Source organism: Tinamus guttatus, unplaced genomic scaffold (assembly GCF_059628265.1).
Source record: "Tinamus guttatus ecotype Peru unplaced genomic scaffold, ASM5962826v1 Tinamus_guttatus_pri_ptg000212l, whole genome shotgun sequence".
NCBI classification, from domain to species: Eukaryota; Metazoa; Chordata; class Aves; order Tinamiformes; family Tinamidae; genus Tinamus; species Tinamus guttatus.
In genome coordinates this window covers 712,432-830,665 of record NW_028288746.1, presented here as the reverse complement: position 1 = coordinate 830,665, position 118,234 = coordinate 712,432, and the positions used below count along the sequence as shown (strand labels likewise).

The window sequence follows — 118,234 nt, the reverse complement described above, 5'->3', positions numbered from 1 at the left end:
CCGTCACAGCCTTGCTGTTCCTAATTAAGCTTCTGTTGAATGTTGGCTGAAGGTCCTGCCCTCCCTCATGAGTACAGCATCTGTCACTGGGAGCTTCAAGTTATTTTGACTGTGATAAAACCCATCAAGATGAAGCTGGAGTGGGATAGATCTGTAACACTTCCCAAGGAATAAGGCCTTTTCATCTCGGGAGTTTTCCCCGCAGGTAACCAATCATTTCTAACATTTGCGGTCCAAGTATAGAAAACCTCGCTGATCTTTTCAGAGTAAGGGTACGTAGGCAGGACTGACTGAAAAATTTCTCTTGTTTCTACTGTGCATCTCTGAGATGCTGTCATGTGCCTCAGGGGCAAATGTCAGGCAACTTCTAAAATAAATGACTCTTAAAAAAAAAAATACTAGTAAAAGAGGAAACTCCATGCTCTGGTAAACTTCAGTTAAAGAGCACCTAGCCATACAGTTGAAAGAGAGAGTATGTCATGTAATAAAACAATAACTTTCTCACAAAAGTAGAAGAGGACCTAAAATCACTTCTGTATCTGTAAGCTTTTTTCCAGCAAGTCTGCCTGTGTCCTTAGCACTATAACTGAGAGCACCTGGAGTATGTGTATTAAATTCTAGAGCTGTTTTTCTTTGTTTCCCGCAGAAGGAATGAAAACTGCTGAGCAAGAAAGACCAAAAGGGAGCATTCCCAGGTGAATCAAGTGGATTAAGAACAGAATATCTTGACATTACATCACAGAAGGCTAGTGTTCTCTTAATAAAATAAAAGAACAACATACTTGTAAGTGAGCAATGCTTCCATTGAACACCAATGATATTTTGTTAACTTGCTTTTAAATTATTACATCTTTGCTGGCAAAGTCCATCATGTTCCATAGCACAGTTGTTCCAGTGCTGGGGAAAGGGATGAATCGCCAGGATGTTGGATTTCGTCACATAAATATGTTCCTCTCAGTGCAGAGATACATTAGAAAATATTTGATACCTTGCTGTGTTGAAAGTGGCTTCTTTGTTTCCATATATCAGCCTCATTCTCCACAGACAAAGTGTTGTGGTAGCTGTGTTTTTATGGCTTGATAATGAATCTGGACTGTAAAAGCTAGACGGGCAAATTTGTTATTATTAAACCAACCAAATGTGAGGTCTATGTTTTCTAAGCCTCAGTTTTTACAGGAAACATAACTAAAGATACAATTGAAATTCCATTGAATATTTTATAGCAAACAGGCTAATAAAACCAGAAAACAAGGTCATTTTTGCAGGAGTGCCTTCAGAAGATGAATACTTCCGGGATTTTGCAAAGCAGTTGTCTGAGCAGTTCTTTTGCTTAGACTGCCTTGTCCATCAGTTTTTCAGAGATACTTGCATGAAGTTTTGTGAGATTCTGGATGACCAGAAACATCTGAGGTCCTGATCTTTCTTTGTAGCTTAACTGTGCTGAAAGTTCGCAATGTTTGAGGTCCTAAGCTCAGTTAACAGACTATGTTCTGGGGAAGCAGGTAATGAGCAGCAGGTTGTACTCTTGCCATATCTGCCCTGCAGGGCTCATACCCCACTGCTGAGGCTCGTCTTAGCGGCTGGGGAGGCCTGTGGCAGGTGGTACTAGAAGCAGGGTGTGTTGAAAGACTTGACTTCAACCCCTCAGTGGAGGTACTGAGGTGAGAAAGCAGGGAAAAGGTGCCATCAGTTCTAAAATAAGCTAATAAGCTCGGGGGTGGGGGGGGACGACCAAGCTTTGCAGTCTAAATGGCAAGGCTTTTATATTTAAGACATCTTCCATAATATTATATGTTTACTTCCCTACCAGAAATCCATTTTCACAGTAGACAAACAAAAGTTTTTAAATTAAGAGCTGTAACCTTTGACAGAATCACTGAGGAAGTCTTGTGGATATACACCTGTCGAACAGCACAATATTAATAAGTGATGTCTCTGTTCTAAGATATACCCAGGGTAAATAACTATAGTCCAGCTGCAAGAAAAGCTAACAAATTTAGGGGAAATGCTGATAAAGCCTTAATTAGACATTCATTGTATGCAGCATCCTCCAAGAAATTGCTGCCAAGTCCCTATTGATTTCCATAGCTGTAGTATCATAACTGAAGTGTGTTCCTTTGAAAATTGGCTTTATCTAAGCTGTTGGCTCTGTCTTCAAGGTCATCTTTTTTCCAATCAGCTAGCATTTTTTGACTGCTTTGATACCAGAGTTTTCCTTTGGGATTTCTTTTATTCAGGTTGAATTGCCTTGAGAAGTTCAACCTGCAATATGTCAAAGTCTGAAAAGTTTAATAAGTTTCCCTTCTTTCCAATTTGAATGACTCAAGCCTGTATAATCAGCGTTAATATAAGCATCAGCATTTCACTTCTTTACTTCCCATAGGAATGTGTGCTTTGGGCTGCACACCTTTCCTTCCTGTTTTTAGGATTCCCTTTACTCACATACTCACTAAGAGTATGTGACAGTTAAAGTTATATGGTAGCTTTGTCTCTTTTTAATGATCTCATAGTAGTCTTCTCTCAAAGTCCAAAGGAAAAGAAATCTAGTGCTCTGCTCTGGATACAGGAAAAGCTAAACAAAAGCAACATGAGAAGCAACAAATATCAAAAATGTGCAGTCTGACTTCTGTTTTTCACACACATTGTGCTATGATACATTTTAAAGAAGAAAGTTAAAAAGGGAACTTGTGCTTTTGATTTCTCTGCATTGAGGGGAAGTATCACTTCTAAGCAAAGACAATGCCGTCCTATGTCTACAGCTAGCTTTGGAATCCAAAGGAGCTTGGTTAAATCCCAGCAATTCATTATATCCTTTTTCTTAAGGGCTGTGAAGCAGGTGAAACTGTGCTAATCTAGACTGGATACTCAGATCCCAGATAATTAAGATCGTTATTTCATGAGCCTGAGTACATTGTACCTGGTGGTAAGATGGAAAGTAAGTGTTATTTTGATTTTACAAATACATAAAGGCAAATGTAGAAGGCAGATTTATCTCTTTTCTCAATACTGTGCATCAGGACTGCAGCACTGCCATAGCAGGGGCTTCTTTGTTTGCCCACAAAGACAAATCTGCCCTTCCCACATTATTGATCCCCCTCATTCAAACACACTTATGCCCTGGAGCAGTGAGCAAGGATTTCTGTACCCAGTTTCTGCAGAACCAAGATGCAGCAGGTCAGTGAATACAGAGACTGATTGAGGGTTACAGTTCACATCGAGTTTGTTCTTTTAATAGGCAGCTGTTCATGTGGCTTGAACTCTCTTCAGCTTCCATCAAGAAGGAAACTCCTTATTCAGGAGAACTGCTACCTACAGGAGGCCTAAATGTGACTATTGATTCTGAGAAAGGTTTCTGAGAATTGCCCATGACCAAATAATGAAGACATCACTTTTTTTTTTTTTATTGCACTATATAAGAACACATTCATTGCAAGAGAAGCTGATATTGGGACTGCCTCTTCCTCCAGCTGTGGAGATCCCATTCAGATCTTATGTGGTAGCAAACAGTTCCCAGTTCTCTGCAGGACAACCCCTAGCTGCCTGTGGGTGAGATCTGCTCCACAAGTTGGTAATGTGCAAGTGGAGACCCCTTATTCAGTGTAGTTTTGTGTTGATAAAAAAAAGTTGGGGAAATGGTTTTTCCTATGTAATGTGACAGAAGTGTTACTATGAGGTGGAGCTAATTCCTACTTGTGCTTAAAAAAATAAAAAGCTCTTCTGTTTTGAATCAGTGTAGCCAGTAACCTTAAAGGAAACTACATTAGAAGGACAAATTCTGAGAGAGGAAAAAAAAGAGAAAATAAATGAAAGGGCTAAGGGATTTACTTTTCCCAAGGACAAGTAGAACAACCTGCTTTTATCAATTGTCAGCTATATAGTTATGTTAAAATTTGTTACCTACCCACACAGTGGATCAAAATTGTCATGTTAGATAATCAGCTGTAGACTGCTTATTTTGTCCTCTACTTTTCCTCTATTTTCCAGTTGTGAACACAAAAATGAATGTTGTGAAAAAGCAGCAAATCTTTGTTCCTCTACAAAGGTATTTTGGATCTTGACCAAAATTTGCAACTGGATGTGCAAAACATTTATGAAGATTTACCAAAGTTTTCCCAACAGGTTGTTTCTAATGAATTGCAGTTATTGTTCCCTTTACAAATGTTTGCTATGCGAAATAAAAGTCATGGCAATATGCTAGGTAGTAAAACCCAGCAATAAATGCACAGAAAAATGTTTAGATGAGACTTGGAACCTTACTGTATGCTCAGCTATAGGCTTGTTTAGGCAGCCATTTTAAAAAGCTATTTTAAAATATTTCATTTCTATGCCCCTTTATAAGGAATTTTGCCCCAGTATTTTAGATCAGATATTTTAAAAGGAAGTAGAAAAAAATAATAGGGTCAACTCAATTCTAAGTAGTTGGTAATTGTTTCTTTACTGCCACTATCACTGTGTGTATCACTTACAAGTGTGTTGCTTGTATGCTGTTGTTACTGAAAATTTACCAATAATCTGGGCTGAAGGCCCCCATTCCTTAGTCCATTATCTATTAGAAAATCTTCTTAAGACACAGGTAAGACGTTATTGTCTTTAGAAGTCTTTGAAATGTCATGGTCAGACATTGCATGCAAAACAAGCTCTGCAAAATAAGAGCGAGAAAAGAGTAGGTAATATTAAGAAAAGATTTCTATTTCTAAGCCAAATTAAGAGCTCAGGTTGTAGGAGATTTTGAGGTATATAGGCAGGGGTCATTGGTATGGAAGATTAGCTACTCTTTTGAACTGGAGCCTTGAAAACTTCTTAAGTAATTTAACTTATATTCCAAGGGACAGATATTTTAAGTATATTGACTTTGAATAAGAGTAGCCACAAGTCACACACGACTTTTCTTCTTAGTAACTTCAGATATGGCAGAAGGTCTAGCCAGATTGGGGATCAAGTTTCACCCCAGATTTTTCATCCTTATCTAATCCATTTGAATTACTGAAAGCAGAATTTGCTCACAGTCTAATTCCTAACCCTGTGCAGGAGTCCACAAGTTTTAAACATGTCCCTCTCAGAGAAGATGGACAATACTGTTTTGTGCTGAAGATTTTGGTATGGTTCTGGTTGGGCCCACTCATGGGTCTCCACTTCTGGGAGATCAAAATCTAGCTGTGGCACTCTTCTAAATGGGACAAATATATTTGAAATTGTTTTTTTAAGGTGACTGCTGCTGATTGTCTTTTACGAATGGTAGGAAGGGTTGTTCTGTTGTGCCGTTTCATGAAGAAGTTGTTTGTTGTTGGAAACATTGAAGTCTTAAATGAGGAAACACCTCTGCTATTGCAAGACAAAGTCTCTTAACTCTTTTTTTTCACTTCATCTTTTTGATGCTGACTGAGTGGATTTTTTTTATTTATTGAAGCAGTTCGGATTTTGCTCAGACCTCCTGCAAACATCTTCAACTTCAGGTATGAATCTTTTCAAGGAGATCCTGCCTAGAGTAAGGAATATTCTCTCAAGTTCTGCAGCTTCTGATGATCATGCGTTCCTTAACCTCATGCTGAAAGAAGATGTGATATCCAAGGAGTATCATCAAGCCTTGCTCCTTGAGAAAGACAGAGAGGACCTGGCCAGGAAGATATCTCTGACATTTGTGGAAAAATGGGGCCTGTATATGAACACTTTGATTCCCCTCTGTTATTTAAAACTGTGTGGCAATAAGCCTCAAAACATCACAGATATTGAGCCATCAAGAAGCAAGTACATTCCTGGTAAATCTTTTTCTCTCTCTCTCTCTTTTTTTTTTTTTTAATTTGTTAATCATTTACTTTTATTCATGTCATTCTGAGATGCTATCAAAGCTTAGTGTAAAGTGGATCAGTGGGAAAAGTGAGGAAGAGACAAGAGCAGAATGTAGTGCCACAGCAAGTAAAACCAGACCCACCTGTGCAGAATAGCTACCAGATAGGCATTTTCATAGCCAAGCCACAATAAAATGTATTGTTTGAACCTTCTGAAGAACCAGAGATGCAAAGTAGATTAAGGAGACCATGATACAGTGAGTTGTTGTTCACTGACAGACCAATCATTGATGGTCTGAGCAGCGCTTATTCCTGCTACATCCTGGTAACTCATGCCAGGAAATCTGTCTTTTGAAGCATAGATTGGAGGAACGTTATCCTCTGTAAGTTCCAAGTATCTGTAAGAGCAAATCCTGCAGGATTTATGGGAAACTGTTGCAGATTTAAGGATGTAAAGTATTTAATGGCTTACAAGGCCCTTGTGAGATTCTTAGTGGGCAGCACAGGAGAAAATGCAAATACCTGATGATCTGAGGTGTTGTCACCACTTGACCCACCAAAGAACTGGTGTTTTACATGACTGACAGCAGGATAGCTCTGGGACCTCCTGACCCTGTCCCTCCCATGGAAAGCTACAGAATCCCATCTTAAATTATAGCATTCAGAACGATTTCTGCAAAGTTTATGTAAGAAACTGTAAAACAAGAACAAAAGAATACTTAAGAGAATATTGTATTAGTCTTGTAAAATATATGGAAAGATCTTGGGCCACTATGTATGGGGGATATACTTTCTTGTTTATTTCTTGTTTAAAATATATATTTTTATATATTTATATGGTTGTATACATACACATATATACATATACACACATATGTATTTATATGTTCAGCATCACAAGGCATGGCTGGAAGTACAAGAGAAAATGTTGAGAAAAAATCCCAAAGATAGATTTTTTTTTTTAAAAAAAAAAAAAAAAAGGAAATGCTCAACTGAAAGGTTTTAATGTTGTTATTGTACAAGTTTAGGGATTTAAATAAAAATAGAAACCAAAGTATATATGTCCCCAGCATAAATAACACCAGAATATCTGCTACATTATTCTATATTCAAAATATGAATTCTTTTAATTTAAAATAAATTTAATTTGTACAATAAGTGTACAATAAAGCACAATAAGTGCTTTAAAATATTTTCCCTCCTTATCATTTTTGTAGTGGTAGCACCTAAAATCTCCGTTCAAAGTTCTTGGTCCTGCCATGCCACGTCTGCCACAGAGTGTTCGTCTATTTGAGATATAACAGAAGCACATCCAAGGAACTGTTAGTTTTCATCCATCACACATTCAACTATTTTGCTAATCTCTTGGTTTTATAGTAACGACATGTGCTTAAAAATGGTTTGGGAGGTGTTAGTTCATCAGGAAATGACTAAAATCCATATTAGACTTCAACTTCTTTTGAAGCAAGTTATTTTGTAACTACATTTTGAAATTCAGTTAATTTCAGCCCTGCATCTCATGGTTGCTATGATCCGAGGAAGCCTTACAGAGAGAATTTGGGAGAGTTACAGGTTGATATCAGCAGGTTTCACCCTACCTACTTAACAGTTTTGCTGCTATTTTTTGTCCCAATGCAGATCCCTGGATAAAGATGCTCTAGCTTTCCCTGCTTGGCAGGTGCCTTGTGCAGGATGCACTCCTGGCATCAGTTTCACGGTGCTTCCAGAGTGATGGAGAATTCTTTCCTTTCTCTGCAGGAGGGTAGCATATCTTTGTTTTGAAGTAGCGGCAACAGAAGCGCAGAAGTTGATGGTCAGCTGAGGAGCCGAGTTCTCCGCTGTCTCCCGGCCTCCTGCTTGCCAGGCTGTTTTTCACTGTCTCTAAGAGCATCTCTAATGACTGTCTCTTCCTTTCTGCTGTCTCTGAATAGCCATGAGTGTTGTCCCGAAAGCGGGCAGGCCTTCTCTACCCTTGTTTTGTTCTGCAGTAAGCAGCTGAACCCATTTCTTCCTAGACTTTCATTCTTGAAATGTGGAGATCATCTCATGGGATTATAGGTTCAGAAGCTAATAAAAGTCAGGCTGCTAAGCTGGTAAACTAGTGGGCTTGTGCTCGCCATTGGAAGGGGGCTAACAACAACCCCCTTAACTTTTGTAAGACTTTTGCTTACAATGATTTTATTACTGTTTCTTGTCCCAATGGGTAGAGCACTAGCCTACAGAATTTCTATTTGTGCCTGGAAGTCTTTCAGTAGTTCTTGTGCTGACTGCAGTTATGCAGAGATGTTGCTTTGCTTGTAATGTGCGTAGAGGAGACGTGTAAAATAGCAGTGCTGTGAGACCCTGGAAGAATTAGGCCTCGCTAAGAGAGGCCATTCCTCTAGATACCAAGCAGAGGTCCTGACTTACTGCAGGGTCTCTGCAGCTCATGTGACGCCTCAAAAGGGAAAAACTCAGCATGGGTCAGAGTTGGAGCTGATGGGAAGCACCCTGAAACTAGAAGCAGCCAAAAGTTCCTGCTGTATCAAGTGCCTCATGATGGTCACCCAGGAGGAAGGATCCCAAGCACACGACTGCCTGCCTGGCTGGGGAGCCCCAAGAGATGGCTCGTGCTCTACCCCCAGGCTAGACCCTCTGTCTCTCTAAATACTGGGATCAGCTCCCAGGAAGCAAATAGCATTGCTTTGCTTAGAGGGTCTTAGTGGGAGCCTTGTGCAGAAGCTGGTTATAGCCAACAAGCTCATCTAAAACTTGCCTTCTGAAGCAGCAGGTGCTGGGTGTCACTAAGTTGGGCATATCCTGCTTCCCTTCTTGCCCCTCTGGGTAGGGGTGGAACTCTTGCTATAAGCTGTAGTACAGGGTACAAGACAATAGAATAATACCACATATTGCTCATTTGACTATACTTTCTCCTCTATAATTAGTTTCTAATTTGTGTAGGTCTATCCCATGTCACCAAATGGGAAAAAAATAAGAGGATGAAATTGCAAAGCCACTGAAGCAGTTAGGCAGCGTCTAGGAACACTCAGTAATATAACTGATACAGAAAGAGATCTCTGTTGTACACCAGATAGGCACTGGCATGACAAAGGAAACGCTGCCATTCAGTTTGAAACTCATTAAATGAGCAAATACAAGACGTTAGGTTTTTGGTACATGCAAACCCTACCTACCAGGTGTAAGCCAGACAAGCTTTACAAGCTTTCTGTTTTATCAAACCCTGTGCCTGTCGTCTAGGGGCAATGACAAATATACTTGCATAGTTACCGAACTAATTTTGGATTGGTAAGGTTCCTGAACATGTGAAAAAAATACTTTCACTTCTGTTAGAGCAAGCAGAGCTGCAAGGTAAGAGCGGCTGCGTGCTGCTTGCTTTGCTTGTTCTGATGCACCGCCTAAACAGTTGAATTTGGGACATATTTGAACAGAAATTCACAGGAGTTTTTTAAGGGAGAGGAGGAATTTGGGGGTGTACCGAGGACAGTTCTCCCATCCAATTTCAGTTTCCAACTAGGCAAACTGATTGGATCTACCCTGAACAGAATAAGTGAAGACCACTGTAAGCCGGTGAGAAGTTGCAGGCTCTTCCTAGTGGTGGCAATGGCTCAAGGTAAGAATGCTTCTGTAAGGGCAGCTGCAAGGGAGCTTCCTCTTGATTTTCCTCCCTGGAATTCCCCTGAACCAGTAGCTTTGCTGCTGCTGCAACTGCCCAGGATTGTTTCCTTCTTTCTGTTTTCAGTTTCCGTAACCACTGAGCAATGGTCACAGCTCTGCTGACCTCCTCCTGCAGAATCCAGAGGGAAAGAGCAGGAACTGTCCAGTTTCTCCAGGTCTGTTCTTCCTTACCTTTCAACATACTGTTTTTGTCATGATAAATTCATCCCGTTATGCCTTTTCTGGATGTTACGAAGCATGGTGTGTCAGTATCCGTGCCAGTGTTGCTTGACTCTGTATTAAGACGAAGGCTGCACTTAAGGTGGTAAAGTTTGGGATGATTCGTAGCGTTTGTTTTGTAGGTCGCTGTGTTCCTTGGTAGAAAGTTTGCAGTCATTCATTTTGGGTTTTAGGAGGAATATAACTTATTTTGCACGTGTTGATTGAAAGCGAAACTGAGGAGCAGTGGAAGAAACTGGCCAATTTCCAGTTTTTTTTTCTTAGCTCTGACAGGAAATACTCAAATTTTATTTTCTCTTTCAGAAGGGCTGTTGTTCTGTCTCAGTCTCTGAATGCAGAGGTAGTTTTCTGCTAAACAGCTCATAGGCAGGTGCCGCGGTGTTTAGTCGTGCTTCTCGGATGTGCCGTGAGAGGTGATGCTGCCTATGAGAAGGTGGGTTCTACTCTCAGGGCTTTTACAACCCTGACATCTACAGGATAACACGAACCGGCCAGAGCTCAACTCTGCAGTGAGTGCAGCTACACTTCTTTAATCAGTTGTATGCTTATCCTTTTCACTGAAAAGCAGAAGGAAGATCTTTCTGGCTGATATTTACATGTCGCTTCTCTAATTTGTTTAAGCACAGCTAAATGGGAATGTGACAGCTCTTTTGCTACATCTTTTCTTCTCTTTTAGACTATAAAGCTCAAGGAAAACAGTTGCACAGGCAAGAGATTTGTAGGGAAAAGTGTCTTGAATGAAATCGAGTAGTTTAACTGGAATTCGGCATTCAGATGCACTAGCCTTTTTAGAGCTGAAAGAGAAACTGCAGCTTTCAAAGCTAAATATAAATTGGTTACCGTTATTTAGAATTTAAGAATAAGAAGGCCTTCTCAGAAATGAAAAGCTAGTAGGAACCTGTGGAGCAGAAAGAGTGTTAGTGTTTTGGGGAGAAGAAAGAGGGTGGTAACTATGGCATGGTGTGGGCTTCCTCGTCATTAGCGGAAGAGAGAAGGGAAATAGAAAGTTGGGGTGGGGGGGAAAAAGGCAGCTAGAAAGTCATAACTGTTGGCATTGAAGTGCTTAGTGCCAAGTACCCCTGTGGAAGGGGTTGTTAGGCCAACGGTTCCACTGCACTCCGTACTTCAAGAAGGGCATTTCCTCAGCAGTCTCTGTGTCTGCAACTTTTTAAGCCTCTGTCCTGATGGCAGTCGCATCACCTTGTCCTTCTGCAGCCTGGAGACACGGAGCTGTACAAAGCAATAATGTTATGTCATTCTGCAGCTAAGAAATGTCATCTGCAAGGCACTACTAGTTGTTGCTATGAATTATGCACAGCTTCCTGAAGTGATGTGAGAATGAAATTGCAGGGGCTTTCCTCTGTTCCTGAAACAACTTTGCTCGTTCATTCTCTGCCCTTCCATACTCCTGGGAGAGCCCGTTTTATCACCTGCCCGCTCAGATGTCAACAGAGCTTGGCGAAGTACCCTAACAAGTTGTCACAGAAACATCTACCTTATTTCTGGAGAAAACTTTACATTATTGTGTTTGTATTAACCTTCCTCATCTTACCTGCCATTTGATTTTAGTTTAGTAGCAAACTCCATTAGTCAGTGCCTTTGATATGTTGATCTCTTAAAATATAAGATATGGTTAAATCAAATTACTGGGGTGACATGATAACTGTAACGATCCCTCTTACTTTAGAAAAAGTCCAACTGTTAATTTGTTTGTGATTTATGTGAACATCTACTGTTTCTGTAACTGGATTCTCTGTCTCGATAAGCCAAAGTCCGGTATGTTTTTAACTGTGTTTCTGATGGTTTTCATTCGTACTGTTTTGCTGAGCTCTGGAAGGGCACTGACTAAAAAGCTGGGAGCACCACGAGCAGATCGCGTCCTGAGCACAGGTCTTGCCATAGCAGGTGGGCTCTGATGGGGGGAATAAGGCTCTGTCAACAGTAAGCTCAGTAACAATGTGGTAAAAGGCAACAAGGAAGAGTACTGAGTGGTACGGAGCGTGTCCCTCCATGGAGCCAGGCAGCACGATGCTGGGAGAAGAAGAGGGGAACCCTTCTGGGAAAGGAATTGCTGCTGTAAATGTGTTTCGTAGCAACAGGCCTTATGGTGTGTTAAAACACAGCAAAACACGGTACCCCGAAGCCTGGGCAAAGCACTTGCCCCGTGGCACAGTCATTTGCTGCAGGAAAGCCCAGCTGCTATTAAGAAAGGTTTAAAATAACAAAAGCTCTCATGACTGTGACTTAAGTAAAACTTAGTATTTCCATAAGGACTTAAGTCTTTCCATTAGACTTGTCTGCTTGTTGGGCTCTCGTCAAGTTTATTGCCCCCTGAGCTTGAGGAGAGTGGTGCATTTCTCTGCCTTGTGTTTCCAGTAGGGCTCCTGCGCACTCACCTCCCGCCTCCAAGGCCAGGTACCGAGTCACAGAAACGCGTCGACCACGTTCCTGACAAAGGCTGCAAAGCTGCAATTCTAAAAGGCCCGACTGTGTCTGGATTGTTATGTTAATGCAGCAAAGGAAGTTGCAAACCAAAACATTGCAGCAAATTGAAAGTTTAATCCAGTATCTTGATATTTCTCATTCTTGGTTCTCATGAAAGTCTCTCAACTTCTGCTTTCCATTTATAGCAGAGCAGGCGATAATCTCCAATCTTTGTAATGTGACGAGGCCGTGCAACACGAAGCAGGAGACTCACCTGCGTGTGGGCTATCTGTTCCCGCTCGGCTTCGCCGCGCGCACTGGCTCCACAAGGTCTGCCCCAGGCTCTGCTGTCCTTGGCTGCAGAAGGCCGGGGAGGGCCTGTGCCAGGCTGGCAGAAACCCCATATACGTAGGAGGAATGAAGACTGCTCCCCTGGGGCAGCAGTGGCATCCTACTACAGACAGAGTTATTTGGGAGTCCAGTTATAGCTTTCCTTCATGGCAAAACATAGTTTTGCCAAACTGGAACTTTTCATGGTTGTGAAGCACCCCAGTGCTATGCCCATATCGAAGGTCGGTGGACGCTGAGAAGCCAGTAATTGTTTTATTCCTGATGTGGGATAATGGGCAGGATGTGAGGGCTTATTCCGGCACTTGCTGGCATGACTGGGAGGAGGCAGCAGGGTTTGACGTGGTGTGGAGGAAGAGAGGAGCCTTCGGAGGAAGCAGCGCCGCAGCCGCCCGCCCGCTCCTCGGCGCGCAGGAAGCCGCCCTGCTCCGGGAGAGGGGCCGGCACCGGCACCGGCACCTGCCTGGCGTCGGGAGGGCCGCGTGCCGTGAGGGGGGCTCTGGAAGGAAGCGGCGTGGAAAGGCGACGCGTTTCTGCCCTGTCACTGAGCGGCCTGCTGCCAGAAGCCAGGTCCCAAGGTGACGGTGCCCTTCTGTACACGTTCAGACTGGCGTTTTGGGGAAGAACTGTCTAGAATAAGTGTTCTACCTTTCGCGGTTTTCCTTGTGCCAAGGGGAAGTCTCCTAATGCTCCCCAAGACTCAGTAGTTTGGGATATGCCATTCCAACCCAAAGATGCTTCTCCAGAGAAGAAATTGTCATGGCAGAACAGTGTGGGCTACTTCTTGCATCCACTTCACTGCAGTCTTCTCATTCCCCAGTGTCTTTTTGCATCTGTGCTTGTGCTTTTTGCAACCTGATGAGTTTACAGGAATTGCAGTTTCTTCCACGTTTGCCAGATACTTTGGCCCGTGTCATCAGTGTAGTATCCCCTTTCCCTTGTGACTCAAGCAAGAATCTAGTTTTCACTCACTTTAGACAAGTCTCATCACAAGCTGCATCTGACTCCATAAATTTAAGTAACTCAGTAATATAAATCAACTCAAGGCTTGTTAAGCAATACCACTTTCATAGACTCAGGATTTCAGTGCCTTGTAGTCAACAGAAAGCCACACAAGCCTGACTTGTGGAAATACAGGTTTACAAAAGCTTGTGATTTTTGCCATTCCTCAGAAACAACCTGCTCTTTTGCCCTGTTCATTGTTTTGTGATGTGATTTCAGACAGCAAGAGACAAATCATGGACTCGACGTTTGTGAATGACAATGGCTACCTTGATCTGCTGCACAGCGACGTCGATCCACAGCATCTGTATATGCTCTTTGAGCCTACGCCATCTGGAAATGAAGAAAGTGACTTCTCAGCAGGTTAGTAGTACTCTAAAAAACTGTAGGTCACTACCTCCTCTTGGTGAAGTTGTCATCTAGTGTCCATGTATTGTGGTCCCTAGACTCAGTGGTTACTTGCAGTAATGATGCAGTAGCTTTGTTTGCGTCTATCTAGATATAAAACAGTGCTTGGTTCCCGCTGACGTCAACTACTTAAAACTGAGTGCATATTTACAGTGTTCTACCAAGCAGGTGTAGTGAAACATGTTGTACATATTGCCCATTAATTTGTGAGGTGATGTGCAGTGTCTTTGTTTCACATGTCATTCCTGTAACTCATCTTTGCAAATGTTCCTATCCTAGGCTGACCAAGCATGACGTTCAGCCCTTTCATAGTTTCAAGACAAAAGTTTTGCAAAACAGGAGTTTGTGAGGAAGCCAAGCAACTGTAAGCAAACAAACTGGCACTTGCTTCCTTCTGAGCTCCCAAGGCTCCAGCACAGTGGACCTGATGCTGTTTTACAGCTTTTGTGGGCATGGGCCAGCAATTTCATAATTTTGTGATGGAAGAGAAAGCAGAAGGGCAGGGTAGAAAAGTGGTATTTTACGTATCAGTCCTGACAACAGAGTGAGGAGCTTGGCCCTGGCTCTTAAGCTTGCTGCTCCTGAGTCTGTGTGAAAGCGTGGGGGTTAATTTGCAGAACAGACCCTCTGTCGTAGGTAAGAGTTAGTGAGCTGGAGCCATTCCCTGGCTTTGCTTTCCTGGGGAGAGGCCAAACCATGGCAGCAGGCATCAGAGTTGGGAACAGGCGCTGGAATTGCCTGGTTTACTGCAAGTCATGAAAGCCTCAGACCGTGGCAAAAGGTGACTTGGATATCTGGATTACTGTAATTTACCTTCAGTTCAGTTCCTAGCTAGCCAATGTCTGATGCAGAGCAAAAGCCATATGCTGAAGTGATAATTCTGCCTTTTCAGGATGTCCTGCTTTCTTTTTTTCCATTTTTTTCTCCCTTAGCTATGGTATTCATTGAGCCAATTTTCACTCCTTAATTCTAGATCCTGAAAATGATACTAGCAACTATGATCAGTTCAATAACATGGATTTCCTTTGTACAATGGAAAATGATGAAAATGGGGATGAGTTGTATATCTGTTCCAACCCAAGAGAAGCTTATGCTAGAATAGGTATGAAAGCTCTTTTGGTTTTGGGGTTTTGTTTTTTTAAGGTATTGGCATCTCAACATGATCATTACTTTTCTGCTCACTTCTTCAAACTCTGTTTTCACTCTAAAGTGATGGTGTCTGCTCAAAGTGTCCTGTCCCTCATCAGTCTTAACTCTCACCATGCTACCCAACCTGTGCATCTCGCTGTGGGGAAACGGGTAAACAACGTTTTGTGGTTGTCAGGGGGAAAATCTCTCTATTAATGTCACTTTCTGCTTAACACTTCCTGTCTCAACTTCTCCTTTCTAGTTCTTTGTTTCCTGAACAACAATTATAGGTTTTACAAGAAAAAAGCATTCTTTAACTCCTCAATTTCCCTGAGATTACAGAATTCTGTTAATGAGAATAAACTTGGAATAGTTTCTACTGTGCAATTTATCATGCAATTACTATATGTTCCTATTTCTATTCTTTATAGCTGGATTAATAGAATATGTGTTCAAAGATCATCAGGAGAACCAGCAGGAAGACACTTTTGGTAAGACTTATATGGCAAAAATTAGTTGTGTCCTTGACAGCGATCTGGCTAACATCTGCTCTGTGCTTCATTTGAATGCTAGTAAGGTTTCTGTAAATCTGGTAGCTCCTTTTTCCACCTGGGAGCTTGGTTCAGGCAAATTTGGAGGATTTTGCTGGCTCAGAGGTGGTAGTTGTGTTTCTGACCAAGGTGCTGTTCACCTCACCCCATCAGGTATGCACAGCCCAACTGTCCAGGGCAGGATATGCAGTATATGTCAGACTTTCTGAGCGTGTGATGCAGTTGATGTGCATATGTCCATTAAGCCTGGCCCATCCAGAGGATTTAGCATGCTTTAGACATAGTTCATCCAGGATTATTTCATCCTGGATACCCAGGGCTGCCTGAGGAAGCAAGTCGGATTTTATTTCACTTTATTTCACTCCCTGACCAATGCTGCAATGGTGTAATAGCCACATAGTTAATTATTTCTTCATTGCAGTGCTTTCCCAGAGATAATTGCTTTATACTTTGTGCTATGTATGATTATATATTGATTTTATATTAAAGTATTGTTTTTTTCTATTGATACATAAGCAAGTGTTATTATTTCAACATATATACATATGAATAAGTGGCTGCTGTGAAATCCTTAGATAGAGAAAGATTCACAGAGTTTCTGTGTTCTGTTTCATGCATGAAAAATGTATCTTGGACTTGACCAAGGTTCGGTCCTTAAATGAGATAATTAATTCTGGTTACAAGTTTACATGCCTTTCTATGCTTTTCAGCGCTCCCGGGTATATTGGGAGTTCGGGAGTTTTGCACCTAATGCATAATTATAGATTTCAATATATGTTTTACAGTATGTTTTCTGTTTTTCATCTTTCTTTTGAAGTATGTTTCATCACTGCTGCCTGCAAGTGTCTCTTGCTTTTGCTTCTCCCTGTAATTTTTCTAGGTGAATAATGGTTGCCATTTGGCAATATTTAATGCTTTTTAGCAGGGAACCTTACCTGGGATGAACCTCAACTGGCTGTTGAAAACACTGAGAAATTTACTGATGTGAAGATGCAGAAAAGTCACAAACGAAGTAAGTAAGGCTTGGCTTCTAAATGTGCATTAAGTTCTTTGTTTTTTTTTAAGCAGCCCCAATAGGTCTTTCATGTAGTTCTTCATGATATAAACAGATGTGCCCCCTCTGACTCTAGAAGAGTCCTGCACGTCTAAATCAGTGGTGACTTTGCTCATCCTTTGTGGGCTGGAAGGGACTACAACTTTCCCCAGGCATATCCTTTACTGTTTTCAGTCTGTCATTGTGTTATATGATGCTATAAGCATATTATATTTCTTCACTTTTTTGTCATCCTTATGACAACGTTAACTTTGTTCTCAGTGTATCTCTAACTTAGCAAGTGCTGGCTAGATGATTAACAGCAGGGACTCCAAAAGCTTTTGATTACTGTCACAAAAATCTGCAGCCTTGCTGAAAGTTCACAGTCATAGTAAAATAATATGAGGCTATTCACGTTCATTTTTAATAAATATGAATTGTCCAGATCTGAAATAGCTGGCTTGAAACTCTCCCTTCTACTTCAAAAAGTGAAAACTTTCCACAGTGGAAAGTTAAATCTACCAAACTGGGCTCAATTTGCATCACTTATGATCATCTTTCTTTCCATCAGCTGCCTTAGGCTCTGCAGAGAGTTGCTCTGATGTTTCAGAACCCAAATACAAGAAAATTGGTGAGTTATTGGATGGATAGGAAATAATCACTAATGTTGATTGTCTTGTGTTTCAACATCTCTTTCTCTACTATCTATTGTAGCCTTGCCTTCTAGGGAAAGTTTGCTCTCTGATTTGATAAAATAGTGTAATGCTGAATTTTCATGTATAAATGCTTGAGGAGAGTAAAAATAACTGCAGAATCACATTCTCCCTATCATGCACCTCAGTCTAAGTGATAATGCAACATCTCTGGCCTCTTATCAGTACCTGCATGTTGGAACTGACCACATAGCAGAAGAAATTGTCAGTGCTGCAGGAATTCCGGGCTACGGCTGATTGAGTTGCAAGCACTGCATCATCAAAAAACTTTCTGGTGTGAGTCTGTTTGCAGGTGCTTCCTAGCTGCTGTATGAGCCCTGTGATGTGCAGTTGTGTGTGAAAGATGTCAAAGAATGGTAAAGTTCACTCCGACTGCAGTATTTATACGCTTTTTATCTTCTGGATCTGTGCTCTGGGCATTTCCTTTGTTTCATGTTGATAGACATTATTTAATCTGTCAACAACTAGTGGTCATGAAGAGCTGGATAATCATTTGTACTTTTATTCATTGAACCTTTTAGGATGTTTTTTTAATGGCTTTTGTGGCTATTACATAACTCCACGAATTGTGGTTCACAAACTCCCCAGATTTGCCCAGAAGCTGCAGGAGAGCCTTAGTAGCCTCCTTTTAGAAGCCAGGAGGTTTTAGAAACAGGTGAATAATTGTTCTGCACTCCATTCTGTTTGATTCCAGAGTATCTGCCCATCAGCATGAAAGGGAGCCAAGAGAATATAGAGTATGCAGCTCCTGCTCAGCAGATAATTAATTTCGTTATTGAAAACGGCACATCAAATGTTATAATATATCCAGGTGGGAACCATGATCTTTTACTTACATAAATAGGCAGAAAGTACTGGAAAATCAGTGCTGCCAAAAAAGTAACTGCCCATGAACTGTCATTTACTTGTTTCATTTCCAGTGTCAACTTCTTCCACTGAAGCATTGATCCCCTCGAGTTTTCCAGTCAGTTTATGTGGTAAGTGTAAGATGTCTTGTACATGGAATTCTTGGGGTGGGAGAAGGATATTGCTGGTTCTTGAAGGCTTTACTCATGTTGACGTTCTTCAGGAGAATAAAAAATAGTGGCCTTTCCTTCTCTGTATAGATCACTGGCTGCTGAGGCTAGTCCAAAATATGAGGCAGATGAGATTGCAGAGTTGCTGGTTCTAGGAGGTGCCTGGCAATCAATCCACTGCATTTCTTTTAAAAGCCATTTTCTCAAGTTTTATCTGGTTAAAACAATTACAAAAAAATAACCCAGTGTGTTCAAGCATCATCTGAATGAGAAGCTGGTGCAGAGGCTTAAGGAGTCTGTGCTAGGAGCTAGACTGCAGTCAGCTCATAGAGAGGCCCCAAACCCCAAATGACCTCTTTCCTATGTAACTTGAAAAATACAGTAACTTTAAAAAATACAGATATATACCTTGTATACAGAAAGTTTATAAAGAAATCGGAGTTTTGGTCAGACTGTAACATCCCAGCCCTGGTGGCACATGTTCCTTGGGCCCTCTTCGTCCGGAGAGCTGTTACACCCGGCAGATTGAGCGCAGTGGGTGGTTAGTTGCTATCACTGTTTTGCCATTTAGTACAAGTGTATTATTGCCCTCTAGTGGCTAATGCCACCCAAAGTAGCGTTTTCCTAAAGTGAAGACTAATAGGCAAATACGACTCCTAGGTTTGGAAAAATATTTTTAAATGGTATATTGTGTAGAGCTAGGGACATGGATCTGTGATTTTTTTCCCCATCTCTGCTGAGTGAGATAATCACCAGACTAATGGTGCTGTTGGGTTTATAACATCTCTATCAATTTAAATTCTGTCCTGGACACACAAAACCTTTCCTACCAAAACTGATACCTTCTCAGTAATAATCTGTTTGTAGAAACTACATGTTCCCTGGAAAAAATCTTATTTCTCTGTATATGACAGACCTTGCTCATCCGACTGAGTGTAAAGGACTGCAATAGTTGGGAAAAAAAATCAAGGGCGGGGGGCAAAAAGAAAAAAATTAGACAATAACAGTATTTTGTAATGAAGGGTAATGGACAAATTCTATTACCAGTACAGTACACCAGTTTAGGTGTCACTTATTTGTGACTCTCTGACTTAACACCTCATTACAAAGTGCAGAATAAGAAAAAGAAGCCATCACTTTTGGTGACATAAAAAGGTCTGGCATGTGAACAAGAATTTAGGCAACAGACTGACATTTGAAAAGCACAGTGGATGTCACTCTTTTATGATAGGTTTTCTGTTTCACACGGCCATTGGAACAGCCATCAGCCATACTGATGACAGCAGTTGGTGTCACCTGATGCGTACTTTTATTTGTGAACTTTTTTCATCTGTCTTGTAAAATAGGCAAAATTTTCTTCCTGTAGCCTGCACGTGATTTGTATTGCAGTGAACTTGAACATTTGTATTAGACACACTGTTAAAATCAGGATAGCTGAGTCAATGACATCTTCCTCAAGTATATTCTTGTGTTTCTTCAGACTTAGAAGTTTTCAAAGACGTGCAAGATCCTATAGGTTCTTCTGAAGAACCATTCAAGAGACCAAGTGAGTTTAGATCTCTTAACTTTGGCTATTTATGGATAATTTTGCTGTGTTTATTCTATATACAGAAAGCTGCCTGTTGTAGAAAACGTAATGTGGCAGTTTGTGAAGTGCCCTGAGCACTGTTCCTGGTTTTAAGGTGTCCAACTTGCCCACCTGCAGGCATTGTTCTGTTACCCACCTGAGGAGTGCAACCTGCTCCTCAGGTAGGTATTTATGAGATACATATTTATATTTATACTATTTATATCAAATACATAGCTACCTCTAAAAGTGATTCAGGTCTTGTGCGTAAAGGTGTCTGTTGTGCCTGCACTATTAATTAGGCATCTTGAGCTGGAGGGGATGAATTCAGACCTACATGCTTACTGGGAAGTGATGTATTTTGGCTGTAGTACAATTATGAACACCCAGAAGCAATGCTGAAAAGTGGACTGTTTTCTTCATTACAGTTGTGCTTTTTGTTTCTCTAGGGCCAGTGCAAGATTTTTGTCTGTCTCTTATGGATTATTTCCGAGACGTGTGCAAGTTTGTGGCCATGGAGCGTGAAGTAACTCTTGACCATCTGTTCATCAACGGGACTCTTGTTCAAGGCCAAAATGAAACCAAGAGTGGGAAAAACAGTGTAAAACTAATGGAAAAGGAGCTAGGGACTTGTAATCTGCAAGGGAAGGAAAAGGCAGCTCTTGAAAGAAGCCAAATATTTCAAGTCCCAGGAAGCAAAGAACTGGAGACTAAAGTGATTGTGGTGCTAGGAAAAGCAGGAATGGGAAAAAGCATCCTTATTCAGAAGATCTGCCAGGACTGGTCCAATGGAGAGCTGCCTCTGTTTGAATTTGTCTTTTGCTTTGAGTGCAAACAAATAAGCATGCCTGAGAAGCGATACAGCTTGAAGGATCTGCTTCTTGAGTCTTTTGTAAAACCTCAGGAAGGAGGCAATGAGATCTTTGAGTATATACTACATAATCCTGCTAAAGTCCTTCTGGTTTTTGATGGCTTTGAAGGGCTGCATTGTAATGAGAATTCTCCTCGTGGCTCAGACAGCAAGTCTGACAAAGAGGTGTACAGTATCAGGGAGCTACTTTCAGGCCTCATCCAAAAAAAGATACTGAATGGTTGTACTTTACTGCTTACAGCAAGACCCAAAGACAAGGTGAGCCAGTATGTGTCCAAAGTGGATAAGACTGTTGAAATAGTAGGATTCTCCCCTCAGCAGAGAGAATTATACATAACCAAATATTTTGAGGGATTACCCTACTGTGGTAAGGCACTCAAATTAATCAGAGATTGTCAGTACCTTTTCAGCCATTGTTACAACCCTCTTATGTGTAAGTTTGTTTGTTTTCTCTGCGAGACAGCACTTGAAATGGGAGAGAAAGACCTTCCTTCAACTCTTACTGCACTCCTCCTGAAATTTGTTCAGCAAAAGCTGTCACCTATGCAAAGAGATGTTACACCCATGCAAAATCAAGAGAATCTTGCTACGCTAGCCCGTATAGCCTGGTATCTTGGAGAGAAGCACCAAAGTGCCGTGAAAAGCCATCTTTTTCCTTCTAAAGAAGCTAAAGAATTTGCCCTGAAGTATGGATTCGTCCTGCCATTTGCATTCCCCAAACATTCAGATCCAGGAGAGGAAGAATTCGGTAGCATGTTCTCCGATTTTGCCGTTCAGAATTTCTTGGGTGCACTTCACCTTATGTTAGCAGAAGAGGTCCAGGATAAAAGCCTAATCAAGTACCTGTCTTTTCCATCCAAGAAGAAAAAACCTTATAACTGGTTAGAGTTAGTGCCTCGATTTCTAGCTGGATTGCTGTTCCTCCAGGATGACCCTGACTTCTGCTCCCTTTTGAACAAGGATGTAAAACAACCAGCCAAAAAGCAGAAAACACTCCTGAAATACGTTAGAAGGCTGCAGATAAATAACCTCTGTCCAGAAAGGTTACTGGAGCTTTTCCATTGTATTTATGAAACACAAAACAACTATCTCTTGCAGCACGTGGCCCTAAGACTCAACCCAGAGCTGTCTTTTCTGGGGGTTGTTCTTACACCACCTGATGTCCATGTGTTGTACTCTATTTTAGAAAGGTCAAGAAAAGAGTTTTCCTTGGATTTGCAAAACAGCAGAATTGACATGCAAGGGCTAAAAGACTTGGTTGGCCTAAAGAATGTGGCATCATTCAGGTTGGTCCTTCTTTGCAGATAGTGGCATCAGTCACAGTGTGTAGAAGATGTTTTTCATGCAACAGCAGTCATATCTGTTGATTTCACATGTTTTGTCACTTTGCAGGGCTTCTCTCAGAGATACAATCAGGCTCTGGAAGTCTTTAGAACAGGCAAAAGAGTATGAACTGCTGAGAATGTCAACAGAGAAATTTATTCTTGATCCCTTTAAGGCAAAGACGATGAATGATATCAGTGACCTTTCGGACCTTGTGGAGATGCAGAAGATCATCAGTTGGTAGGCTCACTTATGATCAAAAGTCCTTATGATGTATGAGTGATTTAGTGATTAATGACCACAAGCTTTTGTGTCATCTCGCATGTTCTGCTACTCTGAGGTATAGTGGTTATCCTGGCAGGGAGGAGGGGTGCAGAATATTTCTTAAAACTGCCAATAAACAAGTCATTTTTTTCCCCTCATGTTTCTTTTTCATCTCAGGGTATGTTATCTTGTAATTGCTTCCAGTTACATACCTTGTGCTAACTGACTTTTTTTTTTCTCTATGGTACCTAGGCCATAAATACAAGCTTTGTTTTTTCATAACCATGAATGACCCAAATCCGTCCTTGGACTCAGATGTAAAGGCTTGTCTTATATAGTCCACAAGCCACACATTTCCTTCTTGCTGATGATGTAGCTAAGAGATTGATTACAATTCAAAACATGCATGAATAAAGTATGGTATATTTTCTTGAAATTGGAATGGTGACATTCATTTATACACAGATTATTTTGATTCAAATAAGTTTCCTGATTGACAGAAAATTCCTATCAAACAGGTATTCATACCAATAATCAATCCAGTGAAGGAAAGCTGGAGCAGAAGTTGTTCTGAAGTTTCCTAGTTTCACAGAAATTTCCTAGTTAATGTAGCAGCAGTTTATTTGTTGTGAAAGTTTGATAAAGTACTGTTTTGGTTTTGAAAATAATTCTCAAAATTTCATTCTATTGTGATTTATTTAGTGTGCAAGATGTATCTGATTGGAACAGCTATGAAATTCCTGCCATCAAAAACCTCAAGAAACTAGAATTTGCGTAAGTGCTATGCCTCTCTGTTGATATATGTTACATTTATGACTGATAAGAGTCAAGTATATTGGCTACAACCATTAAACTCATTTAAAGATAGTCTATTGAAGTCTAGGTAAAGGAGAGACAATAACTAAAACCCATTTATTTGTGTTTTGGCAATCTGAACTGGATTATTAATTTATGGTCTGAACTTGAAAATATCATTTCAAGTTCCCATGATGATACGCAGAGCCATGTTGCTATCAGAGTTGTTCGATTTTACTGAAATTTAGCTCATTATCAGTAGAGGCAGATCTTGTCCCTCAGGTTGTAAAATATTATGATCATGATCCAGCAACTTCTGAAATAATCTTTCCCCAGCCATGCCTCACTTATCTGCCCGAGATCATGAAAAGAACAGAAATACAGGGATGTTAAAACAAAGGAGAGTAGTCTTGCAAGAAGAAACAAAGATGTGGTAAATGCCTGGACCACCTCTCAGTGCAGACAGTTCTGTCCTCCTGACCGCAGTCCCGCGGGACCCTCCCTGGAGGCTTCAACGCAGAAGGCGGCAGCCGCCGCTCTGCTGGGAGAGGAGGTTTACTCGGGTGGGTAACCTGGGGGCTGCAGGGCAGGAGAACAGCACATTTGTAACTTCTGATGTTTCGGAACAGGAAACAACTGCTTTGTGTCTCCCTGTCTTTTTTTCTAGGCTGGGTCAGGTGTGTGGCCTTCAGGGAGTCCTAAAACTTGTGGGAATTCTAGCGGCGTTTCCGTCACTGCAGCATTTAGAGTGAGTAGATGTAAAGGTCAACCATGCTAACGTTGATCCTCAGCAGCCCTCGATGACAGGGGAGTTCATGCACCTGAGAAATGTTCCATTTGCAACAGGATTTTTTGTTTAGGTGAACACACTGGAAAAAAAAATTAATTACTAGAACAACAGGTGGTCTGTGAGATTAGAAGAGACTAATTAACTAATTAATTAGTTAATAGTTAATTGAGACTGCCTAAAACTCCCTTGGAGTACCTGAATGAAAAAAACCTTCACTTCTGCTACTGTTTTGTGAAGGAACAATTTAAATGGGGATTTGAAGCATGCCCTGGATTTTACCTGCATTGTTTCTCTGTGCAAATGAAATCTTATTTCAGTAGAGCTGAAACACAGATATCTTACAATCATTTTAGTAACTGTCAGTGTATAGTGAGGTGAGGCAGTAAGTGCTACCTACCCCTTGCATATCAAAGGAAATGGGTCAAGCCTTCAACTAGCAAAAAAATCCTAGGCTGAAAGTTGACATTTCAGAGTGCTGGTTCTTGGAGAAGCTGGAGATTTGTGACCTGTTTCTTGCTGATTGAGGCCACTTTGGGGAGGAAGCTTCTCAAGGCATAAAGAGCAGTCTCTGAAGTAAATGAAACAAAAAATAATATTGAAAGGAAACTAATTTCTTCTCTGTGGTCATGTAGCCTTGAAGCTCTGAGTGAGAATGGCATAGGAGATGAAGGAGCAAAGAGTCTATCTGAAGTATTTCCCAAGCTGACATCTCTGGAAACATTAAAGTAAGTTGTATGGGTAACAGTTTTAGAAAATTATGAAAAGAAATAGCTTAATCCTAGAGCCTAAGGAATTGTGCCTTAGCATTTAGGGACACAACAAACCCATGGGCATGGTACACTAGTTAGTCTATGGGCATATTCAGCCTCTACACTCATCAGAGAAATGGGCTAATCCTACAGCGTTAGGGACTGTGTAATAGCAATTCCTCATTTCCCTTCAAGGGCAGTAATTCGTCCTTCTTCTTGCATTTGACCTGAACAGACTGTGTGAGTTTCTTAAAATATTTGATATACACTTTGTTCTTTTTAAGTACTTCAGGACCTCTTTCAGGGAGAGCTGCCTCAAAACTTCAAGCAATGAAGGCAAAAAGGTCAAGGGCCAGGCCAAGCCAGCAAACCCTTGGAAAGGGAAGAACAAAGTGCAGAAAATGGAAGGAAGGGTATGAGGTAGCAATGGAGGGTGCAGGAGAGCTCAGGTGGCTCCTCCTAGTAGTGCTGAGGGAGCAGAAGAGGGACAGCCAGCCTGCCCCAGTCACAGCCTAGACCTCCCTGCACAGTAGCAGCAGGGAGCTGAATTTTCCAGAACTTTTAAGCAGCAATAAATAATCTTCTGTTGTCCCTCTGTCCCCTCCTTCTGTCCCTAGCAGCTTGCTGCCCTACATGAACATCTAGTTTTGCAGTCCTGTGCAGTCAGTACTTCAGAATGTGACTGCTTGTGTCTCCTTTGTCTGGCTTAGCACACAGAACCACAGAGCACTTTAGGCTTGTGCCAGTTTAGATGTTGGGGTCTATTAAAAAAAAAAAAAAAAAACACACACAGAGGAAATCTCTTTTTTTTTATCCTTCCACTGACAGGTACAAATTTTTATAGCTCTAAATTTTTCAGAAAAGGTCAAAATTTGGCAAGAGGATAATATTCTTTTCAAGTTTCTTGAAATTCAGCCCACTCTTGAATTCTAGACTGGGGAAAAGTCTTAAGTTAATGGTAGCTCCAAGATGGCTTTAGCATACAGTACTTAAGCATCATATGTGCTGTTCAGAATAACACCTAAAATGAATTTCCCCCACATTATAATGGTATAGAATAAATGTGCTCAACTGACAAAACTATCTTATTTGCTACAGCTTGTCACAGAATAAGATAACAGATGTGGGTGCAGAGAAACTAGCTAAAGCTCTTCCTCACTTGTCTTCACTGAAGACCCTTAGGTAAGTAGTTGCATCCTGTTCAGTTGTTTTGTACAACAGACCGAGCTGCTCCTGTTAAAAATTACTGAATGTGGAGTAAAGGTGCACACACTTTGCAACAGGCAAGCCCTGAACTTCATTTCTGCCCAAAGTCCAGGGCCAAGGCATGTCCCTTAAGGAAGCCTGGTGCTCGACTTCTTTTTTGCACTCCGGGCATTTCCACACATCTGTCATTAGGGAGGAGATAAATGTATAACCCCATGTAGACATACAGAAGCACATCTCAGGAATATTACAAGTACTATGTTGACTTTTATTCAAAATACCTAGTGATCAATAGTGCCCTGAACAGTGTTTACACAAGGCTGTGATCTGCAGATCTGCCGCTTGCTGAGCCCAGGGCCATGTGGTGGTGTGTGCTTGCTCCTTCAGGACTCCCACTCCATTAAAGTCCTAGAGAGAAATCTAAGACAGTGTAGAATGCAACTATGGAATAATTTGCTCACATGGAAATCCTATTTTGAATGCCCTTCCCTAAGTGTTTGTGCTTTATCTTCTTGCATGTTTTTAATTTGATATAATGTAGACAAGGATGTTCTTGTTCATTAAAAATCTAGATATATTTTTGCTGTAGCTGCATAAACTGAAGAAGGAAAGTGATTCTCTGCTTTATTTGATATAGAGAATATGAAACGTGTGTTTTAAAGATTAACTCGAAATAGTTAAGCATAAATTGGAAGTTAAGATGTACCAACTGAATATGTATGTTCTGATATATAACTAGCTTACATTTTCCATTACTCAATTGTGACTACTGGTTTTATTTCTTGCAGCTTGTACAATAATAGTATTTGTGATTTTGGAGCAGAAAATCTTGCAAAAATTCTTCCTGCAATGGCATCCTTAAGAGTGTTAGAGTAAGTATGAAACCTTGTGAGATGAGAAAGGAGAGCAAAGTTACTTACACACTTGAAACATCAAATCTGTGCTGAGGAAAAGTGGAGAAGGCAGAATTTGAGGAAAAAAAGTTCCAATTTGTGATTATGTTGGGTTTAGAAGAGGCTAATGTTTAGGATGTAAAGGCTGTGGAAAGATTGGGATGATGCCTGATGTGTGTTTGCCTGGAAACACTGTTTTGTGTCCCTGCGCTGGCTGCAGCCAGTGCTGCTCTTGTGGACCACAGCAGCGGAGAGCCTTGGAGAAGGCCGCTGTGATCCCAGGGAGTGCTGCAGCCTGGTCTCCTTGCTGCCTCCCCGTATTGGGAAGCTTTGCGTCATTCCCAGCTTCATGTGCAGAGAAAATCTGCTTATGCTGGAGTCCAGACAGAGTCAGTGGTTAGAGAGGTTTAAGAAGCAGTTCACTACAGATCCTGTGGAGCTGCTGAGCTTTGGGGTTTTGGAAGCAAGAATCTGCTGATTTATATTTTCTTTCTTCCACTCTCCCTAATTAAGCCTCTGCGGCATTCCTGACACTGAATGAAATGTTTGATGGTACTGCTAGGTGATGTGATCTGAAATAATAAATATGTTTCTGTTTTGCTTTTTCCTCAGTGTTCAATATAACAAAATAACTGATGTTGGAGCCCAACATCTGACTGACAGCCTACGAAAATGTCCTTGTATTAAGAATTTGCTGTGAGTCTTCTGATATTTTGCTTGTTTTATCTTAGGTCTGTAAATTAGGTTAGAATTCGTTCTACAGTTGTGTTCTGCATCTGTCAGGCTTATAAGAGGCACAAAAAGGAAATCACCAAAATACAACAGTAGTCACAGAAATATCACAAATGTCATCTCTGGCCTCAGCTGCATTAACCCCAGTGCCCCAGGGAAGCACACGCTTACCCAGCTCTGGGCAGTTTGCACTGAGCTCCCCGTTGCTCCTCCCAGGGTACCCTCCTGGTGTACCTGACCCTCTGTATGTTTTAATTTATTTCATAGTTTAAATCCTTTTATAGAACTATATTCAAAAGGTTTGAGCAGCTTTTACAAAAAAAACTATAAAACAAGCTAAGCTTAAAATCTTTTTCCTTTTTGGATCTGCTCTTACAGGATGTGGAATCCTACTATTCCCTATGGAGTTCTTGAGCATCTTCATCAGCTGGATTCTAGAATTAGTGTGTAGATGCAGCTGATCCAAAAAGGTAATTTAAACTCTGCCTCCCTGAGACATTAAAATCTGTTTTGATGGTATCTGTTGATGTATTAACAGTTCTGTAGATCCATGACGGGGGGGAAAAATGGATGGAGGATAAATTGCGCTCTATTTTTCAGGATCCATCTTAATCTTGCTGTCTTTAGTCCTGTTTTTGCTTTTTTACTCCTTTGTGCTTACCTTCATGCTTTCCTATGCTTAGAGGTCACTGTCTTCAGAGGCCTCCCTGCAGGGCCCGAGGCAGTGCTGGGCTAAGGCTTTGCAATATCCTACCGAAAAGCTCGAGAACGCTGACGGCAGCTGTGCGGGATGTTCTGCTCTCTCTCTGCTGAATTTGATTGCGTTCATCCATTCAGATGCAGACATAGTGCTTAGAGCTCCTTTTTGGTTAGAGGGCAACAGGCTTCTTCCAAAGAAGATTTCAGGGAGGATCTCCACACTGCAGGGGTATGTGAGGCCCAGAGAAGGGCACAGGATCACAGGAGTCTGGATGCCCTTAAAATCCAGGAGCTCCTCTGAGAATCCTGACCTGTGGAATAGGCAGGCTGCTGTTTCAGGTTAGAAAGAATGGTGCATGATAGTGAACTCTTCTGCAGTGAGTTCTGAATTGTTCTTTTTCTCCCCCTTGTGGTTTCTTGGAAGAGCTTTTGCCACAAGTGTCGTCATCTGCCTCATGTCAGAGATCTTCCTTGGTCTTGTCCCACGTGTTTTGTCCTGGAGCTCCAATTCCAGAAATGCTTTCCCTCCTCTCCTCTGCCAAACCTGGCTTCTGTCACCAGAGTTGGAAGCAGCATTTGCTTCACCTGGAGAAACAGATTTGAGTGGGAATGTCATGCCCGTATGTGGGAATATGGGCCCATTCCAATGCAACATCATACCTGAAGCAAAGTCCCTTCCTTCCCTTTCTCTGTGCATTATTGATCACTCATCAAACCCCACTTAGAGAGTTCAGGATGGGCAACTTCATCCCCCTCAAAGCGGGAGTGAGCATTCCCTGCTCCCCATGAGGATCCTGCCTTTCTGCTGGTTCTCCAGCAGCTGCTGATTCCAGCTGGTTTCCTGGGCCCAGGACAAGACCAGGGCATAGGTGGCCAAGCAAGGAGCTGCTTTGGCACCTGGCGCTCAGCGCAGGCCCCTTCCCCGCTTGCCCCTTCTCCGGATCGCGGATGGCAGCGGCGCCGCGGGACAGGAGCCGGCTCTGCCGGGGCTCCGCGTGCCGCAGCCGGTGCTGCCAGGTGGCCTCTAACTGGTGTTGTGCCAAGCTGAACCCCTCTGCGTTCTTGCCGTGTTTTATAGATGAGCTCTGCGCGTCTCAGGAATTAAGTTTGGTGCTGATTTTTACTAAGTCCTTTTCCTTTGATAATACAAATCCTCAACAGCTGCTAGTCCCCCCATGTCACGGAGCCTATCCAGGCCCCAGAGCAAACCATGGTGTCCTGCGGTCCGTGTTCCTGCTCCGTTTTGTGCAGTTGGCCTACTTGCAGCTGCATCTATTTCCTTGATTTTCCTTGCTGTCTCAAGGATCCTAGAAATAATTGTGCCACGATCAAAGAACGATTTGCTGACTCGCCGTCTTTAGCACAGAGGATCGGCTGCAGCAGCGGGTCTGTACCATGTCTCCCAAAACTGCAGTGTTCAGCATCTACCCGTCACTGTCGTCTCTTCCCAAATCACATCATATATGTGTGTGTGTATATATTTATATGTGCATACACACATATATGATTTTAGTGATGTCAATGAGCATGCAGCTATTGGGCATACTTCTAATACTCTTAATTTTCATCACTTCACAGGTAACATAAAAGAGAGCAGAAGGTTCCCTCTGTATCTCCTTATCTTCTTTGGTGATTTATGAATCAGGAAAGAAAGTGCTGGTTTTTATGGCAGTGGCAAAATGAAAAGTCGTCTTTGAGCTCCTGGGAGATTCTTGAGGTGGGTGAATGGTAGACTTCAAACGTGAACAGTCTTTTAACGGCTGTTCAGAGACTCTGCTGTGCTCCCATTGAAGCGATGATTTGGCATCAGGCTTCGACAATGAAAAGAACATCTGGATATTGTGATCACCGTTAAATGTGCACAGGGGTCACCCTGTGTTGGTAGCATAAAACTGCTGCTTTGATTCACCCAAGTGTAAGCTAGCTGCTGAAGCTGCCACATCTGAGTAGTAATAGATAAAAGCTGCGTGTTTGTGGTGCCAGTGGTAAATGCAATTGCACTTGTTGTGATGGTTTGGGACTACAAAAGCTCAATTTTCACTGAGAAATCTGGATTGATTTGAAGCATTAGGGACAGGGGCAGGATAAGAGTGATCAGTCTAGAACACAGCCTGATACAGCAAGATTATCCCTGAGAATCTAGAAATGGCTCTTCACATTTATTCCCAGTGCTGTCTTAAGGGACAGAAGGACATTTTCTTTCAAGTAAGTCTCTTGTTATTGGTTCCTTCAAAAAGGATGGGGAAAAAAGCACTAAAGAGGAGAAATGAATTGAAAAACTATTAAGGATTTTTCTGAAGATATCACAGAAATCTAAATGCTATAAATACATTGCACAATAACCCTTCAAGGGACAGTCATCAAAACTTTTCAGTTTGTCTAAAGTGAAATCTTTGAAAGTGTTTTTTATTTTAAGGAGTGGAAAAAATGCACTTACATATGTGTGTAAGTTATTAGGAAATAAATAAGATTCTAGGTTGCAAGGTACACAACTAAAATATCTGTGCATTTGAAGAGCTCAAAACTCTGACTTCTGAAACACATTTGTGTTCTCATTTATGTACCTGGGCTGGGATTTAGTGGGATTTATGTTGCCACTTGCAGGTGATAACATAAATGTACAAGGATCTGTTTTGTACTTGAAAGTGAGATCACTACTGTGTGTGGTTTATGAGGCCGCCCTTTACAGAGCTCGGAAGCATTAAGTGAGGAGGGACGAGGACGGGGTTCGATGTGCCCAGATCTAGCGCCGCTCACCCCAGATCTGGTGGGCAGGGGTGAGGAGCACAGGGAGCACGTCGGGAAACACTCGCCTGGCTGTGATTTTCACTAGAAAAGGACTGTTTTATGCACTGTCTGCCTGGCTAAGCCTAGCCAGAGCAATGCCACTTTACAGACCTAATCTGCAATTGCTTCTCACTGTGGCCGTGTTTGTGCGAAATATGAGGCAGGGTTCGTCTGGTCTTCATAAAATGGTGTTGGGCAAACTACTGCAGTAGGAGAGGAGTGTTCATAGAGATCATGTACAGACAGCAAATTGCAATGCAGATTGGGGAATTTTTATATGTTTTTCAAAATGTATTAAAATACTTTTACAGTAACATGCGGTACTTGTTGAATTTCTTTTTTTTCTCTTTGAAACACTGTGAAAGCACCGCTGGCTTCAAGGGTCATGGCATGTGAAGGGCTTCCATGTCCTAGGTTAGAAGGAAGCCCTGTGTGAGCGGGGGCACCTGCTAATCAGTTCCGTGGTTGGGAAATGGAGAAAATGCCTCCTTTCTGGGCAGCAAGGGCTTGCAATGCCAGCTGCAGAGCTGGAGGGTATAGAAGTGCTGCCAGCTTCAGGGGAAATGTTACTGTTCATTATTTCAACCCCAAGTTTTCAGACTAATCCAGATTCAATGTCTGGCTATTTTTGAACGCCTTGCGTGTACAAGACTGAGTTAACTCCCTCCCCTCTCCCCTTCCCCAAAAACCCAGCTATAACCAAATACGTGTTCTAAAAATGCCTCTCAGCATTAAAAACTACTGAATGCCTTCTTAGAAGATGGGTAAAATGTTATGGTCTGTGTTATGGTGATAATCAGGTATTTTTAAATTAAGTATTTTCCATATTTGCAGAATGTATGAAGCTGCAGAACTCCTGACCAAAGTTCAGAGTCACCTGAGTGATCTATTTGTTTGGGTTTTGTATTGCTTGATCTGTGCGCCATGTGGCATGGACAAAACGCTGAAGCCACTTCAGGAAATAACCACCAAACAGCAGATCCTGGAACTTGGTGATAGTTTGAGCCCTGTTCACACATATGACCCTGAAGAACTGGTGTAAGCTGGTGCTGTGAACAATAAGTTTAATTATGCAAGGGTAAAATTCAGTATTTCTTGTGTTAGTACCAAATGGGCATGTGAATATGAGCTAAACAACTCCCTAAAACTTTTTATATGTGCCAAAATGGGAATTTAGCTCCCTCGATCTGTTCTTCTGTGTTAGAACACTGTGTCCCAAGTGACTGCCGTTCCTCAGGCACAGCCCGTGACAGGCGGTGGCACGGTGTTTGGCAGGTTGTTACGGCCCCCGGTCTCGCTTGGCAGAACGCGTCACGGAGAACCGCTACAGCGCGGGGACAGCCGGAACTGCTGAAACCCGTGTTGGGGAGCAACGTGCGGAGGACGGAGCAGATTTCCACTGCACTGCGCATGCGAAAGCGCTACCAAAGCAACAATACAGAGTAGGGGAAAAATGCAAGAGGCTCCGCTGAGCACGTCCCCTTGTTACAAGGGGGTTGGAGTGTCACCCCCTTGTCCTGCCCGTCAAGAAGAGGCTGAAGGGACTCGTGGCACCATCTGTCTGCAGCGGAAAGCGTGAGCTGGGAGCAGGTGGGAGAGACAGATGGCAAAGAGCTGAGGTATGGACAGAATGCAGGAGGAATGTGTTGAATTCTGTTTTACCTGAAACGTTCTTGATACTGCCGGAACTGCACAATTAGGAAAAATGGCCTTTTCTAAAGAACATAATGAAATAAGACAAAATAAGTACAATACCTCCCCTCAGTGCCTTTTTTTTTTTTCATCTCCTCTTTCTCACAGTGTGATATTGCTAGTGTTTCAGTCCAGGTCTGATTTTTAAAGTAGTTATTCATGGAGAAGGATTTCCTCTAAGCTGTCTTTCCAACAGTCTGTGTGGAACTATTTCCAGGTACTTGTAAAAAGGACTTTCTGGAAAGCCTCTTTAAATCATTTTCTGTTCAGATGGAAAAGGAACAACCCTAACAAATGTCTGTTTAGTTTTTCATGAAAAAGGTAAGTCTTTATTGTACTGCTTTCATACCTGTACATAGGAACACAAGCTTAAAGCAATCTGTAAAGATACTTCTGTTAGGTAATGAATCCCCCTCACTTACAAAACTTACTCTCTGATCTATTTCAAAACTCGCAATATAAATAAAGTGTCTAGCTAGCACAGTTTTGGCCATAATTCTGCCCTGAACAGAACCTTCCCTGCAGTCACATCTTGATATATTCCCCTGAGAGCCCTGGTTTTGAACCGCTGGCTGGTAGTTTTCCGTGTGTGCCTGTAACACTCGGTGAAGCAGCGTGTCCGTGTGGGTGATAAGGGACTGAGTCAAGGTTTATCACATCTGAGCTGAGTCTGGAATTCCGGCAGCAGGAGAAGAGCCCAGAAGGACCCCTGGAAGCCCGGTGGTCCGTGTGAATCACTGCAGTCAGCGCACCCTGGACACAGCCATCACGGGGCACAAGTCACAGCTGACATGGGCTGAGGCCAGCTCTTCCCCTTGGCTTTCTTCTCGTCTCTGCGTTTCAGAGTATACCACCTTTCCCTGATTTGATCCAGTAGCCAGGCCATAATCCATTTCAGGTGTTTAATGAATCTGTTTAAAAGAAAACACACAAATGTAGCAAATACAGAGTGACCCTCTAGACCTGCATCCAACAGAGAACTATTTACATATGTTCAATATAGCACCATGCAATCTTCTTTTTCCAAAACAACACAAGCCAATTTTTTTTTTCTGTGAATAATTCTTTGAGAAGTAAAGGCCTGAACGACTTCTCACTGAAACCGATGTCACAGTTCCCCTCAGTTTGCAGCACAACCAGCCCTTAGTGCAACTCTCTCACAGTTTGCACGCTGGTGAGGGGTGTAGGGGAATATGCAGCACCATTATTAAGGGTTTCTCTTGGGAGAACATAACCAGCCCTGACACCCAAAGGGATAAGCTATTTTATGCTAGATATATTATCCTTAAACCTATTTTTTTTTTACTTAAAAATGACTTTTGAATTTGGTATTTTCTCTTACGCAGATGATATTCATTGGATCGTTAGTATTTTTAATGAGTTCATTATGTGTTCTCTCCATTTGACAGCCTTTGATTTCGGTCATTTGTCTTCAGAGACACTTTGTTCAAAACATTTTGGATCTAACAGTAAATAGCTGTGGAACTAAGTGACATTCTTGAGTTTGGTGACAAAATCAAATTGCCGTTAAAATGCTTTATCCCAATTTACCTCATTTGCCTTCGTTGGGCAAAGTATCTGACAGTGATTAGAGGGTGATCCTAACAATATATGAGGAGCCTGAAGGAGGAGTGAAGTGTGATTGTCCCATGTTCTATACGAGCACAAACAGGTTGGGGAATCCTGTGTCACTAACAGCTACGTTACAGGACGCCATAAAGCAACCAGATTGTCACAAAACAGGGGGCAGGTCCCTCTATGGATTGAAAAGCCGATTAAAAGACTGAATGCAAAGGACAGGGCTCAATAGGAGAAAAACTAGTAACAGGGTCTCCCAGGGCCCAGCTTTACTCAGAAACATCATCAGTGACTTGGAAACAAAGAAGCCTCCAAGCTTGCAAGAAACAAGCTCACGGACATGTCCAAACACTGCACTGATGGCCAGGGACTCCGGAGGGACCTCGTACATGGCGAGAGTGGCCGGGAGCTTCAACTTAGCTGATGACATGAAATGCAGTTACAGGTAAGTGACCTGCACCTGCCTACACGATGCTGAACTTGCAGCTGGCAGCTCAGGGACCATTCTGGCATCATCATTAGCAGGTGCCTGAAGGCAGGAGGCGGCACTGGCGTGTGCAGTGGCACACAAGGAAGACAACAGAACCCTGGTCACCATCACGAGCGGACAGAGCACAGCACAAAGTCTGGTGCTTGCCTCCAGCGTGGGCCCCAAGCCTGGTTCTGCTCTCTGCATTTCAAGGAGGAGGCCGAGGAGCAGACAAGACGCAGAGAACAACTCTGGGGTTTATCAAATCATTTTCCAAGCTGAACTAAGAACTCGGCTGTACAGTGGGTGAGTCAGCGAGTCTTCAGTAGCCTACATGATGATCAAGCCCTGGGCTGGTTTAGAACGAATAACAAAACGTATCGGGCCTCCAGGCAAAGCAAAAAGCTGCCGACTGAAGGTTTCAAGCACTGCCACAGGGCTGCTGCTCCAAGGCGATCACTTGCGGTGGCAGAGATTAATGGTGGGTGAGTGGTACCATTTACCAGAATATTCGATCTACCCTTTCTATTCAGCTGCCCTTCAAATTTCATTTGAATCTAATTTTCAATGGTGGGGAAAAAAATTACTGTTTTGTTGTTTCATCATTAGTAGTTCTCCCCTGAACTACAGTGTCACTATTTTTTCCAAGGGAAACAAATATAAATTAAAATTGATTCGTTTCTTAATTCCTCTGATGGATTAAAGCTGATAATTGTCTCTTGTCATCTGCTATCAAAGCAAGTTGACTTAAGAGTAAATTTCATTTTTGTGATGAAGAAAAACAAAAACAAGGAAATTCTTCATGATTTAGTCTTCACAATCACTTGTGGGCTGTGGCTTTTACCCAATGAAATACTCAGGCCTTAAACATTTGTTTTATATTAGATGTCTCTTCATTTTCTATGACTCATTTTAATCCATGTTATTAACAGCAGCTTTTGGAAATTCGTTTTTAAATCTGCCTCCTTGAAATATATAACTGAATGTATTTGGTAGAAAATCTCTTAGGATTGTGCATGGCTGCAGTTAATGAGTTTGGATGCTCAGTTCATCGGTTAGCTGAGACTTTTGACTTCCTTCCAGCAGGCAGAGCACAACAGTCTCTTTACAACAGATCTACCAGGGGAGTATGACCACATAACTGCTCTTAATTTTCATGATACTGAAGCACTCAAAACACAGTTCTAAAAAATCATAGCTATTGCTCTTAATCCTGCTATTACTATAACTGACATAAAATAGACAACTGTTCTGTATCATGGAGTCAATCCGTTTCCCATTTTGTTAAGAGAGATTTCTGCGAATGAAAAAAGAACGCATTTAGAAATGGGAAGGTAAAATGAGTAACTGATCACTTCCGTAGATTGTTTTTAAGGTTCCAAGTCTAAGAGGAAGAAATCAGGAGGTGGATCCTGCTGTGCTTGTGTATATATCTTGACAACGCCAGTAGCAACCCTGGTCTCATGTGCTCCTTTTTGTGGCATCCCTGTTGCAGAGGGAGCGATCGGAGGCCGGCTGAGCGAGGCTCCCGGCACACAGCAGTGGCAGCCAGGGGCCGCAGTCCAGCTCGTCACTGTCATTTGTGCCCCGTCTGTTCCTCGTGCAGCCCGAGCCCCCAGGCCGACCTGGCGCTCTCCGGCGAGCGGGGCTCCCGCTGCCTCAGCTGCTGGCGCAGAGCCCACGTGCTGAGTCACAGGCTCCTCACTGCTGGCTTTGCTCACCAAGGACGTTCATTACCATTCACCTTGATGCAGAAAAAAATAATGCCTGGGCTGGAGTTGCTATTCATTTTTCATTGCTGATTACTTCTGCTTTTTTTTTTTTCCTGATTAGATTACTTCATGATGAGTCACATCTAATTTTAAGACTATTCAAGGAGAACAATCACACAATCTTATTGCAAAGGACACTTGAGCTAAAAAACAGATGACATTAGCAAGCTCAGTTCTGCTCAGTTTACACAGACAAAACTCTGCATTTGAATAGGATGGGAAGCTTCTTCAAGCTGCTTAGCTCTCTAGCCTCAACCTCTGCTGCCAAATTAATCATGACTATTATGATCAGAAACCTGGCCATAATTTTGCTTCTACTGAGTTCCTTTATTCCAGTGAGGTTTCTGGTGCAAGAGAGAACTCTTCTGGTGCACAGGCTCTTTCTTTTACATCTAAATAAATCCACTCTAGGGCTTTCCTCCCATTGTTTCTCAGTTCAAGCTGCTCAGCTTCTAGGTAGAGGGCATCGCTTGCTAACGCAAAGACGTTGCAGGATTTGGGCTAGGGCTAATCATAGCATTTTGGTTGTTCTCCATGGTCCCTGGTGAGTCACACAAGGAACACTTCTCTTTATGCACACGAGGAATGCCTACATATTCTTCAGCTCTGCTGGCAAAGCTGGGATCTGCTCTTCCTGCAGGGTCTTGGGAAAGGTTGGTACTTCTGTCTGAGCAGGCAGAGCAGTTGGAGCCTTCCTCGATTAAGTCTTCCTCGTGGAACTCGGGTCGCTTTGGACACCCAGGGGTTTAATCTCCCCTTTCCATACCTCATTTCTGCTCCCAAAACAGAACCCGCTGAAGGGAGGACTTCCTTTTCCACAGGCATTCCTAGGGATCTGGTAGAGAAGAATGCCATGGAACGGTAGCCAGACGAGTCACAGAAATTCCTGTTCACGGACATGCTGCGCCTTTGCCTGGTAACTGAAGAACTGTGTAATTTGTTGCCTGGTTGTTGAATAAATAAATATACTGGAACATATAAATAGTTGGAATATATACATAGATAAACAGCACAGTAATTGTATCTTTTTTGCTGTCTAATAATGTGCCTAATTTCAAGGATTTATGATTTGATTCTCAGTGGAAACAACAGCCTAAAATAACTTTCAGATGAAAGGTTCAGGGCTGCAGGTGGTTCCTGGGCAGAGCTCCATTGCCTGCAGGAGCAGTATGGACTTCTGAGCTCTGTGAAGGCCTGAGCTTTTCCATTTCCACATTTGTGCATTTTTATTTCTAAACACAGAGATGAAAAGAGAGGTCTTACAGTGAAAATATCAAACAATTTGCAAAGCTTCCTATCCTATTGAAATGAAGTTTTAAGAAGCCCCGTTATGCACAGGATTGAGCTGTGTTCCTGTGCTCTGCTAAGCTACGTATTTATGTAACAGGAAAAATCCACTGGAGGAAGATAGTATGACTGCTTTTCTCCTTGGGTCTTCCTGAAAATTAGATGCAATCCATCATGACAAATGCTAGTCAGCAAAAAAGTGAGAAGAGAGATAAAGATTATAAAAATCCCTGTAATAGTGTTGGACTAATAATATTTGGAGTTTGAGGAGATGTATTTTGGGGCAGGAGGAGAGGGATAGGGCTTTTGCATACCATAGATTTTGTTTAAATTTTCATTAATTATTATGAATTTATTTCCTGGAAGACAGGCAATAGGGATTTGAAGCCTGGCAAAGGCTTTGGGGTCTCCTAGATCTGAGCACGTACGTTGTTTGCTGAAATTAAAAGGGATAGAAGCAGAAGACAGTCACAAAACAGGCCAACAGTGTTTCATGGGGAGTTCAGTCCCATTTCAGCACAAGGGGTAGCAGTGGAAATAGAGGTTTTGTGACACACCGCTGAACGCTGCTCTGGGCACTTACTCGCACTATCTGCAGTGGCAGATCTGGTCCCCCTGCCCCTCCATCACGTTCCCACATGCTCTGCTCGGCTGGGCGCGTGTGTGCGCACACGCGTGTGCAAACACAGGCACTAAGTATCAATATTACTCCAGCAACACCAGTTTCCATCTCTACCTTCTAAACTACTGAGCAAAATCTGCTCCCATTACTTCATATGGGGCCCGAAGAGCAATTTCTAGGGATGCCATTTTAACCTGTACGGAGGAGAACACAACAGGAAAGGTAGTTTTTTTCTTAAATTAGAAGACTTATTAAAATAGCTTGATATAAATGGTATTAATCTAATACGTCCATAGAAGCCATATTTGCAACTTTAGAAGATAAATTTGTGAAATTTCCTGCTTCTGTATTTTCAAATAGAAAACACAAAGGTGCCCAGAATTTGTTTCCAAACGTACAGCCAATATCTGCTTTTCCTGGCAGATTTGTTAACGTGCTTCACTTCAAACTGTGAACGTCTTGACTAACATACATTCGGCACAGAGACCTCTAGCTGGAAACGGAGACTTTCTTCCCAAGTGCATCTCAATACTCTAAAATACTAAATCCTTGCAGCATTTTAAGATTGCTACGGTGGCTGAGGACTGCAGCAAGCCTCGCACTGTGATTAATATGCACAGAATGGTGACGGGTGAGGTTTAGCCAACATGCAGGTTTTGAAGGGGGTTTAGGATCTCTTTAGGGCTCGCGTATGCTTTGGGTTTTGGGGGGTAAAGATTAATCCGATTTCTCATGTAGGGTCCGCGCCAGGACCCGCCGGCTCGTGACGAGCGAGGTCGCGGCCGCTCGGCCCGTGCGCAGCGCCCCGCGGTACCGGGACGGCCCCGCGGTACCGGGGAAGCCCCGCGGAGCCGGGGCGGCCCCGCGCGCCCCTCGGAACCGGGGAAGCCCCGCGGAACCGGGGCGGCCCCGCGCCAGCAGGGACTTACGTGCGGCGCCGGTGTCCCGCGGCGGGAGCGGCGGCCCCGGGCCCCGTGGAGCGGCGCTGCGCCCCGGCTCTCCGTTACTCCAGGTAGCCGTCGAGCGCCTCGAGCTCGCCGTCCGTGTCGTAGAGCACGGAGCCCGGCTCGGAGAGCGCGCCCAGCTCCAGCAGCGCCTGCTCCACGTCCTCGGGCAGGAAGACGATGCCCACGTTGAGGACGATGTACTCCATGAGGAAGGCGTAGTAGAGGATGAGCACGTTGACGAAGAAGAGGCCCACGTAGAACATATAGGGCAGCACGAGCAGCGCGGGCAGCTGCCACGACTCGAGCGCGTCGAGGCGCGCGCCCACGGCGCCGGGCATGCGGCCGGGAGCGCGGCCGCGGCGGGAGCGCAGTGCGGAGCCGCGGCGCCCTCAGCGCCCCCAGCGCCGCCGCAGCGCGGCCCCGGCCGCGGCGCGGAGCAGCGGCACCGCCGGCGCCGCCGAGCGCGCCCGCCGCAGCCGCCCGCCCCGCATGCCGCCCCGCCGCGGAGGGGCCCGGATTGGCAGCGCGGAGGCTCCCGCGGCCCGCCCGCAGCGCGGGGTCCCGCTGCGCCGCGGCCGCCCCTCGCTGCGGGGCCGCTGGCAGCGGGGGCGGGAACCCAAACTCGCCTGTTCGCACTGCGCAACGAGCGCGGCTCCCGCCCTTCCCTCAGGCCGGGCTTAGCTCAGGGCTGTATCCGCCAGGGCAGCCGCGGCTGCTCTTAGTGCGGCTCTAAAGCCGGTCCCGAACGGCGCGTGATGCCGCGCGTGAAGCTTCAGCCGGGCCGGGCAGCGGCCGCCCCTGCAGCCCCCCGCTCCTCCCTAGTGCGGCAGCGGAGCAAGAAATGTCGCAGCCGGCGTTTCAGCTCGCGTTACAACGCGTTTGAAAGCTACGCGCGCGTCAGAGGACTGCTTTTAGCTTATGCTAAACATAGTCCGTTAAAACTTAATCTGCCCGCGACTTGACGGGACTCAAGCCACCCAACTCAAAGCACAGGGGCAGCATAAGTTAAAACCAGACTTAAACAGACTGAAACGCCTCGGGCCTGCAAGGTCAGCAGCTGCCACTGCGCCCAACAGTGGCGCTTAGTGAAGTGACCCGGCTGCGGCCGTAGCCGTCGCGTGCCCGGGGCCCGGGCCGCAGCGCCCCCGCTCGGCGCGCGCTGCCGGGGCGCTCGGGCGCAGCGGGGAGCGGGCTGCGGCGCGCCGGGTCCTGTCCCGCCCCGGGAGCGCTGGAGGCGCCGGCCTCCCGCCCGCCCCGCCCCGCCCAGCACGGCGGCGCCCGCCCGCGCCGCGCCCGGTGCACGCTGGGACTCGCAGTCCCTGCCCGGCCGCCGCGCGCGGGGCGGTGGCGCGGCGGGACTCCGCTTCCCGGCGTGCGCTGCCCGCGCATGCGCCGTGGCCGTGCGTGCGCCGGCCGCTCCGCTGTGCTCCGCTTCGCTTCGCTGCTGCGGGCTCGGCGGCGCTTGCGGAGGCGCCGGCCGCTCCCTGCCCCGCGTCCCGCCGCGGCCATGGAGCCCTAGGGCCGTGCGGCCTGCGCTCTCCGCCGCCACCATGTTCGGCCGCTCGCGCAGCTGGGTGGGCGGCGGGCACGGCAAGGCCTCCCGCAGCATCCACTCCTTGGATCACCTCAAGTGAGCGCGGGCCCGGCGGCTGCGAGGGGAGCGGGGCGCTGAGGGGCGGCTGGGAGCTGCTGCGGAGCCCGGGGGGTTGCGCGTGACGCGGTTTCGCCTCTTCCCCGACCTGCTCCTCCGTGAGGCGCTCCCGGCTCTGACGGCGCTCGCGGCCCCGAATTGCCTTCAGGACAGTCGCAGCTTCGTGGCGCAGTGTCTCGCTCCGGGCCGGGATACGTGGCTTTTATTTCTCACTGCGTTACGGGCTCGCCCTGGGGAGTGGAGCTTCATAGGTGTCAAATGCGGGAACGCCGTGTTCCTGGTGAGAGCTCGTGCTGTGTCCTGGGAGCCCGAGCGGCCACCAGCGCGGGGCTTTCAGAAAGGAAAAATACCCTAATATCAGCCGAGGTTCCCAACGGTCAGTTCTGCAGGCCCGCGGAGGCAGGAAAAGAAAGCTATGGACCTCAGGGATCGCGGTGTTCATCTGCGTTATTGCGACCTGCAGGAGGGTCAGAACAGCTTCCAGCCCTGCCACTGGGATTAAGAGGGATTAAAAAGGATTCTGATTACTGCAAGAAAATCAGCGGGGTCTATGCTTAGAGCTTCTCTTGGTGCTCAGTTACTCTGCTACAGCACCTGGTTGTAATTTTCTACTGAGGAATGATAGCTTAAAAGGGGCATTTTTTTTTGTCCGTGTGTGTCTTTGTGAAGTGAAAGATGCCATCCTATTTTAGGGAAACTAAGGAAGTGAAAACTGTCATGGCATTATCTCTGGTGGACTGAGAAGTGCTGTATACATTGATACTGTTCACGTTCCCTGCTTGAAATGTTTTCTGCCATTTAGTGACCTCATTTATTTATTTTTCCCTCGCCTTCCATAGATGCAGTGGTATTCAAGCTACAAAGAGTGACTTTAATACAGGTTTGGACTTGAATGGGCAGCTCCTACATAGATTTGGAGCAGGACATTGAAAATAGAGGTTTTCCTTGAGTATGTATCCAGGTCTGGATTTGAATGGTGCGAGTGATAGAGCAGAGAGTTGTCAGAGACCTCCTTCTGGTTGAGCTTCTGTTTTTTTATTTTTATTTTTATTTCTCTTTTTTTTTTTCTGTTGGAAAATGAGATATGATCCCGGTCTGCTAACTGAATTTGCAGGTTTTGTTTTTAACTGACTTCTCTTAATGTTCCCTCACTGTTGTGGATGGCCATGATAATGTTCTTGGATTGCCAGACTCAACTTTTAAAGTGCCTCACTCTTGTCAGAAACTGGTCTGAAAGCAGCTCAGAGGAGCTACGACCAGTGTCCTAAAGCTAATTTTGTTTTAAACTTAAAAAGCTATACAGATCTGTTGGGTTTTGTTTAGATTAGGTGAATATTACTAATGAATAAATCCTAATGTAAGCATATTATTTGTTCATTCACTGTTTCCATGGGCACAACACACATTTTCAATTTTTTAAGTTCTGTTAAAATATGCTTCTTGTTTTAGCAGTTAATATGATTTTAAGGGTTATGCTTTGGGTAGCGTTTAAAGTAATAGCTGTGATTTTTCTCTTGGTATGAAGCTGAAGAAGCCAGAATATTTATCACGCTTGAGTATTCTTGCTGTATTATTGTTGTGTGTTGTTCTTCCTTCTTGCCTTCTCTATCTTCCTGCAAAATGTTGTATAGAGAATATCTTCAGGCTTATCTGTAGAGAAATCAGAATACTTTGCAAGAAAATGAAAAATTCTTTCTAATAGGGTGAAAATAAGATTTGTTTGACCAATGTGTAAAAATGATGATGATTTTAGGCAATGTGACCTGTTCGGATTAGGATTTTCTTCCTGATTCAGCCCTCATTGATCTTGGTGGATAACTTGGTAAATTAACAGCCTGCGATGCTTCCCTCTCCTCCCTCAAATTGTTATTTTTTTCAGCAGTATTAAGTGATGTGTGATCAGAAATGCAATGCTGGCAACACTTATTACAAGTAAGAGAGAGCATTAACAGGAGAAGTACTTTCTAAATAAAATCATGGTGAATACAAAACATACTGAGAAATATATGCATTGATTAATCTATTTACAAAGACGTTTTGAACAGGCTCTGACATAAATGAGTAGGATGCACTTGTATCTGGATCTCACAAGTACTTTTTCAGGACAATGTATGTATTCTACTCCTTATCTCTGAACTGGAGAAATATTCAAAACCAGCAAGAATAAATTTTGGTGTGAGAAAGAAAAAGAAATCTAGTGCATTAAATACAAAACAGAACGTAACTGATAAGGCAGGAGTACTTGATATTAAAATAGAAATGTTGTATTTAACATAAAAGATGCAGTCATTCTGAGCTACTTAGCACTGGGGGGCATTTAGATAGAATTTGTTTTTGATATTACAGTTAAAAATATTACACTTAAAGACAAATTCAAGTCCGTAGACTCTCCATAGAGAGAGAGAGCAATGATGCTGATGCACGATGAAAATTGAAGGAATGGAATTTGAGTTTTAAGAAATGAAGCTCAGATGGACGTTTTCGGCCCGTTGGAACCTTTTAGGCAAGAAAAAAATGTGACCGTACGTTCTCTCGTGGCCATGGAAGGTAGAACAAGCAATATCCTGTTTGTTCTGCAGCAGGAAAGCAGGAAGGTCTTGAAGTGTTATGGCTCATGCTTGAATTATTTTGGAGATGAAGTATATAATTATATCTGAGAATGCTAGCTTTGCTTTGTGTGTGTGTCATATCTTCTAATTGTGAAATTTATAATGGAATTGTCATAAACGGAATACCTAATACCTTTGATCTGTTCAAACAGTGTCTATTCCTAGTGTTTGTGTAGCTAGACTGTCTATTCCTCTATTGTGTTCTTTACCTGCTTTCAGTTCTAAAAATGAAAGCATAGTTGCTATTTGAGGCAACAACCTTTACTTGTAATGCAAACCTGAAGTTACTGCTTCCTTATTGCATTTTCTTGTTTGCGTGGATTTTTCAGGTATGATTTTCCCTACTTTTGCATGCAAACCAGGCGTTCTCGTCTAGATCGGGGTTTCTTGCTGTTCTGCCTGACTGCTGTGATAGTCACTGCACTCTGTTTCTGCAGTTCCTCACCTTAGGAGCTGAGCCCTGTGGATAAAATACACCCTTTGTGCCCCTCTTCCCCCCCTCAAAAACAAACCAACCAACCAACCTGTTGCCAGTTGAGGCGAAAAGATACTCTAACCTCAGTAGATATATAGGTAGATCAAGTTGAGAGGACACTTCCATTTTCTTCCTCTTTTGATCTGCAATCTGTAAATTAAGCTGGTTAACTTCACAGTGGAATGGATAAAGAGAATTTATGTACTTCATTCCAGTAATTTAGTATTAATATCTTAAGCTCGGCTGTTTCTGAAGATATCTGATTGTATTTTTTTCTGTTCATAGTTTTCCTGTTATGTGAAAGGTTGAGCAACTTTTTCTAGAATTCGAGCTTAGTAGCTTTGTCTCTAGGTTCAAATAATATTTTGTTTTCTGCTTTTCCAGCCTCTTTGCAAACTGTTTTGTCAGACCTGTTGTTACCTTTAAATATGTTTCTCATCGTTGTCCCAATAGTTGGTATTTTAATTAAAAGCTTTTATGCATTCAGGATGCATTCCATTACAGCTGCATGCTAACCATGCCTCCTGACCTGGTCACATGCACTGCCTGTAGTTAAGTATGGCTGGAGGTTCTTGTTTTGCATGTGATTAATTTCCTGAAGTGCTGTCCATGCTGTATGTTGAGTTGCCTCTGTGCGAATCTTAATTATATAGTTTTAGGCAGCATAAAGTAGCAAGCGTATTATGGTTAAGTTCAGTGTTTTCTCATTTGAGTGCTTGGTTTCCTAAGGTGTTGTCTGTTTTAATGTGTTTTTAAGGAGTAGAAAAAATATTTCCGTGATTTTTGTGTTCATAAATAGCTGTAATACATTGCGGTGATATGTATGGTTTCTTACCAGAAAATATTCAGAATTTTCCGTCTTGTTAAGCCGTTGGCAAAATCTCCTGCTGATAATGATATCAGGAGCTTTGGTACTTCCTATGTGGTGATCTTTTGTATGTTTGTTTATTTAAATTTCTTTTCAATAGAGAGAACAGTTTGTTCTTTATAAGGAGTTAATATTTTCGAGCACAAGCTTTTATAATTTGTAATCATCATGTAAAGATTCTATCTATTTTTAAGAAATTGTGTAAATATAAAAGCACCTGTTTTGTGCAGTACTTTATGTTATCATGATACAGAATGTCATATGACCTGTAAGAGAAACGAGTTCATGCATGCTTTCTCATCCATTTTCGAGTAAAGGGATAAAGGAGTAGCTTAAAAGTAAAGCCTGCATTTTTCTCTTAATGCATTATGTTTGCAAGTCAGTGAACTTGCAGGAACATTTATATCAAACAAATAATTTTGGACTTAATAATGTATTTATGGTTATTGTATGTTCCTTGCTTTGCTAGAGATGTCTGTAAAGCTCTGCATTCCTGTGACTCCTGAGGTGAGGTCTTTAATTCTTTCCATTGCTTATACTCACTGGTAGCTGGAGTAAATCTTGTCTTGTAGTTTGTCATGTAACTGATTAATCAGGAATATGTGTAGATTATCACACTTGTAAACATATAACTTCAAATATATAGGCTAAAATGTTAGGCAGTGTAATGTAAATTATCCTTTTAACTAATTTTCAAGAGGGTTAGTTTAGGTTTACCAAGCAGATAGTTGTAGCATGAACAGTTGAGCCGATTAACCGATGTGCACGCAGCGGTGGCTTGGTGCATGTTCCTGATAGCAGGTGTAGCGCCATAGTTTTTTCAGTGCTTGTTAGAAAGCCTCAGGAATCCTAATAGGTGCTGAAAACTACAAACTCTTTGGTCTTACCTGTGACCCTTCACACTGTCACACAGAGCGGATTTATTTAGATTTGTGAAACTCGGGTTAACTGAGGGGGATTTGCATGTGAGCTTTGTCTTGCAGTTGAGTGACTCTTGCTGTGGACCAGCATGTGACTTGGTAGTTAGGTTTGTGGGAGGTGGCTGTGAATCGTATTTTCCAATGACCATTTTCAAACTGAGCTTCTCTAAATCTGGATTTGGGAAACAGGTATTGATCTCTGAGGAAAAACAGTGTGCAGGGAGAGCAGGAGAAAAAGAGAACTTTCTACTGATCAGGAAGAGCATTAAAGGCATATCTTTTCTTCCTTCTACCATCTTTTAATTTTCTCTTCCTCCTCTCATTGCTCAAGTAACCTTAATTATGATTTATCATTTTTCACATTGCAGATTTGGGGGGAGGAAAAGGACCATGTGGTGTATCTTTTTTTTTTTTTTTCAGTGTGTTTGTGCAGTACCTAACACATTAAGTTCTTATTTAATGATTAAGCACTGTCCTAACTGGAAAATTCATAACATCTGGAATAGCTTCTGTTTCCCGCATAGCCTGTGATGATGGTCTGAGTCTTATAGTAAATTCTGTGAAATTCTGGCCAACTGAGAGGCAGCACTGTTAGAGGTTGAAGAGGATCACCAAACCAGTTGTAAATTTTAAGGAAACGGAAAGTATAGTCAAACATTTCTTCACTGAGTTAAAGGTTGAAAAAGGTTCTGAGGCTGGGTAATATCTTGGTTTGTTTATTCTAAAGTTTAATGAATAGTTGGAACAGCTTTATACGTCTGTGCAGTTAAGTGGTGCTCAGAGTCTTTGCTCTGTAAAGTGATTAAGTTTCTCAGGGTAGATTAGGTTGCGGGGAAATACAGTTTTCTAAAATGCTTTTTCAAGTCTGTTTTTGACCCATTTCTGAAACTTACCATGAGCCAGGGAATCCCAAAATTTTGTTTTAGAAATGCACAGTTCTTCCTGGAACCATATGGTAGCTTGGCAAAAATCTGTATTTTTATTTTTTTGTTTAGTAGCTGCTGGAGGTCACAGTGTCTGCGGCTCTGCTTAGAAATGGCACCCTTAGCCTTTAAACACCTGTTTAACAGTTGTATGCTAATAGTTTGCTAAAATGTGAATCATAGTTGTTGGACAAACTTCCACAGATTCAAAACATCAGTGATACGTTGCTACATGGTCAGAATTTAGTAAGCTAAACTTTCATAGTCTTAAAATTGTGTGAAATTTCTCTAAGTATCTAGTAACTATTATAATAATTGTACCACTTCCTTACATTCTTTCTTTTTTTAATTACTTCATAAAAGTAAAAAACAGATGAAAGAATGAGTCATCTTCTGAGTGTTTTCTCATGCTTTATTAGAATCTTCCTTTTGAGGGTTGAGGGAGGGAAATCATCATATATTATTTTGAAAATAGAAGAAAAACAGAAAATGTATTTTCTTGACTAAGTAAAATTCTGAGAGTTGTGATGCAAACCTTTCATGTTTTTTAGGTTCCTATCATCTGCTGTAATACAGATGTACGTTTCTCTAACTTCACTAGACATTCTTGCAGTCTTCCCCTCTTCAGACAGTAGAGTTGGACTTTGCCACCTTTCAGAATGGTGCTCCTATGTTTGAATGGTCAGAGACTTAAAGAAGAGTGAAACAATCTTGGATGGTCCTGGTTGTTAACCATCAAATTAATTAAGTTCTGACAAACGTTGTTGCAGACAAGCTGTTTTCTAGCTTATTCTGCACGTGCATTCTTCTGGACTGGCTCTTTTCCATATGGGCTCCTTGGCCTAAGTTCTCACGAATAAATTTTGCTAAGTCGCCATGAGAAGCACACGGGCCAAGTTTTATGTAATTTCTCCTCCTGTTATCATATGTATAAACATCAGTTTGGGTAGTTATGATTTTTTCATTTGCCATATATTCTGTTTAATAACGACTTTTCCCTCTACATCAGTACTAACCGAAGCCCTAGAATTTTAAAATTGTACAATGATTAGAATGTATGTGTATCTAAATGGAGTTACAGTGTCTGTAGATAAACATGGTGTGTGTAAAAGTTACAGGGAAGCTTATTAATTCCAATTATTTTTTTTCTTTCAGGTATATGTATCATGTTTTGACCAAAAATACAACAGTAACAGATCACAACCGCAATCTGCTGGTGGAGACTATTCGTTCTATTACAGAGATTCTTATATGGGGGGATCAGAATGACAGTTCTGTTTTCGAGTAAGTAATTTTAATTATTATTCAAAAACAAAATCCAGACTGAAAATTATTTGGAGTTACATAGTGAGATCTAGTGGCAAATATTAACTCTTCTAAGACTGCCTTTTGTGAATGTTGGTAGAAAGGTTATATCCTGTAGCAGAAACAGAAGCAGGACCATAAAATCAGAATCTTTTCTTGCAAAGAAACAGAGAATCAATTCTGAAATAAACAGTACATTTTATTAATAGCAAAGTGTTCAAAGTCCAGAGGCCTTTCCATATAATGTTTTTGTTTGAGCTTAACATTTTTGATATAAATACAGAATCCAGCCTATTTGAAGGTCCAGATTTACTCAGTATGTCTATTAATATCATATGACTTTCGTTTGTTCACTTTAGTTTATATAAGATACTCTAAAGCTTCAAAACTGACAGCTTGTGGATGCAAAGCAGGGAAGCTGCCTGATAAATTTGATGCATTAAAATAAGAGAAAGAAGATTAAATAGCCCTTATGTCTTTATATTCCTTTACTACGTAATTTGACAATAGCTAAAATTCCCTAGTTCCTTTCTAGGACTTTTGGAAAATCTTCTTCTGTTGTACAGATAAAACTTTGCAAAATACTTCCTAAATATGCAGTCTGTGAATCTTGCCTAGAACCATCCTTGATACTGGTAAAATAGTGTTCTTGATAAATACAGTAAGTAATTTACTGATAACTCTTTATTGTATTGTAGCTTTTTCTTGGAGAAGAACATGTTTGTGTTCTTCTTGAACATCCTGCGTCAGAAATCTGGTCGTTATGTGTGTGTACAGTTGCTGCAGACCTTGAACATCCTTTTTGAAAACATCAGCCATGAAACGTCACTGTGTAAGGGCGTATTTTAAATTAGTATTAAATGATCAAGAGGTGATTTAAATCATTTTCATTTTTTGAACTTTAAGGCGGATACCCTGCCACAGAACAACTCTTTTTTAAAATTTCTAAGTCTTTAATTGAACACTTCTGAAAATATAGAATAATTTACTTAAAAGTATCTTCTGAGTTTTCAGTAGTACAGAAGTAGTTATGTGATACCATTGAAACACTTCACATATTTCTAGGGGTTCCTTTATAACTCAGCAGCCAATTGTGGCCTGAAATGTTTGTTTTGCTAATGCACATTATGCAGTGGAAGTCTGTCATCTAACTCCTACTGGAACTGTTCTGGCATCACTGGTGCTGGCATTCAGTTGGAATGTGGTAACTTCAAGGTTTTCAGAAACATGGGAAGACAGAAAATTAATGTGTAGTTAAAGGTGTACTCCAAGCCTATCAATAAGAGAAAGTTGTACACAAGCCTTTGAGGGTATATGACTTTGAGGAAGAGAGAGAGGTAGGTTTTTATACATATGATTTGTTTATGCCGTTTGATTTATTGGCCACAAATTGAGAAAAAGCAGGTGAAGTGTATTCTATTCTCCATTGACTCTTGTTCTCATATTACTGCTAGAAGTTGTCAGTTGAGGAGTTTGGCTAAAAATTGGGGCCTTCAGACATCAAGTAGTTTGCTACTAGCTGGTACTTTAAATACAGTTTATGCATACATATACAATACATATTTCTTTTTTTTTTCTTTTTTTTTCAGACTATCTGCTCTCTAATAACTATGTGAATTCTATTATTGTCCACAAATTTGACTTTTCTGATGAGGAGATCATGGCGTATTACATATCATTTTTGAAAACTCTTTCTCTGAAACTCAACAATCATACTGTACACTTCTTTTATAATGAGGTAAGTGAAGAAAGAATTACAGTGCAAGGATGAGAGGAGTTTAAGTCAAAAATGATACCAAGTTGATGTATTCCATTCAGTCCCAACGTGATTTCTTTGTTCTAAATTGAATTTTATATGGTGATATCAGTGATTGAGAATTCATTTATGATGCTCTCTGGAGAAACATACAAAAAGGCAGCTCCTTGTATTTATACAGCTACAGTGTGACCTAAATCTAGAAGTTAGTATTATTTTGAATGTTTCAGCAATTCTCAAGTCTGCTTCCCTGAATATTCAACCTGTCATGTGTTTACCATGTTTTTGTAGACCTTTTTTTTTCCCCTCTATTCTGCCACTCAGTTCTTAAGCAGGCTTTGCAGATCGGGATTAAGCTCCTGTTCAAAGGCCAAAGCTGAAACCTTCTTTTCGTCTTTCTCCATACCACTTGTTGCCAAAAGAGGGCATCAAAGCTCTGAGTACGTGCGGACATAGACTAGAATACTTCGGTCAAAACATTTATTTTATTTCAAAGTTACCACTGCAACTGACCCTGCATTATTAAATCACTTTGGTTGCTCTGTAAAAATTAAATATATCTAAGCAAAATATGGAAAACATTTTCATGCTGAATCCTAACAAATACTCTGTATACAGTTAATACATAATGCTTTCTTTTTTTTCTGTTACAGCACACAAATGACTTTGCTTTGTATACAGAAGCTATAAAATTTTTTAACCACCCAGAAAGCATGGTCAGAATTGCTGTTAGGACTATAACCTTAAATGTCTACAAAGGTATGTTTTTGATATTAGAAAAGGCATGTATTCAGAGTGTTTGTTTTACTGTAGCTTAATATTCAGCTATGCATATTAAAGTTTAGTTTCTGTTATATGGGATGGAAAACCTTAGCATGCTGATGTTCCTGCTCTACATGTGCACATGTTGAATTTTATGGATCAGAAAACCAAAACTACAGTGTGTATTTGTAAGTAGCATGGTGTTACAGATTCCTCCATTGGACATTCCATTTAGACACGAGGAATAAACATTTCCCAGTGGCTAAGCGCTGGAACACGATTCCCAGAGAAGCTGAGGAATCTCATTATTGCTCGATATTTTTCAAGACTCTGCAAGGCCCAAAGCAACCTGACCCAGCTTTGAAGTTGGTCCTACTTCAAAAAGATTTGGCCTAGATGACCTCCAAAAGTCCCTCCCTAGCTAAATATTCTCTAAGGCTATATATGTTCAATGTAATAGACTGAAAATACCACAGTGATGTCTGTGAAAAATGGGTGCATATTCAGAATTTGTCTCCTAAATCAGCATACTGCAAAGCATTCTGAAATAATTTCATGGGGCTCCTTAGTCTTTTATCAATTTTGTTGTTACTTCTTACATTTGACTTTATTGCAAATTTAATGCTACTTGCTGTCGGTTAAGAGAAGTAGTGATTTGATGGCAGTTGTCTTTGTTTAAGAATATAAGATCTGTCTTGAAGCAATGAACAAGTCACTTTGCAAACATTTTGAGTAGACCTTTTAGAGTAGGTAGCTTTTTTTTTAGTTATCAGTTTACTAAACTGAACGATAACCTTTCATAATAAGAATATTCAATTAAATGTTGCAGTGTTATGAAGATTACAGTTGAAAACAGCGCAGGCATTGAATTTTCTGACTACTGTTTGCAAATGTTCTTATCTAATGCATACCCTGTATCTTCTAGTTTAGATGCTTCGTGCTTTAGCTTTTTTAACCCTTTTGGAGGATGTCACTATCCCAGTTCCTAATCCTGTTAACTGTTGTCTGTTTCTTTTGCCCTTCCTTCACTGATGATTCCTGTGTTCCTTAATGCAGTGTCATGTAAGTCTAACTAGCTCCACTTTCAGCATTACTGCTTTATTCTTACGCTTTTTCTCTTCCTTTTGATAAAGAATGTGCTAAAAAACTTTCTGAATTGTGAAGATTTGTTTGTCTTCAGACCCATGTAAATATATCAGTATTAGGGTCATTTAAGCCAATAGGAGATGTAATGAAACTTTCGTAGATGCCTGTTTTGTGCATCAGATAAATTCAGGTATATACTTGTATGAAAAGCGAGCATGTAATCAAAATTCAAAAAATAACTTTGTATGAAAAAAATACGGAAGCTGATCTTTCTCTTTAACAATTTCTCTTCAGTGGACAACCAGCCAATGCTGCATTACATTAGAGATAAAACTGCTGTCCCCTATTTCTCCAACCTTGTTTGGTTTATTGGAAGCCATGTGATAGAACTGGATAACTGTGTGCAGACCGATGAAGAGTAAGCTTTTACCAATGCTGGGTATTGAATAGAAATGCTTTTCACAGATACTTTGATAATCTCCTTACTTTGTCTGTAGTAGTACAGTTAATCTCAATATAGTCCCCTGCAGACCTGTCAAGCTTTTAATTCTCTCAAAGTTGTGGTAGTGATTCTTTTAATTAATACTTAGTGCTGTGTTCCCTATTTGTGCTAACATAATATTGTTTAGTAATGTGCTTTTTCATTTTTAATTCTAGATATTCACAAGATGTATATTCCCTTTTGTGATTCTCAGTCTTATTAACCTTGCTTTTTTAATGTTTCTTCTCTATGTATTGTATCAGAACTACATTCTGAAAAGTATTTCTAGGAAAGAAATTGTAATATGGAAAGCTGAACTTTAATACATGAACTGTCAGATCTGGAATTCCTGTGTAACATTCCACTACCAAGTTACCTTTGGTTTATATGCTTATCTTGGAATGTAGTTATAATCTCCTCACTTCAGGAAAGTGTGAAGAAGTTACATTAGAACATAAAATTTTTACTTTTGGAAACAAACCTTACATTTTATTGGAATTTGCTTCTGAAAAGACTCTGAGGGTAGAAACTGAACTTTTGTGAAAATATTGCTTCTGAAAACTCGGTGGGAGGGAGGAGGGTGGTGGGAAAAGATGTTTATCCTAAAGCAAATGCCAGCCTGAATTCTTTTCACTGGTTGTTTTAGGTGACTATACCGAAAGCATCGGTTTTGGTAGTCAATCTGCGCAAGGTCATCTGTGAGAAATGTATGCGAATTCATTAGGCTTTTGAAAACACTTCTGCCGTTGTTTATATCTAAGGTTTTCTTTTATCTCTTCTCTTTCAGGCACAGAAATAGAGGCAAACTGAGTGACCTAGTAGCAGAACACCTTGATCATTTGCATTACCTGAACGATATCCTGATTATTAACTGTGAATTTTTAAATGATGTGCTGACAGATCACCTGCTTAATAGGCTCTTTCTTCCCCTCTATGTGTATTCGTTGGTAAATCAAGATAAGGTGAGGGACACTTGCCAATATTTAAGTCTTAAAGGACCTTTTTACTTTTCATATGTATAGTGATTTGTCCAGCAGATGTATTCTGTAGTAGGATTAATATTAGCTATGTTGAAGTTCTTGTATTTGGAAGAATTTGAATAAGGGGACTGTAGAGAAATACTGTAGAACTTCACCTAAGAACAGTATAGATAAATTTTATTCACTAAACGTGGACCGTTTTGGATAATACGGTACATTAAAATTGGTTTCTAAGTGTTACGAATAGTGAGGACAAGGAGTTTTAAATTTGAATCTGGCAGCAGTGATACGGTATAGTGGAAGCTTTCTTAGTTTTCAAAGTATGGCCTTTAAATTTAGTTGAGGCTATGCTTCAATGAAGCTTGTGCATGTAAAATTCCAGATTCCTGTGCTCAGTTGTCACTTAAAAGGCCTGTTCTTTTTTTTTTTTTTTTTTTTTCCTTCTGTAGTGTGTTCCTAAGGTTTGCAGTGCCTGTGAATTTCAGAATATTTTCATTATACAGAGCTAAAATTCATTACAAATTAATGAATTGGATATGTTGCACATGCACTGAACACTGAATGGTGATCATGATCTCATCCTGCCATTGATGAGATGTATTTGAAACGGGGCAGAAAGCAGACTACCTGATTTCTGCTTTCATTTGTGACTGTTCTAACCCTTTCCTTTAATGAATACACGAAGAAAAGCTTGAAGGTTTTTGCACTTGAAAATCAAGTTTTCAAACTAATACATTTATTAGACTGAGATCAGAAATATCTACCATTTTAAAACTGGGCTATTTTTTTTACCTCTTGGAATGACTTTGATTTTTTTTTTAAAGCATCTGTAATGTATTTTAGAAATATTTAAGTAACAACTAGTCTGTTAATTTAAAGTTCTTGTGATCAAGTTACGCTTAAAGCGTGCTATGAAAGCAGCAACTGTGAAAGACTACAATTGTGTGTGTGGTTGCGTGTGTGTTTTAGCATGTGGAGTTAGGTGTATGCTTAATAGGATAGACGTTTTCATTCAAAATCATTTACAGAATTGAACAGTGGCATGATGCTTTCTGGAAGCTTTGGTGCTAGGATGTGGAACAACACAGTATTTTGTTTTTAAAATAGATAGTAATGTAAATACTTTAACTTTGTATGAGTAATTTAGCATTTTTCGTAACTTCTTTCCTTAGGGTGGGGAGCGTCCAAAAATAAGTCTCCAAGTTTCTCTCTATCTTCTTTCTCAAGTATGTATTTAACTTCTTCTGTCCCATTTAGAATGTTGTTTTGCAACAGTGGAATAATAGGAATTGTAGCTTTTTTTTGATGTGTTTAAGCAAAACGTCTAAAGACAACTTGGCAAACACACTTTAAATCTGTTTTAATAATTAAAAAAATGTAAGCTCACTTGTGTTATGGATAGACCGATGAACTCCTCATTTCAATCAGTATCTTTGCTCAGTGAGTGTTATCATGTTTGGAGCCCTCAGCACGCCGATTGCTCAAGCAGGTGTCAGGCAGCATATAATGGAGCCAGGCAGTGTGCTAGGGCAGGGTGTAGTGTAACTCCAGGTGAAGCTTAGATGGACACTGGTTTGCACTTGGTACTTATCTAAACTTTGAAGAACTCCCGGGTTGAATTTTTACCAACAACCAAAACATCCCCTCAATGACAATTGTATCATTGTAAAATCTGACTAAAACTAGAACTTAACTGCATGGCCCATAATTGTCATAAATAAAATAAAAAAATGGTCTGAATGCGTAAAGGCTGATGTATGGCTCTTGTGGCTGGACGCCAGTTGGTTCTGTGCAGATCAGATGAACCTACTGTGTGACATGAGCTGTAGGCATGGCTGCAAAAATAATTGTGCACTGGAGTACTGTGAGTCATTGACATGCAAGAAAGTTAATGGATACTGTGTGCTACATACAGTCGTGCAAGCCCCACATCCTATGGAGGGCTTTTAATGTGGATTCCCTGCTTGAATATTGCATAACTTTAGTCTCAAAGCTAATGAGGAAGATAACTTTATTTTAGAAGGAGGAAAGCTTGCAGAAACACTTAAACTAAGTAGTTTAAAATATAAAAAAGGGCAAATATCCCTATGATGAATTGTGATCTAATGTCTAGTGAAATAGACTTCATGAATGGTGCTAATAATTGTACTTTCCGTATATATAAACTTAATGTAAAAGTGTTTCATGAGGCCAAATAAATATGTTCAGTGGCTGAAATCATGGAATTGTCTTGTAATATTTAATGTTTCTTTCCCTTCTTATTTTAATAGGTTTTTCTAATTATACATTATGCACCTTTGGTGAACTCATTGGCTGAGGTTATTCTTAATGGTGACCTGTCAGTGTTTTCTTCAAAAGTTGAGCAAGATATCCAGAAAAATTCAGTAAGTGGCCAGCTAATATTTGCATGTTGGTTTATTTCCATTTCTTTTAACTTAAAAGAGACAAAAGAAAATACTTGAAAAATAAAATCGGGTATTTGGAAACTGTTAAGTGGTCATGTTTAGGAGGGAAAGGAAAAAGAGGCTTTAATATTTTTCTTTTTTTTCCCCTCAAATATGTCATCAGTAAAATGCTCTGTGCAGCTTAAGTGTTCTGACCTTCCAACGTGAGGGTATTTGTGTGTTTATGTTTGCATATACAGTGCAGGTGGTGGTACAAGAATGTGGCGAACACACAAGGTGAAATACTTTGTCCTTCTGCAGAGGCTTTCAGCTCTTTTGAGACACCTTACAAAGAAGTCTGCCTTCAGTTTTACTTAATAACTTCCTGGTAGTGAGTCTACAGATCAGTCATCACTTCTTTCCTCCAAAATTATTTCCTTATGCAACTTGTAACAGAATGAGAGAATTAGTAAAATATAACTGGCTCTATGGTTAATCCTTTTACTACAGGGAAATCACTTTTTAAAATCTAAATATTCTCAGGACTGCAGCGCTAAGGCTGATCGTGTCTCAAAGTGCACAAGCACCCATATACATTCATATTTAATCCTCTGCAAATGTTCCTGGATGCTGCTATTACTGTTACCCACCCTTGTCCCCAAGAGTTTCATGTATATGTTTTGTTCTTTCTTTTTTTTTTTTTCCTCTCTTTTGTTGCAAGTTTCACAGTTTATGAAATGTTCTTTCTTCAAAGGCTTATTTGGGCATAGTAAGAGTAAGGAGGCACGGCCTCACCGTTTGAAGAGGCTTCTCACTATTATATAGTTTTGTCCCTATATACTATAGGGACACTTCTCACTATGTGTGTATATATATATATATATATATATATAGTTATATATAGGCTTCTCACTATATGTGTGTATATAAATATATATATATATAGTTTTGTCCTGACACTCGATTTGTAGTGAGTACCAGATGAATCGCGCGTGCACAGCCCTTCCCTGCAGTGCCTGCAGCTGGGAGAGGTGCAGGTTTCTTCCCGTTGAATGGTGGAAGCTCCGTGGGCTGGTCTTTGCCAGAGCTTTTGGACCTAGCACTTTTATTTTTAGAATCTTATCTTGCTTAGAAGAACCTCTAAGAGGCAATACGGGAGCTGCCCCTGTGTCTGTGAGATAGAGCAATCTCTCGTGTTAGGAAATAGCTGACCTTGTCGTTGCATCCTGCATGTTTTTGGGTGCGTTTCTTGTGCAGAAGCAGCACAAGTTACTAAGAAATTTGTGGCAAGAGGGTGGAGCACTGTGTGTTGCAGAAGTGAGAGTTACCTTTTTTTTTTTTTTTTTTTTTCCACCATCATAGTTATTGTAGAGGGTTGCAAAATATTTGTAACATTAATATTTGTGTGGTTAATTAATGTTAGAAATAGTAGGTGTTTCCTATAAAGCTCAGTTGTTTTATGTTCGTGGTACTGTTTAGGTTGTTGCTTCTTATTGGTTATAAAGATCTGGCCTCCCATTAAATGAGCTTTCTGCTGTACCTGAAAAGTTACTACATGGAAATTGTATTTCTAGGATAGATTCTTAGTAAAACTGCACTAGAGGTGATCTTGATTGTACGAGAGAGAAAAGTTGGGACAGTTTTAGTGGAAGAAGGAAAAGTATTTTCATGGGGGAAAAAAAGAGGTTTTAGTAGATGCAGCCTTTTTTCCACTGAACACATAGATGGGGATGCTTTACTGCCATAAGGGCTGGCGCTGACTGTTGAGCTTGTGCGTGTGCAGAAGGAACGGGGCAGAGAGGGCACGCGCAGCTGGAGTGCGTTGGCATCGCACCTTTTTTGCCTGATTGCATTCTGTTGTAGAGGAATTACAAAATATTTACAGATTACTGCAATCCACTTTCGAGTTGCTTGTTCTAGAGTCAAAATAGAAAAGTAGGGAGCAAGCTTTATTTTTGGATTTAAATTTAGTTTTGGCCTTGTTCTTAAGTCAGACCCAGGTTAGTTTGTTTATTTTAACCTCTCCCTTTCCGTTATGCTTTGCTGCAGTGGCAGTTCTGTTCTTCTCCTAGCCTTCTGGTTGTTTTTAGGGTAATTTCCATGTGAGGTGGAAGCTGATTACCTCTAAATCTGCATTATTTATTTAAGAATGCTCTGCTGTCATTTGAGATGTCATGAAATATTTAAACAGCAGTGAAACTACCAGTGTATGTACCAGCCTACTGAAACACAAGTAGGCAAAGCAAAGCTGAGAAGTGTTGCAGCTGGGATGTGTAAGGGCAACTTATCCAGAGTTATTCAGAGCACATAACAATGATAATGCATGAATAAATGGGGCTCTTTATTGGAAATTAGACTTACAGAAAAAAATGATTGCTTAGGTCGTCTCCTCTCCTTTTTTTTTTTTTTTTCCTTCTCATGATGAGAGTTGAGCTTGTTGAGTTGAGCCATCATCACGTTAAGGTTTGCCTTACTTCCTGTGAGAACTGTTTTCCTGCATAATTAGGATGTGGGTCAGTTCTACCTGTTTCTTTTCTTTTTTTTGTGTTTTTGTGTGCTTTTTTTTTTAACCTACTTTCTCCTTCCGGTATGAAGTAATTACTGGTACTGCCTTATTTTACCAGTAAACATTGCTCAAGATAAACCAGAATTGAAAATATGACTGAAAGACATTTTGAAAATATAAACTCAAAATGTATAATCGAATAAACTATAGGTAGTAAAAATAATTTTGATTCTGATTTTACACTATTTGAATTATATAAGCATATTATATTAGCTTAGTGCTCATGAGCATATTGCTATCAAATGGTCCTTTCTTTCACTTGCTCACATGGTTGAGTACAGTGAACAACGTGTTCTTTATAAAGAAAGCAGTTCCAATAGTTCCAGATGTTTTACGGCCTTCCTACATTGCAGATTGAGGTGGGGTTGGGGTTGTGAAAGGTTCTTCCTGCGCTGTGGCTTGTTTCAGTGACAAGTGCAAGGCTGCCTTATGCAAGACTTAGCAAAACTCTTTAATAAGTCAAGTTCAGAAACATGTTTTAGCCTTTCAACTTCTGCTAGGGTTCTTGAAAGATAGTTTCTTAATCTCTTTTTCTTTTCATGTATCACCTTAGCAAGTGTGGCGAGGGACTTTTCCTGATTTTTTTATTTTTTTTTTCCTACAGTCTGTCTGATATATTCAGTTTCAGTGCTCGTAATCCCGGTTTTACATTTGTTCTCACGTTTCCTTTCTTCTGCTTGCCCTTTGTTTTGAACCTTTCATCCAGTTTCAGCGAAATCTGATAGATGTATAAAGGTCTGAAAGGGAATGAGGTTCCTCTTACTCACTTGTTCAGCAGAAACCCGTGTAGGTAGGAAGCCCCAAACCATCTATGTTGGTGCTTGGCTGCAGAGAGGTTCCCTGCCCACAACTGTACAAACACTCACTAGCCAAGGGCAAGCAAGTGCTCTGGCAACGCAGCCGCCAAGGCAAACATGAGAAGGGAGCACAAAACATCACCGCTCCGAAGCAGCCCGCGCAAATACAGTGAACCCGGTTGCCTTGGTCCTCCTAGTGACAGATCTTCTTGTAATCCATTAAAGTGCCGATTCCCTCTGGGAGGCATCGTCACCTGCATTTATTTTCTTGCTCTATAAATAAATCTTCAGAAAAGTGGGTGTTTATTGAATACTGTTTATTTTGTTGTCAAAATCGTTGCTTTGCCTTGAAAAGCAGACCGCTGATAAATGTGATACACCTGCGTTCTATTTAAGTCTAAAAAATGAGCTGGTTTCAGTTGCCAGAATTTGTAGTATTTGACACGGGCCTAATATGTAGCTGAAAGAAATGTAGATTCCAAAAAAGCTTGCAGCATAGAGCCCTGGTTTTCATTCTCATACTGCATAAGACGTTTGAACACACGTATAAATATCTTGTTATTCATAGGCATTTTTGGTTTAACTGTCTTTATCCTGTTTGCAAAAGGTGTTTTAATTTTGGTATAAGTCACTTCAGCCATTGAGTAAGCTTCATTATTTGAACTTCAGAATGAGAAAACTTACTTTTCTAAAGGAAGTTTTATTGTAAAGTAGGTAATTCTGTATCTTTGTCCAAAAATGGCATGCTTCTTAATTTGCAGTCTTTACGAAGCGTTATTTTGCAGATAGTTCTGTTCCAGTAATGATTTGATAAACTTCAGTTGAGATCTGCTTTTTTGTACTTCGAAACTAATTTGAATTTCTGAGAGATGCTGAATTGTATTGTAAAAATACTGTTCAAACAAAGTTAAGTTTCTTTATAAACTATGGTAAAATGTCTCTGTAGCGCAGTATGAACTATTGAAATTTGCAGGCAAAGTCAAGCATCAGATGCTTCATAAAACCAACTGAAACTCTAGAAAGGTCTCTAGAAATCAACAAACAGAAGGGGAAGAAGAGACTGCAGAAAAGACCCAACTATAAAAATGTTGGCGAGGAAGATGAAGAGGAGAGAGGATCTGAGGATTCGCAAGATGACTTGGATAAAACTAAAGGAATAGAAGGGAGTTCAAAGGGTGTCAGAACAAGCAGTGAAAATGAAGGTAAATCAGTAAATAAAAATGATATCCACAATTTGGATAATGTTATTTATGGTTTCAACCAGCTTTTGATCTGTGAAATGTCTCTTTTTTTTTGTTTTGTTTTCCTGGGTAAACTGCATTTTTTTTCTATTTACATGTCTTTTTCTGGATTTATTTATTTATTGTTAAATTATTCAGTCAGTACATGGTCTTTTAATATGATTAAAATACACTAAAGGATCTTCATTTCTTTCTATTTGGCCTCTAGTGAAATCACCACCTTGCAGATAGTTGTATGTGGTTGTTGAGCATTTTTTAAGTAGACTCAAAGATTTTGTGATGTGTGTGTGTGGTTTGTTTTTTAGGGGGAATGAGGTCGTGATTGGCTCGTAGACAAATGGTGCAGCTGTTTTACTTTAAGATGCTTAGGAGTATTTTATGCATGTTTGAATAAATGCTGTCATCTACAATGTATTGTCACTTTTGACTTGTTGATTCTTATGATTCTAAATTAAAACCTCTTCTAGCTTTGTAGATTTTAATTACACATTTTCCATTTTTTGACCTAATGCTAACGACAAAAAGAGTTGGTTTTATATGAACCTCTGCACATATCCTTATTCCTTAAAGAAAGCTTTAAAGTAAACAAACTTTTCCGCTTGTTTTGGCAATAAAATCCCAACGTAGGCATTAGTTAACCTTTCTAGGTTGTGGTCTGTATACCTTTTGTATTGTGTAATGTGTAGTTACATTAGTTTCTTTTAATGCAAACGGTAAAATATAAGAGTTTGCAGTAATGATTTATTAAAATTTCTGTTTTTTTACTAGAAATAGAGATGGTAATCATGGAGAGATGTAAACTGTCAGAACTGTCCATCTCTGCTGTGACAGAACAGAATACAACAGATGAAGAAAAGAGTGCGGCAGCCTCTGGGAGCGAGATAACTAACTGGAACAGGTAGGAAAGAACTTTAGTTTTCTTTGATGGTTTTCTTGCTTGCTCGCTCTCTCTCAGTTCTAGCATCCCTCTTAGGCAATGTCTGAAACGTGCTTTTTATTCAAGTCACATTCTTAAAAGTATGTAAGGCCATGGGGAGATGAGCTATGACCTCTCTACTTAGCAGTTTGGGATATTGTCTGGGTATTTTGTTGACTTTGTGCACAATTATGTTGCCTGAAGTAGCTCATGTTAAATGCATCAACAGTGTTAAATGTGTTCATAAAAGATGAGTTTTCATTCCAGAATTATTTAAATCTCTGAATTCAACTAAAATGTTTTCTTAGCAACTGTTGCTTGCACATCTGTCAATTTTATATACTCCTATATACAGAAATATAAGAGTTTACACCTGCATTTTGCAAAGTTTCAGTAGTAAATTATTTATGAATAAGCTCTACTAACACTTGTATGATTTCTGAGGGGCAGTAGTGTATTTTAGGTGATTGAACACTTCTCTTGGTGATAGATTTACCGTGAAACAGTCTTTTTTAAGGAAGAATAGAAATTATTGAAAACTTCACTTGCTTGGTAATGTGCTCACAGCAAAGTAATATGAAACTGAAGTACCATTTCCAGCTGTTTCTGTGAGTAGAAATTCTGATATCAGAATAGAAACCCTCCAATCTAATCCATTTTTTATTACTTTTTAAATCAGCTCTATTTATTTATATATTAATTGTCCATGAGACTTTTTTTAAGAATTTTGCTGTGCTCCTGTTTTTAGAATACTAAAAATATTTTAAATAGTATAAAAAGTATTAAAATATAACTATATAAGATAAAGCATTAAAATATATTAAAAGGTTTTTTTAATGATAAAAGTGAAATCGAACTTGTCATTGCTGACGCAAAAATACTTTCAAGTATATCACTTAGCTTTGATTATATCAACTAATAAAATAATTGTCTAGTACTTAAGTAACTCATTGTTTAAATAGTATTTAACAGGTTCTTGAAGCTGGATATCCTGGTTCTTTTGCTTACAACCTTGTCTGAGCTCTCTTGCTATGTGTAAAACGCCCTGTTGCATTTATTACTTGGGGTTTTCATTCTGGCTACTGTTTTAGGTTGCTTTTGCTCACATAGTTATCTTCTCCCTTTACATAGCAATGTCATAGGGCAAGTTTGGCTTTGCCAGGCAGAGCAAAGATGAACTTTGGCAAAGAGGACTTGTAACTTGGTGTCAGTTAATTGTATCAGGGAAGATGCTTGTGATCTGACATAAAAAAAAATGCAGGGCTGCGATTGCCACCTCCCGGACTGCCCAGGGAGCCAACATGTCCTGTTATTCTTGAGATTACTTGAGTCTGTGGAAAGAGAACATGTTCTCTGGAAGGGAGTGTGTTGTAGAAACGTCGATGGAGCCCAAGGGCAGTGCTGAGCGCATTGTCCTGTCTTTCGTTGAGTGGTTTCCATAAATTGTGCCCACGAGGGAGCTCCAGATCGAGGGACCTATCCCAGCGTGGTGGGTTCTTTGCTGGCCCTTTGGCCTTCAGTGAGCTGCAGCAGCGCGCTTGTAGCGGACACTCAGCTGCTGTGTCTGGAGGTGGGAACAATTTATTTTCCACTTTAGAAGCTGTTACTATGAGAAAATATTTTAGATTGCTAATGTGATGGGTTTTTTTCACTGTTTAAAACAAAACTTTAAAATTCAGTGAAGGAATTATTGTTAGGTCTTTATTTTGAGCTGGGAACCCAGCTCTTTTGGTGATCCTGCTACTTCCTGTAACTTCTATGTCCTGGCCATTTATCCTGTAAAAACTCGATGCAGGCCAGCTCAAGACAAGAACCAAGTTGCTTTGCCACCAGGCTTGGGCTAATGCCAGCTGCATCTGGTTTGTCTAAGCAGCTTCTGGGTTAAGTTGACTTTCTAATCTATTTAGATGCAGGTGAAGTGAACTCAATATTTATAGCTTCCTTTATTCAGGTTATTGATCACACGGTCTTAAAACTAAGAGGCAAAAACTCTTTTCCAGTCCAGAGCTTTTATTTTCCCTTTTCCAATTTTCCTTCCTCATTCTGTGTTTGTGGGGGTTCTTTGTGTGTGTGGTGGTGTTTTTGTTTTCCTCCTCTCTAAATGGCTGGCTTTAAAATTTTCTACTGCTTCCATTAGTGTAAACCAGCCTCCTCCAAACTTAGAGTGGAAATGGTTTTCTTACTGTAGACGTAAAAACATTCTAAGTGTGGCAGAACACAAGTATGAAGGCGGCCGTTTTCGGTGCCATGGTAGCTGATGTGGCCACTCACCCATGTAGCTCCTTACAAGAAGCTGTGGAGCATTTCTGCATACATAATAAATACGCTAGAAACAGACTCCACAGAAATGTGAGCTGTTGGGAGAGTATTATGTGACACATCCGGTTCAAACATCAAAAAATGTAACACAATTTCTGACTATAACCTGACTGATCTCAAAACAGTTATTTTTGTGCTTAAGTCCCGAAAATGTGCGTAATTTTCATTAGTTGCGTGTCGAATAGGCTATCTAATTACTCATTTTTCTGTAAACATAGTCTTTTTGTTCTGCACCACCTGAAAGTGACCCCTCTCCGCAGGCCCTTTCTCGACATGGTCTACAACGCGCTGGACTGCGCTGAAGACGATTACTACGCTCTCTTCGTGCTCTGCCTGCTGTATGCCATGTCGCACAACAAGGGTGAGTGCCCTTCATGGAAGCAAAATGAGTCACGGTCACTTATTAGGCCTAACAATTAGATGCTGCCTAGTTAATGTAACACATTTATGCATGTTTTAAACAAATTCCTTACACAATAAGAGGGAGGGAAAATAAATGTGTTAACTTTTATGACAGCTTACGTGTAAAACTTCATGAATATCGAATGACTTTTCTGTCAGTTTCTTGAAACTGCAGGAAGATGGCTCTTTTCTTTTGCAGTTTTTCAGCTCAGGTTGAAGGACACCGTGTTCAGCCTGAATATATAAGGGGTGTGATATGCTAGCTTCAAGGTGCCTCTAGAAGGCAAGCACGATGGTGGTGAGGGTCTTGAGGAAGAAGACTCGTGAGATAGAGCAAATCTGGCAGGCCAAAAAAATAAACTGTTAGATGACCAGGCACGGCCCTCAAGTAGTCTCTTTTTGTCTCGTTTTATCTTCTCCATCTCTCTGCCATGTTTTCTGCTTCAACACCCACGTTGCTCCTGCAGCCGCTGGATGCTCTGGGTCGCTGAGATGCTCTTCTGTGGCTGTTATTGGCAGAGAATTTCTGGGCTTTCACAGAAGTGCAACAATTGTTACCGAAGGCAGCACCACAGCTTTGCTGTGCTTCAGTCCTCCCCAGCTTTGGTCTCTGCATGCTTTTTATTGCTGTTGCCCCCCCCCCCCTCCAAAAAGCTATTATGAGAACCAATATACCTCCCTTAAAATGCCTAGATATATGTTTCACAAATAGTGCTGGTGTATGGAGGTAACTACAAGTTTGGAATCGGAAAAAAAATGACTGAGGTACACTGAGCTTCTCTTTTAAAGGAATATTTATTACCATTCCTTAGAACAAGGACACTGACATCCTCAGCAATCCATCTCTTTTTTACTTTAAGAGCTCTTACAGGAACCAATCTGTTCTGGGAACCAACTCATTCTGAGAAATAAGCTTACTATTTTACAGGAATAGGAACTAAAATTGCCTTTTCTCAGCCCTGTACCTCAGTACCTGTGTGAGTTCAGGATGTCCACTGAATAAGAAGCTCCGATTTCCAGAGTAAAATTTCTATGTTTCTAAATTAGATATGAACCGATCACTTAACTACCAAGGCAGAATTTAACATCAGACTCCTATCTCTTCTTCCTTTAGTCTTTATGTTCTTCTGGTGATACAGCAAAAGGATTTGATTGTCGCCAGCCGTTTCGTTGGGCCTTGAGTGTCTTCACCTCGTAGGCTACTTTAAAATCTGTCATTTCCCAGTGTTATACAAGTTTATTTAGTCTTTTTGCTTTTCCTTGTTATCCTTGTGATAGAGAAACACGGAACTAACTTGCAGGAAGACTATTGCGCTCTATAGAGTATTTAGCCAGAAGTATACTCCTGTTTGCTTATTTATTTCCTTTCCTTCATCCCCCACTAAAGGAATTGATCCAGTCAAACTCGACAGAATTCAGCTTCCAGCTCAACATGCCGAAGAGAGAAATTCATATAATCATGTACTTGCAGAGGGGCTTATCAGGATAATGAATTATGCTGCACAAGCAGGTATTACACTTTTAGTATCTGTCATCTTGTCAAGCTGAAATTTTTGGAGATGTTTGAAATAAACAAAATGCTAGTTAGCCCCGAGTCTTTCAGGGAAAGTGTCTCTTTAGCATGTTTTTTGTTGAATAATAAATAGATATGGACTCTGAAATACGAGTATTGGTTTTCCCCTCAGTTGTTAAGGACTCAGGAACTCTGCTTCTCTTCTTTTTTCTCTGCTTGCTTTTCTGCTTGGATCTATGCAGAGATCTTTGGTCTAAATTCCTACTTTTTGCTTTGTTGAATAAGCAAAATATCTAGCAAAAAATGGTGAAAGGTACCTAGTGATTTTTGGCGGAATGCACAGCATCATCCTGAAACCATGGTTTGGGTGCTGTTGCTCGCAACACTAGTTTGAGGGTAGTAGTAGTCTAAAAACATACGTGGGAAGTTGCTGATACCCGTTGTTTATAGCTGCACTTTGTTTCCAAAGGTGATAGCAAGTTTTTCTGTGATGTTTTTATAATCACAGCCTATATATTCAGCTCTGAAGTGTTTTGCAGAAAACATTTTTCCTTGACTTCAGGTTTTCATGAGGTAATGTTTTCAGGGCTCAGTGAAATAGTTCTTTGCCAGGTTGAGGTTCTAGATCTTTCCTAATGATGCCCTTGAATGGTTTTGTTTTAAAATATTTTTCTAGATAGTCTTTAAGTTTGTATTTTCTTCTCATTGTCCATCAGCACTGTGTATCTGCATCAGCACCCTTCTTTATCAGGTAGGGTGCTCTTGACAGAGGAGGAAGGTTTATAACTGCAGAGAAGTGTAAAAACGTGGAAAAAAAAGTTAATGAGAACAGTAATGTTTACATTGTTTCTATTTTGTATTGAAATTCTCTTTTCAGATGGAAAAATCCGTTTGGCAACATTAGAACTAGGTTGTCTATTGCTTAAGCAACTTGTATTTTCTAAAAATGGCAGCATCATAAAAGATGTTCACCTTGCTTGCCTTGAGGTAAGTATTTCTTTCAAATTACGTGGTCCAGCATTAATTTGCTTACTCTTGATGTGTGTTTGAAATTATTTCATATTTGATTACAGAAAAACATAACAGAGCCTTTGGAACACCTTTCAATAGCTGGCTCTCAACAGCTAAATTAAAGAATTGATACCCAATATTCCGTTTTCTCTTACGTCACTGTCTAAACTTTTAACCTCTCAGGTGTAAATATGCTTTATTTTCTCTAAAATTTCTGTTAACTATCTCAACGTAATGAAGAGTGGTTATCATTCTCAGATAAGCTGTACTTTTAAGTGCAAGAGCTCTCTTCTGCTGAGGTCTAGGCTGAAGGATATGAATATGGTGACAATTTGCTTGAAAATACCAATTTTGGAATGGTATTTTGTCATTTTGGAGTGGGTTTTCTTTATTTGTTGTTGTGTTTCTTAAAGAGACTTTGAGTAAATGAAGTTCTTATTGCCTGAAACACAGTTAAATTATTTTCTTTTTCCTAGGGTGCAAGGGAAGAAAGTGTTCATCTCCTGCGACGTTTTTACAAGGTGAGTCCGCTGGGAGAAAGAGTCATTTGACTAAGGGGGAATTGGAAGCAATTCTGTAACCCTATCTCCTCTTAGTGCCTCTGGTGCCTACTTTTTGGGAGGAAGAAAGCATGAAAGGGTAGCAAAAGTGTTCAGTTGGAGGGTTATTCTCCTTCCCTGCTTCTCCCTTAACCTACTGATGTAGTTCCCAAAATGTCTATTAGACATCTCGTAAGCTGCGGGTCCGAGGTCAGATGAGCTGCCCGGGGCCTCTGTTGTGACTGCGGCGTGTTTCATGGAACAGGACCAAGCAAACATCAGAAGAACAGTTCTGGGGTTTTATCACTAAGACTAATATGGAAGATATTCCTTTCTTGATGTTGCTATTTGGTTGCATCTTATCTCAAATATATCCTTTTGTTTTGTTTTGAAAGGGAGAAGAAATTTTTCTTGATATGTTTGAAGACGAATACCGGAGTATGACAGTAAGTGACAGATAAATCTATTAGCCCACCCTCAAACCCAGGTACAACACAGCAGTAAGCATATGTAAGAACATAGTATCTTTATTTCTAGTACGCAGTAAGATATTTTTCTTGTTGTTTCTGAGGAGCTATGTTTATACTTATATAAAATGTATAACTGAAATATCACACATCTTATTAAATAAAAAGGTATTACTGCATGTGCCGTTTGCAGTGCCATATCATGTGTGAAACAGTGATGTAGAAGCCTAAAACTAAGGCAAATTAAGCTTTGCATTACAAAGCTTTGTATTACAAAGCTTAATTAATATTTAACCTGTAAATATTTCTTAAAAACTAATTCTCTTTTTCTATTATTAAGTTAGTATTCAAGTAAAAATGCTGTGTATTTTCAGTTACAGACTTTTTTCTTTCCACAGTAGGGAGATATAATTAGCAGCCACTAGTTATATTTTTGGGGAAAAAAAGAAAAACTATAGTTGATATGTTGCAGTAACTGTTAATATTTAAAAGCGCCTTACATGTATTTCGTCACCCTAAATAACACAGATGTTTAATGATACTTTCTCTGAACATGTTTCAGAGTTTGCTTATTTTATAGTGTCTGGAAATTGCAAAGTTGACAGGAACATTTCCAGGTTCTCTTGACTCTGAGAATGCCCATGCGCCTGCATTGGCCTTCTACCCCGATTGCTGTACAAATAAAGGAGGGGTTTTCGAATATGTTTCAACTGTTGCAGCTCATTTTCTGATAAAAATAGTCTCGTGTGTTAAGTAGGTCTATATATAATGACTTGGGGCAATTTCATCCAAGGATACCATCCATCCAGGATGGGTATTTCAAACATAATTGAGTCATAAAAATAAGGAATCATGTAAGAAGGAGACTCTGTTAGTGATAAGTCTGAAGGAAAATATGTAGTGTGCAAATTTACTGCATTATTATGGACTAGAGGATTCTTTTTTGCTGGACAAGGGGAGAGGAGGAAAGAAAAAACAAACCGTCATGTTTGTTTCAAGCACAAGAAAAATTTGAGTCAAAACTTGTAATCAACCACAAGGGAGGCTTTGTTTTGTAGCACTCATGGAACAGCTTTCCTACTCTATAATCTTTCAGGTTTTGCTGTGGTTTGGCAGTATGAAAACCACAATAGTGTGTTAAGGACCAATGAACAAATATAAACTAGAGATTGCATGTAAAAAGCTTAAAATAGCATATATGATATCAAAAAATTCTCAGCATTCTCTAAAATCTTTCTGCTCAAAATATTCAGCCATGTGGTGCGTTTGAAAGTAAAGCTGTGACTTCAGTTGTGCTGTATAATAATCAATGCAAAAATATTTTCCTAGATGAAACCCATGAATGTGGAGTACTTGATGATGGATGCCTCCATTCTGCTGCCGCCCACGGGGACGCCGCTGACGGGTATCGATTTTGTGAAGAGGTTGCCCTGTGGAGATGTGGAGAGGACACGCAGAGTGAGTAAGGCTGGCTGGCTGTCGCAGTGGAATAATACCACTGGTGATGAGCAGTTCTAGAAATACAGACATTTTCCTCTTAAAAGGTACTTGATTGAAAGCGTCATCTCTCAAATCTTAAAACCTAAACACAGACAAAACTGTTTAGACCATCTATTTTTTGTCTGTCCCAGTACAGAAATGTTTTCACTCTGATTGCTTTTATCTGGGCACTTTAGTACATGCTGAGGTTTTCAGTGTTAGGCAGTGGAGACACCTACTTTAAAAAGGTATTTTTTGTATGAGATTCATAATGTATTGACACTTTTCTTTCACGGTCTGGTATTTGTCTGTCTTTCATTATATTCTCACAGTAAAGTAAAAATCTCCAGCTGGAGGCTGGTTGCATTGCTCCACATTCGCTGTATTTATAGACATAGAAAAGTTAAGTTCTGCACTAGAAAGTGTTCGTCTTGGCAGAGTTTCATGGGAGAGACTTTGGGCAGTGAGAAGCAAGCAAAATGCGTGCTTTAATAACCAGAACAATTTATAGACGGAATACTGATACTGTGAGCAATAACCACGTTATTATCAACAATCTTATCATAGTCACATCTTAGTCCTTGTCTGACAGGGCCTCTGAGTCTTCTCAGTCTTAAAGATACATTATTGTGTAACGTTCTTACTTCACCTGCCCGATGGTTTAGAATTGTCTCTATCCAGTCAGGATATGAGCAGAGCTCCTTGAAAACTACGATCTAGGAAGGTTTTAATATTGAGAATAAATCAAGACATGTGAATATTTCCTATGAGTAGTAAATTTCATTATAGTGGATCATTGCATTTACCTATTTGAAAAGCCATGTTCCTTGGGTAGCTTTGAATTTATGCACAAATCTATGTAAGCACATTCAACTGCTTTTCAAGAAGAAAGGTATTTCCAGGAATCTGCTGAATACTTTTGCTTTCAGTACTAACTATATGCCACACAACTCTTGTTATCACAGCAACTTAAGTTTGATAAAATACTGTGAATTGACTTGAACAGTGAACTTCTTAGAAAGCACAAATGCTTCTTAGAATTCTCCGAGGCATTTAACAGAACACTACCTAGAAGTGCTTGTTAATAGAAGCTGCTTTGTGGCTTTTCTTGCGCTAAATTAATGTGCTGGTTAGTGTCATAAGAGTCGTAACTTCCCCAGGTTTGGTAGTTCTTTTTTAAAAAAAAAAAAAAAAACCCACCCGCCATCAAGTTATTCCTGCTAGCAGCACAATATACTGCTTTGCCATAAAGATTTTCAATTGCTTACCCTTGTAGGGAAGGGCTCTTCTAATCATAGTATTTAATGTTGTAAATATCCTGTGAAAATTATTCCAACTTTTGCTGCAGCTCTGTAGAGATCTGTATTTTTATTTTGTTGATTAGCTGATATACGGGTCCTGCTTTTTCACACAAGATGAACTATGATCTTGTGGGCTGCTTGCGTTTTATGCGCCTGGAGAAATCTCTCATTTATTTTGCTAAAGTATGTTCATATTAAATTATTTTTATGCTTTTATTCCCTTCCCCTTTCTTGGAAGGAAAGGGGGTTGAGGGAAAAGTGAGTAAAGCAGGGTGAGTAATGGCTGCTTCCTGGCTTAAAATACTTCTGGACTTAACAGTTGGTCAGCAAAAATGCAAGGCTGTTGCTGCCCTTGATTCAATTTTGAGGTTTTTAAACTCAGTGTAACTCAATGACCTTTCTTCAAATATCCAGCAGTAGAACTGTTTTATAATCTGTTTAATTATGTGAATTCACAGTGCATGTGAATGTGATCTCCACAAACAAGATATCTTCTGTTATAAACTGCCTCTGCTCTTTAAGTTAGTACTATATTTTTGCTAGATATCCTTGGCAGTCTTTACTCAGACCTTCTTGTTCTGTTCTGGAGTACAATTCCTTCCTCTCCCCGTGCCCTCCACACTGAATAATCACATTCACCTCCTAAGATTCAGCCACCTACCACGTTCACCCGCTCGCACGTGGAATCACAGCGGCTTCCCTCTTCATCCCTGTTTTTCCCCAGGTTCCTGAAGGCTGGCTAAACACACCCCTAGTTGGCCAGTAACCATAGCTGTTCCCCCTTTAGAAATAAGGAGCAAGGAAGGGAAGGGATTGAGATTGTGTGGTTTTCCTGGACACTGCTGCTGTTTCAAGAATTTTAGCTTTCGCAGTAAGACAGCAGTCTACTGTGTGCCAAAGAATTCCTGTGTGGGAAGCTGTTAAGAAAAACGTATTTACTATAGTATTAGCAAACAAAAAAAATGTTTTCAATACTGATAAAAAAAAAAAAGGGCAGAATTTTTGGAGTTGAAAAGGATTGTAAATGGTGCCTTTCAAAACAGGCTAACAAAATGATGGTTGTTCCCTGTCACTTTTTCTGTTTCTTACATGCTGTATGTCATTAATTCCTAAATCCAAACAAGAATATGTGTTTGGGAGAGCAGCTGTTGAGAGCTCCTGGGGCCCGGAGCAGCTTCCCAAGCGCTTTGCCCTGACGTAGAGACCAGCGAGCACAGGCGAAGCTCTCGGAGCAGCTGCCTTGCACTGAGTCACCGTTAGTTCAACCAGCAGGTTAAAGCTCCACCAATGCCAGCGTTTTCTCTCCAACTTCTGCACATCTTTTCTGAGCGGCTCTAGTTGTTGTGCTGTTTGAGGTCCGAAGCACGAGGGCCTCTGAAGATTGGTTCTTTAGTCGTATGTAAAGAATTCAGTTCTGGTAGATACAATCAGACCTAAAATAGTAGTGAAAAACCCGATCGACAACACAGCCTTTGTAATCATGTGTTTGTCAGTCACAAGATGTACAGGTGTGCTAATGGAATAAACTCTCTGCTGGTTCCATTTCCGTTCAAAATAAATGGCCCATGTTTTAACTTTTTCATGTGTTCTTTTTAATTAACTTCAGAATTTACATTGCTTTCTTATTTTAAAAAGTGGACTTGTTGCTTATCAGCAAATTTAAAGGTTTTGAAAGTAAGGATATGTTTGCAAGGTTCTTTTAAAACACTTAGCACTGAGTGCAGCAGTGTTTTAATATTCAGTTTTCTTAATTTCTCAAGGCAATCAGAGTTTTCTTTATGCTCCGTTCACTGTCACTGCACCTGCGAGGTGAGCCAGAAACTCAGTTACCACTGACAAGAGAGGAGGATCTAATAAAGACAGATGATGTGCTTGACTTGAGTAAGTATTCCTCCCACTTTCTCAAATACTATGGCATGGAAAATCATAATAAAATAAAAGCAGACAAAAAAAAAGTTGTTATCATGTCTGTGCAATTTACTACCAAGACAATAGTGTTAAGTTTATCTTATTCTGGACTGCAAATGCTCTTTGTAAATGTTTTGAGGTGGGTGGCCATGAACTGTTCAAACATCACAAGATTTAAATATTAGCAGGTAAAGGATTCTGAATGCTTCATTAGGTTTAAAATAATATATAAATGTTATTTGGCTAAGTTCTAGATCCTAGGAAGAATTTTGTTTCCTATCCAGATTTCATCTTTCACCTATTCAGAATGCATTGATCTTCTTAAATCACACAGCAGCTTTCAGGGGCTGGAGTTACTTAACTGCACTCTGGTGTTTGCTGGTGTCATCTTCTTCCCCTCCTCCTTCCCACCCATATTTATTTTTCTATACATCAGTTCTGACATTTTAAAGCTGGCACGTATTTTACACGTTTAAATAAGAAGTGTGTTGGAGTCGCATGCTTTGACATACTGCTGTAGCTGGTCAGTGCTAAGTGCTTGTCTTTGCTTGTGTTCAGGCAGTAGGGGTAGCATTTTTAGCTATAGAGTGTGTGGAATCACTGAAGTAGAGTGTACTTATTTGTTAGTTACTTGTCAGGATTTTAAGTTTCAGATGTTTCTTACAAAAAGAAAAAGATTGAATTTGGTACTTGAGCCTTTAAGTATTGGGACTCTAAGTGCTTGTTGATCCTACTTGGACTAGCAGAACAGTTGCCTTAGTAGATGCTAAGGGATTATATTCATATCTCAGAGACCTCTTTTGTGCCCTCAAGTCCTTCAAGAATACAAAATACATGAGTGAAAAATAAGTAAATACTCTGTGAAACCAGAGCTGCTGTGTAAGTAGCTCTATGGATAAAAAGCGTAGAATAATTCTGGATGAAAACACTGAAATAGGATCTAGTATTCAGCTCATAGTAGCCTTAAGGATGTGCCTTTTACGCAAATTCAATGGAGTCGGAAGTGAATTTTAAGATTTAAAAAAATAAATAACGTTGTTAAGCAGTGGTACTCTTCTAGATGCTGTCTTCAGCAAAATAGCAGTTCTCTGGGGAATTGGCCAGTATAAAGCATTTTTGCTTTAGAGAGTCAGTATTAGCAATTAGAGCTAATTAAGTCAAGGAAGCTAAGTAGACTTTTTTTTGTAAAGGCAAACCTAAGTATTAAAAAATAAACTGTTTAAAGTTTATTTAAGTGCTTGTGTACGCAATTGAGGCCCTGTGAGATATTTTGTCTGGTGTAAGTTCCAAGCAGGAGAATGTTTTGAGGATAGACTCCTCTACTTGCAACCGTGGAAGGAATGCTGTGAAAGCAGGTAACGGAGCTCGCTAGAGGTAAAAACGTGCAAGGTGCCCAGCACCAACATGCTTGTGCCAGGTGAGCGTTAGGCTGCAGTAAACCCTGCGGGATTACATTCAGGAGATGAGAAATTGAGGCCAGTGTTTGTGTGGTGGTGGCTGTGCAGCCAGTGCTATGGAAGACTGATCGTTCGGTCATCTCAATCCCTGTTTTCTTAGCATCTAAGAAAACGTGTTGGGGCAACACAAAAGGTGCTCCTTGATAGTCGTGTTCTTTCACCTTCACACTGGCACTGTTTGGGGTTGGAGAATTAGAGACAATGAGCAGCGCAACCTCACCCCTTTCAGCCTCTCTCCTCAAGGTGTTAAAACATCAGTGCCCGCCTTGTTCTTCATAACAGATTGAAATTTACCCACGGGCCCAGTAGCAACCTGGACTTGTGGTCATTGCAGCAAACAAGTGTTTTCAAAGCAGTTAGAATGCTGTCCTCTAAGCAGTTAAAGGGTATGTGTTGGTACTCTTTCTTCAAATTTCAGCTGTTGATTCTGAGCATAAACTTTGCATAAACTTTGAAATCCATTTTGTTTTTCTATCTAAGAGCTTTTAGTTTTACTTTTGAAGTCTTTCCTGCTGCTTGCTTCTGGAGAACAAAAAAGAAAAAAAAATTGAAAGATTTAAAAAAAAAAAAAAAAGATTTCAAACTGTCCTGGAGAAAATATGAGTGATGTTAATCACAATACCTGGAGTCTTTGTTGGCAGATAAGAAATGAAGCTCATGGTTGAACTACTCGACTCTAAAGGAATAGGAGTACAGAGTTAACTCAGTTTCCTGTTTCTAATGAATTACAGATTTATTGTCATGTTGACTGTCTTTTAGAGAGCAAAGTGAAATAATGAATCAGCCTCTACTGAAAAAAATGTTCTTCGTAAATTAACTGGAAACATGACTATGAGGCAATTGCTAACTTTCAAGAATATACAGAATAAAAAATAAATCAAATTGAAACAGCCTTTCCAAGCACTGTTTGCTGGGGCAGAGACCGTTGTTTGGTCTTGCTGCTCCCTTAGGCCAGGGAAGTGATGGGTTCTCGGCACACGGCGTAGGGAACTGTGCTGCAGGTACTGGGTAATTCATTGCAGGTGGTTCCTTATTTATGACACTTCATTTCTAAGGCAGTTGCTTTTATGCAAAATATGAGGTATCCTTTTCTTGGAACTTCTAACTTAGACCGTAAATTACTCATTCTTCTTTCTGCTATACATGGTTGCTTGTAATTCTGATTACAGGACACTAGCATATGAAAGCTTCTGTGTTGTCCAGTGTGTGTTACCACTTTTTTTTTCTTTTTTTAAGAAAAAGGAGAAGAAAAAAAAAAAAAAAAGGCAGCTACTTTCTTATGCTAGGTGATAGCAGTGCATAGAGCCCTAATTTCCAGTAAGGAATGAAACCGTTGGTGGGACAGAAGACTAGCCTACTAGTCCAAAAAACTGCAGAAGAGGCAATAAAGTTAATGTTGCAGATGTTTTCTCTTTTTTAGTACCCATATGGCTGAGGGGCTGAATATACAGAGCAGTGTCACTGCGGGGGCCCAGGTTGATGTGTGAGATGTGTTGAGGAGACTCCTCAGATTCAGTCGTGTTTGAATCAGGCCCTGTTGCCAGCTGGAGACGAGGTGCCGTGAGTGCGGTGTGATGGGCAGGAATGAGTAAGCGTTGACTAAAACCCGTGGAGGGATTTCTGTGTATTTGTAGGCCAGTCTTAAGTATGCAGCGTCCTTATGTATTTGGCTTGCAAAGCTTGTTAGTTCTTCTCTGACTCATTTTGCCTTCAGTGATGTAAAACTTGGAACAGAAACATGCTTTCCTCCTTTTTTATCTGATGACTAATATTTTAGTTTTCAGCAGAATATTTTATCCTTTCTAGTACAGTAAAACTAAAATTCAAAATAAAAAAAAGGTTTGGATTCTCCTTTGAGTCAGTACTAGGCCGTTTAAGAAGGTAAAGGGCAGTATTTCAAGTAAATACCAGCATTGAGGTAGACTGAGTATTTCTTTAGCTTTGGAATTTAAAGGTCACACAGCAGATTTTTTTATTGCTGTTTTTGAGGTTTTTTTTCTTTCTTTTTTGGATGACTGCTTAGCTGTGGTTTTCTACTTTCCTAAAGGAAGTTTGCAGAAATGCCACTGAACTATAGCACATCCCAGGAATGAGCTGAGACAGTTGCATTGCGATTAACTCAGTTCAGGTAATTCCTAAAGCTGCCTGAAAAACTTTGCTAAATTATTATCTTTCAGTGCCCTTTTTAAAAGGGCCAGTGGACCCATTCCTTTAGGAAACAACCTTATTTCCTTTAGGAACAAAGTTGAAAGTACTAAGCTGTGAAATGTATCTGTAGTGTCTGATGATTTCTAGTGTTGTGTTTTTAATCTGCAGGCTGTTCTACAATAAATAGGTTGGTGCTATCAAAATTGTAATAGTGATGTGGTATTCTTACCTGCGTGTTTATCATCTGATATACGAAATCTTTTGAATGCTCTGCTAACAACTGCAGCACAAAACTCAGCAAGCCTCAAAAATGTGGAATAGTGTCTTAAATGTCACCTGTCAGCAAGGCTCCTCCAGGCTGTAAGTTTTGGCAGTGCCGTTGGAATGAAATGTGGTTAAATAAGAAGACTGTACTTACCATGTGTAGGTAATCTTTGGTTACAAAACCCAGAACTTAATGAACAAATGCAATTTACTTGCAGACTTCAGTCTATTTGGGGTAGTGGGTTCTTCCTTCTGTGAAGGATAAAATCCTCCTTTAGCAGAGATTTCAACAACTGAGTTTATCTTTACAGAAGCAACCACTGTGAAGGGCGTCTCCGTCAAGCAGGAGGTAGTGCTGGCACACCGCAGGCAGTGCTGGTGTTGTGTTTCCCACCCTCCTACCCGCACTGTGTGGTGTGCCATTAGTGTGTTTTGGAAAAAATGAGGCTTTTCCAGTTCAGTACATCTTATACTTTGAATTTTTGTGATGAACTTGAGGTGTTTTGGTTTTATTTTTAATTAAGAAGATACATGCATTGTGACCACTGCTTTATTCACCAAGTCAGGTGAATGTGTTTTTCAGATGTTTTGACTACAGAACCAGTGTTCAATATGGCATAAATCAGAAGACAAAAGACTTTATATTTATACAGGACTTTTAAAATGTCCACGTATATTCACATATATGTATGTGTGGGTATATATACACATATATTTATATATTCCTTGGACAGACAGGAAGCTATATCTTGGACGGACAGGAAGCTATATCTGTAGAGTATATCAGAGTTAAACCTGAGCCTTTTGCAGAAATGTTGCCGTAGCACCAGATACTGTTTAGTATCTAGTGCAGATAGCAAGCACTCTAAAAATATGAATTGTAGTGAGAAGGTGTTACTCAGTTGAACAGTATCGCAGTAAATAAATATTTCTTACTTAGTGCTGTTGTCACATATTGAAGTTTAAATGCAGGGTATTTGCATAATGTTGGCAGTTCTGTGCCTTAATATATTCCTGCGTATGCACTGTTTGCTGATCTCTTCCTTGCAGAGTTGAGTCTTTACATTGGACCACAATGTATACTTACAGCTGTGGATTTTTCAGGTCTTATTTCTTTTCAAGTATCCCTGCGTCCAGAGCTAACACTTAAGGAGATTCAATTAAAGAGGTGACTTACCCTATTACCACAGAGGAAAATGGCCTGTATCCAGAGAGGAGAGGAAGGTAATGGTCATTCCTGCATCTCAGAACTTTGAATAAAGTTGCAGCCTATTTCCAAAAAGCTGAGCTAACTCAGAACAGGCTGTTAACAGCCTCTCTTGTTGCCTTTTCTCTTGCTTTGATTTTTGGAGGCAGAATCCGTTGCAAACAGCCAGTGCCTGATCCAGTCTTTTATGTGTCGGGCTTCAACTTTCCGTCTCTGGTTAGCTAGAAAGGCACAGACCTGCTGTGATCAAGCACTAAACACAAGCATTAATGCATGGGCAAAAAAACGTTTGCCAAGAAGCGACACCAGCCCTTGTCTCAATTAAACCTGTTTGTTTTTCCCGGGAGGGAGCTTCTCTGGTCGGGGAAGTGGCTGAAATGGCAGTTTTCAGCACAGATAGAGATGTTTGGCCCTGTTCCTCCCCATAAATAGGTACCATTGGGTTTTAACAGGTCACTTGTTAAGCATCCAGGATTGATCTTTATTTTTAACGGTTTGTTTTTCTTGGGATGTTTACTTCCCCCCACACACACCTTCCTCTCTGTCTTCAGTATTGCAGACTCTCTGCTCAGCAGCGTTGGAGGCAGTGCCCATGGTGAAAGCCTGTTCGCACAGCCTCTAGATTTATTTTATTACAGTGGTTTTATTAATGACACTTTCATGATTTATTTTATCATCATTTATGAGACTACTGAGAGTTTCTCTGTATTCATGAGGTCTTTGAGTGAAATTCCCCATTTAGTATGTGCCAGTTCATGTGCTTTCATTGGCAGCGCTTCCTGAACGGCGCGTCGCCGCTCCCTTGCCCAGGCTGCCTACGCTGAGGCAGCGTGAAGACAGAGCATCCACGCGAAGCCTTCCGTTGACCCAGAGCAAAGGCCAGGGAATGCCAGTTATGAGAGTTGTGTGTGGCTGTGTGGTGTTTTTTTTTTTTTTTTTTTTTTTTTTAACTTTGATATTACTTTGTGGATATTCTTTCTTTAATTTCGCCAAGTATTCATTGCTTCAGTACTTCTTAAAACTTTCTGAACATAGGAGTGTCTATAGTGATTATACTGACTCATTGCATTTTGTTAATCTCTATTACTGCTCAACACTATATGTGTATATTTATTTCGTCTACCTCTTCATTTTATTTAACTTTTTTTTATTTTCAGAAAACTCACAGAACTCATTCCATCAGAATGACTTTCAGTTTTTGCTGGAATGGGATGTTTAGGCCTCAAATGTATTCCGTGGCATGTCAAGATGTACTGGCCATAGAGTGAGACTCTGTAATGTTAGGTGAAAGTAGTAGTGTTCTGCAGGAGCTTGGTAGGAAAGGGTAAAGCACTTTTTATAAAAATCATTTTGATTTTAATATTTTGAGGCAGATGTGGTCAACGCTGGTTGTAGCTGGAAGGCTCGGGGCACCGTGTGTGACTGTGAGTTTAGAAATGAGTCAGGTGTTCCGTGGAACTTAGCCTCCCTGCCAGCTGTGCTGCCATCAGGGCGGTGATACTGTCACCTTTCAGTATTGTTTTCTACTGTAAACAGTTCTGCAGCAGTTGCAGTTGTAGGGAAACCTCCAGCCTGAGGCTGTCTGCAGCGATCGTAGGTGTCTCGTGTAGGCGCTGCTTTAATCTTCCGCAGAAGCTAACCTTTCACGTGAAGTTCAGCGCAGCTCAGAGTGACGCTCCCGAGCTTTGATCTTGAGTTCAGGCTGTTGATCCTCTTCATTACAATGTTGACCTCTCCTAAGAGTTGAGGATTTATCGCAGAGTAATGTCCAGCCTGGTGCTCCAGGCAGGGTCGGCTGCGGCACGCTGCTCAGAACCATGTCCAGTTCCAAGCTGCTTATCTCTTATCTTCACAGATGGAGGCTGTACCACCTCTGGGCAAACTGTTCAGTGTTCGACCACCCTCACAATAAAAAGAAAATGCCTCTCTTTCAGGATGCTTGAAACTTGATAAGCATCTAAGAAAAATCAATCCCGAGTAAGAAGTTGCAGCTGCTTTTCTTTTAAATGCCAGCACACACCTTGGTCCTGGATAACACTGGGAGACAAGATTTCTCTAGACTTACTGACAGAACCCATCTCCCACATCATGAATGCAGTGTTCAAATCGTGTACTGATGATGTTGTGAAAGAGCTTAGTTTGACTGTTTTGCGTATTTCTGTTGCTGCTTACTTTTTCTGCTGAATTTAAGAGCACTGGTTTAAAATATTTCAAAAATCCATGTGCCTAGTAGGAGCTGTGTTAACTGAGTACACTGCTTGCTCCTGCTTGGCTGCAGCACCCCATGTATGGTTAGCATCTATAATACATTGCAGCTTGTATTTTGGATTACTTTAAGATGAAGAGAAGTAAATGTTAGCTCGTATTTAGAGGAATAAATTACCAAAGATAGTGATGAAACAAGTATGTGCTCTTAAAATCTTCTGTGGTGGCTACTAGATTAAATCTTTCTAAATATGTTAGCCACTTCTCCCATTATTTTTTGTTTGTTTGAATATACTCGAACTGAGCCCTTGAAGCTGATTATTGTTAAATGCCATATTTACAGTGATATTTGTATATGTTCTATGTTAAGACAAATTTTTAAGTTGACTTCAAATAGTAGTAGGCTGTGCATTTTTTCTTCTCATACTATTGCTGAGAAAAAAAATAATCATAGTGACTTGTCCTCTGACTTGCACTCAGGAATCCGTGCTCTGGGTTTCTCTGCTCTTCCATTTGCCACCTCAGTTCATCTCAGTAGAGCTCTTCCATCCTCCCTCTCACCTCTCCAAAGTTCTCAAACCTGTTTTCAGCAGCTTTTCTTTTTATTCAGTGAATCTTGTGACATAGTAGTTTAACTTACAAATCCATCAAGTTGGGAGCAGTGCTGTCTAGCATGTGAAATAAAGAAAGGATAAACACCGTAGTGTGAAGCGTGGGCCTGGGAGAAGCTTTTACTTGCCATAGGCCTGGTGGTTAGAGGGGAGAGAACACCCGCATGTCGGTGATTGCATTAATTTGAAGCAAAGCAAGAGCAAATGAGTAAGATATCAAAGGTCTGCTAGGAGTTGTTAGTGCTGGTTTGTGGGATGCTCAGTAGACTTCAACTGGTGTAACGAGTGGGAACCCAGTCGTTTCTCAAGATTGAAAAGATCAAGAAACCTTATTTATTTATTTATTTCTTGAGGCCTGCAGTGTAGGGCTTGTGCAAGGGTTTTTGGTTTGTTTTTGGTGCAGGGTAATGGTTAAAGGATATGGTTCCTCAATATAAATCCATAAAATAGATAGGTAAAGGAAAAGATGTCAGCTCATGTAGCAAGTATTGGAAAAAAAATGATACAGCTTGTTTGGAGAGTCCATAGAGTCAGATGGCTTGTGAAAATCTGCATCAAATTTCAGAATAAACTTTCCAGTAGTAGAGGGAAAAAAAAAGTCAGAATGGAGCATAATTTTATGAAAAATTCTCTGCAGTGATACAGGACTATATTTTTCAACAAGACCTCGAGACTTCCTTTCATTGAGTAAAATCAACATTGGTGCAAGTATGTCCTGAGATTAAGTGATCTTCTATATTTAAAGGTAGCGATGGCAGTAGTAAAAGAAAACAAGGCAGGCGTAGCATGTATCTGTAAGTACCTTGTAAGATGTTTGAGCCACTATAGTAAAAAGATATTCTGTGCTTTCAATGTAACTATAGGTGTAATAGATGATTGCACTTTTGTGTGTTAACACTTGAACTTCTTCCCCTCTCCCAGATAACAGTGATCTAATTGCTTGTACGGTGATAACAAAAGATGGGGGTCAAGTTCAAAGGTTCCTGGCTGTGGATATTTACCAGATGAGTTTGGTTGAGCCAGATGTTGCCAGACTTGGCTGGGGAGTCGTTAAGTTTGCAGGTCTTTTGCAGGTAAGGGAGGTTTTTAACCTGCATACATACATTTTTCTCAAGTGATAAACTGTATTTAAGTAGTATAATACCAACATTAATATTGAAATACTAACACCAGTATTATCTTACACTTGAGCTTTGTTGCATGCTTACCTGTTTCTTCTGTTACTTGAGTAACTTGTGCTTTTAAGAGTTTTCAATTTTTATGAAGTTCATCTGGCTAATTAAAGGGACACTTTAAAATGAGGTGACTCTCCCAGTATACATTCTATTTCAAAACCCATCCCTAATTCTTAATGGGTTGTGTTTATCTGATCACTGAAATCCCACAGAATTAGGATTGAGCCTGAAGAGTTTTTTTTCTCAGCACAATAGTGTTGGAGTTCTGATCCTCATATAAAAGTAGGGAAGGAGACTGGTTGTCGCTTTACGCTGACCTCTGCTCATACAACTACTTTCAAAACTTAGAAAAGTTTTGTTTATGTCTGCTTCTTTCCTTATAGCAGGATTAATGCTTTTATTTCCTGAAAGTTTACTATGCCTAAATAAACAAATTTTTGACTGACTTAACATCTAAAAAGTACCAATTTCTGAATTTTTGAATAAAAACAAAAGTTCTCTTAAAACTATTAAGTGTTACCATAGTGGGTTTTTTTTTTTTAATGCTTCTATTTAATCTGCAGGTTTACATGTTAACTTTTTCACTGGTTACTTCTGTTTCTTTTCAGGATATGCAGGTAACAGGAATAGAAGATGACAGTAGGTCTCTGCACATAATAATTCATAAACCTGCTTCTAGCCCTCATTCTAAGCCGTTCCCTATCCTTCAAGCTACATTCATTTTTTCGGATCACATTCGCTGTATTATAGCGAAACAGCGTCTCGCTAAAGGTCGTATCCAAGCTCGCCGTATGAAGATGCAGAGAATAGCAGGTTCGTTGTTGTTCTCAAATCACACTGTAAGGCAAGATTGTTTTGCAAAAAAATCAGAAGCAAGATGTCACTGAAGAATTTAAATGGGTTTGAGTTTCCAATAGCTTTTATTGGAGTAAAATTTGTATTTTGATATATAAGTGATATAGATCACGCCAAGGAGAGGATGAAAAAGGTGGAATTGCATATCATGGTGTTATAATGCTTGGGCATGATGGTGGTGAACAATCTGAAAAGTTAGCAGCTAGATTTCTCGATGTTTGCTGTCTTTTTCAGTGTAATTGCAGCTGTAATTAGAAAGTAAATGCAAGTGCATTTTAAGCAGTCTGGTAACAGTGCTAAGATTCTGGGCCAACTGAATTTTGTTTTCACTTACTCTTCCTCTTACATATTTTTGAGTAACAAAAGTTATCAATTGTTATTAAACATAGCTCTCCTGGATCTTCCTGTTCAGCCTGCAACCGAAGTGATGGGTTTTGGACACAGCTCTGTAGCTACGTCCCAGCACCTTCCGTTCAGATTTTATGAGCAGTCGCGACGCGGTAGCAGTGATCCGACGGTGCAACGGTCTGTTTTTGCCTCTGTGGACAAAGTTCCAGGTAAGACAGCACTCATTATCGTGTATGTAGTTATCAAAAGGTTGCTGGGTACAGTGTTAAAATGACTTTTTTCCCAAAAATTGTTGAGTAATGTGGATTACTTCTGAAATAGAAAAATAGCCATTGTTTACTACTCTCAAGTAAAACATTCAAAGACTGGAAATAAACCTATTTTACAGTCTAAATGTTAAGTGGTTCAGCCTTTGAATTCTCTGGTTTATTGTGGAGGCTCTCTCCTTGGCAGAAGCTTCCTGAGGCCCTGCAGCAAGATTTTGTAAAGCTGGTTGATAAATGGTCTAACTTTTCTGCATCTGCAGTGTGCAGAAATGTGGTGATGCCACCTATATTTTAAACGAAATTCCCTTGGCTCTGTAGGAGATGTTTCTGCTCACACAGCTTGATGGGGACAGCCATATAAGCACTGGTATCTCTACAGAGAAGTCTGAAGGAACCAGAGAATGTATGCAGGAGAGGTCAAACTTTTAATCAGCTTGAGTTCAATATAAATATCCAGTACAATATTTTAAATAGAAACAAGCGATGATAACTACAGCTAGCGAGCTTAATGTAGATTCAGTGGTTCTTTTTATTGCATTCAGTTGTCTACAGCCTCAAACCTTCAGTTTATAAAGTTCAATTAACAGGTCAGACCTTTAGCAATAGCTGATACAGCATCTAGTGAACATAGTTTGCCCTGCACTTTCAATTTATCCAGTTTCACTGAGCTGTTGAGAATTGTTAATAGTGAGATTCATTTTTTTGCATGCTGCACTTAAAACAAATTTTGTGGCTTACATCTGCAAAAGCTGAACTGTCACATTTGTGTAAACAATGGAAGTTTTTACATGTGATGTGTCAGAACATAACTCCAGGCTTATGGAAAAAATTACTCACAGGAGAACAGGTAGTAGCACGGTGTGTATTCCAGGTGTCTGGTGAGATATATTTCAATAGTAGTTTCTCCAAAAGCACTGGAAGTGTCTTAATACTTTGCCATCCTTTACAAATGGACTTGAAATATGAATCATCATGTTGCACACACTTGGTATGCAACACGTCAGTCAGTTACACATAGTTCCTCCTTTGGATAAGTTATGATCATCTCTCCAGTGCATCCAAATAGCTGGGATACGGAGCACTGACGAGAGGGGAAAAAGCCCAGGACTGCTCCTAAAACATCAGCTTTGAACCAGCATTGAAGGGATAATTCTAGACTGAGGCTTGCTTTCTGTCAGCTCCTCATTTCCTGCCTCAATTGACCTTTCTGTAAGAGTTTTTTCTTCTGAATAATGAAACTTTACCCTTCTAAACTCAATAATTTTTTAAGTTGAACCTCATACTTTAATTTTGCTATATTAGTTCACAAAGATGCACCTTGGTACTAGTAGCTGCCAGTCATTGTGCAAAGCTCAGTATCTCTCTGTGCCATTCACAGATTAAAAACAGAGCAGTAAAGCATCGTACAGGCAGTATGAGCAAGCAGGTGTTCTGCTGTGGTGTGACTGAACGAGAGCTTGTTTTGCCAGAGTTCCTGCATGTGGAGAACAGCAATAATAAAAGCTTTCATATTCCCGGTCAGGTTTTCCAAAAGGCAAATTTATATTGTATCACAAAAGTGTATTTCCTTACTGCTTTTGACGCAAGACTTCCATGGAAAAGGTGTGGTTGAAAAGATGCCAGCACTCTGGATATTGCTTGCTGTTTCAGGATCAACCTTCTCTCGGAGTACACCCTTAGCCATAACAAGTGACTTCATCTCCTAATTTTATTTACTTATTTGTTCATTGGCACATGGTAGCCAGTTCAACCAGCAGGTCACTTGCTTTGAACTCCCAGAACTGGAGTCTCGTGCTTGCAAACCTGAAGGAAAAAACATTTGAAGCTCTTCTCCAATATCGAGCGTGAGGAATCGGACACAGTGCGAGCTTTCAAATGTGCACACAATGTGTGTATTTTAAATGCTCTGTTTTTCAAACGCTACTGGTGGTAGCCAGTAAAAATTATAAAATAAATGTATTGCTACTTCTCTTGCCTCTGATTAGAAATCAGATGCTTGGTCCTTTCCCACTCATCTGCAGTAAACAATAGAAGAGGCTTCCAATCTGCCCCAGATTTTCACGGAAGGCTTTGTGCTTATCTGGGATTTTTAGTTTAATAGAAACTTCTGGGAGGGCTGCAGAGCAAGGAGAAAGAACTGCTGGATTGTATCAGAACAGGGGAAGGTGCCACAATCAGAAGAACTTGGGGGAAGCCAGAAGAAAACTTGTTTAGCTATCAGACACTACATTAAATGTTCTGTGTTCTAGACTGCAGAATGCTTGACTTATGAGAAGATAAAGAGTAATAAGTGACCTCTCCCGAGCTAATTGCTGACCAGTCACTCCTTGCGTGCTGTCCCGCAGGCTTCGCTGTAGCGCAGTGTATAAATCAGCACAGTGCATCACCGCTGGCATCGCCGTCGCCCGCGAGCGGGAGCGCAGGACGCTGCGATTCGGGGACTGCGAGCTCAGCTTCCGCCCCTGCTGCTGCGCAGAGCCCATCAGGTATTCAACCACTGCTTTCAGCCTAGCATCCAAGGCATTATACATTAGTCTATAATAAGATTATTTTATTGGATTACTGGCTTAACTACATACTAGCGCTTCATGGTTTTAAAGCACTTGGTCATTTCTCTAAACCAGTTCAAGTAAATTGTAATGCAAAATTTAGTGATCTTTTCAGATTTCTGGAACTCTGTATTCAATAAACACCTGGCATCTTTCAGCAATGATCTTCAGTACTGGATAAATAACTTCCATCTTGTCTGATTTGTCTCCTAGCACGTACAGCTTTTTTTTTTTTTTTTAACTGAAATTATTGGCTTGCATAAAGTTATAGTAGGAGGCTTCACATGAATCATCTCTTCTGAGCTGGACAGCATTTGCTTTTATGTGTTTAATACTTATTACAAATTAACTATCCATATAACTAATCCTTCTTTCTTTGTGTTATACTAGTAGGGAAACCTATAGCTATTTATTCTGAATACCACTTATATAGTAGATGGCCTCAAGATGGAGCTGAGCAAGAAATTGATGAAACAGTGTATTGAAATGCCTTCATTCTGCAACAGCTCTGATCCATTTAAACAACCAGACAAAAAGGCTTCCAGACTTTTTGAGGTCTTCCCCTCATTTTGGTAGTCACCTGCGGTGTTGGTCAGTCCTGGAAATGGTTGTTCCGGGCCCCTCTGTTATGGCACAGCCTTTTACCTTCATTTGAAAGCCTCATGTCGATAAGTTTAAACTTTTTCTGCAGTCATACCAGGAATGATGAAATCTTTATTATGCATTTAGTGTTCTCTAGGTCATAAAGTGCCTTAGTATCACTGAACACTGCCAGTAGATCAATATGCACTATCTATTTGAAATGGGCAGCCTTCTTGCAAGCACCACCACTTAAAGGGGAAAGCAAAGGCTGCCTGGGAAGTTGGTGAACAATATGGAAAGCATCCAGCACCCAAGCACCAGATGAAAAACATGTCAGGATAGACTCACATGCAGTCACAGTAGTCTTGCAGTAGGTACAATTTCTGGAATAGAAGCTGCAGGGTTTTAGGCAATCTATTCAAAACTATGGAAGGATCTTGTTTCATTGGCGAGTCATTGCAGTTAATTAGTCTTTTGAGAGAGTAGACAAATAGGTGGAGGCTGCACAAAGGGAAGAAGCGGTATGATTTGTCAAAGGCCTTCCTGCTCCTCCTATGTCCTCTGCTCTATTTGAATCCTCAATGTGATCCAAAAATGAAACACAGCTACAAGCAGTGCTCGTTAAGAGAAAGTTGTGGAGATAAAGGAGATTTAAAAAATACTTTTTACTGTAAGTGACATGGTAGTTCACAGAAATATCAGACGAGCATGCTGCATGTTTCAGACAGAGATCTTTCCAAGTGCACGTAGTCTGACTTCTGTGAAAAACTGCGTAGATGCAGAACAGATAATTCCCCAGGTAGCATAACAAGATAGTACATTAAAGAAGAATTATCACAGGCCTCAATTACAAAAATAAAATCTACTTCTTCAGCATGCAGACACTTATTTTTCCTTAGGTGAAAAAAGCTTAGTGAGAGGAGGCTGCTTGTGTTTTTGTTTGTTTACCAAAAAAAATCAAAGGAAGGTTTTAAGTCGATTTTTCAGTGTCTGCACTTTACATGCATGAACTGCCCACATGTAGCATGACCTACATTGTGGCTTAAAGTATGTTCAAAATGCCACGTGTCATGCAGGAAAGAACATTTCTGCTTTTCAAGCAGGATCTAGGGGCACTGTTAGGATATGATTTAGCAGATCTAGTGCTGATGGCACAAGAAGTCTGCCCTGATGCTTTGGGGACAGCGGCCTTCAACAGCCTCGGTGGAAACGCCGGGGAGGATCCGCACCGGCTGCGGCAGACCCGACCCCTCCGGAGCTGGGCCTCTGGCGACCCACCCCCCCGCCATCCGCGGTGCCAGAGCACTTTGGGGACCTGTATTTCTGGGAGCAGGTTTTTTGCATTAACTGATTTATTCAGTTTATTGCAAGTTGGTAGTGAATAGCGGCAAAGCTGGTGTTTACCCTCCTCAGTGAAAAACTAAGCCCTTTTTCACTTGAAGGTTGTTGGAGCTGAGCTGCTTTACTCTGCCGAGAGCTGGAGGGGGTTACCTGGTGTGACGGGGCGTGGATGTTTGTCACCCCTTCACAGGGGGATAGCAAGTAGCTGGTGGAGAGCAAGCAGAGATACCGAGATGTGTTTTGTGCCTCAGGGTAGCACTTGAGTGCTGCCACCCATGAGTCATGTTTGAGTCTCCTTTCTCATTGCCCATCCCACTTTAAACACACGTGTGCGCACATGCAGTCGTGTTCCTGTGAGCACATACAGGTGCTCCCTATCCCTCCTTCTGTGCTATATCCCTCCTGTGCCATATTTGCTGCCCGCTTATGAGGTGGTTGTCCTTGAAGAGCATGTAAGAATCTGCCCAGGTTGCCCAGGGAGTTCAATCAAAGAAGGCCAGCCAAGAAAAGGGGAGATGGGCACATGGACTTCGAGAAAACTACTCCAACTACCTTTTCGAAGGAAGAACATCTTGGACCGTGACAGCAATTCTGCAGCACACTCATGGCTATGCTGTCCTAGGCTTCTAGCTCTTGAGAGATGCAAACTGTACCAAGTGTGATTCACTTGAAGTGACGCTTCGAGTCTTCCTAAGATTTTGGAACATAAAACATTGATGTTTGCATAGAGCAGTGATGTGAATGAAATAGAGAAAAGTTGCATATTAGTGGAGAAAAAAACAAAGTCACAAGGTAGTGCATATATTGACGGTGAAACATAAAAGAGCTTTTGCAAAATGTATTGCAGAAAAAAAAAAAAAAACTTGTATTAAAACCACTTGCTATCACTCCTGGCGGGCATCACAGTATCTTACTAATGTGTGGAGGGAGCTTAACTAAACTTGCATAAAATCGCCTGACTTTTATGCGTATTTCAGTCATAGTAAGAGAGCAATAGTTGCACTGACTACTTTTTAATGAAGAAATTAATCTTCTCCTGAGTTTATTTACCTACCTGATAATTATTCACAATGCTTTATGGCATTGGCACTTTAAACCCTAGCTGCTCCCATATTTGCAATACTGAAGAATTAAGTTTAACCTTTTGCAGTATCTCTATGCCTTGAAATGGAAAAAGCAGAAGCTGTTCATTAAAGAAAGGAGAGTCCCTGTCAAGACAGGAAAAAGAGCATCAGGTTCCAAAAGTGCTGCCGTCAGGTTGTTTTCTATATACATATATTTAACATATATTTAAATTTATATATATTTAAAAACTTTAAATGAACATGTCTGTGTTGCTGTGCATAAGATAAAAATGTTCTTTTACTAGGCAGATTTTAATCATTAAGCTTCTGAGCTTAGAATCAGTCTTGGCTGCACTTACTGGAATTATGCACTTCTGAGGGGCTTATTTTTACATATACCAAGAATTAAGATAAAGGAGCTCTCTTACAGCGAGTTAGCATTCTTCCAGGAGTGTCTGTGTGTAATTTCCTCTATGCTGTATTTTATTACTTTTTAAGTTGTTTAAAGCTCTCAAATACATTTGACTCCATTACTCAAGAAAATATTTATGCTAAAGCAGTGACTTCAGGAAGCATTGATCTTCTGTGCCATTTATGCTGTATTTCATGCTTTTGGCAGATATTGATGGGAAATTGTCTAAAATAAGTAGAGAGAGCTATCCCTTGTTGCACAGAATCAATTAGATTCTAGTCTGTAAAATAAAATATATATATGTGTACACATCAACAAGAGGATGCTTAATCAAGCCTGGAGACCCTGTAAAGGCATTGCCTGCTGCCTTGCTGGACCCATTCCTCTCTGCCCTATCTGAGCAGTAATGTAAATGTGCTGTGACTGTTTCTGTTCTATGATGCTAGCAATTTTCTAAGTAAGAAAGAAATACTTTTGTTTCTTGAAAGTTTCATTTCTGAAACTTTCTGTGCACCAAGCTTCATCATCCTAACTGCTGTTATCTTTTAAAAATACTGCATTTGGCTTTATTATAATCCAAATGTAATACTCAAGTTTTGTCGTAGGGAAGCAGCGCTTCATGGTCTGAAGCACTGTCACCTTCTCAGTAGTGCTCTTATTTATTGCCAGTGAGAACTGGAATAATGCTATATTACCAGGTTCTATACGATTTAATCTTTTAAAGTGTGAGTCATATTGTAATGCAGAGCCCTGCCAGTCCAGCTCAGTGTAACTGCTGTCCAAATTGCAAGACCTAGCCCAAAACATACCCCATACATTTCCAGATAGGTAAGAAAAAAGAACTTCAGTTAAATGCACTTTTATTTCTAAAGAATGAATACTTCCATCTGTAGAAGTATTTTGCAGACTGACAAAGCTCTTGGTGTAGTGTTAAATAGTACTCAGGATATCAGCAGTTATGGATGTGTCCTTGTCACTTACTCTTGTTGCTACTCTAACATTTTTCCTTTGTCTTCATTCCAGTTTCCCCTCCCTGTCTCGCTGTTAAAGCCTTCGTTTGATATTTCCCTGTGTTTTCCTCTAGTAAGGTCTGGCAGGAAAGGACGACGGCGGGTGTTTAGTCTGTCGGAGGCTGACAGTCACGGTGGACACTGGGTTTAGGTCTTCGAGCAGCAGCTGCAGCCGAAACTCACGCAATATCAATTCAGGCAGGTTCCTCCGTACGCTTCCGAAAGCCCCCCGTGCTGAACAGAGCGTAATGATGTTTGATTGCCATGCGAGCAGCACGGAGGGAGGTGTAGGGGTGGCTGCACACGCTGAGAATCATGCAGCAATAATTAGCTGCCTCTCTCAGCCTCTTACTCCGTTTCTTCCATGGTTCTTTACTCTCTGGCCAAAAGGTGGAAGTCCTGCTTACCAGGAAACCGTATGTCAAACCTCCAGCTTCAAAGCAGCTCTCCCTACCCCTGTGCACAGGGCTGTAGTGGAACTCAGCGAGCTCAGGTTCCTTAATGGGCAGGTGTGCAGGTAAAAGATGGACATAGACTTAAATAGATTTCACACGTTCTCATTTATAAAAACTTTTTTTATCTTGAATCTAACTTATTTCTTTTTTTTCCAACCATCATGAGCGTGAAAATTTTTTTACTCTAGTAATATTATGTGAACATGCTTTGTTATTTTATAGATTTGCTTTGAATGCTCTGGAGCGTGTTGCTTGTTTTGTTTTCCATACATACTCTATTGCTCTGCAGCTTAGGACACTTTTCTGTTTATTACGTATTATGTTCTTTCCTTGCCCTGTTCTTTTCTACCTTCCTTCCCTAATTATCATAGTTTTATCTTACAACATGTGTGATTTGTTTTGGATTTTTTTTCTGTAACGATAACCTTGGTAGCATTATAGAATCACTGAACAAAATCCAAGGTTGCTGAACATTTCCTTCTGCATCCAGAGCTAACATTCCCTTCTTGTTTTGTTTTGTTTTTTTCAGTGAGGATGCATCGTCTTGTTAGTTGTCTATACCAATTTCATGGACAACAAGACTTCAGATCATACATAAATATATATTTACATATTTAGTTCATTTTCAGAATTGGATCTGAACTTAAACTGCTTTAAAGTTTTTAGCCTCATAGCTTTTCTGTAAGGTCTGTAAGGTTTCAGCTGTCCTGAAACTATGTACTCAATTAACAGAGAAGTGTTATGCATACAATCTTTTCAGATCAAGATGATGATCCAATTTTTTTTATTGTAATTTCTCTTTATTCCAAAATTTTATGCCAAATTTGTATTTGCTTTCTGCTCCTGCAGCAGCTAGGGGCAATTTGCTAATCCCTAATAACTTTGGCAGTTGGGCTGTGGCAGGTTACAGCAAATCTGTCACTACTGCCCTTAACTACTGTAATAGAGGAAAGTTCAGCCTGATGGAGGAAGGATTACTGCTATCCATGACAAATGGAGAGCTCTCCTTTTGCATTTCTATTTATAAACACTGCAGCTGAAATTAAAGGAAGCAAATACTTGTTCTGCTCGCCTTTTTGGCATCTGCTCTTTTTTTTTTTTTAATGTATTTTCAGAATTTTGGATGGATATTCGGAGTTGGATTCCTTTTCTAAGGAGACCTTTTTTCAGATACTCTTTTACCTTTGCGGAATTGAAAAGGGAATCTCTTCTAGCATTTGTTTAGGTCCTGAATGGAAGGATTTGGGACAGCATAGCATAACAAAATAATGTTTTTCTATCCATCATGATTTCAATACATTATTTGGGAAGTTTGACAATATTTTGGGGGGCTGAGAGGCGAGAAGAATGATTAAAGAACTGCAGTGCAAAATTAAAAGTAGCAGAACTGTAATGGAAATATGCTCCAGTATGCTATTTCTGACCAGAGCAGCCCTTATACTCTGTACATATACTCATATACTTTACTTCCTAGTAAGCCTCGGGGGTCTGAATCCTAAATTTTGGTGGCTAATTTTACCACACTTTTAGATTAAAAATAGTGTTGGCAATGTTTAATATTCTTTCTTCTTTTTTAAGAATTAGTAAACTCAGAAATTAAGACCACTGCCAAGAAGCTCACTTTTTTTTTTTTTTTTTTACGTATTTAAATGTTAGCATTTATCTTGGAATTCAGAGAATTGAGGCTTTATTTCAATATTTTCTTAGCAACTTATTTTCCATGCAAAGCTTTCATCACTTCCTCTGTTATCAGTATCATGTTCTCACTAAAGCTTCCTGGCAATTAATAAGAATCTGCAGTTACTCCTGCATCTGTCCTAGTTGTTCAAAATTCGTGATCTCCTCAAAAGAGATGAGGGTTGCTTTTCACTTGGGTTTATTTTCCAATCTATAGCATTTGTTTTTCTTTGTTAAGGCAAGCAGCTTTAGCACAGGTTCCGCAAAAAGTAAAATTGAGTGATTCTCTGAAGTGAAAATACACCTTTGGGTTATTTCAGCAGAAAGATGAGGAAACAACTGTCTTGTACTGACATTCCAGACTACTCATTACTTCTTTGCTCGTTTTTTTTCTTTCTTTTGCTTTGTGTAGTGCCTGTTCCATTCCATGCTTTGTTTTCTCGTTTGCCTTCTGTTCATGTTTCCCGTTATTTTGCAGGAATGATTGGAGTCATATTGGAATTGCTATATTTTTAGGTTGTTGTGTGTTTAAAAAGCAGAATGAATTCTTGGATGTTGTGTTCACTACCTTGGCTTGTAGATTTTTCTGCAGATGCCTGTACATGTGAACACATGCTCTTTACTCTAAGGGCTGTCTTGAAGCTGGATACCTGTTACTTTAGTGGCATCCGTTACCCGAATCTGGAAAGAAAAACCTTGCCTTGTCTGGGAAGACTTGGCTGTGCCTCCCCCGTCCCCTTCATTCAGTACCCTGAGCTGAATGAGCAGTTTGCTTCATATTTAGCTAGGATTTTAAGGCAGAAAATGGCACTACAGGCAGTACAAATAGCTGTTAAAATGGTTTTCATTGGGTGGAGGGAGCTTAGCCCATCGATTCTGTGTGCGATGCAACTGCTTATTCCTGGTTTTATCCAGTCTGCTCCGTGCTTATGAGCAGAAAATGCATTTAACAAAAGCCTGCTCCAAAGAGGCTTGTTCCGTTACAGTGAGCACGTCATTGTATTGTACTCCCCGTTCTGCCATAGTTCCTCTTTATAGTTCAGCTGTCCCCTAAATCTGAACGTGACTTCCACACCTCTGGGAGGACCAGGCAGCCTCTTGGGAAAGGGAAAACTCTACAGGGATTGACTTCTTAGTTTGAAAGAGCCTCCTCGCCTGAGGTGGTGCGTGCCCATTTCAGTCTTTACCACATCCTGCTGAGGCTTTCTTATTCTATCTCTTGATTTAATCTTACAGATATTGCTGCAAATTATAATATCTATAATATAATACGTATACATTTTCTCATTTCTAACGAGAGCAGTTTACTGCTGGCATTTTACACAATGCCTTCATAATATTCTGCGTATTGTTTGAGGACTAAAAATGAATGTGTACGCGTAGGGCTTCACAGAACCGCTTTTTCCACCTCAGCACTATTTTTAATGGGTGCTTAGGAATATGCTAGGCCTTAACAGACAAAGCATGCACTAACTTGAATGTTTCTCCATGTTTTCTTTGATAGATGACTCTTCAGCTCCCGAACAGCCTCAGATGACCATTTCTGGCCAGGTGATGTTGATTGATGAAACTCTTTCAGCTGTCACAAAGTCTAGCAAGAATCTTGTAAAAAACAGTGACATCGAAACTGCAAACCTGTCCCCTAGCCTGATTCCTGCACAGCAGCCCACAATATCCCTAATATCGGATGACAATACGGACGCGCTGAGCGTGGAGTCGCTGACGCTGGTGCCGCCGGTTGATTCCCACAGCATCCGTGCGGTCGGCTGCATTCCCCAGGCCTCCGTGCAGCCCGGAGGGGAAGACTGCAGGATGGAAGGAGTGGAAGAGCGTTCGGACTGAAGGCAGCCTTCAGCCCGTGGTGAATGGGGAAGCAAACGCAGCCTATTTTCGCACCTTTTTCGGGGACAAGTGCAGATACTTCTTGGACCCTTAGAGGCCAGCTGGCTCACAGGAGGAGGCCACTGATAAAAGAGAGTATTGGCAGCTTTAATCACATGTTCAGCATCCTTAAACCGGGGATGAGGGGGAACTGTTTTGAATCTGGACTGGATGTTTCCACACCCTTTTCTGTTATACAAGAACGCTGAAGTCTTTCAGAGCACCTGCTTTCTTTAAGTACACTTGCAGCTGCAGGAACTAGCTTAGTTATTAAAGCTCTACAGTATTACGGAGAAGTGAAGAAATTTGGGATCCCTGGTTCCAAGATATTGAATCATTATTTCTTTGAAACTGATGCCATTGACAAGGAAAAAAGGATATATTGTAGAACAGATGTATCATTTCCATTTGAGACAAGTTGGGGGTTTTTGTTTCTTTTGAGTTTGGGTTTTTTGGGGTTTTTTTGTTATACTGATCTCATTCAGCTTTTGGGGGTCTGCATGATAACAGCAGGCTTGGCCACTTTCAGTGTTGTCTTCATAGGACTCTAAACTTCAATATTGTATTTTCCATGTGTAATATTTATTTCAAAGTTTGATTCAAAGCAAATATCTATTTTTTTTTAAGGGGAAAGCCTGAAATATTCAGGTTAACATAAGGGATTTTTGAGGCTTCTTTAGTCTTTGCTTAACCATTTGCAGAGGAATGTAAAATATTTTAAGAGATTGTTATAATTTGTTTGTTTACTTCTGAGTGTCTAATTGCTACTCATTCGAGGGATGAAGAAATCCATTCTAAAGGAGGACAGTTTTTAGAAGCAGACAGTCGAAAACGTGGTTTGCTTTTTTTCTTTTTCTTGCTGTTTTTTACTTCTGCATCTTCAGGTAGGAGAAAGGCCACAACAACTAACTGATAACTCCAAGTATGAAACACAACAGGGAAGGTATTTTTTCTATCTGGAATAGCATCATTGTTTAAAAAAGAAAAAAGAAAGTTAAATTGCTGCGTAAAAGTGATTCTGATCTTATGCTTGCCTCACTTTGCCTCGTAGATCCTGATAGTGAGATGACCAAGTAATGGAAAAGTTTTGATTAAAGTTTGGCATGCCTCTCGCTGAGTTGATTCATTGCTTAGCTTCAGTGGGGCTCAAGCTTTCTCATCAGTTTCCACGTGTGCTGATGTGTGCCAGGATGTTAGTGCCGGTCTGCGCGGAGCGGTGCCAGGTGCTCTGTGGCTCTGAAGTGTCAGACGACGTTTTACAGTGTCGCTTTACATGAAATTGTGATTTCAGTCATCCGTGCAATCTGTTTCCTGCTTCTGTCTGCACTTGCATTGATCTGATTTCAAATAGGTAAATCTGAAGAGTGGTGTGTGTGTTTTTGTTGGTTTTTTTTTAAACCTGCTTCCAGTTTCCATTCTCTTAGTATCTCCTTTCTGGCTGCCACATAGCATCATGAACTCATTTTAAATATTATATCCGAGATTGACTATTCCAAAGGAAAGCCTTGCTCACTTTTTCAGTCTTTTTTTAATGTAATAACTTAATCATTGCAAAATGTGCATATACAAAATATTTGCTATGGAAAGCCAGAAAATTTTCTTTATCAGTTTTTGCATGCTATCTTGTTGAGTCCTAGTTTTCTTTGGCTTTCACTTTGTGTCAAATTGAATTAACTGATTTTCTGACCATTTCAGATAGGCTCAAACTCTAAATGAAATATGGGAATAAGGCATTCTCAGCCCTGCTGTGGATGTGGGATGAGAATCTGACCTTGCAGCTAGAATGAGGCCTCATTTTTTTTTGTCATAAACTTTAAATTTACACTTAAGTGTAAGTTTACACTGCAATCACTGTGGGCAGCTAATGTAGATGTACCTGAACTAACCGAGGCATCAGCAACAGTTTGTCCACAGGGGCCACATAAATAAATGTTTATTAGCTGAAGTCATTGCAGACTACACTTGCTCTGAGATGTGGCAGTATTACACTGTAGCCCTAATAATACTTTAAAAAGAATTATAAAAAATGATGCCTTAATCTGAAAACATTCTATGGTAGCTGTTAATCTTAACTCTTGACCTAGATTACAGAAAATGCCACTGTGCAGGCGGAGTTCTCTTAAACAGAATTAATTTTAGACAAGAAAAACCGTGATCTTTATTTATCTAATTTAAAATCCAATCCTAGTAAGATTAGAGCTTTGCACAAAGAGGCTTTTTAACGGGCTTACATAAGCTCCCTCTTGAGCTGTATTGCTCAGCAAATGGGACCAGTGGAAAGAAAGCCGACTTTCTAGTTTGTGCTCTTCATTAACTCGGAGTGGCTTTTAAATCTCATGACCAACTGTGTACTGAGCTCTCCATGGAAAACAGACTCTGCTGTCAGGAAAACCGAAGGCTCGGTGGAGCGTGCGCCCCGTGTCCGGCAGAGCTTTGCAGGCCGAGGGGTGGCCAAGCGGGGTGCGCGTCCCCGTGCCGGCCGAGCTGCGCTCAGCAGCCGCCGCTCGCTCTGCTCTTACCGGTGTCCCTATGGGCTCCCTGGGCTCCCTGCTGCCACAGGGGAGTTGGAATGCAAAACCACTGGGGAGGCTGAAATGTCCTTGATCTGGCAATCGTTTTTCTCTAAAACTATGATGTTACTGATGTACAATTCCTTGAAGAGTAACGTATTTATCTCTCTTATCAGAAAAAAAAATCAAGGGCTGTTTCCTCATCTCCCCCCTTTCACTGTAAAAAGGAAACTCAACCAAGAAAGCATTAGCACATCAGCCACAAATGTAATTTTTTCTAAACAAAAGTTGATTTGAATCAGCATAACATCACTTTTTTTTTTTTTAAGTAAATCCAGACACCACATTGCAAATGACAAGAGCAGTGGCACGCTGACCCATCCCAAGGCTCAGTGCTTCAGCCCAATACCACAAAGGGGAGGTCAGGAAACTAGAGCCAGTCTAAAAGAGATGTGGAAACCGTGCAGAATCCTCACGTTTGCTGTGAGCTGCTCAGTTCTCTGTCTCTGTAGAGACGTGCTCACCTTCAGCCACACTCTATGGCCTTGCTCAGTGTTAATGTGAAACAGTTCTGTTTCTGCTGTTCTTCTGAGCCAAGCCAGAGAAGCCAAGGCATACTCACTGCTTTGCTGTTTCCACATCTATGACTCCCATACTTTATCAAATTTTACCAATATTTTACTTTTTTAAACAACTGTGTGTGGCCTTCTCAGACCTTTCACATCCCACCTCCTCTTGCTGGCCCTCACTCTCCCCCAGTGTGCAGTGCTGGACAACACCAGCTTTTCCCTCTTGGAGAGGAATGACTGCCAAATCTGGGAAAGAAGACAAAAAAAAAGCACTGAATTGGAATCTCTCCCTCTCTAGTGAAGTGATGCTTGCAGCTTCTAACTTGTGCAAGCTGTCATTGTTTGTTTGTTTGTTCAGAATATTTTGAATTGAAGGAAACCAGACATTGTTTTTTATATTTCATTTTATAGGCAGTGTGAAACAAATGTGTTAGAAACTTGATCATATTAATTACTGCTGGGGCCTATATCTGCCTGTGAGGTCCTGAGTTACTAACACTGAGGACTGAAGTTGTTCATATTTTCCACTGTTAACGTATGATAAATTCCAAATCAGGTTCTTGTTCCTTAAGTTAGACTGAGGCAGGGGGGTATATCCAGGCCTGCTAAAGAATCTTTTCGGCCTTCTTCAATGTACAACGTGGAACTTTCTTTTGAGTCACCCACTGAGGAAAAATTAGGGCTTCCCTTTCAGGGTGAAGTTTCCTTTTTTGAATTACTGTTGCTGAAGTGTAGGCATGTGACCCTTAAAATCCCTTCTTTCCTATCCAGAATTTGCCTGAAATCTGACTCGGGGCTCCCAGTTCAAGGCAGTGTGTGGTGTGATTCACACAGAGCCTTTGCCCCCCAGTGACAGAGCGCAGTGGGGAGGAGAATTCACCCGTTCTGGATTTGCTCTCTTAAAAAAAAAAAAAAAAAAAAGAGGGTTCAAGTAGTTCAGTTACAGCAAAATCAGCAATACTCAGCAGGTCTGAAGTTATAATGATTTTTCCAATTAAGCAGTAAGACGTGAGTAGCTCTAACTTTCACACTTAGAGCAAGTGGCCTTGGATGCTTACTTTAACCAACCTAGGAATTCAGTAATTGCCCTGTAATTGAGTGTCATTTCGCTAATAGGGAATGGATTTTTTTCATAAAGTTTGTGAAACTATTAAAACTGTTTGCTTAAAGACGCAGGGAAGCTCTCAGATAATCAGATGTAGAAGCATGAAGCCACTGCATGAAAGGAAACACTGGTTGCAATATGTTGCTTGTGCCCTCGTCACTTTTTTCCCCTTTGCACAGGTAGCGCAGGTCAAGGCCTACGGAGCAATCCTGCCAACCAGGACGTGCTGCTTTTCCGAAAGGAGGGCATGCAGAGCGGTGCTGCTGCTGCCCTCGGCAGCCAGCGCAGGCGTCACGGTGAGTTGCTGTGGAGCGGCCATTGCGCAGGCAGCTGCGGCCTAGAAGGCCCAAGCTGGTAGTCGTGAGCAGGAGCGGGAAGAGACGTGGAACGGGGCGGCAGTGAGATCCCGCATCCTGCCGCAGCGGGAACGCGCTCCCCGAGCCAGCCCTGAGTGGCCGCATACGCGGTTTGTTTGAAATCCTCCTCCTCGCTTACCCTTGGAGGAGTTGTCTCTGCCGTCACTGTTTGACCATCGCTGCCTGACCCTAGCACTTTGCTAGCCTAAACACTGGTATCTAAAAGTCTTCTTAGGAGGGTAAAAGTCTCTTGTCTTGCCCATTTTGCTGCTTTCATATTTCCCCACATTGGTAGCACAAAAAGAGATGAATATCACAAATTTACTATCTTTTATTAGATCCTGAAAAATAGGTAGTGACCGAAGTAGGACTTGGTAGGGTATGGGCATTTCTTGCAAAGGGGAAAGGGAAGGAAGGTTCTTATTTTTATTTTTCTGCTTCTCAGCATTTTTGATGAGTAACAGAGACACAGGGGGGATGCAGTTCTGCACTGAATCTCAATCAGAAGGCTCTTTCATATGGAAGCATATTTTTATAGTACATTTGTACAGAATTAACCCTATTTTGAGCTCCCAAACATTTTTAGAGATCTGCACATTGCTCAGATTTGATTCCTTTGGAAGATGTTGTAAAGTATGTATTTTATGTTTGCTAATGTATTACAAATGTAAAACTCAACTTTGCTTGTCTAATAAATATACACTGTGGAGGTACCAGTTTTTATTTACTTACTTGAACTGATTGATTCTTAATGAATAGCAAAAGCAAAACTTGTCATTACTGTGACTGTCTTATTAGCATAAATGAAGGTGAGGAGTGTGTTTCTGGAGCAAAATAACTACCCAGGGTATAAGAAGCAGATGGTGACTAAGTTGTTGGTAACAAAAATTAGAGTTCAGGTAATACATTGTGTTCCCAGGTTTCCCGAGATGATGATCTTAAGGAACATGAGTGCACGTGTGTGTCCTGTTTCTCCGTGGCGTTGGGTTCGGGCTGCCCACGCTCAGGTAGTAGCGGTAGTTGCTGCGTGCTGAGTCAAGGGAGATGGGAAGGCCCAGCGTTTTCTGGTTAGACGTGTTTAGGGGCTAACCGTGGCAGAAACACAGTGAATATGAAGTTAATTGAGAATAGGCTCAAGCTTGCAGGCGTCCGGACAGCCAGGGCTTCCAGGAGCTTTGTTTTGCCCACGGATAGCGCTGGAGAAGCAGATTGCTACGATCCAGGGAGCTGCAGGCAGCCCTGGGAGCCTTGGGGGTTAACCTTGGGCATCTCCGCCCGCGAGCACGCGTACGTGTCCGTTCTTTGCTGCAAACTCTGCGGTTCATTGGAGCAGTTCTGCTGCTCCAAAGTTTTGTCAGTGTTACATGCAACAGGGAGGAAGGGAGAAAAACCATATTTTTTCTAGAAGAGTTGAACGTACCTGAACTTTGAACAGCGCATAAGGCACTTAGGGAACACAAAGGACTGTCTTCTGTTGAAATATATTTCAGTAATGTTGTGTTAGAAATGCTTTTTGTAAGCACCAACCAAGTTCATCCTGAAAACACATTTAAATGGAAAAAAAAGTCTGAATACATTCTACATGAGTTGATTTCTGGAATGTCTTCTCCTCAGGCAGTAAGTATTAACTATTTAATGTAAGTTAGATATTCAGAGTAAATGTGGCAGTATCCATTGTTAATTTAAAGAAAAATGTAAATAGGTGTCTGGGAAGGGAGTGGAATTAGCAAATGCTGATGTATGGTGTTGAAATCCAGGTTCCTATAGCTGTGTCTGTATTTGCTGGCATTAATCATGTGTCACAGCTATGAAACCATATGCAGAATGAACAACAGACCTTTCTTTGTGAATGGAACTTGGCAATAAAAGCAGCTTTACCGAGAACCTTCCTCCCCTTTCATCTTCTCTTGCAGCCGTTGTACACAAGGATATTCAGTAGCAAGGGCACGGTGGCAGGAGCTTGCTCCAGCCAAGAGGAGCGCTGTGCGTGTGTGAACATTAACTGTTTTCATCTTTGGGCTAAAAACCCATAGAGCCGGGCGAGTTGGGTATCGTGTGTGTAGGAAAGAAACAGGAAGCAAAAGAGCAGCAAGGAAGTATGTAGAGGTGATGGAAAGTAGGTCAGAGCCAGGGTTAGGAGCGGCTGGGCAACATTTGCAGTGTCCGTGACGCGCTTTGCAAGGGCCCGTGTGCCTGGCACGTGTGCTTGCTGCCACAGAGAGATCCTGGTACCCTCTGTCTCTCTGGTACATGTTGCCAGGTCAGTATATGGATCAAATCCAACTGAGTTATTAGTTGGGTTCTTGTTAATTAGCCTCTCTATCTGTAGGCATTAATTACAGTCAATCTATGTGCCTTGTGAATGTTACTTCTCAAACTAGGCATTGCTCCAGGAGTTTTCTTGGGAAGAAAGACCCTGTCCTTGTGGCACCTCTGCACTCTCCCAGCCTTTTGTCTTGCAGCTCTCCCTCGGTTTCTTGAAAGAGCTTTTTAGAGCGGGACAGCAAATCACCAACATGTTCCGCATCTTGTCATGCTGCTCCTGTCTCCCCCTTATCATGACTGGCATGAAAATGAGCTCCGTAGCTGTGCAGTGCCGCATCTGTCCACTCTTTCATTAATCCTCATGAACACAAAAATCCTACAGCGTGAAATGGCCCTTTAATAGGTGAATCCACATTTTTAGCATTGGGATAACTTATCTTGGCACAGCTGTATAAATAAGTGGAGCTGTGCCAACACAAACATCTCTAGTAGACAAAACGCACGTTGATAAAGATGCGGCCTATGGAGATCGGAATCATTATTCCTTGGCACATAGACTGCTGGTGCCTGTTTCTATAGGAAAGGCTGAGTTCAGTGAGGACTTGGCTATTCTGGTGGGGGACACACTCCTAGGAGCATTTTGAGGCTGTTGTGTGAGAACCTGCGCGTCAACAAAGCCGTGGCAGCGCTGTGTGGTGATCCGCAAGTCGTTACTTTGCACAATGGCAACGCAAACAAGAATTTGACAGTGGAATTAAGAATTTTCATGTAAGCTTTTCCCAAATGGCTTAACTTCCTACCTGCATAACTATCTTGGCAGAGTTTTATATAAAAACATTTTTAGGACTATCTGTTGAAATTGATACAAAAATCTTACTGGAAACATTCAGGAACCTCCCATATTTCGTACACTTATAAATTAAATTTAGTTTTGTCTTGAGCACCTCTTTTTTTTCTTTTTTTTTTTTTTTTTTTTTCCGTGTGAGAATAGTACAGTAAATCCAATAGCCTTTAAAAGTACACAGGAACATTTGCTTGGACAAAGAACACTTCTTTATTCCTTGACTTTTCCTCCTTGTTAAAAGAAAGGACAAATAAACTAACTTGTGTTTGCCTATGGCAAATTTGGCCATTGTGAAATACCAGTTAATTGTCAGCATAAAATTGGCAGGTCTTAATGTAGTCCCACTTGGCCAGTGCAATTCCCAAAGATGGAAAAAATATTGGTGTAATTGTCACTTAAAACACAAAGCATCCAAACTATATATTAATTGCATTAATCAGCAATGATTAATTTTCCAAGCAATTTATCTCTGCCCTGGTCATGAGGCAGTTCAATGAGATGTTAATCTCACAAGCGTAGAGCCTGCGTGTGCTGAACAGGAACGTGCTGTTTGGAAAGTTGGACGTGTTGTGGGAGCAAATGTTTCACCCGAACACTCGGGTGTGGGAATTTGTTTTGTCCTTGTAGTTGCCGGAGCTTTGGGTTGGGTGTTTGCTATGTGGAAAACCTTTACAAAACACCTTGCCAGCCTTCGTTACGTGAATGTCTTTGCAAAATAAACGTTCCAGTGTATCCATCTGATGCAGAGGACACATTCAGCCTTTCCATTACACTCTTCTTACCTCTAATAAAAGCTTCCTACCATTGCATAAGGTAAAAGTAGGTTTTCTTGGATATGACATCTTTGCAGACACCAGGCTCCTGACGTTTCACATGGACCTCCCAGTTCTGCAGCTTGTGTTTGACAAGGCGACTGGGGCAGGACTCTGCCTGGTGCCTGTGTTTTCCCACTAGTTTGTACGTGCGAGCAGACCGACTTACAATGCACCATGCATTTAAACCTCTTTGTGTTAAATGCACCTTGATTATGACTGCAAGGGAAATGACTGAATGAGAGGAAGGTCCGGAGCTTAGTGAATCCCTGGAATTAGCTGTGTGTCCACAAAGCCTTCATGTGCGCCCCGCGCACGTGGCCGCGTTGCCCGAGGCTTCCCGTGGCACTAGGTTAACTCCTCGCGCACGAGGAGCGGGCACAGGGGAGCTGCAGCTCTGCATTTACAGATCAGAGCAAACTTTCAGGCAGGGTCACCCGCGGCTAAGACACCTGAACGGCTGGGCATGAGGAAGCCGGGGTGGTGTGACAGTGCTCAGCTGTTTCTGCTTTAGCCTGGGATGCTACCACTGAGCTTATCTCCAATCTAGACAGATCTAGATCATGAAATTATTAGTACATTTGGGTGCCAGTTTCGTAAAACTGATCTTAACAGGCCACATTTTTAGAGATTGTGCTGTGCCTCGCTTAGAAGCAAAACAAAAACAACAGCAACAAAAATGAGAATCTTCTGGTCGCAATCCTGAGTCCTGTTTGAAAAAAAAAATTGCAATTTAGACTTACAGTTAAGGAATGTTTTGAAATATTTTGAAGGCTTTTATCCGTCCTTGGCGCCTCATCCCAAAAAGCTGGGAAATGTTGTGCTTGTTGAAGAGAAGGCTCTGATCTCCTTCCACCCTTACTGTCTTTCTCCCAGAGAAAATGTTTTATTTCATGTAGAAAATGTTTTATTTCACGTCACTTCAGTGTCAGGATGACCGATAAGGCCACGGGGATCCTTGGGCTGTTTCCTAGTGATGTATCTTGTTCTCAACTTTAGTGTGCAATAAACATTGGGACACAGGGTGGGAAAGCAGGCTCTTATTTTTACTGCAGAAACAGATTTAGAGTTTAAGTTAATTGGATGAAGACACATTTGTGTAAATTTGCCTTCCTCTTTGGATCATTTATTTGAAGCTATTTTAGCTTGCTCAGAAACTGCCTGTAAGCTAAAACTGCCTGCAAGCTTAAACTACAAAAGCTGCACTTAAAACTTCAGTGAATGAAAAAGTGTATGGACAGATGTAGTGACCCGTCTGAACTGGTACCTAGTTTGTGACGGGCACAGGAGGAAAGAGGGATGGTTTAGAGCCTCTTGGCAGAAAGTTTGCAAAAGCAGTTGGTAAAAAGACTGCAGAAAATAAAATCTAGATGAAATCCATCGAATTGTGCATACCAGCATTAACCAGACTCTTTGCAAAAGCTAGACCTTTGCAGTAATATTTCCAATACGCTAACTGCCCACTTTTTCCCAAGCATTGAGAAGTAATTTGGTGGTAGTTACCAAACTAGGGTTGATGGAGAAGTTCATCACAGTTACACTACTCTGCTTTTTTTTCTAGATGCTGTTCAAAGTTGCATGTTGAAGGACATGTGAGTCAAGGAGGCAGCTAGTCACCACCGCCACTGCCAAAGCAGCAGGGCTTGTTCAACAGCTAGAGCTGCCAGAAATGAGGGGAAAAAAAAAAAAGGAGTTTTTGACAAAAAGAGGAGAGGCAGAATCAATATAATGTCTTAAAGAAATAACATCAAGGCAGCCAGGAGGGGCAGGCCTGACAAAGGACAAAGGTAGGCTCTGTTCTCCCAACAGATCCTGGTTTTACCATACACGTGTGTGCACACCCTTCCTCCTGCACAAAGTGAAATGCTGTCCAGTCACTAACACTTCTTGCTTCTGCTTCACACAAAATCCCTGGAGAAAGAAGGCAGGATAGAGTGCAGCAGCAGGAAGGCCGATCTGGCTGTCCCAAGTGAAGTAACCGCGCTTCCACTTACCCCAGGTGCTCCGCTGCCCAGCACATCCTGATAAACTAATTAATGTTATGTTATTATTAATACACTACTAAGATTATTAGAGAGGGCGTTCGAAATTGCACACGTTTGCTGAGGAGGCAAAGGGAAGCCAAAGTTATCCTGGAGGATGGTGACAGCTATTCCTGTGATTGGGCTATCTGGATTTGCCACAAGTTGCTTGCAGGTGATCAGGGCAATCATGTGCTGAGCTCTGCTCTGATGCACAGGGACAAAGCCATAGGTGGCTCTGAAGAATACTAAGGACTGAATTTTTACTTATTCCCATTTAACTGTTATGTTTACTTCTCCTGTACAATCAGTACTAGTGACTGAAAGGACCTCTTGATCTTTCTAACAATCTGACCATTGTATTTTTGACAGATAACATTATCTGTAATGTCATTCCAAGTTTTTAAAAATGGGCAATTGTTGCCTCTCTTCTCAGTCCTTTAGTAATAAACTGTACTCTTTTTTTTTTCTTTCTTTCTTTTTTTGAAGTAGATTTCTGGATTCTTGTTTTTCTGGCTAGGCATAAAGGCTAGAAACATTTTTTATTCAGTGAGAGCTGAGGTTCACCAGTACTCACCAGTTTACAGTACAGTTCCATTATGAGGATTAAAGACCGATAGAGTCACAAGAGCTGGCAAGACTAGGGATCCCATCAGTGCTCCTACGACTGTGTCCCATGTCTTGCTGTCGGTCAGGCGCGCGCAGAATGCTGCTGCGTGCAACTCACTGCAACAGATTTTACACACTTGGAAAAGCAGAATTCCTCTTGCAGTGTTTGTTGCACATCAGGGTGAGAGGGACATGGCTTAGCAGGCATGCTGCTGAAGGGCTTACGGCTGCACTCCATGATCTTGAAGGTCTTTTCCACCCTTAATGATTCTATGAGTAATAGCGTACAGGAAATTCTGCTCAGCGACGTGTAGCAAGCAGCCAGCCTCGTGGGGGGATTCCCCAGGGGGAATGGCAAGCTTAGGACAAGCAACGTGAGTAACAGATGGGAAGGATGAACTATGGAGATAAGATTTGTATTTTGATTGCTTGGTCAATATATTCTTTGCTTTTGTTTATGTTTTGATGACTCTCCTTTTTGATGTTCCTGGTAATCAGAAGGTAGAAGGGAAATCTCTACAGAATGCTCAAAGGGGAAATAAGAGGGATCTTTCTAACAGCACCTTTCATCTATCTGTGGGTAGCTTCTCTGAGGGACCTGCTTACACAGCCTATAGTCCTTGACCTCCCTGATTTGGCGTAGCTTTTCAGGACATGTTTTGATGTAAGACCTAGAAGATTCCCAGAAAGACTGTAATCCTTTGGTTGGAGCTAGTAAAATTATGAAGTGAATGATCTTGATCTTCTAAGATCAAAAAGAACTTTCTCACATAAACAAAAGTAGAGACTTGGTTATATCAAATCATGCAGCTCAGGAAGAGGGTTTTGTTGTTCTTTGACAAAATGCTTCACTTTCGATGTTTTAGTTTTGAGGAAAACTTCAGGCTTATCTCAGGTAGATTAAATTATGGAGAAAATGCTGAGATATGGCAGGAAGCCAAGCAAATATCATCAGGACTTTCCTTTAAACCTGAAAGTGTCATTGAAAATCCCTTCCTGCGTTGAGGGCCACTTTCCATGGATGAGGTTCGCCTTGCTCGGCTTTGTTTAGGATAATATCCTAGGGACAGTAGTCGATTCTGGGTGACCAAAGCGAAGGGGATCCGCTGGCTCTTCTGCCACAAACAAGGCGGGAAGCACCGTGCCCTAATCTGAAGGGATGCATCTCTCCTGGTTATAGGTGCTCTTTAGCTACAAGTACCGCCTGGGAAATCATGTTTAAGGCGAAAACTCCAACAGTTTCTGCAAAGATCTGCTGATGATTAAACGTAAACTTCCCTGTCATGAACCGTCAAAATTGAGTTTGATGGGGGAAGGCATCAATCACCAGCTGATCCCTGAGCAGAAGCAGCCCGTTCCCCTCCGCTGTTTCTTAGGGCATGTTTTATTGGCAGCACTAAGGAGAGGAATTTTTCTTTGCAATGTTGCTTCATTCTCTGGTTTGTTAGTCAGAGTCTAGGAGTCCTGTGACTCACCGCAGATTCAGTTTGTGAATCAGTTTGATTTTCCTCTCTTGCTGTTGATTTCTACGTCTTCTCCTGAAGATCTTTCTGTTCTTTCTGTGAAAACAGGGGGTGCAGCAGCATAGCTACACTAATTATATTATTCAGATGCTCCTTGACCACTATCCCATTCTGCTGGGCAAGATAACTGTCTTTTTAGGTCTGCATCAGCTGTAGGCCAGGAAAAATTGGACAGCGCTTGCTCCATCCCTTCTGGGGAAGGGAGGTTGGCAATGAGCAAGAATAGCATCAGCCAAGAAGAAGATTACAGAGTGATTCAAAGCAATGCTGCTCTCCCAGCACAGTGTTTAGACTAGGTGAGGTAGCTGCCCTTCGAGCCCTAAGGGCGAGATAAAACAGCAGCCACGTGTTTGCTGGGGAGAGGGCATTGCGGGAGGGCCTTGGTGATACACTGTGTTTCAGAAAGATAGGGAAGTTATTCTCTAACATATAATGTTATTGATATGTTCACTGCTATATTCAGCCTTCTGAATGTTTTAAAATGCCTGCAACTCTCAAGCTGCTTTTCTGCAGTATGAGTAGGTGTTCTTCATGGCAGGCCATGCTTTGAGCTCAAAATAAAACCCCTTTGCTTCATTTGAATTGCCACAGGCTTTGCTGTACAGTTTTGGCTTTTCTCCAGTAAAAGCACTGAAAAAGCCTGGTTAACTTTTGCATAAGTAGGTCTTGTTTCTGCTACTGAAGGTAAATATTGGAAGCTTTTAGAGAGAAGACTTTTAAATCAAAGAGCCAAAACAGTGGCTAATTTGGCAGGATGGTCAGAGAAAAAAAATATCAATCATTTTACATTTAAACCTTGACCTCTCTTCAGGATATCTGTTACTTAACTGATAACTAACTATTAAGAAATAGATGTCATGTGTGTATCAGATTTAGCTTTCCACAGCTCCACTTGCATTTAAGTCATACCCTTTCTATACCTTGTGAATATTATCCTAGGCAAACCCAGTTGCTGCTGTGAGAAGGGTGGAGCTAAATTCCCCAGTTCCTGGGAACAAGAGGTAAGTGGCTTTGCCTTGCTGCTTCTCCACTGGGCACTTCACTCGAATTTGCTTATCACACTTTATCTGCTTCAAGGCTTTCCTGTGAAAGTGCTGTTTGCAACCACTGTCTGCTAGATAACTTGTAATTCTTACACTGCTGCCAAGTGATTTGGAGGGAAACAGTCTTGCTTGGCTCAGCTAAATTTTGGTTAAAATAAGCCCTGCCAGCCTCCCTGTCCGTTTGAGTAGATCTCCATAGCGCAGACTTGGCGTGGGAGGGAAACTCGCCAGGTTCTCGAGAACCACACACGTCTCTGCGGCACAGCCATGCAGCCAGGCTTCCTCTGTTTATTCTCTGAATCAGAAAAGGCAATCAGACCTGTTATGGGAAATCACGCCCGACTCTCGTAGCTGCACATGCGCTGCTTCCCGCTGAGTGCACAGTGTGGGCACTACCCTGCTATCAGCAGGCTTTACCCTTGCCTTAGCTTAGTGTGGCCTTTGACAGGTCAGTCAGCCCGTTGGTTCCACGTACATTTATATAAAACTTAGCTAACAATGTAGCTGCTATGTTTAGCCCATGTTTATGAAGCACTCTGGTACTAAAGCATGAATATATTTAACTTCCTGCGACAAATGAATGTTAATAAAGTTATTGTTCCATTCTTAGTGCTTGCCACCAGCTAATCTAATTCCTGCTGAATACCATAACTTTGAAAGTCACCTCAATAAAACTTTTCCTTTCTTATTTGCTTCTTCAGATTGAATCATCTGAAGAAGCTGCAAATATTAAGTTGTTCCTCCTAGATGGAGGTCTGAAAGCTGGCAATGTGATAATCACCCCTCTGACAGGACTAAGTTGCAAAGTATGAAGTGGTGCTAAGGATAAAGAAACATAAAAGCTTGGGGTTATCGGTAATATTACTGACAATCTAGGATCCACGCAGCCTCCAAATTCGAATCTAAGAACCCACAGTGAAGTTCAAGTGCAGTGTGCAACTGTTCATCAGAACAACCCTGAGCAGTGCCAGTCGATCAGTGTTTCACAGAGTAGCTATCAAAGATAATTCACATGGAAGGTTTATTTTCTCTACGAGTTTCCATGTAGAGCTTTGTCTTTTAGAAAAGCTTTCTCAGTAAACAGCTGCAAACAACTGTAGTGGGAAGAGAAAGTCTGTACCATGAAAGAACAACGGAGCTCATTGTGCAGTTCCTAGAAATTCCAAAATGAGGATTGGCCAACAGTGCAGGTCCTGTAAGACACTATCAGCAATGTGAGCCTTAACCATCCTTGTTGCTTGCTTGCTTCTTTGAACTTTAAATTAAATATTTTCCTGAGTGAATGAAGTGGGTGTAACGGAGGGATATTAGTCTCTTGACATCTGTACTTTCAAGAAAAAGTCACTATGTAGCTCAGTGTTCCAAATATACCTGTCACATGTATTTCACTAGCTTTGTGGCTGTTAGAATATCGCTCGTATTCACAATTTGCAGTCTCCCAATAGTGTTGAGATGAGCCTCGTTTATGTGCAGGGCCACCCCTTGCTGCTATAATCTTCCGTAATTCCTTCCCGACCGGGAGCTGCATGACCAGGAGCTCATTCGAGGGGTTCTTCTGCGCCGCTGATCGCCCTGATGTGCTGGAGCTGAAACGGCAGCGCTGGGTGCTGCACGGGCCTGCGTCGAGGCAGGCACCGCTGCAGAAAGTCTGCGGTGAGCTGTGATGAGCAGCAGGAGGGTGGGGGTCATCACTCTGCTTGTGATGGTGGGGCAAGCAGAGCACAGGCTCATCACTCAGAATTGTACAAGCTGTCTGTGGAAGAACCAAGAATTTAACCTACTGCAACTCCTTATCTCATGATTGCTTTGCCTTTCCAGGGGAAAGATAAGCAGTATCTAATAGTAAAATATACCCAGACAAGGACTTCCCTATAATGTATGAAGAAACTTTTCCATTCCTCCGATTAGCAGGTTTTGATAAGCAAACAGAAGTCTTGCATGAAATTAGCTCTTATATGTGGCCAGATCAGAAGCACAAGGCATCAGCCAAGGGTCTGCAGGATCTATGTTTCCTTTGGAGAGAGCTGGGGGGAAAAGGCAAAGCAGACAGTTACACAAACAGCCTCTGGACAGGCCAGTGTTGACTTGTGTTGTCTTGGCATTCCCACAGAGCTGCCGTAGCTCCGAGTTACTTGGAGAACAATAGGAAAGAAGCCACCATGTTTCTCAACTCTGCCGGTTAACGCAGGGCTGGTTTTGCAAAAGGGCAATTTTCACACAATGCAGAACAAACAACCTAAAAACATGCAGCTTTCATCGATGTCTCGGATGCTGCTCGTTCTTGACTTTGAGCTCGTTTATTAGTTTACTGTCATGATTTTTTTAGTTCCTGTGTAAAACAAAGAAAAACAAAACCTGTATCTGCACGGCATAGAGTGAGGATGTGGCCCTCTGACCTTCCCGCCATGGCACTGCAGACAGCGGGGCTAATTCTCCCTGCTGCCGCGCGAGGCAGCCTCGAACAGACGGTACTGGGAAGGTGCTGGGAATTCTGCCCTCAGCCTGGGACGCGGGAGACGCTCAGCGCAACGGGAGGGCGGCATCTCCCTCTGCCTGGGCGTCCCCCTGCCCAGCACTGCAGCCAAGGCAGGGCCACCTGGAATCATGCACAGAAGGCCCTTGCGCACGGCGATGAAGGACCGGCTGCTGCTTGAACCCACAGAACGTCTTAGCTGTTTGCCTGCAAGGTAAGCGTGTTTAGTCCTGCTGACTGCCCTACCTGAGCGCATGCAAAAGTGTTGTGCTACCTTGTTGTTTCAGTGAGGTCAAAGAAAGATGTGATGATGGCGGAGGAGGATGATTTGTTTGTGTCACGGAGGAGTGTGTCTGCAGTGGGGCAGCCCTTGTGGGACTGCAAAATACTGCGAGTTTCCCCATTGCACATTCCCCTAGTAGCAATATGGAGGCTGGCCTGCAACTTACGGTCCAGTGTAAGATTTATGTGGGGGCCTTAACTTCAACATTTATACTATTTGTTTTTATTAATAGATACCATTTATTTATATTTATAATATTCCATTAACTTTGATAATATCATATTTGCCTTGGGATAATGCTTGGTGCACAGGATCACAGCTTGCTGTAAAATCTGCACAGCCTCTTCAAGCACAATATTGATTTTTTCAGAAGGAGATTGATGAGCATGTTCACAAGCGTCTCTGCAAGCAGTTCATACAGGCACACGAATGTTCTCTCTGTGTGTGAGTTAACGTGGGAAGCCCAGCCAAGACGCAGGTGCCCTGCTGCGCTCGGGCGTTTTGCACGGAGCACCGTTGACGGGAGGAACGTCGTCGTCCTGCTGGAAAAGCAACTTGTTCTGCAGGAGGGAGACCTGCCGGGCTCATCAGTGAGCCTCTCCGGGCTGCACAGCTATTCTGGAGCCTCGGCTCTTTCCCTTTTTCCTTTCCAGCTCCTCTAGGATGTGGTTAATTCTACAATGTTGCAGTGTGGCTACAGCAGCAATTATCATTTGCGTGAAACTGGATAGAAATGGGTGGTTAGGTCTGCTTCAAATGTAATTAAGTCTGAAATGTCTCAGTGGTCACATTAGAAACACTAATTTTAAGCTCTGTTATTGGTTTAGGCTATGACTGCTCGTTACATAAAAAGACAAAGGTTTTTTTTGTGTCCTTCAAATGATTTTCTGTGGGAATGCAAAAAAAAAAAAGTGCTCTTCAAAGCATCAAGCCAGTAATACCCACTCCAGACTCCTTGTCCTGCCAAAATAAATTAGTTAAGAAACCCCAAAGCATTTTTTTGAATGGAAAAAAATATCTAACCATCTTTTCCTGTCCATCAGTGAAACAAGCCATGCCTGCAAGTTCATCCTATGGGAGACTTCCTCACTGTTTGCATTCCGGAGAAACACTTGTAAGGTCAAGTTAGTCATGCAGAATCTTGAATTTAAATTGTATTTGGGAGTGTGACATTTCACTTTTTTTTTTTCTCTTTTGGGAAACAGGTTAGCAAGTTTCCACCTTGTTACATACATAGGTTGAATGCTCTGTGGGGCTGCATTGCAGCCAGTTTGGAGCAAACTGGGATAGTTCTGAAAGCAGGAAGAAGCAGGAGTAACTTGTGTAGGATTGTTGGTGAGGTGTTTTTGTCAGCCTTGCTCCAGTAGCGAGAACAAATAAAACACAGAAAACTAGGCCTAATACAAGGAGCTGTGTCCAGAGCTAAAATAACCCTAGAGCTTGTGTATGCTTAAGTAGCCTGGATACAGTTAGCAGAGAAACACGGTCTGTTTTACGCATTCCCCGCTCATGACCTTTGGACACGGTGCTTATTGCATGGCCCACTGCCCGTTCCCAGCGGAGCGCGTGCCGGCGGCGCGGGATCGCGGCCGAGCGGGGACGGCAAGGAGGCCACGCGCAGCCACGTCTCCTTGCTTCGCATGAGGAGCCGGGGACTTTTTATGAAAATGTTTGAGAATCCTTCAGTTTGGAAACTATAAGAGTAAATTTCCACTGCCAGCCCTTATCTTTATCTTGATAAAGTCCCGTTTACGGTATTGTTTACTTGGGACAGGGAGGGCTTTTTTAAACTGTTGTTTGTGCAGTAACAAGGTGAGGGGTGGGATAGGCCTGAGCCTGTGGCGTCAGGGTGCTCTGAGCGCTCTGGGTACTGAGACCGCAACATCTCCTGCGCTTCCTACCGTGCCCAGGGCCTCGACAGGAGCCAGGGAAACCGCGTGGCCCTGGGGATGCACAAGGGAATGTGGCTCTTGGGCGGTGGTGCTTGTTCTTAACTCGGCACAAGGATCACAAAAAGCACTAGAGCACAAAAACCTTTGATGCAGAGGTAACGGCTAGGAAAAAGAAACTTGGATCTCTGGTGGCAAACACAGCAGATGTCCTGGGAAAATGGAAAGTGAAACTAATGGGTGTCGTTTCAGTGATTTTAGCAAAGCTGGAGCCGAGCAGCAGTCTGGAGTTTCAGCCACAGGGCTGGCTCAGCTGCTGCAAACTCTTTTCTGCTCAGCCGCTCTCCAGCCTGGTGCTGATGCAGCAGCTCATGACTCAAAACAAGATCAAAAAAGCTAGCAAGTAGCAAAAAAGCCCATCTGAATATCAGACTTCCGTATACCCATCACCGGAATAGGTACATTATTCCAAAGTTATATTAGTTTTAAGTTACTCTTTCTTGGTAAACCACTCACCAGCTTTCTCTCAAGTTACGTGTAACTTAGTACGATACTGTGGTTCTGCCGAGTGACACCGAAACGTTCACTCAACAGGGCTTAGAGAATTAAACCAGAACGCCAAGAACAGAAGGGAGTTGATGCCGTCCCATCTTATAGGAAGACAGACCTACAAAAGTGCCTGTAAAACCAGATCTATAATCTTAGAAATGCCTTGGAAATATTAATCATTTACCCTCCAGCTTGTAATGGCTTTCATTCCCTTTCACTTCCCTGGCAGAGTTGAATAAACCCCCAAATGTGTTTCGGAGAAGGCAGCACTAGCAAAGGAATAGAGTGAGATGCCAAGACAAAGGAGAGACAAGTATCTGGAAATGAGTAAGGGACATCATCGATAACTGGGAAAGTCAGGAACTGGCTGTGTCTGGGAAATCCACCCTGGGGTTTGCTCCTCTCCCCAGCTTTCTGAATGCCCAAGTCTTTCTCTTCTGGCGTAGTTTCCTGAGGTTTCGGGAGGCCTGTGCCTGGCCAGAATGACAGGCATGAAGCAGATCTTTTGTTTTATTTTCCTCCCTGTCTCTATAGTCAACTTTCCTGAGTTTGCAGCAATAGAACTGAAAATTTCATGGGAGCAATTTTGAGCAATAATTTGAATTCAGTAGGAACTAGACTGAACATTTGATTTCCCTGGGAACAGTTAAACATACAAAGTTTTCTTCTAGGCGTAGAATTTACTCAGCCTCTCACCCAGGAACCAGCCCTCTCGCCCGGGCAGGCACCTCCTGAGGGCACCATTTCAGCTGACCCAGGTAACCAATCACACCCCAGTTCCACTTTATCAGCCCATTAAGCATGGGCTTCCCGCCAGTAAAAACATCCGATATTTGGCAAAGCATTTATAATTAGTAAGTGCTGTGGCGGAATAATGGAATCTGAGGTCTCAGAAATCATCAAGCGTGTCCGTTTCCAGCTGATAATCCCACGGAGACAGCAAAATGGGAAGTGAGGAAAACCAAATTGGAGGAGGCACTATGTGAAGTGTTTGGATTTACTGCAGGGGGTCTTAGAGGGGTGCTGACTGTCCAGACTTCGATGCACTTTGCCTTGCAGAGAAGGGTATTTTCTCCCTTCCCTGTGGGAGGGAGGCAGCAGAGCCCTGCGGCACGCGTCTCCTCATGCTAGTCAGGTTTCCGCTCGGCCTCAGCGCTTGCAAAGTGGGCGCCTCCTTCAGTGGTTTTGACTGAAGCTCTAGGACCTTCTTGGTGGCCATTTTCAGCTCTCTGGAGTGGGATATCAAGACACGTGCACTATTTGCTAACCATGCCTTTGTTTCTTGCTTTCTTGGCATGGCTTTTGAGAAGTTTGCTTTGGCATCTTCTGTATCTTGCAGCCCATGTCCTAAGGGCTGGTTTCTGAGCTCTTAACCTCCAGCTGGTGTCTTCTTCCCAAGGCACAAATCCTGTCCACACGTAACTTGGGTTTGGGGGCTGCTCCTGCAACCGTGGTGAAAGACTGCTCAACACTCAGCCTGGAGAGCCCCAGGGCAGCAGGAGGAGGAGAAGAGTTTGATACCTCTGCGAGCTTGTTTAGTAGCCAAGAGGTTTAGGAAACCCATGCTGTGAGAGGGACACATAGACTTCACTGCTGGCCAAGGAGGGATAGGGAAAGAGGGACAGGCAGGGGACAGTGGCACAGTGGCTGTGGCCATCTTGGGCTCCTGGGGAGTCGTGTCCCCAGGTCTGAGCCACCGGCTCAGCCACTGCTGCTTCCACCATGCAAACGCACCCGTCGTGTCGCTACCGCACCGCGCGTGCTGCGGAGGACACCTGCTGCAGCTATGGTTAAGGCCTGGTCAGCCCTTGCTCTGTGTGTGCCAGGCTGTGGCTTGTAGCCTTCTTCTGTTTTTATGCATGGTTATGCAAAGGGACACACAATTACTTCTGTTTAGTCTGAGGCCTGAAGCTGAGCAGATCTGGGGGCTCTGCGCTGGTTGGAAATCAGGACTGTAGTTGCAAGCAGTCCTTACCAGCATTATTAGAGAGTATCCTTCCATTTTAGAAAGATGGGTTCAGATCACATGGAATAGGTTTCTTTTAAATGCCTAGAATGGGGGGAAGGGAGGAAAGTGGGATGCTTTACTTTTGTTTCACAGTATCCAGCCTCAAAGCTCTGCAAGTCTCTTGGTTTCTGTTTTCATTTGATTTGCTCTCAGGAGAACAAGAGAAAAGCTAGAGAGAGCAGATCATGCTTGGGCAGAGGCAGGGCACTAAGGCAGGGGCTGAGGTCCAAGTGCAAAATGGTTATTTCTCAAACCCGTTTTTGCATTAACACAACAGGTATGAGTGCCGAGCGGGTATGGTTCGGCGTTTCCACCCATGCACGGATGAACTGCCCCATTTGTGCTCTCAGAAGGGGTGAAGCTCCTCACCCTTGTCCCTGCTGGGAGATTGACCCACTCGTGGGTGTTAACGCTCTCGGCTCCGTCGTGATCGGCAGCATTGAGCCAATCTGGGCATGCAGGGGACACAGGCAGTAGCACGCGTGATGGGAAGCCAGTGCTGCACGAGCAGGGATGTTTGCTTCCTTCAGCAGCGGAATTTCAGTGCTGGCCAGGGCTGTAGCCTGGATGTGGTTAAGCCAGCAGAAAAACCAGCATAGTTCACTTGGCATGGAAAGCTTGCAGCTCTGCCAGGCTAAAGCTGGCATTAAAAAGAAACAGAGCTGTCTCAGGGTGGCCGTGCTGCGGGTTTACTGACAAACGCGTGCAGTACAGTCAGTATTAACCATGCTATCCTGCTGCTGCTGTTTTATATGGAATTGCCTATTTGCAACCAGCACAATAATATTCTAGTGAACACCTCAGGTTTGGCTGGTCAGTCCCGGAGATGCTGCCATGCACTGGAGTTGGTACAATTTTTACTGGACTTGAAGTTTTGCTTTCAGGTTCTGAGGCACCAGCAGCATTTCCCTGCTTCCTGGGCTTCTGAAACGAAAGTAGCAACCTTAAACCTTCTCATTCTGTTTACATAAGTAAAAGCTTACTTTCTTGGCAGAAAAAGGTGGAGCTCTATTAGTATCAACATACACTTAAAAAAAAAAAAAAGGCAGTTTAGAAATATTTAAGATTGACTCACAATTTAAGCTAACCAGTAGCCTTGTATTTTCTGAGAAAACACATCTGAGCAAAGCTCATTTTGTCCCCAGCCCGTATTGTTATTCTTTTCCCTCACTGCCTGTAGCTATAGCCTGATTCACTTTTCCTGGGGGAGTGGATGGAAAGACCTGATGTCTTCATGGCTGTGGGAAAAAGCAGAGGCAGCAACAGAGACCATTTCCTTAAAAGAAGGAGGCAAGTTCTGGTAGAACTGATGTTGCAGAAGACTCCGGACAGGGATCTGGGAGTCCTGGTTGAAACCAAGTTCCCCATGAGGCAGCAATGTGCCCTCGTGTCCAGGAAGGCCCGTGGGCTCCTGGCTGCACCAGGAGGAGCGTTGCCAGTGGGCGAGGGAGGGATCCTGCCCCTCTGCTCAGCTCTGAGGAGGCACCTGGAGCACTGGGGGCAGTTCTGGGCTCCCCAGGACAAGAGGGACATGGAGCTGCTAGAGAGGGGCCAGCACAGAGCGACAAAGATGATGAAGGGACGGGAGCATCTATGGTGTGAGGAAAGACTGAGTGAGCGGGGCCTGTTTAGCCTGGAGAAGAGGAGGCTGAGAGGGATCTGATCAACATGTACAAGCACCTGAGGGGAGTGTAGGGAGGATGGGGCCAAACTCTTCTCCGTGGTGGCCAGCGACAGGACAAGGGGTAACGGGTGCAAGTTGAAACCCAGGCAGCTCCATCTCCATGTGAGGAAGAACTTCTTTCCTGTGAGGGTGCCAGAGCCCTGGCACAGGCTGCCCAGAGAGGCTGTGCAGGAGGGTTGGACTAGATGATCTCTAGAGGTCCCTTCCAAACTCAACCATTCTGTGATTCTGTGAAAAGGGAACACGTAGGATAAGCGGAAGAGTCTCTACAATGGAGATAACCTTGTTTTGGAAAATAGTTGATTAAGAACTCAATCATAAAATATGAAATACCCTGAGAAGTGAATCCACCTCAGTTCCCATTTTGTCTACACCTGAGTAAAAATCTTCTACCTTTGCTTCATGACCAGCACTAGCTACAATACAAAACTGTACTGTAGTCCCACCCTTGGAGTCGGGCACAGCCAGCAAGCTGCAGGACTCAACATGGAGTTGTTCAGATGTGCAGAAGGGAAGGCAGAAGTGACCTCTGGAGTTGCTGCGTCCCCAGCACGGAGCAGTGGCTCAACAGGATCCCATGGGCCAGATGGAACCCAAATTCTTAGTCTCGCTTCCTAGGCCTAGCTTTCTTGCCTTATATAAGCATTTCTGAAATACCTTATGAGAGTGGAAACCTCATCCTGTGGAAGAAAAAAGTGAACATAAGTTGTGCAATAGTCTCTCTGATTCATCAGTGTCAGCTGGGAGAGCACAGATGTGCATGCTATATCATGAGAGGAAGAAAAGTACCGCCACCAATCTCCATGCTCAGTTCTTCTAATTATGATGTGTTTTCTGGAACAAGGAGAAATAAGTACCTGTTTAATATGCAATTACCGTAGAAGGACAGCAAGTGAGTTGGAGAACTAAATCTTTTACTGTAGTGCATCACGAAAGGCAAGCAGGAAGGATAAATGCAAATCTCCCCTCTATTCAGTTTTACTTCTTTTCTTTTTTTATTCCTCTCCATAAATTTCTTGTGAATTACCAGTAAAGAGGTCAACTACAAAATGAAGCTGACCTTTAAAACTGGCAGTGAAGCCTCAGAATTAGTTTGGGAATTATTTTATCAGAAGTAGGAATGTGGGAAGAGCAGGAGCCCGTTGTTACATGCTATGTTGTTCCCTCCCAAAAGGAAACATCAACCCCTTCTCATAAATCAGATGCAACCCCCCTCAGCAATATCCAAGTTCTTGAGATGTCACCAGTGCTCTAAGCTGGCCTGGTACAAAGAGTTGGTGAGGAAAGTCCTTATTGTGGCCAGCTGCTGGTCAAGTGTGGGTGGCCCAGATCAAGCTCTCTATATGGCTGCCCAGCTGAGCTCCATGACAAGCACCCAACTCGCAATCTGTCTTTGCAGAGAGAGGGAGGTTTGGTGGGGACAGTACTACTCCTACCTCTTCACTTAGGGAGGTAGTGCAGGACAGCCTAGTGGCTTGACTCTGTTATTTGTTTGTTTTTTATTGGTTTTCTTTCAACAGAAAGAATGCCAGAGCTTGCTGAAACACAGGAATTGCCTAGTTTAATTCAAGAGTTGATGTCGCAGTGGTTTATTAACTCTAGATGCAATTTAATGAACAAAGAGACGCAGCTTTCAAATTAGAAACTGACTGCAAGCCTTGTTTACTGGATCTGGGAATTTTAACCTGCAAATCCAATACTGTTTGTCCCATTTTATGCCTTTTCCTCTGAACTTCTAGACCAAGATAACTAATCTCCAGGCTGTTATGGAAAGGCCATGCATGTGCAGTGATAACGGAAATAGCAAATTGTTTTCTGGTAACTGGCTAAATCAAGACTTGAGTACATTCAAACGGTCAAATGTACTGTTTTTTTAGAGTTTTAGACCTTCATCAATAACTTTACTGAGTTGCTTCATCACTTAGGTTTAGTTGTTTGTTCTGTTTAAAATTTCTGTTTTATAATGCGATAAAAGCATAGCAAAATAAATCCACCATTACAGGGAAAGTCCATAGACCTTAGCCTTTCCAGTGAGTGGAGGTCACTGCCTTAGAAAAACAAGACAGGAAGAAAAAAAAGAAAAGTATTTGGGCAACATTCTGCTATGTGTTTAAGCAGCTGCATGAATTAAAGCGTGCGAGGAGTTCAGCTGAAATTTGCTGGCCATGCCATGGAAATG

The 118,234-nt window shown here is 41.5% G+C and overlaps 3 protein-coding genes across 3 annotated transcripts; 2 read left to right on the top strand and 1 right to left on the bottom strand.

Annotated features, from left to right (window-relative positions):
* The first annotated feature begins 5,394 nt into the window (after window positions 1-5,394).
* Window positions 5,395-27,944, top strand: CIITA (class II major histocompatibility complex transactivator). The gene is made up of 18 exons (XM_088524611.1): window positions 5,395-5,756; window positions 13,674-13,817; window positions 14,836-14,964; window positions 15,422-15,481; window positions 16,464-16,553; window positions 17,146-17,205; window positions 17,982-18,098; window positions 18,208-18,264; window positions 19,784-19,849; window positions 20,320-22,027; window positions 22,134-22,304; window positions 23,031-23,102; window positions 23,791-23,871; window positions 24,546-24,638; window positions 25,761-25,844; window positions 26,657-26,740; window positions 27,374-27,457; window positions 27,872-27,944. Exons 1-18 carry the CDS (start codon window positions 5,456-5,458, stop codon window positions 27,942-27,944), a joined length of 3,474 nt encoding a protein of 1,157 aa, XP_088380737.1. The 5' UTR covers window positions 5,395-5,455.
* An 11,455-nt stretch (window positions 27,945-39,399) lies between these two features.
* DEXI (Dexi homolog) lies at window positions 39,400-39,693 on the bottom strand. Its single transcript, XM_010219599.2, has one exon. It carries the CDS (start codon window positions 39,682-39,684, stop codon window positions 39,403-39,405), a length of 282 nt encoding a protein of 93 aa, XP_010217901.2. The 5' UTR covers window positions 39,685-39,693; the 3' UTR covers window positions 39,400-39,402.
* Window positions 39,694-40,891: 1,198 nt separating this feature from the next.
* CLEC16A (C-type lectin domain containing 16A) lies at window positions 40,892-93,473 on the top strand. Its single transcript, XM_088524605.1, has 23 exons — window positions 40,892-40,976; window positions 47,948-48,076; window positions 48,796-48,929; window positions 49,687-49,835; window positions 50,507-50,612; window positions 51,996-52,119; window positions 52,970-53,144; window positions 54,335-54,388; window positions 55,433-55,546; window positions 59,883-60,111; window positions 60,919-61,048; window positions 63,646-63,746; window positions 65,175-65,297; window positions 66,178-66,287; window positions 66,788-66,832; window positions 67,246-67,296; window positions 68,647-68,775; window positions 71,858-71,978; window positions 80,819-80,970; window positions 81,681-81,885; window positions 82,317-82,484; window positions 84,887-85,027; window positions 93,136-93,473. Exons 1-23 carry the CDS (start codon window positions 40,897-40,899, stop codon window positions 93,471-93,473), a joined length of 3,108 nt encoding a protein of 1,035 aa, XP_088380731.1. The 5' UTR covers window positions 40,892-40,896.
* The last annotated feature ends 24,761 nt before the right edge of the window (window positions 93,474-118,234 follow it).

Coding starts and splice junctions, on each gene's coding strand:
- CIITA (XM_088524611.1), top strand. CDS start 5,456: ATGAATCTTTTCAAGGAGATCCTGCCTAGAGTAAGGAATATTCTCTCA. Junction 14,965..15,421: donor AGAAGCTTATGCTAGAATAG/GTATGAAAGCTC, acceptor TATTCTTTATAG/CTGGATTAATAGAATATGTG. Junction 19,850..20,319: donor AGAACCATTCAAGAGACCAA/GTGAGTTTAGAT, acceptor TTGTTTCTCTAG/GGCCAGTGCAAGATTTTTGT.
- DEXI (XM_010219599.2), bottom strand. CDS start 39,684: ATGCCCGGCGCCGTGGGCGCGCGCCTCGACGCGCTCGAGTCGTGGCAG.
- CLEC16A (XM_088524605.1), top strand. CDS start 40,897: ATGTTCGGCCGCTCGCGCAGCTGGGTGGGCGGCGGGCACGGCAAGGCC. Junction 40,977..47,947: donor CACTCCTTGGATCACCTCAA/GTGAGCGCGGGC, acceptor TTTTTCTTTCAG/GTATATGTATCATGTTTTGA. Junction 68,776..71,857: donor ATGTGGAGAGGACACGCAGA/GTGAGTAAGGCT, acceptor TAATTTCTCAAG/GCAATCAGAGTTTTCTTTAT.